Below are 144,179 nucleotides of genomic sequence, written 5' to 3'. Positions count from 1 at the left end.
GATTCTGTGGTGCATTTTGAATCATGGAGTTACCTTTGCCAAATGCATGTACATCTTAAATTAAGATAGCTTTAACTAACATCAGGTGTGCAATCATCCAGTCAATTATCTCGGATGAGGATAAGAAGAAAGAGATTCGATTATTTACTTGCAAAAACGCAGGGGGTGATAAATTACCCCCATGGTGTTTTAAAGGCATTTAAATCAGTCAAAATAAAAGCCTTACTTCTCCTCTCATAACTTATACCTAATAATATCATTATTACACCTAATATAGCTCAATGTATAAAGATCTGGTGAGCATTCGCTTACATCATCCATCTTCTGATAAGATTTCTGTCACGGCCTAAGGCAGGTATAACCCAATTGCGAGGCGGTCGAGCGGAAATACAAAAACAGCTTTTATTGTCGGTTAGGATGGTCAGGCAGACAGATCTGAGGGGGCAGGCACAGGGAAGGTCCAAGAGACAGGCAGAGGTCACAAACCAGGGAATCCAGGCAGGGTGGGTACACGGGAGGTCGGTTTGAAGTGCTGGAGAGCAGGAAACATCACTGACAATCTGTAGTGTCCGGGCTGATTGCTGATGTGGTGCAGGTGATGACGGGAACACAGGTGACGGGAATGAGCTGATTGCCGGAGCACAGGAAGAGTTAGTGGGGGAATGACACCGGCCCGCCTCAAGTGAGACAATTTGCTTTCTTTAAACACTTCATCCAATTTTTAAAACTTTGCCCACCTTACAATATAATTCATTTAAATTATGCCACCTTATCGTGGTGGAGGGGTTTGCGTGTCCCAATGATCCTAGGAGCTTAGTTGTCGGGGGCTATATGCCCCTGGTAGGGTCACCCATGGCAAACAGGTTCTAGGGGAGGGACCAGACAAAGGGCGGGTTGAAAAACCCCTTATGATGAACACAATAAATGGTCCTGGGCTTCTCTCGCCCGGACGCGGGTCACCGGGGCCCCCTCCTGGAGCCAGGCCTGGGGGCGGGGCACGATGGCAAGCGCCTGGTGGCCGGGTCTTCACCTATGGAGCCCGGTCGGGCACAGCCCGAAGAAGCAACGTGGGACCTTCTTCCCGTGGGCTCACCACCCATAGGAGGGACCAGAGGGGTCGGGTGCAATGTGAGCTGGGTGGCAGCCAAAGGCAGGGACCTTGGCGGTCCGACCCTCGGCTCCAGAAACTAGCTCTAGGGACGTGGAACGTCACCTCTCTGGCGGGGAAGGAGCCTGAGCTGGTGTGCGAGGTTGAGAAGTTCCGACTGGATATAGTTGGCCTCACCTCGACACACAGCAAGGGCTCCGGAACCACTCTTCTCGAGAGGGGTTGGACTCTTTTCCACTCTGGAGTTGCCACTGCTGAGAGGCGCCGGGCAGGGGTGGCAATACTTATTCCCCCCCGGCTCAGTGCCTGTATGTTGGAGTTTACTCCAATAAACGAGAGGGTAGCCTCCCTCCGCCTTCGGGTGGGGGGACGGATCCTGACTGTTGTTTGTGCCTATGGTCCGAACAGCAGTTCAGAGTATCCACCCTTTTTGGAGTCCCTGGAGGGGGTACTGGAGAGTACTCCTTCTGGGGATTCCCTCGTTCTGTTGGGGGACTTCAACGCCCATGTTGGCAATGACAGTGAGACCTGGAGGGGTGTGATTGGGAGGAATGCCCCCCCTGATCGGAATCCGAGTGGTGTTTTGTTATTGGACTTCTGTGCTCGTCAGAGATTATCCATAACAAACACCATGTTCAAGCATAAGGGTGTCCATATGTGCACTTGGCACCAGGACACCCTAGGCCGCAGTTTGATGATCGACTTTGTAGTCGTCTCACCGGACTTGCGGCCGCATGTCTTGGACACTTGGGTGAAGAGAGGGGCAGAGCTGTCAACCGACCATCACCTGGTGGTGAGCCAACTCCGATGGTGGGGGAGGATGCCGGACAGACCTGGCAGGCCCAAACGTATTGTGAGGGTCTGTTGGGAACATCTGGCAGAATCTCCTGTCAGAAGGAGTTTTAACTCCCACCTCCGGGAGAGCTTCGACCATGTACCGAGGGAGGCAGGGGACATTGAGTCTGAGTGGACTATGTTTCGTGCCTCCATTGTTGAAGCGGCCGATCGGTGCTGTGGCCGTAAGGTGGTCGGTGCCTGTCGTGGCTGCAATCCCAAAACCTCTTGGTGGACACCGGTGGTGAGGGATGCCGTCAAGCTGAAGAAGGAGTCCTATCAGGCCCTTTTGGCCTGTGGGACTCCGGAGGCAGCTGACAGGTACCGACAGACCAAGCGGAGTGCAGCTACCGCGGTTTCTGAGGCAAAAACCCGGGCATGGGAGGAGTTCGGTGAGGCCATGGAAAACGACTTCCGGACGGCTTTGAAGAGGTTCTGGACCACCATCCGGCATCTCAGGAGGGGGAAGCAGTGCACGGTCAACACTGTGTATGGTGGGGATGGTGCGCTGCTGACCTCGACTCGAGACGTCGTAGATCGGTGGAGGGACTACTTCAAAGACCTCCTCAATCCCACCGACATGCCTTCCAGTGAGGAAGCAGGGCCTGGGGACTCGGGGGTGAGCTCCTCTATCTCTGGGGGCGAGGTTGCCGAGGTAGTTAAAAAGCTCCTTGGTGGCAAGGCCCCAGGGGTGGATGAGATCCGCCCGGAGTTCCTTAAAGCTCTGGATGTTGTAGGGCTGTCATGGTTGACACAACTCTGCAACATCGCATGGACATCGGGGGCAGTGCCTCTGGATTGGTAGACCGGGGTGGTGGTCCCTCTTTATAAGAAGGGGGACCGGAGGGTGTGTTCCAACTACAGAGGGATCACACTCCTCAGCCTCCCCGGTAAGGTCTATTCAGGGGTACTGGAGAGGAGGGTCCGCCGGATAGTCGAACCTCGGATTCAGGAGGAGCAATGGTAAATGGTAAATGGACTGCACTTATATAGCGCCTTTCCACCGCTTCGCGGCGCTCAAGGCGCTTTACATGAGGCCTCACATTCACCCATTCACACACACATTCATACTCCAGTGGGCGACTGCTGCCATGCAAGGTGCTGCCAGACCCACTGGGAGCAATTTGGGGTTCAGTGTCTTGCCCAAGGACACTTCGACACGCAGACAGTCAGAGCTGGGATTCGAACCACCGACCTTCTGATCACTGGACGACCCACTCTACCAACTGAGCCACAGCCGCCCCAAACTGTGGTTTTCGTCCTGGCCGTGGAACTGTGTACCAGCTCTACACCCTCGGCAGGGTCCTTGAGGGTGCATGGGAGTTTGCCCAACCAGTCCACATGTGTTTTGTGGATTTGGAGAAGGCATTCGACCGTGTCCCTCGGGGAGTCCTGTGGGGGGTGCTCCGGGAGTACGGGGTGTCGGACCCCCTCATACGGGGTGTCCGCTCCCTATATGACCGGTGCCAGAGCTTGGTCCGCATTGCTGGCAATAAGTCAGACCTATTTCCAGTGCGGGTTGGACTCCGCCAGGGCTGCCCTTTGTCACCGATTCCTTTCGTAACTTTTATGGACAGAATTTCTAGGTGCAGCCAGGGCGTTGAGGGGGTTTGGTTTGGTGACCTCAGGATTGGATCGCTGCTTTTTGCAGACGACGTGATCCTGTTGGCTTCATCAGGCCGTGCCCTACAGCTCTCACTGGATTGGTTCGGAGCCGCATGTGAAGCGGCCGGGATGAGAATCAGCACCTCTAAATCCGAGGCCATGGTTCTCAGCCGGAAAAGGGTGGAGTGCACCCTCCAGGTCGGGGAGGAGATCCTGCCCTGGAGGAGTTCAAGTACCTCGGGGTCTTGTTCACGAGTGAGGGAAGGATGGAGCGGGAGATCGACAGACGGATCGGTGCAGCGTCTGCAGTGATGCGGACTCTGCACAGATCCGTCACGGTGAAGAGAGAGCTGAGTCGAAAGGCGAAGCTCTCGATTTACCGGCCGATCTTTGTTCCTACCCTCACCTATGGTCACGAGCTTTGGGTAGTGACCGAAAGAATGGATGTAGCTTAATTTCGTCATTAATTTCAAAACATATTTCATATGTTCAGTCTGTTATTGGAAAACACCTATAAATTAATAAATCCAATACACGAAATGTAGCTATACTTTAAAATATTACTAATTATATGAATCCCATTATAGGGATTTATATCTGCAAGTCCACCTTTACTGCCCCTCAGTTCCCCCCCATCACTGCTGGAGCCATGCATCTGGACTCTGGGGTCTCCAGGCCGTCCTCGGCACAGATGATTCCTATTTTCTGCTCTTTAGTGGACACTCCACTAGACGCTGTTTTTGCTCGTGTGGGTGGACACGCTTCAGGCCATGCTGAGGTTTATTCTGCTTATGGTGTCAGATTTTGTGCCATTAACTTTTTTGTTGCCAAGTTTACAGACTTACAGTTGATGAGCAATGAAGAATGCATTGGAAGACGTGGCCAAAATAGTCTGGTTTAAAGTAGAGATTGACTGATATAGTTTGTTTTCAGGGCCGATACCAATTGTTAGTAGTCAAGGAGGCCAATAACCAATATTTGGAGCCGATATTCATTTTCAGTAGAAGTGAAAATATCGGTGTCAAAATTCTATATGAATACAAATATATGAACTCAAACCCTTAACTTTGTTTAAATCGCGTTGAGCATATGTTTAATGTCATTAGCAAAATGTCAAAATTGATGATATCGATGCCAGAAATCAGCCTGTCCGATTATCGGTTGATCCAGACTTCTAAGTTTAATTTGCATGTTGACACATCAATGTAGAGCTTTTATTATTTCATATTTGCAGAACAGAGACCTTAAGAATGCATGATTTAGTGCATCCTTTCACACATTGCATGGCACAGTAAAAACTGACTTGTAGATTTGCAGCTGACACTTTCTTTTACAGCAACAGTCGTGGTTCGCCGCTAGAGTCTGGCACTCCTTCTCATTATTCTTAATAAATAAACTCATCTCGTGTCACGACGTCTGCTCAGACATGAGTTTATTCCCTTCTCTATATTCGCTCGTGTTTCCGTGTACTAATGATTAACGTCCTCCTTCCGTCATCGCCTGCTACGTCTCCCTCAGTCAAGCCTCACTTTACCTTGTTCAGCGCATCTTTGCATCTTTGCTGGCTCGTTAGCCTTGACTTTGCTGTTTTGCTTCAGACTGATGTGTGTTTCCTGCCTGATGGCCTGATTACCTGTTTTTGCAAGCGCTGCTCTGGACTTCCCTCCACTGTCGCTTTTGTGGGTTTTTACCATCTGGCGCTTCATTCTTGTTGAAAATGAAATGAACTTGGTAAATCCCCAGTCGGGAAATCCTTTTTGATTGATGAACACACAGCAGCTGCAGGTGAGTCGATCGTCTCACCTACAAGACAATGCTTGGTCCAAAAATACCAAACCTGCACGCTCCAAATTGCCATCAACATTGATAAGACAAATATTGACTGTCAACGTCTTCTTTGAATAGAAAACTGTTTTCTGAACTGCTGCAAAACAGATACGGTTTGAAATGTAAGACTGGATGGATTCTCTGAGGTGCATTAGCTTATTGTCGTGTTACTGCAAGGAGCAAGTCATAAACTAGCACATATTTAATGTCCCAATGAAGCTTTTCAATTGTTTCTGACTGAACAATTCGACCTAACAATTACAAGGATTAAGGCCCCAGGCCACATGGGGGGGCAAGCAAATCATAAAACACCCAATAACCTGGACAATGAGATCTATAAATCAATATGGGACACAAATAAGAAAAATCAGAATCTATGTTGGATTAGTGAAGAACAAGAGACTCCTACTGACCGAGACACCGTCCATCCCAACTCTGGCCCTATAACGGGGCAAACATTGCCACACCGACATTCTGGGGCATCAGTAGTTCAGTCCATAAGGAGACCGGAGGGGGGCCGGATCAAGACCAGCACCAGTTTGTAACCCATGGACTGTGGACTGATGGTTGGAGAGGTGCCAGTTTGCCTCATGAATGCTGGAGTACCCTTGAGCAAGGAGACGACACGAGAACATGCGGTGACGTGGAGCCAGGGAGACGACGAGCACACGGAGTCAGGAGCTCTGGGAGATGCTGTCGATCCGGCAAGGCGTGGAGCAGGGGCCCCGAGTGTTTATGGAGCAGGTGAGGAGACGAGGCCCGATTGGAATCAGCTGCGCAGGGCTGCCATTCCTGCTCCAGCTCAGACAGAGAGAAAAGCATCAGGGAGAACAGAATCATGACAACCTCACCACCGAGTTTCATCCGGATTGCGGATACTGTTGTGATAATCTACATTTAAAAAAAATCAATCGTGTAAAATATGAATTTAATTCACTCACCAAAAATCACAGTCAAAAAGGAGTCCGGTATGAACCATCATGAAACGTGTTCTGATCCAGAATGAGGTCAGGAACAAATATTACATTTTAACATTAAACCCATTTATGGATTCAAGAATCAGTTAAAAATACGCATCAACGGCAGGAATGGCATCTGGAGGAGGCCTCGAGGAAGACCCAGGGCACGCTGGAGAGACGATGTCTCTCGGCTGGCCTGGGAACGCCTCGGGATCCCCCTGGAAGAGCTGGAGGAGGTGGCCGGGGAGAGGGAAGTCTGGGCTTCCCTGCTGAGACTGTTGCCCCCCCGACCCGGCCCCAGACAAGTGGTGGAAGACGGAGGGATGGAAATCACCTCCATGTGACCATCAGAGCATTGATAGGACAGAGACGATTTCAGTCTCATGAGATGATTTAACTATTTGTATGCTGTGCGGCACTCCTTCCAGCACCTCCAACAAAGGGAGCAGAGAGACGGGGCTCCATCAGAAGGTCTCAGATTAGATCAGAGGACTCTCCAATTATGACGAGGCTTTGGGGCACGCGTCTCGCAGCTGAATCAAACGCTGATGAAGGGGGGGCCCAACAGGGCTCTGTCTGAGGGCTTGTTTGTGCCACAGCTTGATTAACACACATTCCTAATGAGTGTGATACATTCCCGGTGCTTTCCTTCAACTGAGGCGACTGAAGCCCCGGAAAACATGTGCTGCAGATTCCCCTTGGCTTTCAGACAATCGGGATTTCTTGTGCACAATCACACACAGACACACACACACACACACAAACAATCTTTCTTAATTATTTATTTATTTTCAGAAAATGTCATGAAAATCAACTGTGACTGTTGTAATTGGGCAACAGATGTGAAGAACATCTGTCCTCCTTTTTGTCTTGAATGTACTATCTGGTCAACTCGACTAAAAATAAATTTCCTGGAAGAAGTTATTCGAGCTGCTGAGTTAGTCGTCTTGCTCTTTGCCATTATTAATACAGTGTCGTGTTGTCCTCTGCTTAAAATGCCTCATTACGCGTGGACTGTTGCAGAATGTGTTGGATCTGATTACGCTTGTTTGGGTAATGAAACCATCTGCTTTTTATGCTCTCTGTACAATTACATTAATTAGTGCCGCAGTTGATATTAGGAGCGCAATGCTGGGAAATCGCAAGAGGGGTCGAGAGGGCGAAAGAAAAAAGGCGAGAGAGGAAGAGGAGAACGAGGGAAAGGCAGAAGCGCACGGATCGGAGCGGTTGCTAATGCAGATGGTTGTCCAGCTCAGGCAGATGGCGTGTCAGCTCGATTATGGTCGGCGAACGCTGACCTCTCCCCTCGTTTCAGATGACGCCGCGTGACAGAGACGTGTCAGCTCGCAGGCTTCGCCTCAGCGCCGTTTCGGGCCATTTGGACCCGGCCGTGTGTGCCAGCCCGGTCGTTCTTGACAAGCAGATTACATCTGTAAACAAGCTTAACCCTGCACTCGTGATTGTGCGGCGGGCAGGTGAGCTGTGGCGACGGCAGCGGATTATTGTGTCCGCCGCAGTGCTTTAACGATAGCTCGCTGCAGCAGAGGGAACGTTGGTACGGGGGGGGGGGACAAAAGCAGCTTACGGCTCCGTCTCAGCTCCGGCATGAAATATCAGGAGCCAAAAGACATCTGAGGATGTGCTGGACGTAACCTGGCCTGCGTGCCTCATGATATAAGGCTGCTAGCAACTTAAAGGGTTCCATGTTTCATGTGGACACTCACATCTGAACTGGTCTGATCTTGAATAAAGCAGATTAAATAAACTCTGGGCCGCCCTCAGCTGCTTCTCTCTCTGATTGAGCACAGTGTGTCTTAAAATTCATGGCCAGAACCAGAACTTTAACATCGATTAAAGCCCCCCCCTCACCCCATCAATGGGTTTGGTACATCCTCTGGGTACAAGATCAAATGCTTCAAATCACCACACACATCTCAGTCCTTTGAACTCATGTCCCATGTCAGCGGGGACGAGAGCTATCGGTCGAAACCATTGATAACCTTTCTGATTTGAACAGGCTCCAGTATTGTAAAAGTCTGAATGGACTAATCCATCCCAGTGGGGGAGAGCAGAAGTTTTTCTGCCATTATTTTTACAATTCCTCAGAAATGGTTTGTTGATATGAACGAATTGTTGTCTTTGTTCCGAGGGAAGCATCAAAAAAGTGTTGATCTTCATCCACTTATCACAGCGGCAAGCCCAGACACCCGTCTCCACAGCCACTTCCGGAGCGAGACAGAGGTGTCTCCAAGCCAGATGAGAGGCACAACGTCTCTATTTGTCCTGGGTCTTCCCTCGGGTCTGTTCCCAGATCCCCGAACCAGTTGGTTTATCTCGACAGTGAGGAAACAGTAGCTCTACTATGAGTCCCTCCTGGATGTCCGAACTGGTCAGCGTGTCCAAGGCTGTGTCCAAGGCTCCAGCCACCGAGCAGAGTGGCTGGAGCAAGGCACGAAAAAATGGGACATTTACTACGACTTTCTGCTTGTACCGTGAGGGGTCGCCACAGCAAATCAATGTTCTCCACTTCATCCTGTCATTTGCATCGTCCTCCCCAACACCAGCCACTCTCACCAGCCCCCCCCCCCCCCCCCAGGGAACATACAGAGTCAGTCATCAAGCCAGTGGTTCTCAAATGGTGGGGCGCGCCCCCTGGGGGGGCGCGGTGCGATGTCAGGGGGGGCGCCTGTGACCGCGGAGAAAATGTTTTTTTGCCTTACGAGAGGAAAGTGTAATTGCACATCCACTCCAGTAGTTGGCAGTGGCGCCCTGATTGTCAGAGTGCGCGCAGGGAGTGTTAGCAGAAGAAGTGGGTCGTAAACAATATACGGTGGGAGAAGAAGAAAGACATGACTTCCTCATTTTCTGTTGCAGACTAAAAGAAAATGGTAATAAAGTTATTCTTTGTTGTAAGTTGATCTATATTTCTTTCTTTTTCATATTTCTTTGTATGTTAATAAGGATACAAAAGTGTTTTTTTTTTTTTTTTCGGGGGTGGGGGGGGGCGAAATGTTTTTTTCTTCCTAGGGGGGGCGCGACAGAAAAGAATTGAGAAGCACTGCATCAAGCTAACATCTGATCAGAGGCTCATCGGGGCTGCCACCATAATAACAAAGATATGTAATATTTTGAATCTGGATGATTATATCAGTAATTTCAGAGTTGGGGGGTGGAATATCCAATAAGTGGAATCATCCCAACGCTCCAGGCTAACATTATCTGTTGACAGATATGAAGGATTATTAAGAACATATCCCATAGTTCTGGATTGGGGGGGGGGGGGGGGGGGTTGGATGGGGCATCAGTGCTCCTGAGCTCGAATGGAGTAAAACACTTTACTTTACTGGTTTCCAGCCCCTATAAGCAATTACCTTTCATCTATAAACTAATATAGAGGCAGCCCTGACCCAAATAGCAATAAATAGATAAATAAACAATATTTGAAAATGTCTTCAAGGTCACATAATTTAAAAGTGAAGTCCACAACGTCCAGTCCAAACATTTAGATTAACATCTCGTCTCAAAGTGCATGAAGCAAAGGACGTGCATTTTGTACGTGAGCCTCCTGGGTGTGATGCTGCCATGCAAATGCATATCAGAAAGCGTATGAACATAGTCAGAGTGCAGGTCATGATGCCAGTCAGAGAAGTGGTGCCTTTACATCCCAGCCATTTGCTGCCAGTGTGAATGAATGATGGTTTCAGTGTTTGCACTTTGACTCTACATAAATGCTATTCATTGATTCATCTCATCTTATTTATGAAGCCATCAGCATTAATGAGCTCTCAAATAGATGGAGACCCGTCAGTGCTCATGACATCCACTTGCATGTAAAGCAACCGATTCATCATCCTCAAGAACCTGGGTGTCCATGGCAACGAAGCTGGCTGTCTTTCTACATCAAGGATAAACACATGCCAGATGCTGCACATCCACCTAATTATGCAAGACTTGCAGACTTTCAAGCATGACCCGATCTGACAGATCTAAATTGCTTCATGTGGGTACGGAGCGCAGAGACAATCGAGTCAGCGGGAGAGTTCCCACGTCGTATCAGGAGATGAACCGAATCGTTCTTTTGAAGTTTCCTCTGCTCTCCAGTGTCTTAAATGTCTCAGTCCAGCTCATTTGTTTATATCGTTTGTAAAATGGCTTGACAGAATGTTTCTGTGGTAATTTAATGGCTTGTTTTGGGTCAATTTGATGAGAAAGATAATATAAATTTTCTTATATGCTTGTGCCCATTACAAATGAGGCCATTTCACAAGTTTAGATCCCTTAAAGGTCCCATATTCTACCCTTTTTCTAGATGTTAACGCAGTTCCCAGACAATTATCTGAAATATCTGAGACAGTCTTTGGTCAAAATAGCAAACAGATGCTGCAGGACAGCGTCCCTCATTTCTGTCTCAAACAGATGCTGCAGGACAGCGTCCCTCATTTCTGTCTCAAACAGATGCTGCAGGACAGCGTCCTTCATTTCTGTCTCAATTAGATGCTGCAGGACAGCGTCCCTCTTTTCTGTCTCAAACAGATGCTGCAGGACAGCGTCCCTCATTTCTGTCTCAAACAGATGCTGCAGGACAGCGTCCCTCATTTCTGTCTCAAACAGATGCTGCAGGACAGCGTCCCTCATTTCTGTCTCAAACAGACGCTGCAGGACAGCGTCCCTTGTTTCTGTCTCAAACAGACGCTGCAGGACAGCGTCCCTTGTTTCTGTCTCAAACAGACGCTGCAGGACAGCGTCCCTCATTTCTGTCTCAAACAGATGCTGCAGGACAGCGTCCCTCATTTCTGTCTCAAACAGATGCTGCAGGACAGCGTCCCTCATTTCTGTCTCAAACAGACGCTGCAGGACAGCGTCCCTCATTTCTGTCTCAAACAGATGCTGCAGGACAGCGTCCCTCATTTCTGTCTCAAACAGATGCTGCAGGACAGCGTCCCTCATTTCTGTCTCAAACAGACGCTGCAGGACAGCGTCCCTCATTTCTGTCTCAAATAGCTCCGTCAGAAACGCTCTAAACCCGGAAGCAAAAGTTCGATCATAATGAGCAGCAGCGCTACCATGGTAACCTGCGAGGGACGTTTTTAGCACACAATAAAATATTTTTGTCAATTACCACAAAAAATAAACTTTAGCCACTCTGCTCTTCTTATTCGACGCATGCAGGAGACAGAGGGAGAGTGTCTCGACACACACACACACACACACACACACACACACACACACACACACAGCGCGGTGACTGCAATAAAAACCATCTATCTCCAAACCGCTTATCCAGCGTCTGGTCGGGGGGGCAGCAGCCTAAGCAGGGAAGCCCAGACTTCCCTCTTCCCGGCCGCTTCTTCCAGCTCTTCCGCGTTCCCAGGCCAGCCGGGAGACATCGTCTCTCCAGCTTGTTCTGGCTCTTCCCCGTGGTCGAACAGTAAATGGAAAGCTTTGCCTTTAAGCTGTTTATAAATCAAAAAGCCAAATATGTATCATCACTGTCATATATTAAAGAAACACGGGCGCTTAAGCTGGGACAACACTGTAAAACACATCGACGCTACCTTGATTTATAAAATCTTCCATGGCAGAGCGCCTCCTCCATTACAAGAATTTGTCAAAATAAACTCAAACACATCAACAAGAACAGGCTCTGGAGGTGACTGAGCTCCGCCCTCACCCTAACATTCTATCTAATAAATATATTCATCATCATCATCATCATCACTGTGTAGTTCCATTCAGAGAACAGGCTCTAGAGGTGACTGTAGTTCCATTCAGAAAAGGTGCCTTTTTCTGTTTGTGCATCTCATACTTGGAATTCTATCCCAACCACGATACGTGAACTCCCGACTCTGACCTCATTTTCTGAACAATTTAAAGCATGGCTATTGGAAGAGCAACATTGTAGCCACACCCATGCCTAAACTGATATATTTGTTTACCGTTGGCTAATTGTTGGCGTACAATGCGCAGTTTTTCTGATAATATCATCATCCTCATTATTATTTTGTACTATTTAGTAGAACTGTTCTACTTGTTATGACTGTTGTTTTATGTTATTGATGTAAAAGGGACTAAAGATGGAAATTAGCTGTTGGCTATAATCTTTACATATTGATGAACGTTTACACGTAAATATGTATTGTCCCTGTTTTAAATAAACTCAAACTCAAGCTCAGCTTCTTCGTCACCATGACGGTGAAGAGAGCGCAGACACAGGGACACACGCACGTCCACGTTCTCCCAGCTTGACGTCAAGCTGAGAGGGATTTCTTCCAGGAGGTGATTCCAGACCTACCAAACTACGAAGGATTGACTGGATGGTTTATTTTGCTGTTTTTGGGTTTATAAGGACCCAAAGTCACCAGAATAGTGTAGAAACATGGGAAAAGTGAGGTTTTCATAATCTGTCCCCTTTAAACCGGAATATTCTCAACACTTTACCTCTTCTTTACCTCCAGACGGCCCTGGAGGCTCGCTGTCAGCTTCCTAATGAGGTGTAATGCGCTGAAGGTGGCTGTTTGTCACGCTTTGACGTGCAGCAGGTTGATAGCTTCATTTAATACTGTAATCTATTTGATCCCGCTGCTTGAGACAGTGATCCATGGGAAATAGAATGGTTTCCGAGCGTGTGTGGTGCTGTAGCCTGTTACCAGTGACATCATGTTCAAAGAATAAAAGCAAAAAATTAATTCAATTACGTTCATTTGTCTTGCCAGGACCCCGGGATGGTGGTGCCAGTCTCTCATCTGACCCACACGTATTAACAGATGGCTCTGGCTGCTGCTTATGGTTCATGATAGCATATTTCACACTCAGTGGAATGTCACGGACCAAGGCAGGTAAGAACCCAAACGCTCAACAGTAGCAGGGAAATCCAGAAACGGAGCTCTATTCATCGTTACCGGGTAGTCAGTCCAAACCAGCAGACAAATGCAGGCAGGGGCCGGGAAGGGAAGGTCCAAATATCAGGCAGAGGTCACAAACCGGGGGGGTCCAAATATCAGGCAGAGGTCACAAACCGGGGGGGTCCAAATATCAGGCAGAGGTCACAAACCGGGTAATCCGAATAGACAGGCAGACAGATCCAAAGGGGCAGGCAAAGAAACAGAATCCAGGAATCAGGCAGAGTCGAAACACGGGAGAGCAATTTGGAACGCTTCAATTCAATTCAGTTTTATTTCTATAGCGCCAGATCACAACATAAAGTTATCTCAAGGCACTTTACAGGATTATGTTAGGTTTGACCAAACCCTCTTCCGGTTCTTTGTTCTCCGTAGTGGGTGCGTATTCAATGAGGAGAATGTGGGTTAAGATTAAGACATTTATATAATTAACAGATCAGTACAATTAGTTTAGATCCAACACAGCTCTCCTGCCCGCGCTTCGTTGGAATGAAGATGCTTCGTGCTTCGTCCTTGAGTCAGGCCGTCCCCTGAAGGCCGGACTTTGCCCCAATCTAAGCCCATGTTTATCTGTGTTGTGTGTAATGTCACTGTTGTGATGCGTTCAATTGAAATCAGTCATTACAACACCATAATAAATGTGGTGCGTTCCTAGTGGTGTCGGCATGTAATTACGTTGTGGAATCCCATCTAATATGGAAATTCCTGCAATTAGCGGGGAAAGACCTGCAGGGAAACACAGGACCCAACTTGACCCACAAGAGCAAGCACTCTGGCAACAGAGGCAAGGAAAAACTTCCCTTTAACAGGCAGAAACCTTGGACAGAACCTAGGCTCATGGTGGGAGGTAGGAAACATCACTAACAATCTGGCAGTGAGGTGCGGTGTCTGAGTTGGGTATATGTGGAGTCAGGACCGATGTGTTGCAGGTGATGACCGGAGCACAGGTGACTGGAATGAGCTGATTGCAGGAGGAGGAGCTGGACGGCAGGATAAGTTAGTGCATGGAAAGGCCTGCCTCGAGCTGTGACAGTGGAACCTCGGTTCGGTTCGACCCGAGCAGGTTCAGGTTGGGTCGACCTGCCCTGGGGAGAAACGCTGTGCTAATGTTTCTCTTTGTTCCGTGTTTTTTCTCTTTGTTCTCTTTAGCTCTTTGTCAAGGATCCAAAGAAAGGCAGCAGGAAAAGAAAAGAGGAAATTAGTGAGATTAGTGTTGGACTAAAGAAAGAAATAATCTCCAGATATGAAAATGGCGTCCGTGTCTGGGATAAATCAGTGATTTCGACATTACTGTAGAAAACTGGGCTGAAGAGAAGGACTAAAACCCAGGAGGACAGTTACCCAGTCATTTAACGGTGGAGGAGGACTCCCTTTCAGAGGAATAATGAATTTGAGTTATTATACTATAAACAATTGATCCTCTGGGTAACACTAAGGCCAAGTTATTACAGATATGTTACACATATTCATATTGACAGCTTTCCTATTTAACCAAAGGTCGATCCCACAAGTCCACGTCCAGACCCTGCTGAGCCTTAAATAACCGGATCCGGTTGAGCTTAGCTTGCAGTGGTTCCCTGCCTGTCTCCACACACGAAGAAGCAAAGGGAGCAAACATTTCCACATTTGGAAGGGAAGGAACTGCCGCCTATTGCTACGATGTCACTTCTCAACTCGTCGCTCTTGTTCTCGTTTTAAAGAGTACATCTTACACATTTTGAGCCTCAACTCTGCGTTTGTTATGTTGAACTTGGAGACCAAAATGCAGAGACGTAAAACAGCTCAAAGTACTTAATAATGGAAAAACTCAAAACACTCAGCAGAAGAACGGGGGGGACAAAATGAAAAATCTGAAATCACCATCACGATAACAACAATAGAAAAAAGCTAAATGAACTTTGGCAGAACACAGACTGGAATAAACCAACCAAGTGTCACGGACCAAGGCAGGTAAGAACCCAAATGCAGTCGATGGGGAATCCAAGACCAGAGCTTTATTGTTCGTTACCGGGTAGTCAGCCCGAACCAGCAGGCAAAGGGACCGAGTCCAGGATGAGAGATGTGATGCAGGTGATGACGGGAGCGCAGGTGACAGGAATGCACTGATTGCATGAGGTGGATCTGAGATGACGGGGGGAGTTAGTGGGGGCAGGACACAGGCCCGCCTCAGGGTGTGACACCAAGGACCCAACCCTGCCAGCTTTCTCTTTTTTCACTTTTCAATTTTTGATGACGATCCTGTCACTGTAAATATTAAATGTGAATATATTCATAGCTAGTGGTGGGAGAGTGAAGTAACGACATGGTGATGGAGGATCGTTTCCGAGATGAGCCGGATTCTGAACGTCCGGGGACTGCTTGGGTTTATCCTCAGGAGAGCGGCGCTCTTTGAGGTTCCCATTCTTTCGGTTTTCTTTCATGTGCTTCGATAGATAAAGGTCGGTAGATAGGATTGACGCATGAACAGAGATGGATGAATGCTCGCGCTCACCCACGTTCTCAGCGGCGTCTGCAGGACTCGGGGAAAGTGACCCGGTGGTGTTTCGCGTGGCGAGCCCACCAGTTCTTTGCTGCCCTTCCTGCTGCGCCGTCCATTATTACAAAGATGAAGTGGAACGCGGAACCCGCTCCGTAACTCTTGGATGAAAGCAAAGAGGGAGACGTGTTTGCTGGCTCATCAATCAATCAGTGTCCAATTAAGCTGCGCTTCATGATCAATTGATGAATGTGGAATAATGAGCAAGGCTCGCTGCTGTGTGTAAAATGACAAATGTCTTGCTGGGGTGGGGCGCTGCTGCTATCACGCACTAATCATAATGGACTAATCCATTAAGGAGGATTCAGCAGCAGGGGTTCATTAGCCGAGGGAGCTGCGTGTGTCCCCAACTTTTACCGCGCTCTTCAGAGACGGCGGCGCCCGAGTGCGAGCAGAGAATCGGCGTGCTGCTTCGTGCAGCCACCGATGTGTTTATGTACACGCCTACGTACGCAAATGGCAAGTTTTGAAAGGATTACCAGATGGCTGTGCTCTTACGGGGAGACTGCCAAGGTTAATGATAATGAAGCATTAACAGGATTGATGCGTAATTAGATTGATGGATGGAGTCGCGGGGAGTGTGCGTGAGCGCGCATACACAAGCACACCCTGTCACCATGGAAGTCCCTCGTACTCAAACACGCAGTACAACTTTACTGTGATGGGGGACACAGATTAAAGGTCATGTCAACATTATACACAAAAGATGAACAAATTAGCAACACAATTTAACGACATAACTTTGAGCTCGACCAATCAACTCCCATCTCTGTTTTTGGACCTTAGGTCTCTGGTTGAACAAAGAATTCCTCGGATGTACCTCACAAATCCGAACCCACACAGTTAATATGCCTCCTCGTCTTCCTCGCCCTCTGTTTGCGCTGGACCTTCTGTCTTTGGGTACATCGTAGCGTACACAGGCAAACTGATCTCTGCAGGAGGAAAGCCGGACTGAATTCAGCGTCATTCTGCAGCAGCCACTGGGGGGCGCAAGCAAGCATCCGCCTGGTGTGGGTCGCAAGCCGTGATGAAACAGGAGCGTCACGTCATCGCCAGCCACCTGTCAAGGGTGTAACAGCCCCCGGTGACCCCTAAAAGAAAGAGCCGCAATAGAGAAATACTGTTGTACATATTATGTGTCTTTTTAATTTTAATGTATTGTTATTTTGCATCAAGTTAGTAATTAAATATTAGTTGTATTTGTAATGTTAAATGTCGATGATTTATGTACGAAGGACTTTCAACGGAAACAAGACCGCAAGGGCTTTTTAGAAATGCTCCTCTTAGACAGGATGTTTGACTGTACTTGTACTGTACTTGTACTGTTTGACTGTACTTGTAATATATGCTACTGGTTGACTGTATTTGTACTGTAATACATTCTACTGTGTGACTGTACTTGTACTCTAACATTCTATCTCATAAATATATTCATCATCACCATCAGCGACGGCTGGAACGTGGTGCTTGCGATCCTAAAATTTAATTATCACACCCTTGCAAAATAATGTTGTAGATATCTGCAAAGGAGGAGAATGCTACCTGAAGCCGTCACCGTCAACCATCACCGTCTTCCCGTGGCCAGAATCCCTCCAAGCATGAGATTGTCCTCTGATTTGTACTTATCAACACAAATCAACTCAAATTGTCAATAACAGAGAGGGTTAATCAAATCGAGTTTTGATAGGTGCTGGAGTGGTGGACCTGGCATGCATGAAACCTCCACCAAGAAAGGGGCAGTGATCTCGGGCCCAACAACGGCAGTTGAAAGTTTTAATGAATGGGGGGGGGCATCCAGGTGAAACCAGTGCAAATAGGGAGCACATGTAAATTCCACATGGAGAAGCTGGATTGATCTGGAATTGCATGGAGTGCCTTGCTGCTGGGAGACGACTGCAGAAAGATGCCGCCCGGTATGGAACTGCTTTTGCATGATGGAAAGTCTTAATGTCGTGGTCTCTGGAAACTTTACCAAAACATCTTTGACCCGTTTCTCATTAAATGCAGAATAAGTCCACCTGGAGCACATTGAAGTTCTTCAGCTTTCACTTGTTCATAAAATAAGAAACACAGAGGCAATGATGAGGCTGTTTACAAAGAAGCATCCCTCATATCTTCAGAATATGGAAACATCGATGCTATGGAAACAAATAAGCACCAAAACTCGACACTCAATACGACCGTTAACCCCCCCCCCCCCCCCCCCCCCACCGGTCTCTGAGTCAGTGCAGGTTGCTCATGGGTTCGTGCAGGGGTGGGCAAACTTTTTTACTCTCGGGCCACAATGGGTTCTAAAATTTGACAGAGGGGCGGGGCCAGGAGGAGATGTATGGTTTGTGTGAGCTAATATAAATGGTATGTAAAAGACATTACATGAAAGGATTTGGCCTTTTACAGGTAGAAATACAGGGAAATGGTAAATGAATGAGTATTATAATACAATTTTATTTAATGATATTATTTGGACAAGTTCGGCGAGCCGTATTATAAAGCCTAACGGGCCGTATATGGCCCCCGGGCCTTAGTTTGCCCATGCCTGGGTTCTGTAGCCCTCACTCTGCTCCGCCTCCTCTTCCTCGGATCTCCTGAGACCTTGCTAATCCAGACTCTTGCGAATCACGTGTTTAGGGATGACTTTTGGATGTATGGTTGGATGAAAGGGGTGAAACAAGGAGCACAAATAAATCTACTGCACTTTCTCCTCAGAACAGTCTTTTTTTCTCTTTTTCTCTGCCCTTCATGTTCCAGGAGGATCCCGAGGTGTTCCCAGGCCAGCCGAGAGACATAGTCTCTCCAGCGTGTCCTGGGTCTTCCCCGTGGTCTCCTCCCGGTGGGACGTGCCCTGAACACCTCACCAGGGAGGCGTTCAGGAGGCATCCTGAATAGATGCCCGAGCCTCCTCATCTGGCTCCTCCCAACGCGGAGGAGCAGCGGCTCTACTCCGAGCTCCTCCCGGATGACTGAGCTTCTCAACCTATCTCTAAGGGAGAGCCCCGCCCCCCTACGGAGGAAGCTCATTTCAGCCGCTTGTACCCGCGCAACGTAGGAAATAGAACTTAGGAAAACATGATAGGCTAATCTGTAAAAAAAAAAAGGAAACAAATAAGCACAGCATTGCCCCAAACTCATTTTAACCCAAGTGGAATGTTTCCCTAATAGTGATGGAATAGAAAATGCTCCAGATATTCAAAAGCATCACTCCTGAGCTTCAAGGGGGTGGGATGGAACTGATATTGTGTTAATATCCCAGACAAAGACTGTTTATAGACAGATGGACAGGGTGATAGCATTACCCCCCCCGCCCCCCCCCCCCCAATAATAGTAACACAAGGAAGGTCGTTCTTGTTTACGCCCAGGGCCCTCCTCAAACAGCCTCCGATGGGCCCTGGAGGAAGGGAAATGGTGATGGCCTCAAATACTCATCAGACAAATGCTTCAGTGGCTCTCGGCTTGTCCTCGTCGCTCAGGTGACGCTGCATTGTGAGGACACCCACAGGCACACTCTTATTTTGCTGCTCCTTCTTTCACAGGACAAACAGTTGTTCCGGTTTGACATGGATATGCAAAAGTTCTCTGATTGCTGCTTCCAAACGGCTTTGATGCAAAATACACGAAGGTGCAAACACAAATACACACAAATACACGCAATGCAGTGCTTCATGTGGGACTGGCTTTGTGTATATCGTAGATCACTCCAAAGGCTTGTCCCCTGCACATCATTTTTGTTTTTAATATTGATGTCATGTCGTGTTTTCTGGACCTCGTACTATTTGCATGCAACACACTATTTAAAGCTACTGCTGCCAAGTTGAACAGGAGGTGCGACTCATGTTGGAATATTCCGTGACCTGACATTGTAAATGATGCATTTAAATTCAACCAGAGTGCAGATGTAAATCTTACCTTATAAATAAACCAAATGCATCCCTGCTCTCTTGTGTTTGCTGGAGAGGACCAGCCATTCGTTCTCAGGTGGAACAGCGAGGGACGCGAGTCGCCTGTGATGATGTGCAGCGCGCTGTGATACAAGTGGAGCCCGATCCCAATCACACTGAGCCCTGCCACTTGGCCCGACTCCTCTGTCTAACATGCTCCCATGGAGGGTAGGGGATGGAGGGGCCGTCGTCGTCTAGCCTTTCAGACGGCGCTGCAAAATAAATAAGGGTCAAAGGACAGCTACTCCTAAAAAGTAGATTTCATTAACAAACCTCTATAAAAAAAACATGCATTCAGAAACACATAGCCTTGAACGTGACTCAGTGCCTCTGCATTTGAGTGGGCGAGCGACGGAGCTGCAGAACTTCTTCTTAGAACCCAGCTCTGCCCATACTTCTGTCTGAATTTGTCAGACCTGGAGCATCATTCATTTTTACTGGTGTTATGAATGTCAGAAAATCCTCTTTCATCCTCAGATGATTTTGCTGTTGCCGTGAGTTTCAGCGGCGTATCGATCATTCGTTTCCAAATGTCCTTTCAAATCTCTATCAGCAGCAATGCTGATATCAGTCCACAGGTGAGGTGTTATTAACTCATTCACTGCCAGGATTTTAGAGCGTCTTGACCGATATTTCAGGACCCACAGACTGTTGCTTTCTCTGACTATGTAAACACCAAAACTACCAAAGGAAATCGTATACTCACTTCACTTCACTTCACTTCACTTTTATTGGCTTGTCCCTCAGAGGGCAATTTGTTTTACAGCAGTTACACACACATTCCACAACATTTAAGGGACATATAAGACACAAGAGTTGAGCAGCATCATTGTACAAAAACAGTTCTTCGGGACAAACAGTTAGTTTCTCCACGTTTTCTTGTCTTTAGTTCTCAGCAGTAGAATATAGGCTGGTTTCACCAAAAGAAAAACGACACCTCAAACATCTCAACAGGGGGTTCCTTCTATAAAACAACAGAAATGACGCTGACAAAGCTGCAGGAGGTTTGACCATTAGCGTCCCTTTTGGAAAAAGCCATGTTGATCCAGATTTCAAAACTATGAAACCTATTTCACATTTCTCAATTTTATTTATCAGGACCTTGAAGACAAGATTTTTAAATCTCTTAACTTACCAGTTAATCTTGGCACATCATTGGTACAGGCGAAGATCTAGAAGAGATCTCTCAATGTGATTCAGGATTAGATCGGGTCAGAATTTGTTCCTCATAAACCCTGTCACTTTCCCATCAGCCTGGATAATTAATAACTGTCTGCTAGACTGAGCATTTCTAAGTTACTTACATATTATTTTGTATGTAAAATAGAAATAACCTCGGAAGGTTTTTTAGACTAATATTGGCTTAAGTTTGTTGTTAGCTCGCAAGCTAAACCAGTTTTTCCATCATTTTCTGCAAACAAAAATAAGCCTTCAAGTTTCTGAAGGCAGACATTGTGCACAGATCCATGACTCAGTTTCGCTGTTCAACCTTCTGTGTGATCAGTTTGTTCGGCTCGTATATTTGCGTCACCAAAGAGCAGAGCCGTTACTGCAGTATAACGGGGCACCATTAAAGGCTGCTGCTCGTCTGCTCGTCTCTTAAAGCCTCACACGGCTCTGCGTGAAGGTGCGGCCATTGCTGAGGCCCAGAATTCAATTCAATCAGGTGGATTTATACGCAACATAAAAAGAGAACGTGAAAATACTGAAATATATACTATATCTTGAACTGAAAAAAAAGTATCTTCATAAATCTTGCTTTTAGACTCTACCAATGTCTCAATAGCTTTTAGAGCGAACAACAATAGCAACAGTCAGCACTTCTGACCACACTGAGTGCTTATAATTCACGAGATGTCAAAAAGGCTTATTTTTATCTGGCAGAATAAAGTCTTGTGGTTACAACGAACTCCCACACCTGCAGCCAGGCCTTGGTTCTCTTTGCTGTGTCTTTCTAATTAATTATTTCTCTACTCCGAGCTCCTCCCGAAAGACGGAGTGTCTCACCCGATCTCTAAGGGAGAGTCCAGCCCCCCTACGGAGGAAGCTCATTTCAGGCGCTTGTAATAATAATAATAATGCATTGATATTATTTAGCGCTTTTCTGGGTACTCAAAGACGCTTTACATGGTATTACATTATTCATTCACTCCATACTTGGTAAGGTGACAGGGTGAGGCTGCCAATCTCAGCCACCAGTCTCCCTGACCCCCACCGACATTCAATCGCTCACTCATTCACACAGGCAATGTGGGTGAAGCGTCTTGCCTAAGGACACAACGACAGTGTACACATGTGCCCGAGCCGGGAATTGAACCGCCAACCTCTCGATCATAGGACAACCTGCTCAACCACCTGCGCCACCGTACCCGCCACCTTGTTCTTTCGGTCACTACCCAAAGCTCGTGACTACAGGTGAGGGTAGGATCGGAGACCGACCGGTAAATGGAGAGCTTCGCCTTTTGGATCAGCTTCCTGGTCACCATGACGGTGAAGAGAGCGCAGACATGGGGACGTACACAAGCGTGTACACGTTCCCCCGGCTGGACGTCAAGCCGAGAGCGGTTTCTTCCAGACGTGTTTCAGGAGGTGATTTCAGACCTACCGAACTACGGAGGATTGACTGGATGGTTTATTTAATGTTTTGGGGTTGAAAAGGACCCAAAATCACCAGAATAGTGTAGAAACATGGGAAAAGTGAGTTTTTCATAATGTGGGACCTTTAAGTATTTTTTGAACCATTTGGTGTCTCGTCCAATGAACTCATATCTTTGCCAGTGATATTTAACTCTTTGAGTTACTGCGATGCTATTGTGCTATGCAACGTTCATTGTGAAGTCTGACAGCAGCAGGAAGGAAGGAAGGTGATTAAACTGGTTGATGGAACCCAAAAGCACGACAGGAGAGGAGGCAGATGCATCATCAAAGTTCATATTTGATTCAAAGCAAAGTTCCAGGTATTAAGTCCAAACAGGCAACCGAGAAGCAGGCAACCGGCAGAGGCCAGGGATCAGGCAGAATCCGTATAAGGTAGAGATGGGACGTGTGACGCTGAAGCTGAAGCCCGTTTCACCGTATCAGAGCAGACTGGCGTCGACGTCGAATCAACGGGAAGGAGCTGACTGATCTTTGGTGCCGCTTCATTCCTTATAAGGAGAGGCGAAATGCTCAGCGCCCCGATCGTAGCGCTACGATGGAGGATGCGAATGCTAAATGTCTTCCTGCGACCCTTGTGAGGACATTTGAAAATAATATGTCCTATGTTGCAGCATCTATATGCTGAGTGTGAGGATTCAGCCACTTGAATAAAACTGTAAAAAAAGTGTTGCACACGCACGATCCTCTCGTGCACATTTTCACTTTGTCGTCGCACTGTAGCCGAAGGAAGTCCTCCAGAGCCATCCCCGAATCATCATGTCCTTCTGACCATGAGTGGTTTCTGCTAAATGACATGGGCGCTTCCGACCAACATCAGTCATGCCTGCTGTTGGTCGGCTTGGCCGCTTGTCACTGAAGGAGTTGTTTCCTTGCATGGGGTTGGACACGTTCGCCTGCATTCTCTTCCGGACTGCTCTGTCCTTTCTGGTGGTCGCTTGGTGTCCCCCCCCCCTGCTGTCTCGTCCTGGTTGTCTGCTCTGTGTCAAAGTAGCAAGGAGAAAAAAAAAAATAGTTCCTGATGCCTATTTAAATGGATAAAGATGACAAAAGTTGAAAATAGAAATAAGGTGATGTCCTATTTTGTACCCGACGATGCTGACAGTGTGTGTGCGCTTCTTGCAGAAATTAAAGGATGTCTGCCTGGAGTAATTTATAAGACATATGTCCTCGATTCAAGCCCTCCTGAAGGTTAGACCAGCCATTCATTTAGGCAAATCAATAAGCTTTTATTTAGTGCAGTGCACTTAAATGCCTCTGGTGTTCTCTTTCCAACGGATGCCTCCCAATAATGCGTCATGCGGCTCCATTTTAATCCCTGAAATATTTATTGGAGGGAAACGTTTCACTTCACAAGTGTGACAAATGGATGTGTCAGAAGAGAATGCGTTAGGCTTTCACAATAATTATTCACTTTGGCTTGCCCTCATTTTTTCCAATGGCTGGAATTAGGAGGCAGAGCCAGTGGTGGGTTTATTTCATATTGCCCCCCCCCCCCCCCCCTAAAGAAAATTGCGTTGTTGTACAGTTTCTGATTGTAAGGCCATGAGACAACTTGTTTTATTGCTGACTTAGTTGAAACTTGGTGAGACAGTCATAATAATAATAATAACCATCCATATTCTGCCACCTGCACTCAGTCGAGTCTGAGCAGGGACTTCCAGACATCCCCCGACCTGCTCGACTCCGAGTTCCTCCCTGGTGACTGAGCTCCTCTTCCTGTCTCTAAGGGCATGTCCAGCCACCCTGCGGAGGAAACTCATCTTGACTGCTTGTGTCCGGGATATTGTCCTTTCGGTCGAGGCCCAGTGAGAGTAAGAACGCATACAGATCGACCGGTAAATCCAGAGCTTTGTTTCAGTTCAGCTCCTTCTTCAACACGACAGACCGATACGACTCCCTGCCATCGCTCCACCGATCCGTCTGACAAGCTCACGCTCCATCCTTCCCTCACTCCTGACCAAGACCCCGAGATGCTTGAACTCCTCCCCCTGAGGCAGCGACTCCCCACCGACCCGGAGAGGGGAAACCTTTGTCCGGTCAAGAACCATGGCTTTGGATTCGTAGGCGCCGATCCTCATCCCACTCGCCTCGCACTCAGCTGCTCACCTCCCCGGTACATGCTGGAGGTCCAGGCTTAATTAACTGTTTGATTTTAATTAATTTTAATTTCTATAGCGCCAGATCATAACAGAACATCATCTCAAGGCACTTTACAGGTGTGGCAGGGAAAGACCTGCAGGGTCAGACAGAACCCAACTTGACCCACAAGAGCAAGGAAAAACATCCATTTTAACAGGCAGAAACCTTGGACAGAACCTTAGACCTAAGATTCATCCATCTGTCTTAATCGGTTGGGATGAGAGAGGGGTGAGAGAGAGGATAGGAGGAGAGACAGATACAAGGACAAACAGGAGGAGCAAGAAAATAGGGAGTGGGGGAGAGAACAGAAGCAGACAGAAGCATTTTATCGTATTTACACGATGAGACCAACAGGACTGCATCGTCCTCAAAAAGGTGATGCAGAGATGAATTCATTTGGTCCCCAAACCGGACCCCTTCCCCCCGCTGGCTGCCCCTAGACATTCTATATTCTGACCAAAACCTGTGATAAAAGGCAGCCGAAGTTCAAACAAACCAAGATCCTGCTTCTGTCATACAGGTACCATTTTCCAGAAGCACCCCCCCGCCACAAGATACCGTAAGGGACATGTCTCCTCTCCAGCACCCTGGAATAGACTTTCCCCTGACAAGTGTGAGCTCCCATTAATTAGAACACACCTTCCAGTCCTCTTTGTACCTTTGTTTGCATGTTCTCCCCGTGTCTGCGTGGGGTCACTCCGGGTTCCTCCCACCACAAAAAACATGCTAATTAGGCAAATTGGTTACACTAAATTGGTAATAAACTGTCCATAGATGTGGGTGTGTGTGTGAATGATTGTCTGTCCATGTGTGGCCCTGCGATGGACTGGCGGCTTGTCCAGGGTGTGCCCCGCCTCTCGCCCTTTGACTGCTGGGATAGGCTCCAGCATGTCCGGCGACCCGGTAACGGCTAAAGCGGTTCAGAAGATGAATGAATGAATGAATATCTCAACACTTCGGGACTTTCACTTGGTTTACCGTTGCTTCCATCCGTAGTCACCGTGCACAGTTTTGTGTTGTGGTCAGTTTGCTTTCCACATTTCTGAATCTCTTCTTGTGCACTGATTCAGCACCGAACTGTCTGAGAATCTGCTTATCAGTGCGACACTGCAAAGACGTATACTGTCTCTCTCTCCGGCTGATCTTCCCCAAAATCAAGCTGAAATCCTCCATAGCTCCCAGAATACTTCCCGTACTAGGAATACTGAGATTCCCCACTGACTTGCATTCAGCTATTTTACACATACAGCAAAAATGAAGGAGACAGACAGCCCCAGTGACAGGAACAGTTAGAGAAGGTGAGTTCTGAAGAAAGAATCTTTTTGCTGCAGTGCACTCAGGTCTGATGAGGCTACTGTCAGAATAGGAATCGGTGCACCTGCCTCCTCTGTGATGGATGTGTCCCTCTATAACTGCTGAATGTCAGTGCAGAGTGACGGCTGGAGCCCGAAGCTGTGAGGCTGAGACAAAACCTTTTACACAAGTTAAATTCATGTTTTACAGAGTCAAATTAGTTTTTTCCCCAACAATCTCTTTATTGTTTATTGATATATATATATATATATATATATATATATATAAAGTAATAAAGTAAACATGTTAAATTCCAAGAAAAAAATCCACATTGAGGGTATTTCTTTCATTTACACAGTTTAACTTCGCATAAGTGTTTAACATTTATAGTCTTTATACCTCATTCCTCCTCTAATACATCAGATTCTGTTCCTGCTTTTATGGACAGAGTTTCTAGGCGGAGCCAGGGCATTGAGGGGGTCCGGTTTGGTGACCTCAGGATTGGGTCGCAGGACTGTGATCCTGTGATCATTTTTAAAATCTCCGTGCCGCTGCGCTAACCTTAGTTCGTTGACCGTACCCTCAGTCACCACTCCGGGTCCCTGGGCTGGTTTGTCGGCGGGTGGCCCCTGTGTTGCCCTCGGGGTCATTCTCGGGGTGTTGTGGCAGCTTGGGGTGTTCTGGGGGTGCCGTGCTGCCCTTATTGGGTCCGAGAGACAGCTCTCTCCTTTGGTAGAGGTTTCATGCATGCCAGGTCCACCACACCAGCACCTAGAGTTAACTCCTCCCCTCGGACTCTGAGTCAGTGGAGGTTGCTGGGTTACTGTCTGTGGCCCTCACTCTGCTCTGCCTCCTTTTCCTCAGATTGCCTGAGACCGAGATGATTAAGACTGTACTCTCAAGACTTTCATGAATCAGGTGTTTGGAATTATGGCTGGATGAAAGGGGGAGAACAACAAGCACAAATAAATCCACTGCTGTTTTTCCTCAGAACACTGTTTCTCTCCCTTTTTGTCTTGTCGGTTCCATGTTTCATTTTTGAGATCATATGCAAACAAGTAAAAAATAAGAAAAAAAGGATTATAATGTTGACTCAATCAAATGCAGACAAATGATATGTGTGTGAAGCTGCTTGAGCATCGACCTATTGCACGGAAAGCTCTGGAGACTCGATCCACATCTCCATAGCAGCCATGCTCAGTCAAACCTGGGCCAGTGCTAGCGTGAGAAGCTCTGTGTGGGACTCTGTCTTCATTAAGGGTCTCTGTTTAGCAGCTGCTCTGTCTATTATTCCCTGGCGTGCTGCAAAACATTTCTGTCAGAGATGCAATGAAGGGATGTTGGCTGATTGCTCAGCGGCAATGTACACAATAATATCCACACACATAAACATGCACACACACGCATAGACCCACAGATTGCTCGTGTACAATACAAACTTTCAATGAAAGGACCCCTATGGGTGGAGTTTTGTTGATGTTTGGCCAGTGATATAATGTGGAAGCTGCATTGCTGTGCAGGGTTTCCGTCTCTGGTGGATGGTTCGGGGCTGGAGTGTGAGCTTTCAGAAATCACTGAGACATGTCATCAGCGTACCTCACCACTGTTCACGTCTCCTAAGCAACAGGGATGTTGGCGGCGTTTTATTCAGATCGGTCATCTTCACTTGTCATACGGAAAGCGTACACGTGAGCAATGCTGCAGACTTCGGCAGCAGACACCTCCCAAGTGTACAGTTCTGAGCCGAGAATTTACTGGATTTTTGATTTCATTTTCAAAATAGTTTTTGATGATAGGGGTGACATGCTGTATAGTCTGCTCATAAAAGATTAGTATAAACATTAAATATTTGATTTGGAGGGAAAATGGTGAGACAAAGCAAAGCAGCCTGCTCAATCTGAAAGCTGATAATCAGAAAGGATGCAACAAACGGATAGAAGGCAGCGACTTAGTTGTCACAATGAAATGCATATGAAGAATGTACGTACATGTTTACTACGGATTACTGCCCCTAGTGCCCCCATCACTGCTGGGGCCCTGCACCAAGCCTGGGGGTTACTGCCCCTAGTGCCCCCATCACTGCTGGGGCCCTGCACCCAGCTTGGGGGTTACTGCCCCTAGTGCCCCCATCACTGCTGGAGCCCTGCACCAAGCCTGGGGGTTACTGCCCCTAGTGCCCCCATCACTACTAGAGGCCTGCACCCAGCTTGGGGGTTACTGCCCCTGGTGCCCCGATCACTACTAGAGCCCTGCGCCTAGCTTGGGGGTTACTGCCCCTAGTGCCCCGATCACTGCTGGAGCCATGCACCCAGCCTGGGGGTTACTGCCCCTAGTGCCCCGATCACTACTAGAGCCCTGCGCCCAGCTTGGGGGTTAACGGATTGTTGAATCCGTAAATGGGTTTTTAATGTTAAAGTAAAACAAATTTTCTGATTCCATTCTAGATCCGATCCGGATGAAGTTTGGTGGTGAGATAGAGAACTCCACCCTACATGACTGTATCAAATTCCATAAACATCGATCAATAATCAACCGAGATATTGAGGAACAGATTTTAAAGCTCCATTAACTGTGATGTTAACAGAATATTTAAAATGATCCAGAATCTCTTCTGGATCATCACCTAAATTTATCAACTGTTCCTGGTAGCATTCTCAATATTTCCTGAAAATTTTATCTCGATCCATCTGGAACCTTTTGACTTGTCTTGCTAACGGAGCGAGAGACAAACGCCGGTGATTGTATAACCCCCGCCTCGCCTCGGGGGAGGGAATAATTGTCCTATAGCGGCACCAACACGGGTTAACGACCCCAATGCTGTTATTTAACAGAGATAGTGATTCTTAGATCTGGCGACCTCCATGCATGTCCCTGGAGCGTCCCAAAGGCCACTTGAAGAGCCACTTGAATGGAGAATCATTAAGAAACAATAAATCGTCAGCCCTCACTTAAACTTGCTTCATTTGCTATAAAAAAACGCAACATCTACACCTTGACTGTTAAATTGTTGATGCGTCTTCTTTATTTTTTTTAGATCTACTTGAATCAGACAGACTGCTCTTTGAAGTCCCAGCAGCAAGCCGCCTGCCTGCTCGCGCTTGTAGGAATGTCCCGCTGGGATTTGCTGCCCATAGCGTTTTATCTGTGAACCTCCTCTCAGCTTGAGATGTGATGCATTAATCCAAATCGATTTTCTAGCAAATTGAATGAGTGCTACGCCTGCGGTTATTAATGCGCCCCACCGTGTACCGCACATCTGCTACCTGCTACTATACCGACTGTATTTATGATTAAATGTCTCATTTGGGGGGGGGGGGGGGGGGGGCAAAACTACTTATTAGAAAAGGTAATTGGTGACTAAAAATATCAGACCACCATGCAGCACAGGCTCATGTTCATCCCACCGGGCTGAGGGTTTAGCATGTTTCTGAGTTTTAATGGAATATGCTAACATTGCTAAGCTATTATATGATATGATAAATGAATGCTCGATGCTCGGCAGTCGAAGAGTGCGCTATTAAGAATGACCGACTTCTGTCAACACTTTATTTTTCATGTCTTCATATTGAGCGTCTGAATGCAATAAGGTCTCCTGTCCTTTCCGTCCTCTCCACCCCACGGTCGATGGAGTTCCTCTCCCGGGCCACCCTCCTCCCACTCAGCCTCCACCCTGCATGGACTCTGCTCAGCCCTCGGTTCCCTGCCAGGCAGCGGCCGTCCTGCTTTCCAGCCTGGATGCCTGTGTCCTTTCCAACCTGTCTTCTCAGATACATCTTCTGCAATCAGTTCATTCCTGTCACCTGTGCTCCTGTCCTTACCTGCAGCAAATCTCCCATCAGCCCGTACGCTATTTAGTCTCGGTCTGCTTTGTCTGATGATCTGGACTGACTCCCTGGTACTAATAAAGCTCAGTTTTTGGATTCCCACTCTACTGTCGTGCATTTGGGTTCTTACCTGCCTTGGCCCGTGACACTTGTACTCAGTCACGCTGATCCCGGATCAGCCTGTTTGGGCTGATTACCTGGTGTTCTGAACCCTGCTTTGAATTAAATACGAGCTTTGATTGCAGGCAGCTCTACTTGAGCCTGTCCTCAGGAAGACAGTGAGAATCTGTTTGCTTTAGCTGAAGACCTTATTGACCTCCATCTTGTCGCCGCTCTCTGCTCTAGTAGAGCATTTTCACACATTGTATTTCTGCTCTCATTCACTAACCGTGAGTTTGTTTGCTCTCCCCGGGTCTGCATGGGCTTCCTCCCACCTCCAACAACATGCAGCTAAGCTGAATTGATCTCATCAAATTGTCTGCAGCTTGGACTGAGGGGCAAAAAAAATCAGCTTGGACTGAGGGGCAAAAAGAAAAGCAGGACCGACAGCAGGTAAACACAGCACCGTCAAGAAGATGAGATGAAAGCACGAGTCTGTGCACGCCATAAATACATGCAAAGAGAGTACATGTAGGAGTCCCATATATGTAACAATCACATGCATGCACATACACACACACACACACACAGCAGAGTTGCAGAGGCGGCAAGCCTCTGGCTGTATTCCAGTTTCTCTGCTCAAGTCTTGCATCCATTAACTTCCATCTTTTTTCTTTAAAGAAATTCTAACTGTTCCTTTTATGCAGGAACGTGCAAACGTACAAATATTCCCGTGCGCAGTATTAGAACGAAAGAAGAAAGAAAGAAAAAGAAAGAAAGAAAGCTTTATTGGTGTCATTGTTTTACACTCCTTGATATATGAGTTTAACTCGTTCCTCCACTGAGCTCGTAACTCAAATCGCTCATGTTGAATAAATGTTTTCCATATAAAATAACTGAAAACAATTGAATCTGTTCCGGCGTCTAAAAACACTCAAAGAAACGCTGACAACAATAGGAGCTTATAATTGCTGTATTGATAAAATGTGGTTTTAACATGAGATTAACTTCGAGACAGACGATAGCGCTAACAGAGGAGAGCCGTGTGCTGGAGGGAGAGAGTCAGACGGTTCGTAGACACTTTATGCAGTACTTGTACCTTACAGGTACTCGTATATAAACTTAAACATAGTAGTTCTGCCTCTGGAAGGCTTGGTGTTCTTCATCCTTCTGGTTGAGGATTTTACGTATCGTTGATGTTCTCCGCTCCTACTGGCGTGTCCCATCACTTACGGACACCACGGTCACATTGATGGATCATTTCATTCTTCATCTCCATCGTCATCATCATCTTCTCTTCACTGCCATCCTCACCACTCGCTTTCTGTGGACCCATCACTGATCAGGAATACTCGCAGGTACAGCCAGAATCAGGTCAGTAACGGAAACCCAACACGGAGACGAGCAGGAGACGAGGACGGAAGGTGGACAACACCTGGGCTGGACCAGTGAAGCTAGCTAGCAGCGCTTGGACAGCTAGCGCCACCATCTGGAAGCTACTCGTGTCTCAAAGCGAAATACTGCTCGCTGGTTTGCTCGTGTCTCGGAGCGATCGTATGTCCAGATGTTTCTGTCTCTTTTGAAAGCGATGTCTTGGCTTCCTTGTTACATCTAGCGTGTTTGCTGCATGGAATGCCCCCCCCCCGAGGAGGATATAAGAGTTGTCACAACATATAAGCTGCACAATAAAGTAAGCCTCATGATGGATTGTAGGCGTGATGAAGCTTTTACTTGTGCTGTGTCTAATTATCTAAACTCAATGGAAGGCTGAGTGTATTTCCTACGACATCCATAATCCCCATTCAGAGCAACAACATGGCGCTCGCCAGCATTTCCCCGACGTCACCAGAAATGCATGAGTGCATTGTATTGCAGAGAGAAATTCAATTAGCATGGCTGAAGTTATGAATAATATTAAGTGTAAGAAGGATGGCAGAGAGAATCGGATGAAACGGGATTGTCCCTAAACATCCATCGTGGAACTAAATATCACGATTTAACCCGTGTAGAATTCCCTCGTTGTCAATGTTCACTTGACTTTGATGAATTAACTCCCCTTTTGAAAATAATCCTTTTAAATATCTACATATATTGCCTGGGGATTATAGATTGCATCATAAAATGCTCATTGATAGCAAAGTGTGCTAATTCCAACATTTTTCTCTCTAGTTTGTGTCTTCTGATGACATACAGGTAAACGTGGAAGGACCCCAGAACCGCCAAAAAGAGGCGGTGCCAAGACAAACTCGTGTGCAGAAACGCTTGATGTTCGTCCTGCATGGTGCTGGATGAAACACTGCAGTACTCTAAAAAGTTAACAGTTGAATGTAGCGCTGTGTGACTCTAATAGCTTCCCGGTTCTGTTCAGCCCAGCCCATCAATTTGTTTTAAACCAAGTGTGATAAAGTCCACCTTGGGTTTTTTTAATTTGCTGTCAGAGGAATTCCTTTTTCCACTCAGTCAAACATCATCTAACAGATCAATTACCAATAAATCTTGATATCCACTTTCTGACTGTTTGTCAATTGGATGCTGATTGTTTCACGAGTTTGAGTCTTTAATCTGTAATCAATAAGTCACAAAGATACACAAAGATACCTTTAGACTTTTCCTGTGTCGACAAAATTCTGCAACAATTTCATCTAATTATTTCATAGTTTTTTCTGATTTAATTATTTAAAAGGGACCGTGCATATTAATGAACATATAAATGTAATTATGCCAGAATTAGCCAAAGGCTATTTTCCATCTGTCTTCCCTGGCAGGTCAGAAGAAATTACATAATAATGTGAAACACAAACAACACAATACAAAAAGACAAAGATTTACAATGCGTTAGAAAACTGGACAACTGGCACACGAGTGAACAAAGAACAGAGTGGAAATAAAAAGCTTTGAGTTAAAATGAGTGCCGACAAATCTGGTTTCCTTTCAGCCACTTTTTTGATTTAGATTAGATTGTGTGGAGAATCTCACCTGAAATGACCAATCAGTTTCATATGTTTGGGTTGTTGTTTTGTGTTTACAGTGGAGGTTTCATCGCTCATATGCTCATAGTGTATTAAATCTCTCTCTCGCTCTCAAAAACATTAGGCTTTTTCCTTCTGCTTCTGAATGCAACCAAATGTAACAAATTTAATCTGCTTCTGAAATTTAACATGTTTAGAATGTTATCAATGGCATCAGGAAAGATGATCCATCCGCTCATCCGTTGTCTTGGAGATGGGACGACCTCGATCAACCGCTCTACATGTCTTGCGGGTCAGCTGACTACGGGTGTGTCACGCCTCGAGGCGGGGCGGGGTCATTCCCTCACTATCCCTCCATGTCTTCACCTCAAGCTCCTGCAATTAGCTTCATTCCCATCACCTGTGCTCCTGCCGTCACCTGCACCTCATCAGTCCGGACACTATTTCAACCCAGCTCAGTCCTCCGCTCCCCGCCAGATTGTCAGTGATGCGTCCTACTTTCCAGCACTTGAACCAGCCCTCCCGTGCACCGGCCCTGCCTGTTTTCCGGACCCTGCCTGTTCACCTGCTCCTTGTGTTCCGTCTGCCTGACCACCCGGTGTCTGACCCTCGCCTGCCCCTTGGACCTGTCTCTGCGCCTGCCCCCCGGATCCGTCTGCCTGACCACCCAGTGTACCGACCCCGCCCGTCTCCTGGACCTTCCCTGCGCCTGCTCCCCCCCCCCCCCGGCTCGATCGGCCTCGCATTTGGGTCCTACCCTGCCCTAGGCCGTGACAGCAGACAGATTGTGCCGTCACGGCCCAAAAAGTCCGAGGCTTCGGACGTCATCATTTGTGGCTCCTCCCCTAAGCGAAGCAAGCCTCGATACGCTTCCCGGAAACGCCCCTTTCATTACTAGACGCACGCTCCGAAGCCTCGGCACATCTCGTAACATCACTAGTAATTATCACGTGACCACAAAGATTCACAGGCGATTATTACGTCGGAGAAAATCCTGTTGTTTTTTCAAAACAAAACACATGTCAAACTCTAATAATCAATACAACATAAATTATACAAATGATTATGGTCCCGGTCGTAACTCGGATACTACCTGTGTTTATTAACGCATCCAAGTGTACCAGACCAAAAATATGTTCGGTCTAAGTCTGCGAACAGCATTTTAGAGATTCTTTGCGGTTTATCATTATTTTTAGTCAGAGGGATTGTTCGAGCTCACAACTCCACTGCAGCTGATGAATTACTATAGATGGTGCTTACATGGTACCTTGGCGTCAGTACTTGTCTTGTGCATGTTGCTCAGTGAGCACACAAAGATCTCTGGGCCCATTGAAAAGGTTCCTGTCACAGGTAATCAATACAAAACCATGTTTGCTCTAACTCATTTCTGAGGTCTCCCAACAGAATGCAGACGCGTTCTTTCGCTTGGAGAGGTGTGCATTGTTCATGACCTGCTGACGATGCGCCCTTCGTAAAAAAAAATAATAAGGAAACGTAAGAAGAAATGAAGCCAGTGGAGAAAAAGCTCTGGTAAACTATTTAAAGGTTCCATATTCTACAGTTTCTCCACAAGTTAACGCAGTTCTCAGGCACTTCTATGAAATATCTGAGCCAGTCTTTGGTCAAAATAGCAAACAGATGCTGCAGGACAGCGTCCCCCATTTCTGTCTCAAACAGATGCTGCAGGACAGCGTCCCTCATTTCTGTCTCAAACAGATGCTGCAGGACAGCGTCCCTCTTTTCTATCTCAAACAGATGCTGCAGGACAGCGTCCCTCATTTCTGTCTCAAACAGATGCTGCAGGACAGCGTCCCTCTTTTCTGTCTCAAACAGATGCTGCAGGACAGCGTCCCTCATGTCTTTTTCAAGGCGCTCTGCCAGAAATCTAAACCCGGGAAAGCAAAAGTAAGTTCATAGCGATGCAGGGGAAATGCCGTAGAGCATGGACGGGCAGAACGCAGACACGGGGACGCACGTCAGCTGGCTGCTCTCAGCAACATCTCGACTTGTCGCTTCTTGCGGATGACCGAGCTTCTCACCCAATCTCTAAGGGAGAGTCCAGCCCCCCCACGGAGGAAGCTCATTTCAGCTGCTTGTACCCGCGATCTTGTTCTTTCGGTCACTACCCAAAGCCCGTGACCTAAGGTGAGGGTAGGAACGGAGACCGACCGGTAAATGGAGAGCTTCGACTTTCTGCTCAGCTTCCTGGCCACCATGACGGCGAAGCTGACGCATGTGCACGTTTTCCCCTCCTGACGTCAGAAGGAGAGCGATTTCTTCCAGATGTTGTTTTTACGGTAAAATACTGGCAGCTGTGGTTGCCAGAATTTTACTGTAAAAAATGCAGTACAACTTTTTCCACTGTTAAAAGGTAAGAATTTTATTCCATACTTCAACATATAAATACATTTATAAATATATTTTTTAAACCATACAAATAAACAGGGTTTGGTCATATCCTCCTGAGACCCAGCCAGTTAGCATGTCCTCTGTAGTGGACATTTGTCCATTACAGATGACATGCTAGCTAACCCAAAGCTAGGTCCCAGGAGGATATTATTATGAAAATACCAATCATACACATGACAAAAAAAAACAATCATTTTTACGGTAAAGAAATGGCAGCTGTGGTTTTCCAAAATTTCATTCAAATAAATATGTTGTAACTTTTTGCCATATAAATTCCTTTAATAATGATAATAATAATAATGCGTTGGTTTTATATAGCGCTTTTCTAGACACCCAAAGATGCTTTACATTGTGCATTATTCATTCACTCCATACTTGGTGGTGGAGCTACTAGCCACAGCTGCCCTGGGGCAGACTGACAGGACTGACCATGTCATTTAAATAAAAGCATTGCCATGGAATCTGACTGTGCTCTATTGTCCAATTAACAGTCTTCAATATAAGCAACTACTTTATACCATATAAATTCATGTATAAATAAAGGTTGTACATGCATTGAAATATAACAACTTTACTGTGCAATCTTTCTCGTATCTCTAAGATAAGAAATATATTTAATATTTTAATGTTTAAAAATCCTGAACCTTAAAGCATTCTTCTTTATAAAGCAAAATAAAAATACATCAGTGCTCAGTATGATACTTACAGCTTAGCTTGATTGTTGAGTGGAATTGGCTCCAGATAGCTCAGCTAGACGTGATGGTGGCAGTTTGGATTAAAGTACTTGAATAGAATTACCATGGAAGCTCTGGCTTCCTCCAACAGTCCATAGACAGACAGACGTTTTGAATAGTCCATTGGCATAAAAAGGTCCTTTAATAGATCTGCAAGCTGTCCAGAAGTTTCCAGCGTGCTGCCTTCCTGTCGATGTTGAGGATGCAGCGGAGGACATCGAGGGCAGGTTGGATGGAATGAGGAACCAGCCAATGGATTGGGAGATCCATTGTCTGATTCAAAAGCAGATATCAAAAGTTGTTTCATTGAGACTTAAGGCAGTGTTTCTCTCAGCAATATAATGGGGGGGGGGGGGGGGGGGGGGGGCAGCAGTCCCCACCTGACCCAAGAGGAAATATTGATTGATTTTTTTTATAATAAATAAATACATATATAGTTAAGCAATTAGCTTGACTTTTAGGGTTTAAATGATGTCCCTTTGTCATATATATTTCACATCTGTGATCAAACCGGCTGCCACTACACTACAGTCCGAAACAGGGTACATGTCATTTTTGTCAGCTTTTCAAAATAAATGTATCCGCTCTGTTTGGGGGTGCTGCAACCATTTGATGTCACACCCAGAATGCCTTGGGACGTAAACAACTATGGCAACGCCGCAAATAAAACTGATTTCATAGCCGATAAGAAATAATTATATATTTTTGTCTATGTATTTACATTGTAGAGGTATATTCTTGTATTTTTAGACTAATTTGTCAAACCAGTCAGGGATCCCTTTAAGCCTAAAACTGTTATATTAAAATGTACATGGCGAGGGTTATGTGTCACGGCCTAGGGCAGGGTAGGATCCAAATGCGAGGCAGACAGGGGGGGAGCAGGCACAAGGAAGGTCCAGGGGACAGGCGAGGGTCAGACACCGGGTGGTCAGGCAGATCAGGCGAAGAGGCAGGGTCCGGGAAACAGGCAGGGTCGGTGCACCGGAGGTCTGGTTCAAGTGCTGGAAAGTAGGACGCATCACTGACAATCTGGCAGGGAGCAGAGGACTGAGCTGGTTTGAAATACTGTCCGGACTGATGAGGTGCAGGTGGTGGCAGGAGCACAGGTGATGGGAATGAAGCTAATTGCAGGAGGACTGTGAGGTGGTGACCCCGCCCCGCCTCGAGGCGTGACATTATGTTTATATGTTGCGATATGGTTTTCTAGAGGTTTTGGGCTGCAATTGTATAATTCAAAAGGAAAATTCAATCTAAGTGTGTTTTTTAGGTGAAGTCCATATGATAGAAAAACTGAGTGGAATCACTCACCATAAATGTGCGGGCTGAATGCTGATACAGGTCCACATCAAAGGATCAGTGAGAACTTTCAGCAGCAAGACAACGCTGAATGGGTCCAGCTCAATGCCCTAAGAAAAAAAGGTTTGTTTTTACAATTTAATCAATTACTTTTACCAGAATTATACATCTTACCTGTAAAGATAACATTGGCAAGATATTTCCAGTTAAGGACCACTGGACACATTTGGCTCTGTTGGGGTTTTGAGTTTTGCTTGACTTTCATTAATTCTCCTCTCTCCCTCTGTCTTGGCAGTGGGCGTGGCAGAGAACGGATCGGCAGAGCGGACACACCTGTAATCCATCAGCCGATTACCCACCTGTTTATAATCCCCTGGCCACCAGTTTTACAACTACCAGATCACCCAAATGCCTCCCGTGCTTGTTTCCCGTCCCCACCAATCTGTTCCTGTTTCCCGTTTCCCGTTCCTGATCTGTCTGTGATGCCGTTCCGTTCTCTGCCGAGACCTCAGCTGAGTGTTTGGATTTTGTTTGTTAGATTTAATTACCAGCCCAGCTGTTGTTTCTGCACTTTTGTTTGGCTGGGATTTTGTGTTTTATTCTTACCGGACGTTCCAGCCCGTCCACCCCTCAGTACCGTTTTAGACAGTGTTTTTTGTTTGAGAGCAATTCAAGTCTCTGTTCTGTTTCCCGGCTCTGTCTCCGCATTTGTGAGGTCTTTCTCTGCTCGTTAGCCTTACGGGACGCAACAGGCTCAGCCTATTGAAAGTGAAACAATACTTGGGTCAGGATGCAATTCAGAAAAATATATAATTGTGAAATATATTTTAAATATCCAGCCAACTTACCAGCTCTGTCCTTTAATGGTGCAATCAGAGGAAACGGAGAACATCTTCCAGGCTAGAGTATTTTGATTTCAATGAATTATATTCGATAAACTTTGCAAAATTATGTTTTACATTCATCAATGTACCTGGTAGCCACACGTAAAAAATTATCTTGCACTTTGAATAAAGAAAGATTTTTGTATTTTATGCAGAGGCTGTTACTTCATAAATCACAATTTCAAAAATATTTTTGTAGAATATTATCTTCTAATAAATTCCTGAAATTATCAAGTTTTCCTTAACTTGTTTACAGCACAAAATTATAAACAAGTTCACTTAGTAAAACTGAGCATGTACTGTTACAAACTATGCAACAAACATTGCAAGTGTACATTGGCTTTCAATTAACTTTTTGGTACAAGTTTAACAAACAAATATCTGCAGTGTATGAAACATACAGTATACCTTAACTTATAACATACAATTTCACATAATACTTATCCCTGAAGATCTACAGTAGGTTAGTGAGCTACTACGTGTCTATGTCCACATATGGTTTGCAATGTCAGCAATCAGAGTGAGGACTCTGGGATTGACTGAGAATACTTTCCTTTTGTTCGTCCACTCGACCTTGGTTCCTCTCTCAGGATTTATTGAGAAGAAACACCTTTATGAAAAAAAGAAAAACAACAAAGTAAAATCAAAGATTTGTACTGTTAAATAATGCATCAAGAAAGAAATTGTACCTTTGGAGGAACTCCAGTGTTGACCGTAGTTCCACTGGCTAGTGTATGTTGAAGGAGTAGTAACTGCCAAACATCAGGCAGAGTGCAGTCATGAAGGAAGTAATGTGGTCGTTGACAATCTGCTGGTCAATGCTCAACATGAACGTCCCAGCAGGGGGAAATATTGAATGCCATCAAGCTCGGAAACAAATGTTACTCTGAGTACAGAAAAACCAACAACGAGGAACTACTTGAAAAAAGCAGAAAACTACGCAATGTGGTCAACAAAATGATAAAGAAAATGCCAAAAAGAATTTCTTCAATGAGAACATTGAGGCGAACAAGAGCAACCCACAAAAACTATGGAAGGCTCTAAAACAATTAGGCTGCAGCAATAGACTCCAAACAAAAACCAGTAATATCTGCATTAATTCAAGTGGTTCACTCCAGACCGACAGGTTGGTGGTAGCTAATTGTTTTAACAGCTTTTTCACCACTATTGCCACCCTGTTGGTCAGCAAACTCCCCCCGCATTCAGGTCTGTACGGTTCTGACCACATCCAAACTCACTATGAGAATCTAGGTGCTATGAAGGACACTTTCTCTTTCACACCTGTAAACACTGTTGATGTGCTAAAAAAATGAATTGCCCTTCAGCCTAACAAGGCCACAGGCCTTGACAACATACCCACCCGGTTCCTCAGAGACGCAGCTGTCTCTATCGCCCCCGTAGTAACCCATCTGATAAATTTATCCATCAATCAGTGCCACGTCCCACAAGAATTCAAGACGGCGCGGGTTATCCCTCTGTATAAAAAAGAAAACAAATTAGAACCTGGCAACTACCGCCCTGTTTCCATCCTTTGCTCCATCTCAAAGGTCATGGAGAGAATAATCCAGGAGCAAATCAACCGCTACCTCGCCGAGCATAGCCTGCTCTTTGAATTCCAATCGGGCTTCAGAACATCTGACACATGCCTCGTATATCTGACCGACTACATCAAGCGTGAAGTAGACTCGGGCAAATACTGCGGGATGGTCATGCTGGACCTCCAAAAGGCCTTTGACACCGTTAACCATTCAATTCTATTGAATAAACTAGGGGCGATTGGTTTTGATAGGGCATCAGTAAACTGGATGAAATCGTACCTTGAGGGATGAGAACAAATGGTAGACATAAACGGAACCTTGTCCTCGTCCGTCCCGGTGAGCTGTGGGGTTCCTCAAGGCAGCATTCTAGGGCCGTTACTGTTCCTCCTATACATTAACGACATGAATGCTGCCTGTAACTGCAAATTGTTCCTGTTTGCTGATGACTCAGCACTCCTGATTTCCGTAGAGGACAAAGTGCAGGTTGAGGAGGCTCTCAGCTCTGAGGTCACCAGAATCCGTACTTGGCTTACGGATAACAAACTGTCACTACACCTTGGTAAAACAGAATCTATTCTTTTTGGGTCAAGACACTCTCTACGTGAGATAAATGTTGATGATTTCAAGGTCACAGTCGATAATACAGTAATCTCGAGAAAAGAAGAGATTACCTATTTGGGCTGTGTTCTTGACAAATACCTGTCTGGTGATAGTATGACAACTAAGGTAATCAAAAAAGTCAATCAGAGAACAAGATTTTTGGGCAGAATGTTTACTTTTGTCAACAAAAGTGCTCTCCGGACTCTTGCTGGAGCCCTCGTTCAGCCCCTTTTTGACTATGCTAGCACCTCCTGGTATTCCAACATCAAAATGTTCCTGAAAACCAGGCTCCAAACTTCCCAAAATAAACTTATCCGGCTACTCCTCAATCTGGGGCCCATGACCCACCTTCTTCCGAGCCATTTTGCGAGCCTAAAATGCCTCAGGGTAGAAGACAGGGTTAAACAACTCAAAATGGGATTGGCATTTAAAATAGTCAATGCAGCTCTGCCCTCCGTCCCCTCAATCCCTGCATACCTGACTAATCACCTTCAAAGCTTTAGTGACACCCACAGCCACAACACTAGAGGGAGCTCAAACAACAACCTCATTACACCCTCCTATAATACAAACATGGGTAAATCATCCTTTTATAATACTGCCATCCAGGGGTGGAACTGTTTGACTCCTGCCCCCAAAACATGCACCTGTTTGGCCTCCTTCAAAACGGCCCTAAAAATACACCTTTTAGGGGGACAGAAACGGAGATAGTCATCACGACTCTCTCCGGATCACCCCCTCCGTCCCCCCTTTGTCCACCTACGTTGTACATAGTATGTGTCTTTTTAATTTATTGTTCGTTTTGCATCTGTGGAGTAATTTATTTTAGTTTTATTGTTATTTTGCATCGATTGACTAATTAAAATTAGTTTTATTGCTATTGTTAAATGTCAATGATTTATGTACTAAGGACTTTCAACGGAAACAAGACCGCAAGGGCTTTTTTGAAATGCTCATCTTAGACAGGATGTTTGACTGTATTTGTACTGTAATACATGTTACTGTTTGACTGTACTTGTACTCTAAAATTCTATCTAATAAATATATTCATCATCAGCAGCAGCAGCAAAGCAGGAGGACCCTGAGAAGATTAACAATACAAACAACAAAGCAAACAAAAATATTAATTGCTATTGACTGAAAATACAACAGTGCTCATTGTCTAATGTAAGCACTGCTTACAAATTCTACTCCTGGCTAATCAGTGATAACCAGTATAACTATATGAGCAGCAATTTAGTACCGTATTTTCACGACCTTACGACGCACATGCTGATTCGGCGCAGTCTCATTAACAGCTGATTTTTCTGTATTTTAAACATACAAAGGGCGCGCGGCTCAAAAGGCGCCGGCATGATAGGTGCAATAAAGCAGGAGCAAAACTGAGTTTGGTACTCACATCTTTAATCGTCATCAATCAAACAAGCATACTAGTGCGCGTTTTAAAAAATAGAGCCGGAGCAAAACAGAGTCGCATTAATTAATTAATCGCATGTCAACGGTGTCATTGCTTTTACAAAAACAATATAGATCGACTTCAAAATTTGAAATAAAATATAGTCCCTTGATTAGTCCACAAAACAAGAACATTATTCAACATTAATTTCTGAACCATTTCAGTATATTTCCATATTTTTTGTAACAAAATGACTCTGTGACGGGGTGGTTCAGTGTGACGGGGTGGTACGGACAAACTCTGTCTCTTTATATGATCTGTTCTGGATATGAATGTAGGCATGACTTCATGATACAAGAGACAAAATACATGTAACAAATTTAGATTTATTAACAGTTTGCTAGAAAAGTGCAGGTATCTTCATATGCTTGTAATAAACTTAGCAAACACTGAACATTCAATATGTGTACAACAACATGAAATATACAATATTCATATTTTATTAACATTGTATTCTCCTTAAGGACATATTAATTAAAACAACTGATTTAAAGGTACAGAACAATTTAACTTAAAGGATCGTACATTCAGAAATGTGTCACGGTGCTTCTAAAAAGCGGAGGGACTTTTGAAAGACTCGGAAGCATCATGAAAGTGACTGGGAAAGTCGCATCCATACTTCTTTTTGAACCTCCATGTGACGGGATGTCACAGGCTGAGGTTCTTGAACGATTTCAAGCACCTCATCAAAGAGGTACCAGAGGATGTCCTCTCGTGCAGGCCAGAAGAACCTGTTGACTCCAGGGCGATGCATACATTTTACAAGGGAATGCGTCTCATCTATGTTCAGGATGATCCCTGGATAAAGATCATTATCATATTTGAGGATACACCACTTCCCAAGGAGATCTCCAGACTCCCAAGCAATGGCTTCTGTCACCCCTTTTGGGCAGTCTGGTTAAAAGAGAAGTGCTTAGTTGTGAAGCACTGACATCTCAGCTGTTTGTGAGTGGAGCACATGCAGCTGACTTCTCTGTAAAAGATCCCCCCTGGAGTGAACGATACCACCTGGTGGGTTCTCGTTGTAGATGGCACTGGGGGGATCTGGCCTGGCATTCTTTCCACTGCCTGCTCCACTGCTTCACTATCAATATAGAACAACTTAATAGTTGAAGCATTTTCTTTGAGGGCATTATAAAGCTCACGGGCATCAGGTATGTCCCGGCCTTTGGTCACCAGCTTGTCTGCTGTTATTTTTAGGATCCCCCCCAACACCATCAGGGGGCCCCTTGCCATGGCTTGCCTCAAAAAAGTTCCATGTGCTACCTTTCATACCACGGCTCGCAAGCTCTTTACTGAAAAGGAAGAAGTTCCCTTTCTGTTTGTACTGAGTACATGGTCCATCACTCAGAAAGTGTAGAACTGATACTTGGGGATATGTGGCTTGCAGATAATCCAGCACCGGCTTCATGTGTTCCCATATGGCTGGGGGGCTTTTGTGTTTGGAGGATGACACAGTGCAAAAGCAAATGGGCTCTTTTTCACCACCAATGTACAAAACACCAGTGTGCAGAGTAGCTTGTTGGTGTGAGGAGCCAAAGTGGACAGCTTGTATCTCTGAACTGTATTTGCATGTGTAGTTTTCAGATAAGTCAATGTGAATGACTGCCTCTTCTTTAGACATGTTTTTTTTTAACTCTCTGCAGTACGAGTACTGTTGTTTTATGTTGAATGTGTGCCTTTTGAATTTATGCAGGAGAGTGTGAAATAAGTCCACAAGATTTTCTTGTGTATCCTCCATTGTTTTCTTCACTGTGATCTTGACTGTGAAATAGAAATAGAAATAGAAAGCCTTTATTGTCATGGCGTAGTGGCTACACAATGAGATTAGGTAGGTCCCGCTCTTGTATCTTCTCTTTCTTTCTCTGCTGTCACCCACTGAGTGAATACAACCTTTGTCAAGCTATCAAAACTGGAGAGCTGAACAGTCTTGTCTTTGCACTTTGCACACTCATCATACATGCATATTTTGCTGGAGGTGTCACAGGTTATCCTTTTGGTCAAACTCTGAAGATCTGAGGTGTCAATGAGCCTCAAATAATGCAACTTCTCAACAAATCTGAGATTTTCTTGGTTCTTGCACAGACAGGTGTTGCGGTCAGAAAGAGTGGGATGTGCAACCCAAGATGGCCGAAGCTTACAGAAAAGGGAGTATGATATGCTATACGTGTTTTCAGCAATACATTTTTGGGTAGATTTTTCATTGTGTCAACCAGAAACCTTTTCTGCTTCTTCACCTTGTTCCTGGTAATTGTTTGCTTTCTTCCTGTCGTTATCTGACTGATGTCATCTCGGGTGAAGAATGTTTTGACTTTGGACTCGAAAGCAGCGGTGAACCTATTTGTCGGTTGCCTGTTGGTGGTGCAGAGGTTTTTAATCTGACGCTTCTTTGAGAATCCTAGGGCATTCTCTGCAAATCCTTGTAGCCTGTACTTACTCACAATCCTTCCCACTGTTTTCTTTTTCTTTTCTTGCTTTAGAGTACTTGTTTTTTATATCTTCAATCAAGGCTTCATGATAGATTAGTGTTTTTCTGATTTTGGAGCTTACTTTGCTTTTCTGAGTCAACTCATTTACTTTTGAACGAGGTGATTTGTTCTTATTTCCAATTATTGAGCGCTTATATCTTTTTCTGTATTTGTCAGCTTGTTTTCTTTCTTTCTCTAGTTATTTTTTAGTTTTTCAATTTCTTTGCATAGTACATCTCTGTTCTTCCTGGACTTTCGCTTTCCTTCTTTGCTTTGCCTAAAACAAAATAAAAATGAATTGGTTACTTAGTAGGTCAGTCATGCATATCATATGTAAACAATATTTCATCTTGCTTCTTATTCTCTACATGTATCCATTTATTTTCAGTCATAACTGCTTACTGCCCTGACCTTGAAGATCCTAGCTGCTGCTCTTGTTGTTTGAGAGCATCTGGACTCTGAGGAAGGGTGGCCAATTGCGTCCTAGTCTCTGCTTTCTCTTTCCTCTTCTTGTTTTGCTTCCTCCACTTTTTACGCAGCTGACGTTTCCCTCGCTCATTTAGATCCTTAATCTTCTTCCTTTTCCCTTGCTCGACATCCAGTCTCCATCTCTGGCGTTCACTTTAAGTATTTCTACTTTTTCTCAGGGGCAGCATCACGACGTGCACGACATTGACGTTGTCTCTCAGCAGCACTTAATGGAGCCGTGCTGGAGACAGATCTGTTATAAAATATAACATTCATTCAACACAAATATTTTGTAACACATCAAAATATCAAAATGTGGTCAAGAACAAGAAAATTAAAACTCTTCTATGGGAAGTGAAAGGCTACATGTACTTGGAATATAATTAAGACTTTTATTCTATGTGTTGATGCCCTGCGATGAACTGGCGGCTTGTCCAGGGTGTCCCCTGCCTCTCGCCCATTGACTGCTGGGATTGGCTCCAGCTTGGCCCGTGACCCGATAGCGGAATAAGCGGTTAGAAAATGAATGAATGAATTCTATGTGTTGAAACTCTAATATGACATCATTTGGTGAGTGAGTTGAAGAAGAACCACCCCGTCACAATAAAACATGTGACGGGGTGGTAAATTTCATCCTAAAATGGCCACTGCTCTACATGTGGTCAAGTTCCTGACCTAAGTTAGTATACTTTCAATTGATAATAGCATTTTCTCTACATTAATAGTGTAAATATATTTAATAAAAATCTGTTTTCCCTCTCAATATTGCGTGACGGGGTGGTAAGGTTAAGCTTGACGGACCTCATCTAACATGAAAAAAACAACAAAAAAGTAATGGAAAGGAATGTCAGAACTTGCTTTCTTTGCTCCTGGCTGCTCCAGAGGTTCAAATTACGTCGCTTCATCTTTGTGATGTCACTTAAAGCAACAGTCAGTTATTTATAGACTAAACCGGTCAGTGTGATGGGGTGGTAAGACAAACTGAGGGACGCACACAAATAATGTAATTTTTACCAAATATCATGTTTTTATTTGTAATAAATATATTTCATGGAATCTGACACACTTATACTCGTGGAAATAATAAAGGTTTGATAAAAATCTGAAATGTATTTGGTGATATTGTGGATGCAAATATATGAACATGGCCATGTACTCATGAAAATGATTACAAATAGTATGTCACGCTCAAAAAATATAGTATTTACTCATATATCATGTTAAGAACAATTAAATTAAAAGTTTGACGCTTTCGAAACACATTTTGGTAAATGTTTTGTGCCTTATACGCTTCATCAAACTTGGTGGACACAAATGGCACCCGTTTCAGAGAATGACCCGCAAATACTTTGGTTTACACAGCCACATCTGTCTTGAACCCTTGCTCTTTTGCCAGCTGGAATCTCCTCTGTGTCATCGTCATCCGATGCTGTTCTGCGTTTCATTATCTTCGGTGTGTTGGGCCTTTTAACATTTTCAACTCTCGTTTGGAGTTAGCTTGACGAGTGAATGATATCCAGGCCCAACAATGTCACCCTCTGACATCTTGTAGAGATTTTGGATACCTGGCCACAATTCTTTTGCCTATCTCTGTAGTGTTCTGTTTGGTTGGATTATGACACATCTTCATCATTTCAGACACTACAATCCTCACCATCTCTCTTCTTTGTCGCGGACTTGGTCTTTTCTGCCTTTCCAAACTCTGCACCAACTCTTCAGCCAGAACTTCTGCCATGGTATCTGAAAATCGTCTGCCCAGTTTTGCACAAAAGCGGAACAGCCTGCCAAGGGTGATGAAGTGGTTGCAGATGACGCTGATGATATGAATGAATATTTCATTGAATGAATGATATTTCACATCTACAGGAATCCTTGTATTTACTTCAGTGAAGCCAAATTGTAAGACTGCATCTGTGAGGGTCATGTTGCTGCACTTCATGATTTGCCTTATTACGCACACCTGTGTCTGCCTCTCACTCCAGGACCTGTGGCGTGCGGATTGGCTGCGGTCACCCCGGACACACCTGAGGCGGATTGAGGCAGATTACCACCAGCCATCATAAACCCTGCTCCGCCCGCTCTTCCCTGTCGGACTATTCTTTGGATCACGTTGTTCTGCCGCTCCCCGTCCCTGTGTCTCGCCTCGCCTCGCCTTGCTGACCGCAGCTGATCCGTGCGCCTAGGTCGTGCGCAGCGTTTTCCTTTTGTTTTGAGCGATTTGTATTAGAGCTGGCTTTTTGGTTTTTCCTTCTCGGCTGTGTCTTTTTGTTACCCAGTTATTTTCGTTGGGCTCCAGCCGACCCGCTATCCTGTGTACAGCTCCAGGACATTGAGCTTTCTGACGAGCCTCAGTAAAACACAAATTCAGCGTTCACCCCGTCTCCGTCCTCTGTTCCCTGGGGTCCCCTCGCTCCAGTCCGCAACAGCATCTTTAACTTGTTCACTGTAAAGTTCGGAGTAAAATGGTGAGCCTGTCTTTCATTTGCAAGGCTGGAGGACTCACCGATCCAGCTGAAAGATAGGCCTGAAACATCTGATGTCTTTCTGAAAGAGTGAGACACAGATTTTTTAAATCCTATTCTTCAGCTGCCTTGCACATATTTTAAAGTAACTATGTTTGCTTTCAAAGCGCATAGTCCATGATCTCATCAGTGGGCCAAATTTCAGGATCAATCCTGGGTAGTGACTTAAATACTGGTGTTTTGGTCTCAAGTTGTTTTCTGGAAACAGTGCTTTCCTGGACTCTAAATATTCCTGAATGAGAACATCCAGGTAAAAAACATGGGGCTTGGACATTTTCTGGGCACAGATCAAGTCAACTATGTATTTTAGTTGTAGAGTTCATTGCCACAATTCATCTTCTGGATCTTGCACTGTGTCTCTAATTATTAGAGGCAGCAATCTTAATCAATTCCAGTTTTGTATAGCATGACCAGAAGGTTTAAGGGTTGTCAGACTGACCTCACATGGCTTGGAGGAAGCATCAGCGGTTGTATACCTGAACTGCTTAATCCGCTTGTTCAAACTAGTGTGACTGAACCATCTCTTTTTCTTGATGAAATACCTCAGGTAAAGTGCAACATAAGAGAGTACACCCTCGAAGATGTAATGCCCAAGACATGGGGGAGAACCAGGCTGACAAACATCAAAGTCTTTCAAATTATTAAACGCTGACCTGAACTTTATTCCTTGAACATCTGGCACATCTTCAGCCTGTAACCGATCAACTGCAGACCTGTAGCTTTCAGTGGTGCGTTCTGGTCCACGTGAAGTTAAGCCTTCATCCTGAAATAGAGTTCGAGAAATAAGAGCAGCTGAAATTCTCAGCAAAGCCTAAAGTGGAAAATTGAGTAGTGAGAAGTACACATCCAAGATTTTGTGCTTTATTTTTGCAGCACCCAAAGGGTTAACCACCTCAAATGCATACCAGCTTAAGGCAATTTGGGTTCTAACTCATGTATATTCTGAATCTCTTCAACAATATTCTGAATAGTTGATGCTGGAACCAGATGTTGTCCCTGTAATTCTATGTAGAACATACAGACATTTCTGAGATACAAGTCACTGAAATTAGACATGTCCCCAATATTGTCATCAGCATTTGACACACTGGCAGTTTCCTGTACTGTTGTGAAGCTTTGATCACTTGTTGAGGGACATTCAGCACTTGAGTCTTTAAATGAGCCACAAATCATATTTACAGCACAATGTCTGTTTTTTCTGGACATATGAGAAGTAAGAGAAGATTTAACAGTGAACACAGTTTTGCATCCTCTCACTGGGCATTTCACATGACGTCCCTCGACTATGTGCTCCTTTAAGTGAGCAACCAACTCTTTGACTCCCTCACACTGGCGTGCACAAAGTCAAACTGTGCATTTTAACGTTGTAAAAGCTGTAATATTATCCGCAGCAACCGACGACACGCCATTGTGGTGGCGATAGAAGTGGGACTTTAGTGCTGCATATCCAGAAAAAACATTTTTACAACCGATTTCAACACATTTGAAAAAGAGTGGGGTTCATTACGATGCATTTTGCAATGCACGACATACGCCTTTAGCGTCTTGACGGACTTTCCGCAAATACAACACGAATACATCTTAAACGACGATCAAACAGGCAAATTATCCACCGTAAAATGAGCTGCGTGCTGCGAGCTAATAAGCTGCGTGCTATGTATGACTAGCTAATTGCACTCTAGACCCACAACGCCAGCATACGGGTTTTCGCAACCTACACGGACAACTTTACCAAATTAAAACGCAAAACAATGCTATCGTTACCCTGTTGTGAAAAAACAGAAATATTACAAGAGCCAAAATCGACTGTTCCCTTACCGTGCCAAGGAGAAACTGGTTGAGACTAGACCAGACGAATCCACCGTCGTGGTGCGCGCGCTGCCAAATGCAAAGCGCTGATTGGACGGCGTCAAATACGCAGACGTTACTGTTTGAATTCAGGCGCATTTTCTGTACATAAAGCCAGTTAAATTTAAAAACTCCTTTAAACATCGTTGAGAAATGTTGTCTTTAACCCTTGTGCACCCCACCAGAAAATCATTAAGCATTAAACATGTCAGTTCCTAAAAAGTGCCATGAAAATATTACATATGAATTATTATTTTTCACTTTCAATGCATTAAATCTTTAGCCCAACTTCAGTCCTGATCATAACCATCATATTTACATGTATTTCTTAAATAATTCAGTGTGTGAGTGGGTGCATTGGTGAAAATGTGATCTGTGAGCATGAGCAAGAGAGGAGAGATGGGGACTTTCAAAATGTGAGGAGCAAAAAATACTTTTTATCTCCCTGTACACATACACACACAGTCATGACACACATTTACATCAATACCAACACACTCAGACCATTTTAGTAGGAATCATGTAATCTGTTGCCAAGAAATATTCAGAAATGCAACAGAAATAGACTTCACTAGATTCGATTATATTAACTTTTTTGTCACTTAGATGCACTGTTTAGGTACAGCACAGGGCAATTGACAGTCATAAAGCGTATTGTTCAGTACTTTGGCAAAATCACTTAGTCTGGAGGTAGAGGCCCTGATGATCGGTAACCCTTCACCCTGTTTGACAGAGGGGAAAAGAGTAATTTGTGAGGGTGGGTGGGGTCTTTGATTATCCTCAGGGATTTATCAGAATCAGAATAAGTTTATTGCCATTGTCAATGAGGGTTCACAGACTAGGATTTTTTCTCTGTGAATTCGTGCAAAATGTAACAGTAATGACTAAGATACAAAAAAAACATACAAGACACATCACAAGACAGCAGCATCAGGAGTAGATACACAGATGTGTATTAGCAGCAGCAAAACTATTATAATCATGTAGTGCAAACAGAACAGTGCAAGTTATCGGTTATAAAATGTTCATGAGTCCTGGACAGAATAATTACGTGTTACTGAGCGCTGGGTGTAGAGGTCCTCCGTACTGGGCAGCTGGTGCGAACGACCCTCCTCAGCACCTGGTCTCTGTCCGTGCAGCTGCCGTACCAGGATGTGAAGCAGCTGCTTGTCAGGAGGCTCTCTATTGTGCCTCCGTAGGAGTCCCTGATGGTGGTGGGTTTCAGGCCGAATTGCTTCAGGCGCCTGAGTCCCGTACAGGCGCTGTTGAGCCTTTTTTACGACTGCACTGACATGGCAGTCACAGGTCAGGTCTTTCTCGATGTTCACCCCCATGTATTTGGAGGTGTCTACCCTCCCCACCACTGAGTTAATGAAAACTGGTTGGATCTCGTCCTTGATCTTACTGTAGTCCACCACAATCTCTTTGGTCTTACTGAGATTCAGAGAGAGGTGATTGTCCATACACTACTACTCCAAAGTGGCTACCTCCTCCCTGTAGGCCGACTCGTCACCGCCAGTGATCAGGCCCACCGCTGCCGTGTTGTCTGCAAACTTCACAACATGGTTTGATGTCTGTGTTGCCACGCAGTCATAGGTGGAGAGGGAGTATAGGAGAGGGCTGAGTACACAGCCCTGTGGTGCCCATGCTGACACTCAGTGAGGAGGAAGTACAAACAGCCACTCTCACCGCCTGGGTGATGGTGTCCTCTGTGCTCCTGTTGGTCCAATAGGCAAACTACAGGGGGGGTCCAGGGCGTGGGGAAGCTTATGGCATATGAGTCATTTGACCAGGACCTCAAAGCATTTGCTATGGGGCGACAGTCCGTTAGGCTGGTCACCTTCTGCTGCTTGGGAATGGAGATGATGATGCTGGTTTTCAAGGAAGTGGGGACAGAGCTGAGCGAAAGAGACTGGTTAAAAATATCAGTGAATACCTCCGCCGGTTGATAAGCACACAACTGCAGGACATGTCCTGGGATGCCATATGGACACGCCTCCTTCCTTCGTTCATTCGCTTGAAGGAGCGGTAGACATCAACCTTGCTGACGAAGCGTGGGCAGCACCGGGGGGGGCTGCCCACGCTTCATCCCGAGCCACAGACAGAACCTTGCTTGTGTAAAGATTTCAAGTCGATTGGGTTCCTAGTTTTTGAGTTATGCGTGCGGACAGACAAACAAACAAACAAACAAACAATCAAACAGACAAACGGACCCAATTGCAATACCCTCGCCTCCCCTTCGGCAAGGGTAATTATATTACCTAATGATATTCAATGTGTTGATGTTTCTCTGTTGTCTCTCCTGATCAAAATATTTGCCAATTTCAAACCCCCCCCATCCCTACACCGCAGTCTGTTCGTTGCTTCGTTTCATTCCATGTGAGAATGGCCCTACAGGATGAAGACTAATGGGACATTTAAAATTAAAATTCATTGCCGCAATGCAGAGAAACTCAATGATTTAGTGTGTGTGTGAGGGTGTGGGGGGTAGGGAACAGGGGAGCAACAAAAATAAAGAGGTGGAGTGAGTGTGTCCAGCCAGGGCCGGGACAGCGCTGGTAGTTATATTTGGCGTGAACATTAATAGCGTTGGAGGAACCTCATCAGGCCTGACCGTTTCATTAAAGTCCAATCGCGTCTGTCTGCCAGAACAAATCCAAAGCATTTATGAAGTAAATCTGGATCCTCCACCCTCATCCTCCCTCTCCTGTCTCTTTCTTCATCTTTTTGTCTCTCTGCATAGAAACTGGAAGATCAGCGCCAGCTAATTGATGGAGGGGGCTGAACAGCTTCGTGTCTGTCGCCACCTATTTCCCTCATTAGGGTTTAGGTCTCTTTTAATCTCAGCCCCTTATCTATCGGGCTAATGGCCAGGCTGCTATTGATTGCCTCTTAATGTGTTGCTGTGGGGCGAGCAGGAATGTGAAGATAGAATCTCTGGAGTTCATTTTAAAGAAGTGTCAGCAACGCATCGGGAATATCTCTCCACGTCACCGAGGACACGGGGGGGGGGGGAGTATTCAACACAGTGCACCTGACAAGGAGTCACATCTGAGAGCAATGCAGGATGAGGAGGCACACACACAAAAATTCAACACACAAAAAAACAACAACCCGGAGCTGCACACAGGAGGGTCGGCTGGAGCCCAACGTAATCTATATAAAAAAAAATACACAGCCGAGAGAAAAACCAAAAAGCAAGCTCTACTAACAGGTGGCGTCTGGCTGGTGCCACAAACAAAACGGAAACATAAGACCCAGCCACAAGTAAACAATTTACTCACAACAAAAACACACTACAAACAACCTGAGCGAACGAACCAGCTGTGGTCAGCAAGGGCGAGGCGAGGATCAGAGACGGGGCGTGGCAGAGGGACGTTCTGCACAACGGGACGAAAACCACACACTAGTCCGAGGTGCCTCCGGGGTCCTGAATTGCTCAACAGAAACACGTGTGAGTGAAAAGGAAAATTAACAACGCACACCAACACGACCCTCACAGTCTGCCGACACACACCTCCCGCAGTGCCCCGCCCTGCTCTTCATGTCACGGGGCGTCCAGTGACCAGTTGGTCAGCGGTTTCAATGCCGGCTCTAACTGTCCACACTGAGGCATCGTAAGGGGGTCCCAAGAAAGGCTTTGTTTCCCAATAGGCGATATCAGTGTTATGCCTGTACACCGGCCAGTAAAAGAAGCAGGCGGTCACTGGTCACTGCCAGCTTTTACTTTATGTCTTGTCAAGCAGATGAACTCAAATCAAAGACAGCTTCTTTGACAAATATGAAGGGACGGCGAGGTGGCAAAAAATACAACAAATGGGGACACAAAGACAGAGTCCAACAACTTCCATTTGGTACATTCATTCATTCATTCATTCATTCATTCATTTTCCAACCGCTTATTCCGTCATCGGGTCACGGGCCAAGCTGGAGCCCATCTCAGAAGTCAATGGGCGAGAGGCGGGGTTACACCCTGGACAAGCCGCCAGTTCATTTCATTCATGAAATCCTTGCTTCGGATCCCCCTGGGATCGTTGTGCAGAGATTGAACGTTCTCCCCGTGTCTATGTGGGTTCTCCGGATTCATCCCACCACGACTCATGCAACTTAGATGAAATATGTAGCTATGAGTGTGAGTGTGTGTCTGTCTTTCTGTGTGACCCTGCGATGGACTGGCGGCTTGTCCAGGGTGTAACCCCGCCTCTCACCCATTGACTGCTGGGATAGGCTCCAGCTTGGCCCGCGACCCAAAAGAAGTTGGAAAATGAATGAATGCAATTTTCTTTATTTCTGTTGTGTTGTTAAAGAATGAAATAAATGTTTCGCTAAAAGAAAAAGAGATGAATAAGTCTTCCCTGTGAACTATGATGCCAGAGCGATGGATGTGATGGCGTATCCGGCTTGACTGCACCACTGGGACTGTTGGCCCTTGGCTGAGGGATGCACCCTGTTTAAGCAAATCCTTATCTTTTTATTTTATAGCTATCATTTCTGCTGTTACCCACATCTGTACGACTCTCGTTTCTTTCCCTCACCCCTCCTCTCTTTGTTCTTCCATTTCACCATACCCCCTGTATTTGGGTGTCGCTCTGTATGATAGAGGTTGAAATCATTTACCACTCGTCACGTCGTCAGTAGATCAGTTTCATTATCCATCCATCCATCTTCTTTTAGAGTAGATGACCTCGATCGTCTCGTCTTTACGGCTATCTTCTGCTGTGCCTGCGTTCCCCTCGTTTTTCCTTTGCTCACCTGTTTGCTGTTCTGCCTGGGTTGCTCATGAGACTGCAGCAGGCGGGGTTGGCTGATGCTCCAGACACACCTGATCCTCCTTCGAGCCGGCTTCATAAATCTCGTCGCTACTGCTACTCCCTTGCCAGACTATACCTTCCGCTCGCCTCATGCCTGTGATCGCCTGCTCTGCCTCTTTGCCTGCTGTTTTGCCGTTTCTCCCCTCCTGCAGTTCTTTGTGTGGATTTATGTATTTTTGGTTGTGATCCGTAGTTCAAGTTTTTAGTTTAGACTCCAGCCAGTCTCGGCTTGGACCTAGTATTTTGTTTTTTGGCAGTGACTTGTTTGTTCATATATTTTTTGATGCCATTCAGTCCTGTGACTTGTTTGTTCATATATTTTTTGACGCCATTCAGTCCTGTGACTTGTTTGGGTTGAACTTTGTAAGTAAAGACTATTTATCTCTTTTTCCTTTTTTTGAGGTTCACCTGTTAGTCTGAATTCTGACAACCGGTGTTGCCTATTCCAGCTGACTATGGGCAAAAGGTAGGGTACACCCCGGACATGTCGCCAGCGTTATACAGGGCCACACACACTACACAGATAGGACTCAAACCCAAAACCTTCTCCCTGTGAAGTCACAGCGCTATCCGCTACGCCACCGTGCTACACCAGTTTCATTTTAATAGAGATAATTATTACAGCAGTCGGGTCATTTGGTCCCACAAGTCAACATATTTTTTATTTTGCTGTCTGATGGAAATCAAATCAAAAGTCTGGTTTGCTAAAAGTATTTGATGAAAACATTTACTTCTATACAAGCCTGTTTCTACTATGATTATTAAGTATAAACAAATCCGACCTCATACGCTGAACTGCACATAATAATATGCAAAATAACAGGTGTTTGGTCAAAACGTTATGAGAATAGTACTTAGTATGGGTACAAAACACTTGATGTTTACTGAAATAAAACTTGTAATTATGCTGAAGTGTATTTAAAACAGTCCATTGACAAACTTTCATTTCCACTGCATCTCTTCACGAAGTTTTCTACCACTATTTCTCGTTTGCATCTGAAAACACTTTGTTGGAAGGGCTCCATCACTCTGCATAAAGGGGACACAGTACCCAACGTGGGACCCCGCAAACTGGAGGGGGCGAGCCGGGCCTTTCTTCCACCCGCTTCTTCGCTCTCTGCCCAAATGGTCCAGACAGACTCTGAGGATTCTGCTTGTTAAAAGTAATTGTTGCAGTAAAATAGAGTACAGGAAGAACCTGCTCATTTAGAATCTGTCATCAACCCCAACCCCAAAACCCAAATTGTTTGTTGCATTTCGATGTAAATAACGTTTCAGCCTTGGGTCTCATTGACGACTGAATGGAACTCTAATAACATTAACTCCGTGTTTTCCTTTCCCTCCCATAAGCCTGCAGACGTCAGCTAGTCGGGGAAGGCATTCATGGGGATTCCCAGGGTGCATTTCAGCAAGACACATCCAATTAACTTTCAAAATCGCAGATTTCAACTGCTCTTATTATTGCGTCTGATCGGCTGCTAATCAAAAGCACTTATTGATGAAATCATGAGCACTGAAAGACAAAGGCATGACAGTGAGAAAACACCGTATCTGTGGAGAGATGCTCGCCGGTGTCTGATGTCGTCGTTGCTCTCCACTAGCGTTTAGTTTGTGACCTTTCACCTTTTCCCATAATAATCCTTCTATTTTATGAAATGCCCTTTTTTGCTGAAAGCTCTGAGAACAGCTGCTGAGTTAATTATACTTTGTAAAACTAATTTTCCTGCTCAAAATAAAAGTTTAGTTTAGTTTAGTTGAGTGACCCACCGCCCCGTCCTCAATCGCACCACCATGAGATCAAACCTGTCCGTCACAGAAACAGAAAAGAAAGTGTATTTTTACACAGGGTGATTTATTATTATTATTAAATGTACTATTTGATTTAATTAAATATGCAGGGTCAGAGGTAGCGTCTCCCTTGAGCCGATCCCGGAAGAATCAGAGGCGTAAAACTTAGCCAGAATTAAGCAGGCAATCGACTAGAAAGTTGATTTTCTGTGGCGACCCCTGACGGGACAAGCCCGAAGAAGAAGAAGAAGAAAAAGAAGATTTTTTTTCTGCACATTCCCAAGACCACAATCTGAAACTTTCAATCAGAACCTCATAATGCTACACTCAGAGTGGCATGAAATTTGCTCCGCACATTTAGAGTCCCATAGTGACTCCATTTCCACCAGCAACACTTTTTCCATTCCTCAGATTACTGGTGACGCACAAATCAAACAAGCTGAGATTAAACTGCACGATATCATCTACGAAAATCTTACAGTTGTAAAAAATATTTTAAGTCTAGAAAAAACATCTCGACACAAAGATAATGCAGCATATCATCCGTAATCCGAGCACACCATCTTCCATCGAATCAAACACACATCCATCCATCTTCTAACTGATGAGACAATCGTCTCGTCTCATGAGCTCGAGGTGGGGGGACCCCGACGCGTCGGCCAATCACACACTTCTCATAAATTATCATTTAAACACTTTAATCAAGCCACAGGGGGACAGAAATGGAGATAGTCATCACGACTCTCTCCGGATCAAACCCCCCCCCCCCACCCCCTTTTTTGTCCACCTACATTGCACATATTAAGTGTCTTTGTAATTTATTGTAATTTATGTAATTTATTGTCATTCATTGTCATTTTACATCTGTGGTGTGATTTATTGTAAGTTTGCATCTGTGGTGTAAAATTATTTTTATTTTTCTAATGTTATTTTGCATAAATTGAGTAATTTAATATTGGTTTTATTTTTATTTGTATTGCGAAAATTGTACTGTTATATGTCGATGATTTATGTACGAAGGACTTTCAACGGAAACAAGACCGCAAGGGCTTTTTAGAAATGCTCCTCTTAGACAGGATGTTTGACTGTACTTGTACTGTAATACATTCTACTGTGTGACTGTACTTGTACTGTAATACATGCTACTGTGTGACTGTATTTGTACTCTAACATTTCATATCTAATAAATATATTCATCATCATCATCACAATCAGGATGTTATAGGAGAAGAAAGTAACACTTTCATCAGCAACACTCCTTTAAGACAGAATCTGTGAGAGGTGGAGCAGCAAGCAGCGGCCCATCGTGCCACGGTGACGGCATGCTGTTTGAACGAGGCGTGAAACGATGCTGGTTGCACCTTTAAATCCAGGACAGGCGCTCCAGCACCGCCGAGACGGAGGCTAATCGCTGGCGTTCCCGTCCCTTTGCAAAATGTTCTGGATGGATCTCGGTGAACAGATGATTACATTCTGGTGCTGATCCAGAAGAGATCCTGGATTCTGGATCACTTTGACATTTTCTGTAACATTGCAGACAATGGAACTTCAAAATGTGTTCCTCAATATCTCGGTTGATTATTGATCGATGTTTCTGGAATTTGACACAGTCATGTAGGTTGGGCGTCTCTATCTCACCACCTAATTTCATCTGGTTCTGATCCAAAATGGAGTCAGTAACAAATATTACATTTTAACATTAAAGCCCATTTATGGATTCAAGAATCAGTTAAAAATAAACATCAACTCTGATTCACTTTTACTTTTCATGGTTGGTGTATAAAGATACTGAGAACAATCTCGAACCTTCTGGTGCTGATCCAGATCACGGTGTGGACGGTGTAGATCCAGTTAAGAGGGGAACGAGCTGCTTGGGGGAGGTCTCCGCTCTGAGTGCTTTTCTAGTATAGAATGTGATGTTTTTGGAAATTAGATTGAAAAGTTAATTTCTCCGCTTTGAACTCAGAGGAAGTGCTGTGGGATTTTCTGCTTTAAAGTGTTTATAGGCAGTTCCTTTGTACCAGGATGCGATGAAGAGAGGACTGGATGAATTCTAATCTGTGTGAATAAAAGCTTGACACTCATTTCGCCCTCGGCTTGAGGATGCGCCCACATATGATATCTGTGCTAATCTGTGTTTTAACTTCAGTGGCATTTAGCAGCAGCTAGTCGCAGTCAGATAAGGTCAAAAGGAGGCACGGAAAGGAGGTGCAGCACGTGAGGAAGCTTGGCCTGACAGAGCGGCTACCATCGTCGCAGCTGCAGAAACATCTGGAATGTGTGGATTTGAACCAGATTACAGACTCCAGCCTCAATCCGGCCATCAGTCGGGCAGACAGCCTGGGCACAGCCGACAAGAGGGACGTGTTTCTTAACAGGTTAATCTCAACACGAGTCGTCCCACCTTCTGAGAGGCGAAAATAATCCTTCCGTTTCCCACATTATTGAATGAGAAGTGGGCAGTTCGGTGGCTTTGTGGGAAGCACCTTCGCCACACAGCAAGAAGGTTGCAGGTTCCATTCCCTTCTGTCTGGCTTCCTCCCACCTCCAAAAATGACCCACATCGGTCATCAGGCGGCTGAAGACGCGACGATTGAGGTCACCTTGTCTACAAGAAAATGGATGGATGAGAGAAATCGTTCATTTGTAGTGCACTAATAGCCCAGCCAGTAACCAGTCAGTAACCAGTCAGTAACCAGTCAGCAACTGGAGAACGCCACATGATGGACTCAGACTCAGACCATGTTTCCTCACTCACTGCAGAGAGCAGTCCGGGCTCAGCTTGTGACGCTGGAGGCGACTTCCAGGACTCGACAGCTGTCGTACGAATATTGCAGCTCACCTGTCCATAAAGTCCTGGTCAGGGGCCAATCATATTCCGTGTTTTTCATGCAGCTCTAATACCAGCTGACCACTGAGGGAGCTGCGTCTCTGGATGGGTGTCAAACTGTCCCCTGTCTCCTGCAGCAGGACCTGTCTGTCAGCCTCAGGGGAACGCCCTGTCCATTCTGCTCACTCTTCTGAGGTGCAGGTGTGTGGTTGGGATGGAGAGGAGTCTGTCTGTCTGTCTGTCTGTCAGATCTGGCACCTCTTTGTTGGCAAACAGAGGAGCGTAAACACGATCGTCCACTCTGTGACGCTTTCTTTGTGTATTTCTCCGTCCCAGATTAGTTTTATGGCTAATCCAGGCTAAGAGTGCTTGGAATGGTGCAGAAACTGTACAGACCTCGTCTCTGCTGCAAGTCTGAACTGTAATGCAATTTAAACAAAGCGTATTGAGCTGTTTGAGCTCTCGCCCCGACACTCGCTGCGTGTTTGTCCAAGCTCTCTGATCTATCGCCTCACGTTGCTCGTTCCATTTCTACACCGTGTTTGTCTTTCATACGTTGGAGACGCGAACCGGTCCCTCTTCTCGCCTCCTTCCGTGTTTGTGGGCCGCCCTCTCAGCAGTTCTGATGGAGTTCATGTTGGGTATATAAAGCTTCAGTTCATCAACACAACCCACGCTGCCCTGCTGGACGGAGCGTTACGCTCTGCAGCAATAGCGTTTGCTGTTTGCACTGTTTCTGTCTGAGGACTCCACGGCCAGCTGAACTCTGATTCGACACGCTAAAAGGCACGTCATGTTTTCATTAACATTTCACCTCATGACAAAGTTAATGTGTGCAGCGTGGCGGCACCGAGCGGCACCGAGCTCCACCTGCTCCAGGAAAGAGGCGTTTGAAATGGACAAAGTTGTTTTGGATCGGATTTATGTGTTGATCGAGAGTTAAATGTTACATCCTCCCCACCAATTCAGAATGTTGGGATTTGACGCTTATCAGCCACAGACAGGTTTGCTTAAGGCACCATCATATCGTCTACCTGCCCCCCCCCCCCCCCAAACTATATCCGAATGGACCCATCAGGCCTGAACGTAATTGTTGAGCTCGCAGCGTTCTCTCTATAAATAAGTGTCGACACATAGTTTTTTCTTCCTTGTATTTTATTTAAACGTGTGAAACAAAAGGAGTTATTATTTTCTTTGAGCGGGCACAGGAAGTGAGGCCACAAGAAAAAGCCCTCAACATTTTGGCCTCAAAAATAAAGGCTGTTTTACGCAGTACGAAATAAAAGCGCATCTCCGTAAAACAATATATATATAGAAACAAATACAGAAAAAGAACACACATCTAAGTAATGATCATTTAAAGGTACCATATTATACCCTTTTTCCAAAAGTTAATGCAGTGGCTCAGTGGGTTGGGCTGGGAAGCGGAGAAGTCCACTATTTCCCCGGTTCGAGTCTGGTGGAATGTGGAGTGTGGGCTGGTGCCTGGAGAGGGGCCAGTCTGCCTCCAGAGCACTGCCAAGGTGCCCTTGAGCAAGGCACCGTCCCCGCTAATGGCTCCAGGTGCGCCGACCACGGCGGCGCCTTCACCCTACTCCCTCTCCGTGTGCTAGGACCCTTTGATGCACGTATTAGTGTGTGGTTGTTTCAAGGGGCCCGTTGTTCGAGGGTGAAAATTCGATTTCATTGTGTGTGTCCGCAGATGATGATTAATAAAGTATTTCATTTCATTTAAAACACTTCTATGAAATATCTGTGTTTCGCATCTTTGTTCGTGTTTTTGCCAAACCAACGTGATTTTGATGCTCTGGTGTTTCCGACAGAGAAGCCGCTTGACCAGGTCTCTTGTCGTATCTTATGAGAGGTTTGCACTCTCTGAGTTTTTTCTGATTCGACGCATTTGTATTCTTAGCTTTTTGACATTTTCAGATCCAAGAAACAAACATTCCACAGTAATTAAATGTAATAATCATCATAATTCAAATTCTAAAAGTAGGAAAACATATTTTGACCTTATTACGGGGGTCAAAATAGAACTGATTTTCTCAAAAGCCTGCAGGTGCTTTGGTTCTAAACCTAGAGCCAGCAGTCCTTCCTGACTGAAATGCTGCTTCTGGGTTCCAGTGGGGCAACGGGCACATTTCTAATAGTCATGTTGAGACACCTGAAGCAACACTGACAGTTTCATTTTCACTTGGTTGAGCTGAATCCACAAGGATCTTCTTTTTAAAGGAAACTGGGACCGGTGGTCCTTCGGGAAAATATTAATAGACTTAATTGAATGGTGCATAAGATATAAGCCAATTTATGATGGCAAATACATGTTGGGATAAATTACACAACCGTGACCCGGTAACGGACAAAAGCGCTTCGGAAGATGAATGAACGATTAAGGAATCTACAACTTATAATTTCTGTAATTTCAATTTATGAGACACAACAAAAAGTGAAATCGATTGAGATTATGACGAAGTATCAAACACTTGAAACCAAAACAAGATTTCCAACACACAGGGAAAAAACTGTCTGCCTGAACTGCAAATGACAAACTATAAATGTTATTGATTATTCTTATTTTGCACAATCTGAAAAGGCCACTTTTCAAAAATGAAGACCATTCCAAGGAGAAATAAATAAAGAGATGAGGAAACTGGCTACACAGAAGCAAAGTAGTGAATTACACAGTTTAAATCGCAGCTGACACTGTAGAAGAAGCTTTTGGTGACATTATGGTTTACAAAATGAGGCTGCTCCACAGGAAAAATAAAAGCTTACCCACAGCAGGAACAGATGCGATGTGACAACACAGCTGACAGTCTTCATTCACTACGTGCATGCGGCTTGTCCTTCACTTGGCATCCATTTGTGTGTAAAAATGGTCTGTCCCCCACACAGAACTAATGAAGGGAACTTTCTTTCTTCTTTCTAAAACAATAGTCATCAATCCGATAAGTTGACCCAGGGCTCTCAAACGCATGAGTGCAGATCAAAGGGCCTGTGTTGGCAGCGTCTGACCAATCAGCAATGAGGACAGGTAACATCAGCAGCATCCGCATTTGTTCTTCACAAATGAAGCGCAGACAATTATTCTGCAGCAAACGGAAAGACTGAAACATGCAATTAAAGCAAAAAGCAGATGATTGTAAACGCAGAAGGTCGATGGCTAAGAGCTTCACTGGTCCGTCGTTCGGTCCGACAGAAATCAAATCTGTCTATCCCTCTAGAATGGCATTTTGCTGAGATGTAATTTTTGTGTGTGAAGATGGATAGATACATAGATAGATAGATAGACAGACAGATATATAGATAGATAGAGGGGTAGAAAGAGAGATAGGTAGATACACAGATAGATAGATACATTGATAGATAGATAGTATTAAAGGCCCCATCTGATCACAGCAATGACAGAGAGCGAAAACAACCATTTCCGTCAGATTCCACATTTTACATGATTTATGTAATAATTAGGCTTTGAGAGGAGACTGGAGCCCCTGGAGGACGAGCAGACACCGGGACATGGGACTCCCCAGGGAACTGCCTGTCATGGTCTGTGCTTTGCTGTTTGCTGTCCTCCTCTCCCCCTCCTGATTGCGTATTGATTTCAGTGTGTTTGGGCAGGAGGCCTGGCTGACCTCTCCTCCAACCTCCGCCGCTGTGCCAGACAGTCTAGTCCTACGCTACCCAACGCTGCTTCCCCCTAAACGCTCCTGTTTGCTGGCATGATTTGTGTTTATTTATTTCATTTCAGCTTTGATTTTCTTGTTTCCTGCTTCTTATTTATTTATTGCTTTCTACTGTGTGCCTCACTGCATCTGGGGGGGTGGGGGGGGGGGCTGCCGTTTGTGCATGCGTCCTCGTGGTCAGCATCTATTTTGCATCTATTTGTTTTTGTCTCCCAAGCATGGCCACGTCCTTCTGGGTCCCATCCTGAAACTAAAAACTGCATTTTATAAAGTCTTGCTAGCAAACAGCTTACAACGCAGGCTATTCCTAGAATGATAGAACGGTTGGTCAGCAGCCAGACTTCATGCATGTCTAGCAGCTGCTGATTGAATGTCTTGACATGCACCTTTTGCAGAGCAGGCTCCATTAACGGCGTCATCCCTTTGTGGCTCGGACTCCCAGCTTCAGTGTCTTTCTCCCTTTAACAACCATCTAGTACACAAAAAGTGCATTTGTGACTACACAGAGACCAAGCCTCTTGCTACATGTCATACAAGCAATGCAAGTGAAATGTGAATAGCTCATTCTGCGAACCAGCCGGTGGAGCATGAAGCATGAGTTTGAGTGTCTTAAAACCCTCAAGGGCTTCAGAGCCTAAAACACCTCTCCTTTCAAGCTGCGGGCTTCAGAGACAGCTTTCGTCCTTCATTATTACAGCACACACTTTATATTGCCTTGCTAATTTGTGAAATACCACCCATTCGACAGCAATGCATTTACCTGATGATTTAGTTATATCTGTCAAATACACACAATGCATCAGGGATTTTGTGACGGAATGATGGGATGAGTTAGATTTTAAAAGCAGAGCAGTAAACGGACTATTTGCTTCCTTTTCACCATCATGTGCGTTGAAAAAAGCTTCATTCTATCATGAGGAATAGGAGTCCATTGCATGGCAGGAGATAAAGGGTTAAGGGCTTATGAATGCCCAGTTTGTGTGGATTCATAGAGCGGTTTGTCTGTAACGGACAAACTGCAAGTTAATTGGGTACAACTACCAAAGTTAATAAGGAAAAAACAACCTCCGACTGAGATGACATCCGACAGGCTGACCTGCAGCAACCAACCGTTCCATCATCTGCCCAAGGCTCAAGCCAATTGCTCTTTTGACCCCTCACCCCTCATTCTTGAGTTGTGAGGGTTCACTTTTTAATTTGCCCTGATACAGTCACGAGGGGAAATGGTTTGAATCTCTACCCAGGAAATTGGATTTCACTCATCTGCTCATCAGTAGATGAAGTCATGCTGTGGTTGCTATAATCATTACAGACGCTACATTGGTCAAATTAATCCAAAAGTCAGGTCACTTGCTCTGACAACAGTTTGCCAGCGGATTTATTTCCTGCTGAAATTGGATTAGATGGCTGGTTCCCTCAGGCGTCCCTTGGAAAGTATTATCATAGTATTACACTTTATAACGTATTACCGGCCAGCATGTCGCTGGTTGGAGCAACAGTCGTGTCCAGTTCCAGCAACCAACAGGACACCAGAGACGAGACAGATCTGAGGGATTGTGCTGCCAGAAGGCTCCCTCAGAACGTGTGAAATCTGTTGCTGAGACAGATTAAACCAAATTCAAGCAAAATGGAATCTGGAAAACCAGCGCAGTGCAGAATGTTGGTCTGTGACAGTGATTCTGCCTGTCCTAAACGTTGGCCACTCTACCTAGCATCTAGCCTTTGTGCGGCGTACCATCAGTGACCCTTCTTGATGGCTCAGGAATCAGCCACAGGTCAACGGATGACTCGTCACATCCCGCTGCTGTTTCAGAGCAGCTTCCAGACGCCTTGCATTCTTATGTTGACACTCAGTGCTCTGATGTAAGTGTTACGGTTGTCTCTCTGCCTCTGCGTTGTGTTGTGTAACAGATTTGCAGGCCCACACACGGCTGGGTTTGTCGTCATTTACTGGATTCGTACAAAAAAAAGTACATCAGCACATCTAGGCATCATGGCTGCTCCTCTCAGCGTGTTCAAACGAAGTGCTGGGGGAGGGGAAGCAGGAAAGGCAAAACCGTCGGACGGCAAGCCAGGAGGGACAAAATACTCCAAATCATAAATACCCCGAGATGTACATTAAAATAAATGAACTAAAAGAACGTGTGTAATTATAAAAGGAAAACAAAACAGATACATTAATAGAAAATAAATCACATTATGCAGGATTTAACTACTTCTATATTTACTCCGTTACACAAGCATGCATTCACACGAGGGATTTCCTTCACCCCGCCTGCAGCTTAACTTGAATCAGCAGTCTGCTGCAGTCTACCTGCTGCAGAACACCAGTACAACTGTTACCGTCAATGCTATTAGCATCTGCTTTGGTGTCTGTTTAAGTACTTCTTGTGTAGCAGCTCACTAATCATCATAGTATGAACCACTGTGTAGTTTAATAACTGCATTATCTTTGGTCTGATCATGTTCTCTGTATTTTCTTTGTCTCTCTTCCTCCTGCTCTGTGTCTGTCAAGTTATCCTTCACTTTTGTTCAGCTTCTGCCCCAACTTGAAACGGGCCTGGTCACCCACAAACATGCACGGAACAACTACTTTCTCTCTCCACTTTTTATTTTGTGCATTGGAGGATTATCAGTCATCAGGTTGTAAACCTTCAAATGAAACAAATTCACCAAAAACGGAAGCAACATCTAAATTCCTCTTAATGTTTAACACTGTAACTTTAACACAAAATCCAAATGATATGCTTTTACAGTGCAACTTTATCTTAAATGATTTGAAGTGCCTATTGCTGACATTCATTCATGCATCACAATCATTTCCGCAGTAAAGCACCAACATTCCCACCCAGAGTTAATATGAGTCAATCCATACCAGTGGCTTCTTTGTGGTCTGACCCAAGCTGAACAGTGTTCTCTGCTCTTCACGCTCTGAGCTGCCGTGCGATGCTGCTGAGATGCTGCAGGCAGGTGCTCCCACTTAGATAAATCAGTTCAGCAAGGAGTCTCTCTCACCTGCACTGCTCCACTCAACCTTTAGGGGGCGTCCTTCCTTTGGGTTGACTGATTCTTTGAGAGGCCTTTGACTATAGACGTAACAGTGTCATTGTCTCTCTGTCCTCTCTCTTTCTTTTTTGTCCGCCACATCTATTCTTGATTCTGTCTATCCCTCTCTGTAACTCTCTCTCTCGCTTTACCCAACTGGTCAAGGCAGATGAGTCTTGGGTTCTGTTCTAGGTTTCTGCCTGTTATTAGGAAGTTTTTTTCTTGCCTCCACTCCCAATGTCATTCCCAGGAATGACATCTGATTGGTTCATAATCATGTCAGGAGTTGAATGCATAATGAGGTTTGGTTGTTTGTATCATGAATTGTTCGATTTTGCAACAATGTATCCTGGTAGTATCTTCGACCAACACATCTTTCGGCATCATGCTATTATTCTTATTTACTTTTAATATGACAGAGACAAAGAACGGCACGCAGCAGCCTTTTATTACACAGCCTTGAGAAATTGGGGGTCATGCATCACTCTCCCTCTGTTTCTCCTTTCTCTCCATCTATCTCCTCCATTGTTTCTGCCTTTATCCATCTCTCAATTCTGCTCCTTTCAGTGATGATACTTTGTCTGGAGCTCACATATGGCACTCGGAAGATTTCCCTTCATAAGCCTCTCCTCTTACCCGTCTCCGTTTTCCATTGTGATTCACTTAAAGGTGACATTTCCAAGCCTCCAAATGGAAGAGATTTAATTGGAAAGGCTTATAAGGAGGTGGGGCTGTTTATTGTCTGCTGTGGAGAAGAGAGTTGGAAGGACTGACTCTAAAAAATGGACCGGCTGAGAAAATACTGATGTTTGGCCTGAAGGATAGCGAGGGCAGAAGGCAAGCGAAACAAAACTGCTGCTAGACACTGTAATACAGGTACAAATATTTTTACTCATATAATCTATCATTTTCCCTTGGTGAAATTATTTATAAATACATGGCAAGTAATATCCAGAGGACATTTCTTCATGAAGATTAACCCGGATGTGAGAAGTTTAGAATGGTAAAAGACAAAATGTCAACACAATATGATGGAAATTGTTTTCTATGCGTTTACTGCATAGTTTATTGTTTTTGACATTTTAAGAACTATCATGGGATGTAATGATCAAGTTGATGGATCCCAGAATGCAGAGACAGAGGCAGGTATAAAAGTTCAACAAAAACTATTAACTCGGCTGTAAGACTAATGAACAATTAATTATTCTGTCCCAGACTCTTGAACATTTTGTAAACCATAACTTGCACTGTTCTATTTGCACTGCGTGATTACGCTAGTTTACTCCTGCTAATATACATCTGTGTATCCACTCCTGATGCTGCTGTTTTGTGATGTGTTCTGTACTTATATATTTTTTGTATCTTAGTCATTACTGTTACATGTTGCACAACTTCAACGAGAAACATTCCTAGTCTGTGAACCCTCACTGACAATGGTAACAAGAGACAATGAGAGATTGCAGACCCTCGCCTCCAATAGACTATTCGATCTTGTGAGACAGTAAACAGGGCTTCCGGATCAGAGCGGCCAAACCTGCGCTAGCTTGCTGCTCCGGAATGGGGAAAGATACAACTACAACTGTAATATATATGTAACTAGAATTAACTATGAGTGTGCACACCAAATTTGAAGTCTCTAGCTCCAAAATTGAGGTCAGGATGGACTCCTGAAAAATGCAGATTTTAGAACAAAAATTAGCTCTCAGGTCAGGATTGTGATCTGTATCCGGCCAAAATTAGTCATGGTCACAGACCTTTAAGGAGTACCGCCATATGTTTTGAAGAAATTAAGAAAAATGTCAAAAAGTGCCCTATCTCGCAATGTTAAAGAATCCTTTAAAAATTTCTAGAATCTGGATCCAGATCCGGATCAACGCCATTCTCGGGGAGGACTGAGCCACGGACAGAACCTTGTTTGTGTAAAAAATTCAAGTCGATTGGGTTACTAGTTTTTGAGTTATGCATGCGAACAGACAGACAGACAGACAAACAAACCCAATTGCAATACCCTTGCCTCCCCTTCGGTGAGGCTAATAAAGAGAAAACTGAGCAAAGCATGGCGCCCCCCGGAGAACAGTAGTAAACTGCGGTGTTCTACAAAGGACAAACAACTCAAATTGCTTGGCTCAGCAGAACAATATGACTTTGATTGATGACGTCCCAGCCATCAGGCTAAATGCAAATTAAATACTCCTGTCTCTCATTGTCATTAACGCAGCATAACACCTGAAAACTGGAACAGGAAAGACAAAAAAGAAAGTAAAACACAAGAAAGGGTAGGGTAAACAATATCCTCTCTGGTGACTTTGTGTTGGCGAACAGTCCAGACCATACACAATCCCACAAAAGTCTCTCCCATAGATAGTATCTCTGGTGTGGGAGGATCAGAAACACCACCGGCTTGATACAAAACCTTAAATTAGCTCGATTTGTTTCCGGAATGACACTTTGATTACCTTTTTGTTTTGGCCCGAGAATCGTTGTCAATTGTTGTAGAACATAATTCAGTAAAATTCAACAAAGAGGTTGTTGCTAATTTTCAGGAAGAGCCTTAAAGAATCGAATATGAAACAGTTTTGGCAGTGAATATCACTCTGCAAAGGAGTTATAACATGCTGCGGCAAAATAGTCCCTTTGCAGAGGACACCCAATGACACTCCGCAAACCACTAGAGCCATAACACTCCGGTCTGTGCTCACTCTTCCATTATACACACCTGCTGCACATGAATAAATAAAAATAAGCAGGGCATCGTTTTAGGCTGGTGCCACTTTACCGGAGAATTGTCTACAGTCTTCGCTCGAAAGATAGAACACATCACGACTCATTATTCATCACTGCAACACACTGCAGTGAGTTCTGCAAGTTCATATGAAAATGTAATTACAATCAGAACTAAAACTAGAATATCAGTGGCACAATAAATATCCATTCCCTTCAGCCAATAGGCAGTGAATCCCAAGGTTCCAGCGTTGTTCAGGAACCTCCTTTAGGGCAACTCTCGTCGTTTCTATACGGAGTGCAACGTCTCTCAAGTACCTCCTGACCCAGTGAGGTAGTATTTGAAGAGATAAAGTTGTTGCTTGTGTTTTGTTGCTTTTATTTTCTTAGGATTTGGTGCAACAGAAGCGTTCTGTGCTTGTATATCACGGCGATGGCACACTGTCCTGAATTCACTGCATGGCTTGGAGCTTACATCATTGTGTCTCACAGATTCAGATCTCAGTCTTAAGTCTCACATTTACAAGAGACAAGAAATAATTTAGCAGGAGTAAGATAATTTATGAATGAATGAGAGGCTGGGAAATGGATTCGTCTCTGTATTTCTAACTGACAGGATGAAGGTAATGCATGGTTCACTGGTCTTCAGAGTTTTAACTCGTTCGAAATTCTGAATGTTGACTATCAAACAGAATCAAGGTAAGAAAAAATAATAGTTCAGTTTTAGCTGTAGAAATTCATCTAGAAGTGAAGTTCTGACATGAATACTATGTTGCTGTGCATGCTCTGTTTCCCACTATATTATGCTTAGATACCTCATTATCTATTTATCCAATCACAACTTGGCACCCTGTCATCGCCTGAACGCAGGACAGCTGGCCCCTCCAGCCAACGCCTCACGGTCGTACGCATCCTTCATCGAGTCATCCTGACTCGTTTCTCTGTCTCTAGCTGGTGCATAAAGTCTCACATGGCATTAAATGATAAAGTCAATGTACATACCTCCTCAGCGCAGATAGTAATCACACTCGGAACCTTCTTGCTGTGAGGTAACAGTGCTACCCACTGCACCACCGTGCCACCCAGAGGAAATAACCATCCATCCAGTTTTTTGTAGATGAGACGATCGTGTCATCAGGAGCCGCTGTTCAGCCTTGCGGGTCACAAGTGTTGCTGGAGCCTATCCCATCTTGCTGTGCACAAGTGGGGTACACCCCGAATGTGTCGCCAACACATCACAGGGCCACAAAAAGACACACACACACTCACACCTACAGACAACTTGGAGTGATCAATTCACCTTAGTTGCATGTTTTGGAGGAAACCTGAGAAAACCCATTCAGACATTGGAAGAACAAACCCGAACCCGGTACCTTCTTACTGTGAGGCGACAGTGCTACCCACTACGCCACCCTGCCACCCCAGAGGCAATATAATGTGTTTTACTATAATTACAGTTATGCACGAGCCTCCAGAAACACAGACTGCACAGAGAGGAATCAAACCGAGAACCTTCTTGCTGTAATGCAGTGCTTCTCAATTATTTTCTGTCGCGCCCCCCCAGGAAGAAAAAAACATTTCCCCCCCCCCCAAAAAAAAAAACCCCACTCTTGTATCCTTATTAACATACAAAGAAATATGAAAAAGAAAGAAATATAGATCAACTTACAACAAAGAATAACTTTACTACCATTTTTTTTAGTCTGCAACAGAAAATATTTGAAGTGCATCAATTTGCCTGACATTTTAATCCTTAAACTACAATTTATACAATTAAATAATAAATTAAATTAAATAACATCAATAAATAATAATACATTAAAATTGATCAGCAACATTAACTAGGGAGCACAAAATATACTTTAACACTTTAACCTATAAAACCAAAATGAAAAAAGAATTGTGCTTTTAGCAAAATGAGGAAGTCCGGTCTTCTTCTCCCACCGGAGTCGCGGTGAAGCTACGCACTACGTACGCTACGTCATATTTCCTCGTCTTTGCTTTCGATTGAGCCTCCTTTGTTCTATCATCTTCGTCTCTCTCCATCTCTATTTTACTCCGTTAAAAATTCTCCGCCCTGTGTCTTGAAGGTTTGTTTACAACCGCTCTTCTTCTGCTAATCCTTCCTGCGCGCACTCCGACAATCAGGGCACCACTGCCAACTACTGGAGTGGATGTGCAATTACACTTTAATCTCGTAAGGGAAAAAAAGCATTTTCTCCTTGGTCACAGGCACGCCCCCTGACATCGCACCCCACCATTTGAGAACCACTGCTGTAAGGCAACAGCGCTAACCACTGCACCACAGTGTATCCAGGTGTGGTTCAGAATAAATCAACAAACAGATCCCAGAAACAGTCAGTTCGTTATTTGATAGCTGTGAGTTTTGTTTGTGTTTTCACTGGCCTTACTTAGTTTGGTTTGTTTTTCTGACCGTTTAGGCAGACAAAGAAATGAGCAGCAAAGCTCTCCTATGAATAAGTAGTCGCTCTATAATTCATTCCTCAACTCAGGCTGTGAGGTCTGGGTGGCGTTCACAACAATGAGATCCACATGTCGCCAGAATGTGTTTAATTTGCAGGGACAAAGCCATTTGAGGAAATCCGTGCATCAGGTTGGGAGATGCCTGAACACGTTCCCTTTCCACCCTTTGCACAACATAGCATGAACTCAAACCATGACTCTTCTCTGAGGAGCTGCAGCTCAGCAATAGCGTCCTCTCGCTGAGGACGTTATCGTTATAGCTTTCTACACCGCCGGCTAAACAACAGCGTAGAACCACAAACTCACTTCTGATTTCGTCCATGCAGCTCCAAAGTGGCTTCTCTGGCCACATGCACTGCCTTTCCATTGCTGCACAGCGGCCTGCTCCCTCCCTCTCTCTCCCTCTCCCTCTCTCCCCCCATCACACTGACAGGAATTAGATGCCACTCCTCCAGCTGCGCCTGTCTCCTCTTTAATAGACGTTTGATATTCTGAGGTTGTCATTTCAAGAGGCAGAACAAGGGGTTGTCATCCATTGTGCCTCCTGTAAAGGGGTCAGTGTGATGGGTCTGTAATGAGTTTTGGGTTGAATCCTGTTGGTGCTCCATCTTCTCCCACATTCAGAAGGCTTAGATTCATCCATCCCCACCCATTAGCCGGGGCTTCACTTTCATATCTTCACTTATAAACCGATTGCTTTTTCTGGATGTCCAAAAGTTTAAGAGAAACATTTCTGAAATGTTTTTCTCCCTGTCTCTCTACCACAAGCTACAAATCGCTGCCAGCACAGCTCAGACATTCAGTCCAAAATACATTCAAGGTGCACTTTATGTTTCCATTTTCAGGAAACCATGGGTAAGATGGGGGCAAGAAGGCAGAACACTGTGTTCTGTCGTTGTATTGCATGATGGTCATTGTGCAGTAAAAACATCCTGGATCCGTTTCTTCACTCGCCTTTATTTTTTTATGTATTATAGAAGTATCAGATTCGGACTCGGTATCGGTTCAAAATCAAATGACTTGGAATTAGGGGCAAAAAACACCTGATCGGGACACCCCAAAGTTTTATGCAATAAACTTGGCAAGGGGAAGCTTCCACATTGTTGGTTTGTGTTTCAAAATGATTTAATTGCATCTCGAATTAAAACGCATTCTGTAACGGTTTGTTCACATGAAGTTTGTTTATCGACCTCCGCTTCAGTTTCGGGGACTCGCGGGGCCATTTTGCATCATCACAGCGAGGCTTGTAAAGCACAAGCTTTCTAAATATGTAAAAGCTAAGAGCTTCCCACTGAGACTCTGCTATTCTCTTTCGTGGTTTGTCTGCCTGTGGATGCTGTGAACAAAAAGCACGTTAATCTCGTTATATGGAGATGAGCACCTATTGATCTTTATGTAAACAGCTACCATGCAATCATAACTTCTAATCATCTTCTACTCTCTGGATAAAAGTTCCTGACAGAGAAAGTAATCAACATTTGGTGTTATCTGAGTTCAGTAATTAAAAAAATAAAAATTTTAATGTAAAGAAAACAACTACATTAATGATTAGAAGAGGATGTTTTCACAAGTGTCTGTCCATAAAAACTGCTGGCTGGATTTCCATGAGCGTTTAGAGGCCCAGGAAAGAGCCCGTTAAACCAGCGCAGCTGAAACACATCCAGGAACCGCCGAAAGGATTCCCGTGAAGCTTTTTAGAAAGATGGATGACTCAGGCGTCTCAGCATCGTAGCGTTCGGGCTGCAAAGCCTGATCTCTAGTGAGAGACTATTTAGCCTTCCATTGAAAACAATGACAGAAGTCAAGAGTCGGGCGATCTTCACATACGGCAGTATGTTTCTAACCGTAGTGATATTTTGTGTGTTTCTGGGTACCAGATTATTATGGACACTTCGGCGTGGAGCAGCATTCATTCTCAGGAGTGGCATCTCGGATTAGTCTTTCAGGAAGAGTGTTTTTGATTGGACGTCGCGTTTCTCCCTGGCCAGGTATGCTCCGGGAAACCTTTCCGTTTCATTCCCAGCATGTTGCTCTCAGCAGTCAGAACTGTAAGAGAGCCCAACGGGGCTTGTCAGCATCTGTCAGTGCAAAAGGAAGGGAAAGCAGGCCCGACTCAGCTTAGCAGAGGAATTGGAGCACTGCAGTCGCACCATTAAACTAAACTACGACGACGGCGCCTCTCTGCAGGCAGGCACACAAACCCCACGGAGAATGAGCAGCCAAGCGTTGCACCATCACGGCAACGCTGGCTGCTTATTAGAAACCCCACTCTTTACTTAAAAAGCAATACTAACCATTTTAGCTTCGTTGCTCTGGCACCCCATTTGCTTGAGACTTGATTTTAAATTGATTGCAATTAGCTCCAAGGCATTCCGCAGCAGTCTGCCTGCACTTTGCGGAGGCCTTGGGGCCGTAGTGTTCTTCATGATGCCTTCACATTTAGCAACAAGCCACCCTCTGGACTGCTGCTCCTATTGGACGAGTGGCTGTCTCATAGTGACTATATGTGGCATCCTTATTGAGCAAGCTTGAAACAGCCTTTCAGTAATTGCTGACGGATAGTCGGGCTCACACTTGCACAGCAAACACTTCTCAGTAGCTCGTGCCTTCCTGGCTCGGTGGACACACAGGCTCCGCCCCGTTGCTGCTCTTTGGTTCTCCTTTCTGAGCCGTCTCACATTATACAAGTCATAGATATTTAATATTATTTAAAATTAGTGCCATTCTTTGCCTCATGATCAAACCATCCAATGTGACTACATTTATGAGCAGACATGTATATTTCATCATTTACAAACGGTGGGGGGGGGGGGGGGGGGGGGGGGGCGTTGAATTCATGTTGCAGAGTATTGCATGTGCTGCCGTGGCTTGGAAATTGCTCACAATCGTGTGTCACTGGTGCAGCGTTGCTCAGATAAAACATTTCTGGAGTCTTTAAAGAACTTCAACAAAGTCAGTGTGGCTGAACTTCCATCAGAACTCAAGCGACATAAACGTCTGCCTTCGTTCGGCTGCTTTTGTCCTAAACGCTCCGCCTCTTGATGAAACGGCGCACAAGCAATCCACAGGCGTTAAAGTCATCTCTGTAGCTGCCGGCTGTTTCATTTGAGGTTTGCCTGGGTGTGTGGATGCTGTCGGTCTCCTCGGCAACAGGCAGGAGGCTTCCTGCAGCCACAGCTCGCCTCCAAGCGAGGCTCATGTCGGTCCAGATACTGCAGAACTAATTCATGTTTTAAAGTGACTTTTAAAAGCCGACCGGAATCATTTCTTCAGGCCATGAGACGCATGCCTGTGACGGTTTGACATGAGTTCAATGAGTTCTCACTCTTTCAGGCTAAACGCTACTGCCTGCCTTCGTATCAGTGGTTAAAGGCTAGCGTCCTGCAGCAACACTTCCTCCTTGCATGTTTCATTGAGAGTGAAACAGACTCCAGCCTGTACGTTTGCTCATGTCACCGAGAGTGAGAGAAACCACTCCGAGGTAATAAAGTGCTATGTGGACCGGTCGAGCATAAATATGTTACTATAGTAACAGATTCTACTGCTAAATCCAAATGTGTCTGCAGATAGCCGCTCTATCCTCTCAACGACAAGCACTATATATTTTTATTTCTGCCAATCAATAGCTGTGGCAGTTTTATGATGTGTTGTAGTCATACATTTCCAGTTTTTCACCATTACATTCAAAGTACTAAATATTATATTTTGTGTTGTTGAATGTTTATAATAATAATAACATAAACCTAAAAAAGGACCTGTTAGGGTTACTTTGCAAATAGAGCTTACAGACCTCAGCCATAGTAGATCCTATCACTGTGTCCTCCATCAAATGGTCTCATTTCTGATCCTGTCCATCCTGGTCACTCCCAAGGAGAACCATCTTTATCTCCACCATTTCTAGCTCCGCCGCCTGTCTTTTCCTCAGAGACACTGTCTCTATCTTCACTACCTCATCTTCCTCATTCATTAATTCCTCTAAATAGTTCTTCCATCTTTCTACACACTACTGGCCTCTGTCAACACCTTCATCTCTACTCTTCATCACTCTAACATGCTGAACATCCTTCCTGTCTCTACTCTTCATCACTGTAACATGCTGAACATCCTTCCTGTCTCTACTCTTCATCACTGTAACATGCTGAACATCCTTCCTGTCTCTACTCTTCATCACTAACATGCTGAACATCCTTCCTGTCTCTACTCTTCATCACTAACATGCTGAACATCCTTCCTGTCTCTACTCTTCATCACTAACATGCTGAACATCTTTCCTGTCTCTACTCTTCATCACTAACATGCTGAACATCCTTCCTGTCTCTACTCTTCATCACTCTAACATGCTGAACATCCTTCCTGTCTCTACTCTTCATCACTAACATGCTGAACATCCTTCCTGTCTCTACTCTTCATCACTCTAACATGCTGAACATCCTTCCTGTCTACTCTTCATCACTAACATGCTGAACATCCTTCCTGTCTCTACTCTTCATCACTCTAACATGCTGAACATCCTTCCTGTCTCTACTCTTCATCACTAACATGCTGAACATCCTTCCTGTCTCTACTCTTCATCACTCTAACATGCTGAACATCCTTCCTGTCTCTACTCTTCATCACTCTAACATGCTGAGCATCCTTCCTGTCTCTCCTCTTCATCACTAACATGCTGAACATCCTTCCTGTCTCTACTCTTCATCACTAACATGCTGAACATCCTTCCTGTCTCTACTCTTCATCACTAACATGCTGAACATCCTTCCTGTCTCTACTCTTCATCACTCTAACATGCTGAACATCCTTCCTGTCTCTACTCTTCATCACTCTAACATGCTGAGCATCCTTCCTGTCTCTCCTCTTCATCACTAACATGCTGAACATCCTTCCTGTCTCTACTCTTCATCACTAACATGCTGAACATCCTTCCTGTCTCTACTCTTCATCACTAACATGCTGAACATCCTTCCTGTCTCTACTCTTCATCACTCTAACATGCTGAACATCCTTCCTGTCTCTACTCTTCATCACTCTAACATGCTGAACATCCTTCCTGTCTCTACTCTTCATCACTCTAACATGCTGAACATCCTTCCTGTCTCTACTCTTCATCACTCTAACATGCTGAACATCCTTCCTGTCTCTACTCTTCATCACTCTAACATGCTGAACATCCTTCCTGTCTCTACTCTTCATCACTCTAACATGCTGAACATCCTTCCTGTCTCTACTCTTCATCACTCTAACATGCTGAACATCCTTCCTGTCTCTACTCTTCATCACTAACATGCTGAACATCCTTCCTGTCTCTACTCTTCATCACTCTAACATGCTGAACATCCTTCCTGTCTCTACTCTTCATCACTCTAACATGCTAACCTCTTTTCCTGTCTACACTTCTGCACTTCCTGGTTCCACCACCAGGTCTCCTTATCTCCTTTCCTTCCAGAAGACACACCCAGTCCTCTCCTACCTGTCTCCCTGATCACCTGAGCTGTTGTATTCCAGTCTTCTGGAAGTCTCTCTTGTCCACCCAGAGTCTGTCTCACCTCTTTCCTGAAAGACACACAACACTCTTCATTCTTCAGCCTCCACCACTTTGTCCTCTGCTCTGCCTTCGTCATCTTCCTCTTCTTCACCACTAGAGTCATCTTCCTCACCACCAGCCTATGCTGGCTGGCTACACTCTCTCCTACCACGACCTTAAACTCCCCCGTACATGTTAGATAAATCAGCATACACGAAGCATGAACTGTACCTTTACTCATCCACAAAGTTCGGCTGATTTTGCTGGTTCATTATTTCCTTACTATTAAAGGTACATTATCTGTCAGGTATCTGAGCCAAGCGTCCAATCAAGCCTCAGACTCATTCTTTATCCACACAGTTTGAAGTTGAGGGAAATTGACCAAGCTGTCACATTTGAGGATTGGGAGTCTCCTTGCTGTTCCTCTTCTCTCTTTTCTTTGCCACAAATAAATTGCTGTGTGCCCCAGGAGATGCTGTACATTATTACTTTTTGAATTAAAGCCATACATTGGAAAAGTTTTTACAAAATCATTGTAAGTGAAGTTAAAAAGTCAATCAAAATATATTTTAGATCTTATTGTTTTAAACCCTCCGAGGTTCGTGTTGACTGTCTGTGGTGGTGAGAACAGAACAGAATGTTGTTTGTCTTCATTTATCCCGAATATTATGTCGCAATAAACCTGCAAATTGGATGAATAAACCCCCTCTGGCAGTGATCCTGTGAGTTACTGTTTCACTTCTTTGTTGGTCTCTGTACTTTTCTTGAATGTACATTCAGGATTTAGTTTTTGCCATTATTTGATAGGCCGTTCAATGCAAACTAATGGCTGTGCACATTGATGAGATTCCCGCTGTTATAATTTGCAGACGGTCCCTGAGCATTCGTCTCACATCCCGCTGCACATAGTTAACAATGTTAGTTCTGCAGTTTGAAAGACAGCTACTATTGATTAAACTGAGCTTGTAGCACATTGTCTACGTTACTGCGATGGGGAAGAGGCATCAGTTTTATTTTGACAACGTCGGAAGTCCGAATCTGGGAATATCTGTCCAACTTTATCTGTCCAGAGTAGCAAATAAATCTGAACTAATGATTCAAGAATTATTTCATAAAACGGTTAACCTGTAGCAAAACACTCGATAAATGTTACAAGTTTATACAAATTCACGATGGCATGCAGGTATAGATAGCAAGCACTTTTAGATCCATGGTCAATTTATCTTCAAGACTGTCACCAAAATTTAGTGAATGATTCAATTTCGATAGTTATTCCAGATTATAGTCTGAAATAGCCACGTATACACGAATATGAATCTTTTTATATTCAATTTTGAAATTGAAATGCTGCCATAATGCCGCTTCAAATATTTTTTTAACTCCAGAGGAAGCAATGTGCCGACCTATTTTGATGTTGTGGTGTGTGTGTGTGTGTGTGTGTGGGGGGGGGGGGGGGCAGCATACAGAGTAACTTTTGCAGCCATCCCAAATATGCCCTTTTCTGGAGAAAACTCGGCTGAAAGTGTTTAGCATGTTTATTTTGTGGGAATATGCTTGAGCACAGCCAGCAAGTTATGACAGTCGCTTGTTCAATGCATAAACGAACCTGAAGGACAAGTTAATTTCTCTGCTAGATATTATTGAAATTTAGAAGGAAAAAAAGGAAGCATCAAATTTTCAAGATGTATTTTCTTTCTTGTGGGATTTCATTTTGATTTAAATGAACTGTCAGCTGCAGATTAAATCTTGTAAATATTTATTATGTAAGGGGGTAGGGAGTAACAGTGTGAGACCTCAGATTCAAATAAAATGCAACGTCTGCCAAAGGAACAATATTGTATTTCTGATTTGTCCTCTATATATTAAGGCTACAGTTATCTCCTAGTACTCCTGATTTTAGACTTCTCAGACAGAAGAATCTAATTTCCACCATTTCTTTACTGCTCCACCTTAAATGATTTCACTTTTCCTCTGACATTGTCGATGGTTTATATCTTTAATGCCAGTTTTTATTGCTGAACTTTCTCAAATAGGGAGTCGATGGTGTCTTTGTTCCTTCTCACTCAGAGCTGACGAAGATTTAATTATGCTGAAATGACCTGGTGAATATTTTAAAGATCACCCCTGATGAGAAGAGAGTATGTCATTAATGTCCCGTGGATTCTACTTCCATTGTTGTTTATTGGCTCAGCAGGAAATAAAAAATATTTTTCATTGGACTTCAATATTTTCATTATAGCAGACGTATGGCATGCCGTTCAGGAACTTATTATATATATATATATCAAAAGTGAGGTCTGAGAATATGGACCAAACTCTGGAATATATATATGAAAAGTCTGAGAATATGGACCGAACTCTGGAATATATATTTGAAAAGTCTGAGAATATGGACCGAACTCTGGAATATATATTTGAAAAGTCTGAGAATATGGACCGAACTCTGGAATATATATTTGAAAAGTCTGAGAATATGGACCGAACTCTGGAATATATATTTGAAAAGTCTGAGAATATGGACCGAACTCTGGAATATATATTTTGATATATATATTCGGATATTTTCAAATATATATTCAGACATTTTCATATATATATTCAGACATTTTCATATATATATTCAGACTTTTTTCAGTGCACGGGAACAAAATGGAGTCAGTAACAAATATTACATTTTAACATTAAAGCCCATTTATGGATTCAAGAATCAGTTAAAAATAAACATCAACTCTGATTCACTTTTACTTTTCATGGTTGGTGTATAAAGATACTGAGAACAATCTCGAACCTTCTGGTGCTGATCCAGATCACGGTGTGGACGGTGTAGATCCAGTTAAGAGGGGAACGAGCTGCTTGGGGGAGGTCTCCGCTCTGAGTGCTTTTCTAGTATAGAATGTGATGTTTTTGGAAATTAGATTGAAAAGTTAATTTCTCCGCTTTGAACTCAGAGGAAGTGCTGTGGGATTTTCTGCTTTAAAGTGTTTATAGGCAGTTCCTTTGTACCAGGATGCGATGAAGAGAGGACTGGATGAATTCTAATCTGTGTGAATAAAAGCTTGACACTCATTTCGCCCTCGGCTTGAGGATGCGCCCACATATGATATCTGTGCTAATCTGTGTTTTAACTTCAGTGGCATTTAGCAGCAGCTAGTCGCAGTCAGATAAGGTCAAAAGGAGGCACGGAAAGGAGGTGCAGCACGTGAGGAAGCTTGGCCTGACAGAGCGGCTACCATCGTCGCAGCTGCAGAAACATCTGGAATGTGTGGATTTGAACCAGATTACAGACTCCAGCCTCAATCCGGCCATCAGTCGGGCAGACAGCCTGGGCACAGCCGACAAGAGGGACGTGTTTCTTAACAGGTTAATCTCAACACGAGTCGTCCCACCTTCTGAGAGGCGAAAATAATCCTTCCGTTTCCCACATTATTGAATGAGAAGTGGGCAGTTCGGTGGCTTTGTGGGAAGCACCTTCGCCACACAGCAAGAAGGTTGCAGGTTCCATTCCCTTCTGTCTGGCTTCCTCCCACCTCCAAAAATGACCCACATCGGTCATCAGGCGGCTGAAGACGCGACGATTGAGGTCACCTTGTCTACAAGAAAATGGATGGATGAGAGAAATCGTTCATTTGTAGTGCACTAATAGCCCAGCCAGTAACCAGTCAGTAACCAGTCAGTAACCAGTCAGCAACTGGAGAACGCCACATGATGGACTCAGACTCAGACCATGTTTCCTCACTCACTGCAGAGAGCAGTCCGGGCTCAGATTTGATTTCCGACAGAAATCAAATCTGTCTATCCCTCTAGAATGGCATTTTGCTGAGATGTAATTTTTGTGTGTGAAGATGGATAGATACATAGATAGATAGATAGACAGACAGATATATAGATAGATAGAGGGGTAGAAAGAGAGATAGGTAGATACACAGATAGATAGATACATTGATAGATAGATAGTATTAAAGGCCCCATCTGATCACAGCAATGACAGAGAGCGAAAACAACCATTTCCGTCAGATTCCACATTTTACATGATTTATGTAATAATTAGGCTTTGAGAGGAGACTGGAGCCCCTGGAGGACGAGCAGACACCGGGACATGGGACTCCCCAGGGAACTGCCTGTCATGGTCTGTGCTTTGCTGTTTGCTGTCCTCCTCTCCCCCTCCTGATTGCGTATTGATTTCAGTGTGTTTGGGCAGGAGGCCTGGCTGACCTCTCCTCCAACCTCCGCCGCTGTGCCAGACAGTCTAGTCCTACGCTACCCAACGCTGCTTCCCCCTAAACGCTCCTGTTTGCTGGCATGATTTGTGTTTATTTATTTCATTTCAGCTTTGATTTTCTTGTTTCCTGCTTCTTATTTATTTATTGCTTTCTACTGTGTGCCTCACTGCATCTGGGGGGGTGGGGGGGGGGGCTGCCGTTTGTGCATGCGTCCTCGTGGTCAGCATCTATTTTGCATCTATTTGTTTTTGTCTCCCAAGCATGGCCACGTCCTTCTGGGTCCCATCCTGAAACTAAAAACTGCATTTTATAAAGTCTTGCTAGCAAACAGCTTACAACGCAGGCTATTCCTAGAATGATAGAACGGTTGGTCAGCAGCCAGACTTCATGCATGTCTAGCAGCTGCTGATTGAATGTCTTGACATGCACCTTTTGCAGAGCAGGCTCCATTAACGGCGTCATCCCTTTGTGGCTCGGACTCCCAGCTTCAGTGTCTTTCTCCCTTTAACAACCATCTAGTACACAAAAAGTGCATTTGTGACTACACAGAGACCAAGCCTCTTGCTACATGTCATACAAGCAATGCAAGTGAAATGTGAATAGCTCATTCTGCGAACCAGCCGGTGGAGCATGAAGCATGAGTTTGAGTGTCTTAAAACCCTCAAGGGCTTCAGAGCCTAAAACACCTCTCCTTTCAAGCTGCGGGCTTCAGAGACAGCTTTCGTCCTTCATTATTACAGCACACACTTTATATTGCCTTGCTAATTTGTGAAATACCACCCATTCGACAGCAATGCATTTACCTGATGATTTAGTTATATCTGTCAAATACACACAATGCATCAGGGATTTTGTGACGGAATGATGGGATGAGTTAGATTTTAAAAGCAGAGCAGTAAACGGACTATTTGCTTCCTTTTCACCATCATGTGCGTTGAAAAAAGCTTCATTCTATCATGAGGAATAGGAGTCCATTGCATGGCAGGAGATAAAGGGTTAAGGGCTTATGAATGCCCAGTTTGTGTGGATTCATAGAGCGGTTTGTCTGTAACGGACAAACTGCAAGTTAATTGGGTACAACTACCAAAGTTAATAAGGAAAAAACAACCTCCGACTGAGATGACATCCGACAGGCTGACCTGCAGCAACCAACCGTTCCATCATCTGCCCAAGGCTCAAGCCAATTGCTCTTTTGACCCCTCACCCCTCATTCTTGAGTTGTGAGGGTTCACTTTTTAATTTGCCCTGATACAGTCACGAGGGGAAATGGTTTGAATCTCTACCCAGGAAATTGGATTTCACTCATCTGCTCATCAGTAGATGAAGTCATGCTGTGGTTGCTATAATCATTACAGACGCTACATTGGTCAAATTAATCCAAAAGTCAGGTCACTTGCTCTGACAACAGTTTGCCAGCGGATTTATTTCCTGCTGAAATTGGATTAGATGGCTGGTTCCCTCAGGCGTCCCTTGGAAAGTATTATCATAGTATTACACTTTATAACGTATTACCGGCCAGCATGTCGCTGGTTGGAGCAACAGTCGTGTCCAGTTCCAGCAACCAACAGGACACCAGAGACGAGACAGATCTGAGGGATTGTGCTGCCAGAAGGCTCCCTCAGAACGTGTGAAATCTGTTGCTGAGACAGATTAAACCAAATTCAAGCAAAATGGAATCTGGAAAACCAGCGCAGTGCAGAATGTTGGTCTGTGACAGTGATTCTGCCTGTCCTAAACGTTGGCCACTCTACCTAGCATCTAGCCTTTGTGCGGCGTACCATCAGTGACCCTTCTTGATGGCTCAGGAATCAGCCACAGGTCAACGGATGACTCGTCACATCCCGCTGCTGTTTCAGAGCAGCTTCCAGACGCCTTGCATTCTTATGTTGACACTCAGTGCTCTGATGTAAGTGTTACGGTTGTCTCTCTGCCTCTGCGTTGTGTTGTGTAACAGATTTGCAGGCCCACACACGGCTGGGTTTGTCGTCATTTACTGGATTCGTACAAAAAAAAGTACATCAGCACATCTAGGCATCATGGCTGCTCCTCTCAGCGTGTTCAAACGAAGTGCTGGGGGAGGGGAAGCAGGAAAGGCAAAACCGTCGGACGGCAAGCCAGGAGGGACAAAATACTCCAAATCATAAATACCCCGAGATGTACATTAAAATAAATGAACTAAAAGAACGTGTGTAATTATAAAAGGAAAACAAAACAGATACATTAATAGAAAATAAATCACATTATGCAGGATTTAACTACTTCTATATTTACTCCGTTACACAAGCATGCATTCACACGAGGGATTTCCTTCACCCCGCCTGCAGCTTAACTTGAATCAGCAGTCTGCTGCAGTCTACCTGCTGCAGAACACCAGTACAACTGTTACCGTCAATGCTATTAGCATCTGCTTTGGTGTCTGTTTAAGTACTTCTTGTGTAGCAGCTCACTAATCATCATAGTATGAACCACTGTGTAGTTTAATAACTGCATTATCTTTGGTCTGATCATGTTCTCTGTATTTTCTTTGTCTCTCTTCCTCCTGCTCTGTGTCTGTCAAGTTATCCTTCACTTTTGTTCAGCTTCTGCCCCAACTTGAAACGGGCCTGGTCACCCACAAACATGCACGGAACAACTACTTTCTCTCTCCACTTTTTATTTTGTGCATTGGAGGATTATCAGTCATCAGGTTGTAAACCTTCAAATGAAACAAATTCACCAAAAACGGAAGCAACATCTAAATTCCTCTTAATGTTTAACACTGTAACTTTAACACAAAATCCAAATGATATGCTTTTACAGTGCAACTTTATCTTAAATGATTTGAAGTGCCTATTGCTGACATTCATTCATGCATCACAATCATTTCCGCAGTAAAGCACCAACATTCCCACCCAGAGTTAATATGAGTCAATCCATACCAGTGGCTTCTTTGTGGTCTGACCCAAGCTGAACAGTGTTCTCTGCTCTTCACGCTCTGAGCTGCCGTGCGATGCTGCTGAGATGCTGCAGGCAGGTGCTCCCACTTAGATAAATCAGTTCAGCAAGGAGTCTCTCTCACCTGCACTGCTCCACTCAACCTTTAGGGGGCGTCCTTCCTTTGGGTTGACTGATTCTTTGAGAGGCCTTTGACTATAGACGTAACAGTGTCATTGTCTCTCTGTCCTCTCTCTTTCTTTTTTGTCCGCCACATCTATTCTTGATTCTGTCTATCCCTCTCTGTAACTCTCTCTCTCGCTTTACCCAACTGGTCAAGGCAGATGAGTCTTGGGTTCTGTTCTAGGTTTCTGCCTGTTATTAGGAAGTTTTTTTCTTGCCTCCACTCCCAATGTCATTCCCAGGAATGACATCTGATTGGTTCATAATCATGTCAGGAGTTGAATGCATAATGAGGTTTGGTTGTTTGTATCATGAATTGTTCGATTTTGCAACAATGTATCCTGGTAGTATCTTCGACCAACACATCTTTCGGCATCATGCTATTATTCTTATTTACTTTTAATATGACAGAGACAAAGAACGGCACGCAGCAGCCTTTTATTACACAGCCTTGAGAAATTGGGGGTCATGCATCACTCTCCCTCTGTTTCTCCTTTCTCTCCATCTATCTCCTCCATTGTTTCTGCCTTTATCCATCTCTCAATTCTGCTCCTTTCAGTGATGATACTTTGTCTGGAGCTCACATATGGCACTCGGAAGATTTCCCTTCATAAGCCTCTCCTCTTACCCGTCTCCGTTTTCCATTGTGATTCACTTAAAGGTGACATTTCCAAGCCTCCAAATGGAAGAGATTTAATTGGAAAGGCTTATAAGGAGGTGGGGCTGTTTATTGTCTGCTGTGGAGAAGAGAGTTGGAAGGACTGACTCTAAAAAATGGACCGGCTGAGAAAATACTGATGTTTGGCCTGAAGGATAGCGAGGGCAGAAGGCAAGCGAAACAAAACTGCTGCTAGACACTGTAATACAGGTACAAATATTTTTACTCATATAATCTATCATTTTCCCTTGGTGAAATTATTTATAAATACATGGCAAGTAATATCCAGAGGACATTTCTTCATGAAGATTAACCCGGATGTGAGAAGTTTAGAATGGTAAAAGACAAAATGTCAACACAATATGATGGAAATTGTTTTCTATGCGTTTACTGCATAGTTTATTGTTTTTGACATTTTAAGAACTATCATGGGATGTAATGATCAAGTTGATGGATCCCAGAATGCAGAGACAGAGGCAGGTATAAAAGTTCAACAAAAACTATTAACTCGGCTGTAAGACTAATGAACAATTAATTATTCTGTCCCAGACTCTTGAACATTTTGTAAACCATAACTTGCACTGTTCTATTTGCACTGCGTGATTACGCTAGTTTACTCCTGCTAATATACATCTGTGTATCCACTCCTGATGCTGCTGTTTTGTGATGTGTTCTGTACTTATATATTTTTTGTATCTTAGTCATTACTGTTACATGTTGCACAACTTCAACGAGAAACATTCCTAGTCTGTGAACCCTCACTGACAATGGTAACAAGAGACAATGAGAGATTGCAGACCCTCGCCTCCAATAGACTATTCGATCTTGTGAGACAGTAAACAGGGCTTCCGGATCAGAGCGGCCAAACCTGCGCTAGCTTGCTGCTCCGGAATGGGGAAAGATACAACTACAACTGTAATATATATGTAACTAGAATTAACTATGAGTGTGCACACCAAATTTGAAGTCTCTAGCTCCAAAATTGAGGTCAGGATGGACTCCTGAAAAATGCAGATTTTAGAACAAAAATTAGCTCTCAGGTCAGGATTGTGATCTGTATCCGGCCAAAATTAGTCATGGTCACAGACCTTTAAGGAGTACCGCCATATGTTTTGAAGAAATTAAGAAAAATGTCAAAAAGTGCCCTATCTCGCAATGTTAAAGAATCCTTTAAAAATTTCTAGAATCTGGATCCAGATCCGGATCAACGCCATTCTCGGGGAGGACTGAGCCACGGACAGAACCTTGTTTGTGTAAAAAATTCAAGTCGATTGGGTTACTAGTTTTTGAGTTATGCATGCGAACAGACAGACAGACAGACAAACAAACCCAATTGCAATACCCTTGCCTCCCCTTCGGTGAGGCTAATAAAGAGAAAACTGAGCAAAGCATGGCGCCCCCCGGAGAACAGTAGTAAACTGCGGTGTTCTACAAAGGACAAACAACTCAAATTGCTTGGCTCAGCAGAACAATATGACTTTGATTGATGACGTCCCAGCCATCAGGCTAAATGCAAATTAAATACTCCTGTCTCTCATTGTCATTAACGCAGCATAACACCTGAAAACTGGAACAGGAAAGACAAAAAAGAAAGTAAAACACAAGAAAGGGTAGGGTAAACAATATCCTCTCTGGTGACTTTGTGTTGGCGAACAGTCCAGACCATACACAATCCCACAAAAGTCTCTCCCATAGATAGTATCTCTGGTGTGGGAGGATCAGAAACACCACCGGCTTGATACAAAACCTTAAATTAGCTCGATTTGTTTCCGGAATGACACTTTGATTACCTTTTTGTTTTGGCCCGAGAATCGTTGTCAATTGTTGTAGAACATAATTCAGTAAAATTCAACAAAGAGGTTGTTGCTAATTTTCAGGAAGAGCCTTAAAGAATCGAATATGAAACAGTTTTGGCAGTGAATATCACTCTGCAAAGGAGTTATAACATGCTGCGGCAAAATAGTCCCTTTGCAGAGGACACCCAATGACACTCCGCAAACCACTAGAGCCATAACACTCCGGTCTGTGCTCACTCTTCCATTATACACACCTGCTGCACATGAATAAATAAAAATAAGCAGGGCATCGTTTTAGGCTGGTGCCACTTTACCGGAGAATTGTCTACAGTCTTCGCTCGAAAGATAGAACACATCACGACTCATTATTCATCACTGCAACACACTGCAGTGAGTTCTGCAAGTTCATATGAAAATGTAATTACAATCAGAACTAAAACTAGAATATCAGTGGCACAATAAATATCCATTCCCTTCAGCCAATAGGCAGTGAATCCCAAGGTTCCAGCGTTGTTCAGGAACCTCCTTTAGGGCAACTCTCGTCGTTTCTATACGGAGTGCAACGTCTCTCAAGTACCTCCTGACCCAGTGAGGTAGTATTTGAAGAGATAAAGTTGTTGCTTGTGTTTTGTTGCTTTTATTTTCTTAGGATTTGGTGCAACAGAAGCGTTCTGTGCTTGTATATCACGGCGATGGCACACTGTCCTGAATTCACTGCATGGCTTGGAGCTTACATCATTGTGTCTCACAGATTCAGATCTCAGTCTTAAGTCTCACATTTACAAGAGACAAGAAATAATTTAGCAGGAGTAAGATAATTTATGAATGAATGAGAGGCTGGGAAATGGATTCGTCTCTGTATTTCTAACTGACAGGATGAAGGTAATGCATGGTTCACTGGTCTTCAGAGTTTTAACTCGTTCGAAATTCTGAATGTTGACTATCAAACAGAATCAAGGTAAGAAAAAATAATAGTTCAGTTTTAGCTGTAGAAATTCATCTAGAAGTGAAGTTCTGACATGAATACTATGTTGCTGTGCATGCTCTGTTTCCCACTATATTATGCTTAGATACCTCATTATCTATTTATCCAATCACAACTTGGCACCCTGTCATCGCCTGAACGCAGGACAGCTGGCCCCTCCAGCCAACGCCTCACGGTCGTACGCATCCTTCATCGAGTCATCCTGACTCGTTTCTCTGTCTCTAGCTGGTGCATAAAGTCTCACATGGCATTAAATGATAAAGTCAATGTACATACCTCCTCAGCGCAGATAGTAATCACACTCGGAACCTTCTTGCTGTGAGGTAACAGTGCTACCCACTGCACCACCGTGCCACCCAGAGGAAATAACCATCCATCCAGTTTTTTGTAGATGAGACGATCGTGTCATCAGGAGCCGCTGTTCAGCCTTGCGGGTCACAAGTGTTGCTGGAGCCTATCCCATCTTGCTGTGCACAAGTGGGGTACACCCCGAATGTGTCGCCAACACATCACAGGGCCACAAAAAGACACACACACACTCACACCTACAGACAACTTGGAGTGATCAATTCACCTTAGTTGCATGTTTTGGAGGAAACCTGAGAAAACCCATTCAGACATTGGAAGAACAAACCCGAACCCGGTACCTTCTTACTGTGAGGCGACAGTGCTACCCACTACGCCACCCTGCCACCCCAGAGGCAATATAATGTGTTTTACTATAATTACAGTTATGCACGAGCCTCCAGAAACACAGACTGCACAGAGAGGAATCAAACCGAGAACCTTCTTGCTGTAATGCAGTGCTTCTCAATTATTTTCTGTCGCGCCCCCCCAGGAAGAAAAAAACATTTCCCCCCCCCCCAAAAAAAAAAACCCCACTCTTGTATCCTTATTAACATACAAAGAAATATGAAAAAGAAAGAAATATAGATCAACTTACAACAAAGAATAACTTTACTACCATTTTTTTTAGTCTGCAACAGAAAATATTTGAAGTGCATCAATTTGCCTGACATTTTAATCCTTAAACTACAATTTATACAATTAAATAATAAATTAAATTAAATAACATCAATAAATAATAATACATTAAAATTGATCAGCAACATTAACTAGGGAGCACAAAATATACTTTAACACTTTAACCTATAAAACCAAAATGAAAAAAGAATTGTGCTTTTAGCAAAATGAGGAAGTCCGGTCTTCTTCTCCCACCGGAGTCGCGGTGAAGCTACGCACTACGTACGCTACGTCATATTTCCTCGTCTTTGCTTTCGATTGAGCCTCCTTTGTTCTATCATCTTCGTCTCTCTCCATCTCTATTTTACTCCGTTAAAAATTCTCCGCCCTGTGTCTTGAAGGTTTGTTTACAACCGCTCTTCTTCTGCTAATCCTTCCTGCGCGCACTCCGACAATCAGGGCACCACTGCCAACTACTGGAGTGGATGTGCAATTACACTTTAATCTCGTAAGGGAAAAAAAGCATTTTCTCCTTGGTCACAGGCACGCCCCCTGACATCGCACCCCACCATTTGAGAACCACTGCTGTAAGGCAACAGCGCTAACCACTGCACCACAGTGTATCCAGGTGTGGTTCAGAATAAATCAACAAACAGATCCCAGAAACAGTCAGTTCGTTATTTGATAGCTGTGAGTTTTGTTTGTGTTTTCACTGGCCTTACTTAGTTTGGTTTGTTTTTCTGACCGTTTAGGCAGACAAAGAAATGAGCAGCAAAGCTCTCCTATGAATAAGTAGTCGCTCTATAATTCATTCCTCAACTCAGGCTGTGAGGTCTGGGTGGCGTTCACAACAATGAGATCCACATGTCGCCAGAATGTGTTTAATTTGCAGGGACAAAGCCATTTGAGGAAATCCGTGCATCAGGTTGGGAGATGCCTGAACACGTTCCCTTTCCACCCTTTGCACAACATAGCATGAACTCAAACCATGACTCTTCTCTGAGGAGCTGCAGCTCAGCAATAGCGTCCTCTCGCTGAGGACGTTATCGTTATAGCTTTCTACACCGCCGGCTAAACAACAGCGTAGAACCACAAACTCACTTCTGATTTCGTCCATGCAGCTCCAAAGTGGCTTCTCTGGCCACATGCACTGCCTTTCCATTGCTGCACAGCGGCCTGCTCCCTCCCTCTCTCTCCCTCTCCCTCTCTCCCCCCATCACACTGACAGGAATTAGATGCCACTCCTCCAGCTGCGCCTGTCTCCTCTTTAATAGACGTTTGATATTCTGAGGTTGTCATTTCAAGAGGCAGAACAAGGGGTTGTCATCCATTGTGCCTCCTGTAAAGGGGTCAGTGTGATGGGTCTGTAATGAGTTTTGGGTTGAATCCTGTTGGTGCTCCATCTTCTCCCACATTCAGAAGGCTTAGATTCATCCATCCCCACCCATTAGCCGGGGCTTCACTTTCATATCTTCACTTATAAACCGATTGCTTTTTCTGGATGTCCAAAAGTTTAAGAGAAACATTTCTGAAATGTTTTTCTCCCTGTCTCTCTACCACAAGCTACAAATCGCTGCCAGCACAGCTCAGACATTCAGTCCAAAATACATTCAAGGTGCACTTTATGTTTCCATTTTCAGGAAACCATGGGTAAGATGGGGGCAAGAAGGCAGAACACTGTGTTCTGTCGTTGTATTGCATGATGGTCATTGTGCAGTAAAAACATCCTGGATCCGTTTCTTCACTCGCCTTTATTTTTTTATGTATTATAGAAGTATCAGATTCGGACTCGGTATCGGTTCAAAATCAAATGACTTGGAATTAGGGGCAAAAAACACCTGATCGGGACACCCCAAAGTTTTATGCAATAAACTTGGCAAGGGGAAGCTTCCACATTGTTGGTTTGTGTTTCAAAATGATTTAATTGCATCTCGAATTAAAACGCATTCTGTAACGGTTTGTTCACATGAAGTTTGTTTATCGACCTCCGCTTCAGTTTCGGGGACTCGCGGGGCCATTTTGCATCATCACAGCGAGGCTTGTAAAGCACAAGCTTTCTAAATATGTAAAAGCTAAGAGCTTCCCACTGAGACTCTGCTATTCTCTTTCGTGGTTTGTCTGCCTGTGGATGCTGTGAACAAAAAGCACGTTAATCTCGTTATATGGAGATGAGCACCTATTGATCTTTATGTAAACAGCTACCATGCAATCATAACTTCTAATCATCTTCTACTCTCTGGATAAAAGTTCCTGACAGAGAAAGTAATCAACATTTGGTGTTATCTGAGTTCAGTAATTAAAAAAATAAAAATTTTAATGTAAAGAAAACAACTACATTAATGATTAGAAGAGGATGTTTTCACAAGTGTCTGTCCATAAAAACTGCTGGCTGGATTTCCATGAGCGTTTAGAGGCCCAGGAAAGAGCCCGTTAAACCAGCGCAGCTGAAACACATCCAGGAACCGCCGAAAGGATTCCCGTGAAGCTTTTTAGAAAGATGGATGACTCAGGCGTCTCAGCATCGTAGCGTTCGGGCTGCAAAGCCTGATCTCTAGTGAGAGACTATTTAGCCTTCCATTGAAAACAATGACAGAAGTCAAGAGTCGGGCGATCTTCACATACGGCAGTATGTTTCTAACCGTAGTGATATTTTGTGTGTTTCTGGGTACCAGATTATTATGGACACTTCGGCGTGGAGCAGCATTCATTCTCAGGAGTGGCATCTCGGATTAGTCTTTCAGGAAGAGTGTTTTTGATTGGACGTCGCGTTTCTCCCTGGCCAGGTATGCTCCGGGAAACCTTTCCGTTTCATTCCCAGCATGTTGCTCTCAGCAGTCAGAACTGTAAGAGAGCCCAACGGGGCTTGTCAGCATCTGTCAGTGCAAAAGGAAGGGAAAGCAGGCCCGACTCAGCTTAGCAGAGGAATTGGAGCACTGCAGTCGCACCATTAAACTAAACTACGACGACGGCGCCTCTCTGCAGGCAGGCACACAAACCCCACGGAGAATGAGCAGCCAAGCGTTGCACCATCACGGCAACGCTGGCTGCTTATTAGAAACCCCACTCTTTACTTAAAAAGCAATACTAACCATTTTAGCTTCGTTGCTCTGGCACCCCATTTGCTTGAGACTTGATTTTAAATTGATTGCAATTAGCTCCAAGGCATTCCGCAGCAGTCTGCCTGCACTTTGCGGAGGCCTTGGGGCCGTAGTGTTCTTCATGATGCCTTCACATTTAGCAACAAGCCACCCTCTGGACTGCTGCTCCTATTGGACGAGTGGCTGTCTCATAGTGACTATATGTGGCATCCTTATTGAGCAAGCTTGAAACAGCCTTTCAGTAATTGCTGACGGATAGTCGGGCTCACACTTGCACAGCAAACACTTCTCAGTAGCTCGTGCCTTCCTGGCTCGGTGGACACACAGGCTCCGCCCCGTTGCTGCTCTTTGGTTCTCCTTTCTGAGCCGTCTCACATTATACAAGTCATAGATATTTAATATTATTTAAAATTAGTGCCATTCTTTGCCTCATGATCAAACCATCCAATGTGACTACATTTATGAGCAGACATGTATATTTCATCATTTACAAACGGTGGGGGGGGGGGGGGGGGGGGGGGGGCGTTGAATTCATGTTGCAGAGTATTGCATGTGCTGCCGTGGCTTGGAAATTGCTCACAATCGTGTGTCACTGGTGCAGCGTTGCTCAGATAAAACATTTCTGGAGTCTTTAAAGAACTTCAACAAAGTCAGTGTGGCTGAACTTCCATCAGAACTCAAGCGACATAAACGTCTGCCTTCGTTCGGCTGCTTTTGTCCTAAACGCTCCGCCTCTTGATGAAACGGCGCACAAGCAATCCACAGGCGTTAAAGTCATCTCTGTAGCTGCCGGCTGTTTCATTTGAGGTTTGCCTGGGTGTGTGGATGCTGTCGGTCTCCTCGGCAACAGGCAGGAGGCTTCCTGCAGCCACAGCTCGCCTCCAAGCGAGGCTCATGTCGGTCCAGATACTGCAGAACTAATTCATGTTTTAAAGTGACTTTTAAAAGCCGACCGGAATCATTTCTTCAGGCCATGAGACGCATGCCTGTGACGGTTTGACATGAGTTCAATGAGTTCTCACTCTTTCAGGCTAAACGCTACTGCCTGCCTTCGTATCAGTGGTTAAAGGCTAGCGTCCTGCAGCAACACTTCCTCCTTGCATGTTTCATTGAGAGTGAAACAGACTCCAGCCTGTACGTTTGCTCATGTCACCGAGAGTGAGAGAAACCACTCCGAGGTAATAAAGTGCTATGTGGACCGGTCGAGCATAAATATGTTACTATAGTAACAGATTCTACTGCTAAATCCAAATGTGTCTGCAGATAGCCGCTCTATCCTCTCAACGACAAGCACTATATATTTTTATTTCTGCCAATCAATAGCTGTGGCAGTTTTATGATGTGTTGTAGTCATACATTTCCAGTTTTTCACCATTACATTCAAAGTACTAAATATTATATTTTGTGTTGTTGAATGTTTATAATAATAATAACATAAACCTAAAAAAGGACCTGTTAGGGTTACTTTGCAAATAGAGCTTACAGACCTCAGCCATAGTAGATCCTATCACTGTGTCCTCCATCAAATGGTCTCATTTCTGATCCTGTCCATCCTGGTCACTCCCAAGGAGAACCATCTTTATCTCCACCATTTCTAGCTCCGCCGCCTGTCTTTTCCTCAGAGACACTGTCTCTATCTTCACTACCTCATCTTCCTCATTCATTAATTCCTCTAAATAGTTCTTCCATCTTTCTACACACTACTGGCCTCTGTCAACACCTTCATCTCTACTCTTCATCACTCTAACATGCTGAACATCCTTCCTGTCTCTACTCTTCATCACTGTAACATGCTGAACATCCTTCCTGTCTCTACTCTTCATCACTGTAACATGCTGAACATCCTTCCTGTCTCTACTCTTCATCACTAACATGCTGAACATCCTTCCTGTCTCTACTCTTCATCACTAACATGCTGAACATCCTTCCTGTCTCTACTCTTCATCACTAACATGCTGAACATCTTTCCTGTCTCTACTCTTCATCACTAACATGCTGAACATCCTTCCTGTCTCTACTCTTCATCACTCTAACATGCTGAACATCCTTCCTGTCTCTACTCTTCATCACTAACATGCTGAACATCCTTCCTGTCTCTACTCTTCATCACTCTAACATGCTGAACATCCTTCCTGTCTACTCTTCATCACTAACATGCTGAACATCCTTCCTGTCTCTACTCTTCATCACTCTAACATGCTGAACATCCTTCCTGTCTCTACTCTTCATCACTAACATGCTGAACATCCTTCCTGTCTCTACTCTTCATCACTCTAACATGCTGAACATCCTTCCTGTCTCTACTCTTCATCACTCTAACATGCTGAGCATCCTTCCTGTCTCTCCTCTTCATCACTAACATGCTGAACATCCTTCCTGTCTCTACTCTTCATCACTAACATGCTGAACATCCTTCCTGTCTCTACTCTTCATCACTAACATGCTGAACATCCTTCCTGTCTCTACTCTTCATCACTCTAACATGCTGAACATCCTTCCTGTCTCTACTCTTCATCACTCTAACATGCTGAGCATCCTTCCTGTCTCTCCTCTTCATCACTAACATGCTGAACATCCTTCCTGTCTCTACTCTTCATCACTAACATGCTGAACATCCTTCCTGTCTCTACTCTTCATCACTAACATGCTGAACATCCTTCCTGTCTCTACTCTTCATCACTCTAACATGCTGAACATCCTTCCTGTCTCTACTCTTCATCACTCTAACATGCTGAACATCCTTCCTGTCTCTACTCTTCATCACTCTAACATGCTGAACATCCTTCCTGTCTCTACTCTTCATCACTCTAACATGCTGAACATCCTTCCTGTCTCTACTCTTCATCACTCTAACATGCTGAACATCCTTCCTGTCTCTACTCTTCATCACTCTAACATGCTGAACATCCTTCCTGTCTCTACTCTTCATCACTCTAACATGCTGAACATCCTTCCTGTCTCTACTCTTCATCACTAACATGCTGAACATCCTTCCTGTCTCTACTCTTCATCACTCTAACATGCTGAACATCCTTCCTGTCTCTACTCTTCATCACTCTAACATGCTAACCTCTTTTCCTGTCTACACTTCTGCACTTCCTGGTTCCACCACCAGGTCTCCTTATCTCCTTTCCTTCCAGAAGACACACCCAGTCCTCTCCTACCTGTCTCCCTGATCACCTGAGCTGTTGTATTCCAGTCTTCTGGAAGTCTCTCTTGTCCACCCAGAGTCTGTCTCACCTCTTTCCTGAAAGACACACAACACTCTTCATTCTTCAGCCTCCACCACTTTGTCCTCTGCTCTGCCTTCGTCATCTTCCTCTTCTTCACCACTAGAGTCATCTTCCTCACCACCAGCCTATGCTGGCTGGCTACACTCTCTCCTACCACGACCTTAAACTCCCCCGTACATGTTAGATAAATCAGCATACACGAAGCATGAACTGTACCTTTACTCATCCACAAAGTTCGGCTGATTTTGCTGGTTCATTATTTCCTTACTATTAAAGGTACATTATCTGTCAGGTATCTGAGCCAAGCGTCCAATCAAGCCTCAGACTCATTCTTTATCCACACAGTTTGAAGTTGAGGGAAATTGACCAAGCTGTCACATTTGAGGATTGGGAGTCTCCTTGCTGTTCCTCTTCTCTCTTTTCTTTGCCACAAATAAATTGCTGTGTGCCCCAGGAGATGCTGTACATTATTACTTTTTGAATTAAAGCCATACATTGGAAAAGTTTTTACAAAATCATTGTAAGTGAAGTTAAAAAGTCAATCAAAATATATTTTAGATCTTATTGTTTTAAACCCTCCGAGGTTCGTGTTGACTGTCTGTGGTGGTGAGAACAGAACAGAATGTTGTTTGTCTTCATTTATCCCGAATATTATGTCGCAATAAACCTGCAAATTGGATGAATAAACCCCCTCTGGCAGTGATCCTGTGAGTTACTGTTTCACTTCTTTGTTGGTCTCTGTACTTTTCTTGAATGTACATTCAGGATTTAGTTTTTGCCATTATTTGATAGGCCGTTCAATGCAAACTAATGGCTGTGCACATTGATGAGATTCCCGCTGTTATAATTTGCAGACGGTCCCTGAGCATTCGTCTCACATCCCGCTGCACATAGTTAACAATGTTAGTTCTGCAGTTTGAAAGACAGCTACTATTGATTAAACTGAGCTTGTAGCACATTGTCTACGTTACTGCGATGGGGAAGAGGCATCAGTTTTATTTTGACAACGTCGGAAGTCCGAATCTGGGAATATCTGTCCAACTTTATCTGTCCAGAGTAGCAAATAAATCTGAACTAATGATTCAAGAATTATTTCATAAAACGGTTAACCTGTAGCAAAACACTCGATAAATGTTACAAGTTTATACAAATTCACGATGGCATGCAGGTATAGATAGCAAGCACTTTTAGATCCATGGTCAATTTATCTTCAAGACTGTCACCAAAATTTAGTGAATGATTCAATTTCGATAGTTATTCCAGATTATAGTCTGAAATAGCCACGTATACACGAATATGAATCTTTTTATATTCAATTTTGAAATTGAAATGCTGCCATAATGCCGCTTCAAATATTTTTTTAACTCCAGAGGAAGCAATGTGCCGACCTATTTTGATGTTGTGGTGTGTGTGTGTGTGTGTGTGTGGGGGGGGGGGGGGGCAGCATACAGAGTAACTTTTGCAGCCATCCCAAATATGCCCTTTTCTGGAGAAAACTCGGCTGAAAGTGTTTAGCATGTTTATTTTGTGGGAATATGCTTGAGCACAGCCAGCAAGTTATGACAGTCGCTTGTTCAATGCATAAACGAACCTGAAGGACAAGTTAATTTCTCTGCTAGATATTATTGAAATTTAGAAGGAAAAAAAGGAAGCATCAAATTTTCAAGATGTATTTTCTTTCTTGTGGGATTTCATTTTGATTTAAATGAACTGTCAGCTGCAGATTAAATCTTGTAAATATTTATTATGTAAGGGGGTAGGGAGTAACAGTGTGAGACCTCAGATTCAAATAAAATGCAACGTCTGCCAAAGGAACAATATTGTATTTCTGATTTGTCCTCTATATATTAAGGCTACAGTTATCTCCTAGTACTCCTGATTTTAGACTTCTCAGACAGAAGAATCTAATTTCCACCATTTCTTTACTGCTCCACCTTAAATGATTTCACTTTTCCTCTGACATTGTCGATGGTTTATATCTTTAATGCCAGTTTTTATTGCTGAACTTTCTCAAATAGGGAGTCGATGGTGTCTTTGTTCCTTCTCACTCAGAGCTGACGAAGATTTAATTATGCTGAAATGACCTGGTGAATATTTTAAAGATCACCCCTGATGAGAAGAGAGTATGTCATTAATGTCCCGTGGATTCTACTTCCATTGTTGTTTATTGGCTCAGCAGGAAATAAAAAATATTTTTCATTGGACTTCAATATTTTCATTATAGCAGACGTATGGCATGCCGTTCAGGAACTTATTATATATATATATATCAAAAGTGAGGTCTGAGAATATGGACCAAACTCTGGAATATATATATGAAAAGTCTGAGAATATGGACCGAACTCTGGAATATATATTTGAAAAGTCTGAGAATATGGACCGAACTCTGGAATATATATTTGAAAAGTCTGAGAATATGGACCGAACTCTGGAATATATATTTGAAAAGTCTGAGAATATGGACCGAACTCTGGAATATATATTTGAAAAGTCTGAGAATATGGACCGAACTCTGGAATATATATTTTGATATATATATTCGGATATTTTCAAATATATATTCAGACATTTTCATATATATATTCAGACATTTTCATATATATATTCAGACTTTTTTCAGTGCACGGGAACATATATATGAAAACCGCGGTGTTGTGGTTAGGGTTCCGCGCTCTCACCCCCGCGGTCAGGGTTCGATTCCCGGTCGGGGAGCCAGATCGATCTTGTGTCGTCAATAGAGTCAGCTTGAAATCGAGTGAATCAATGAACGCCCTGAAACAAATCTGTGAGAATGCTCCTCTTAGACAGGATGTTTGACTGTATTTGTAGGGAATTTTCATATTAGATGGGATTCCACAACGTGTTTACATGCCGACAGAACAACAGGGCCGCACCACACTTAGTTGAGTATTATTATAACCGATTTGCATGAACGTCTCATTTTGGTGACGACACATAATAACACTGACCAACAGGGGTTAAGATTGGCTGGGGCGGGACCCCCACCTGGAGGGGGCCGGACTCATGGACATAGGAAGACGCGGACGCAAAGAGCGGCCCCTTTTGTTCGGACCTGAGACAGACACACGGAGCAGGATCGAACCTCAGCGCTGATATCTGAACCAACTTGTATTGATCTGCATATTATATAAATATCTTAATCGTAACCCAAAATCCTTTTTATTGACCACGCACCCACACGGAGATCAAGAACCGGGGAGGGTTAAGGAAAACCCTAACAGTATTTGTACTGTAATACATGCTGTAAGTGTCCGTCTGACGCGCGACAAGTCACGTGATGGGGTCGAAGCTGCAGAACAATTTTGAATCCAGTTCCCAGTCCACATTCACCGGGGCGTTCATTACCTCCTCACTAGATTTCGAGCTGACTCGCTCAGTGATGACGCAAGATTGCAGCTGCGCCGTGATGATGATGAATATATTTATTAGATAGAATGTATTTATTAGATAGAATAAGATGTTAGAGTAGAAGTACAGTCAGACAGCAGCATGTCTTACAGTACAAATATCCTGTCGAAGTGGAGGATTTCAAAAAAGCGCCTGTGGATTTGTTTCCGTTGAAAGTCATAAATTAGTTTCCCCGACCGGGAATCGAACAGGGGCGACAGGGGTGTGAGCGCAGAACCCTAACCACTACACCGCGGCTTTCATATATATGTTCCCGTGCACCGAAAAAAGTCTGAATATATATATTGAAATGTCTCACTATATATATGAAAATGTCTGAATATATATATGAAAATGTCTGAATATATATATGAAAATGTCTGAATATATACATGAAAATGTTTGAATATATATATCAAAATATATATTCCGGAGTTCGGTCCATATTCTCAGACTTTTCATATATATATTCCAGAGTTCGGTCCATATTCTCAGACCTCACTTTTGATATATATATATAATAAGTTCCTGAACGGCATGCCATACAGACGACTTCAGAATAAATTGATTGATGTTTTATGTTCTCTAGTTTAATGAGTTCATAATAAACATAGTTCCCACGCATCCTGCATGCTGATGATGGACCAAGGAACAAGGACTCTGTATCAGATGGTACAACACACAACACACCCCAGCGCTAAGAAGTAAAGATTAATATTACAGTCATCAAACCCTGTCAGAGCTTCCACTCCTACAACAGCCTCTCTATATTAAACATCTGTAGCATAACAGCAGGCGGTGGAATAGGTGAAAGGTTTGGTTGAACCATTTCAGAAGAAGATCATATTTCCCACTATTTGTACATCCAACCATTCATTCCCTTGGAGACAAAACAATCACAAGCGTCTCGCCTGTAGCCGCTTATCGGCCTTGCATGTCACGGGTCTGCTGAAGCCTATCCCAGCAGGCTACGGGCGAAAGGCGGGGCACACCCAAGCTCGGACTCCAGCTCACTGCCAGGTGTGCTGCAACATTAACATGAGTTAAGGGGCTTGGTAGAAAGATTTGGCCCCTCTGATCCGGAAGCCCTGTTTACTGTCTCACAAGATCGAATAGTCTATTGAAGGCGGGGTCTGCAATCTCATGCTAAATAGACTTGATTCATTAACAAGCTTGCGGTAGACTTCCCAGCGATCTGATTGGCTGCCGCTTCTGTCCTTCATATTGATAGCCAATCATTGAATGGGTTACACTCTGAAGGGCGGAGACATACCGACACACTTGTGCTGATGTTTTGATTCTAACGGAGAGACAGTCTGTGTCACGCCTCGAGGCGGGGCGGGGCCATTCCCTCACTATCTCTCCCTGTCTTCACCTCACAGTCCGCCTGCAATCACTTCACTCCCATCACCTGTGTTTCTGTCAGCACCTGCAACCCGTCAGCAATCAGCCCGGACACTATTTCTACCCAGGTCAGTCCTCTGCTCCCTGCCAGATTGTCAGTGATGCGTCCTACATTCCAGCTCTTGATCCAGACCTCCGGTGCACCGACCCTGCCTGTTTCCCGGACCCTGCCTCTTCGCCTGCCCCTTGTGTTCCGTCTGCCTGCCCTGCCTGACCACCCGGTGTCTGACCCTCGCCTGCCTCCTGGACCTTCCCTGCGCCTGCTCCCCCCCCCCGGCTCTGTCTGCCTCGCATTTGGGTCCTTACCTGCCCTAGGCCGTGACAGCCTGCCTCCGTGGTGCGAGCGGGCAGCAAAACGACACCAAACGGAATGAATCGAGTTTCCGGCACCAACCTTAAAAACAGACGAGGACGAATCGCGTAAAAAAAAGCAGTACATTACTTTTGGATGTAAAGTTATTACTCAAAATTAAAAAGTAATTTGTTACACTACTCGTTACTGGGAAAAAGTAATATTATTACTTTAAGTTACTAGTTACTTTCCCAACACTGGTTGGGGTGACCCCTCTGTTGCATTCGGGGGCGTGTCCCAAAAAGATCAATTGATCTAAATGTTTTGGAGGTGGGAGGAACTGGTTATGACCCTCAGTCAGACTTGAGGGTCGATTGTTGGTCAAACTCTTTTGTTATGTAAACTAAATTCCAGGGCCCACAATGCAACATTCATTAATCTTCTTAACCTCTTTGTCCTTTACCGGGTCACACTGGAGCCTATCCCAGCAGTCAACAGGCGAGAGGCGGGGCACACCCTGGACGAGGTGCCAGTTCATCACAGGGCCAGACACACCGGGAGCCCATGAGCCACATCCCGAAGCTTCTCTTCACACCGGCAGAATACCATTAATTCAGAAACAGAGCACATCAAACATCGACTGATGTGGAAGAGGTCCAGTCGGCCCTGAATGTCACCTTGAGGCGCTGATGAGATGATTGTCTATCCTCTCTGATCCCTCCTCCTGCATCACTGAGCATGCAGCTGCTCACTGGCCACGCTGCATGAGGTAATGCTGCAGTTGTCCTGGAGCCACTAATCTTTCTGTTCTCTCAGAACAGGACTCTGAGCTGGGGCAACACGGGGGCAGCAGGCTGCTGGCTGCCGCTGTGGATGCGACGGCACACACTTCCCTACTGCGCTGAACTGGAGCGATCACAGGCAAGGACCTTGTTACCGCCAGGCATGTGTTGTATACAATAATCAGCATTGTGCTATATTGTAATTGAGATCAATAGGAATGACACACTGTAATTAACTCTTCACTGACTTCCACGAAAATCGAGGGCACAGACTGTCTTTAGTCTTTAAATCAAATAAGTTGCTCTTTTCCCTTTGGCTTTATTGGAAACTTGAGGGAACTTCATTGAGCATCTGATCGTAACACTCTAAATGGCGTTTATGTACGTCATTCAATTCCTGCCATAGCGCTGCTATTTAGAAATCTTTTTAGCCCAGTGTTGCCATGGCAATTCAGCACCACTGAGCTGGCGAACAATATATTTTTATGTATGAGTATCTGTGCCGTTGTGCCAAATCAAAATGGGACAGAAGCATGATTAGTGAAAGGCCTGAGAAATTATTGCCGGTTGCCCTGCCTCCCTTTTTGTCTCCCTTTTTAGATGGTTATTTTGGGGTATTTCACAGGTGAGCCACGGAGGTGGATTAATGGAGACTGAGACTTCTTGCAGCTCTGTATCGGTGGGGAGGGTACAGTAATCTCCAAGGATTGAAACCTATTGAACTGCTGATCAGTAAAATGCAAGTTTGAATCAACATGAGAGGAAGAAGAATATTTGCTACACATTTTAATTCATGCAAAATGTTGTTCAGATGTTTTCATGTAAGATTTGGCTCAGCAGTGGAGACTTTCACTCATTAAAGTGCAGCAGTCCAAACATGAAATGCAGGGAAACTCTCTAAAATATTTAGACTGAGGAAAATAACTCAAAGTGCAAATCAGCGTAAACATTATCTTTAAGTCCAGGACTGGCACATCAGGGCACATCAGAGCGGAGGCCGGGTGTTGGACAATGAATGTGGAGCTTCTCAGTCATCCAGGTCGAAGTGAATCCCAAAAAGCAAAAATGAAGAATCAACTGGACTTGTTCAAATCTGGTTGAAGACGTTTCACGTCTCATCAAAGAGGCTTCTTCAGCTCTAACTGACTGGTAGGGCATCCATTTAGTTATTATTATTATTATTAGATTGTCTAGAGCAGGCTATATTGCCGGAAATGGTGATGTTTTCTGCGCCGGAGCCGTTTAACTTTACGAAGCCGGTGTACTGGCCGGATTGGAAACCTCGTTTCACCCGATACTGCATCACTACGAGGTTAAATAGAGAGCCGGAGGAGGTCCAGGTCCAGGTGCTAATGGGGACTAAGATGGTACCGTAGAACAGTACATGAGGCACCCGGATGAACTCGCTGCTCACTGTGACATTGCCGAGAAGGAAGAGGAGAGACGTGACGGGCTTGTCATAGTTATCAAAGATGGAGATCTTTCACTGAAACTACAAATGGCTGGTGATGTAACAATGAAAGAGGTGGTTGACATGGCGAGGCAATCTGAGAACTCTGACCCTGCAGCAGGACAAGGAGACGCAGTAAAACAGAAACCATTCTGAACGAACATCCCACCCCCTTGCAGTCTATTATGGGTATTCCGCAAGGTTCAATTTTGGGCCCTCTGCTCTTGAGCCTGTACATAAATGACCTACCATCCTGTCAAAAAGCAAGCTGTCAAATGTATGGTGATAATTTACGTACCGGCTAAAAGCCCATGCCTGGCTGCAGATATTTTGAGAATGTGTCGCAATGGTTAATAATAATCTTAAAAAGATGGTGTCTGTGTTTGTCCATCAGAAAGAAAACACATTTTCTCTCAGTCAAAATCGATCAGGAGGAAATAGAGGAAGTCTGTTGTTTTAAGTGTGGAAGTATCACTCTCGCAGCCCAACTTTTTCTGCAAGCCATGATATCGTCACACTGTTTGGAGCGAAGCAGCACAAGTGACTGTCAAACCCGTCGCTTCGTTACAAACAAGCTCTGAAAAAATTGAGGCAAAAGCAAATGAGATGGTACCACCGCTTAATACTCGGAAAATACAAACTGCTCAGTTTTGATAAATTTATTAAATTCTCTTCTATCAAACTGTTCTTCAATTTGCCCCAGCTGTGCGCCGTCCATTTGTGACAAAAATCAACACCAACAGAACGACCACCAGATGTTCAGCAAACGGCAACTGTAAAGTAGCTCAGAGAAAAACCTCGTTTCGCCAAACGTCCTTCTCGGTAATCGGGATCAATCACTGGAACGTCCTCCCAACTGGCCTGAACCTATGGCCCCTGACAAAAACACAATAAATAAAAATGACCCCCTGGTCTACGGTGGTACTCGAGATCGTCCTGCAGCACATGCAGCCAGTTGCTCAGTGCATCACTGCCACAATAGAAATGAAGCCTGGAGCCTGTCCCTGCTATTATGCTCAGGTGAAAGCATGATTACAGCACTGAGCTATGGAGACTTCAGCTGCAGTCAAATTAGTTAAGGGCATGGAAACAGTTTGAAACCCATTTATCCAAAATCATTAGTTCCCATTGCCGCTTGTGGGATGTGAAAGGCAAGCCGAGCGCTTGAGTACAGAAACAAAATATTGTCCAACGTGACACCAGCACCGTTAGTGTGTTTTCAGATATAGATTCGAGCTCATTCGGTTTAGACGGTACCTACTGCATGTGCTGGCACACCTTTGCCCAAGACGTAATCCTCTTGTCTTCATTTTTGTAATTTCTGCAATAATAGATCACAGCAGAAAAACAATTCCTGATCTGAACACCAGCGAACATGAATCAGGATTCAGGATATTAGCTTTTGTGTTGGGCGGGGGTCTGCCTCTTTGGATCTCTTAACCCTTTGAAGGCTTCACTCACTGACAAATCTAAGACACCCGGCGTGTGATAGGAGGGAAATGCCCTGAACACCGAGAGCAATGGTTATAAAGGGAATGAAGTCAATTGAATATGTATTATTAGATGCTTTCTATTATACACAGCAAGTTGTTGTCATTAGTGCATATGGAAAGTTGCATGAACGTTGATATTGAGCAATAGTGAAATGGTGACATGTTTGACAACCTCGTATGTAAATGCAGCTTCCACTCACTCGAAAAGACCTCATACCTGAGCAGGTGAATAAACACAGAATCTGTGTGGACAAGAGAGAAAGAGGAGACGGAAAGGTAGAATACTGCAGACAAAATCAATGCACTATTGTTTAGCTACAGCCTGACCTTGGATTGAATTTATTCTGTGTGAAAAGAAGCACTGCCAAAAGTCATTGTCTCCACTGTCGTTTTTATTTTCCCAAAACAATCATACCCTTGTCCTTGAATCGTTGTCCATGCACAAAAGCATGCAGCCTTGTTCCTGCCTGCTAGACGTTGCTTTAAACAGAAGAATCATACAGATAACTTTAAAAAAGCTCAAAGATTTTCTCCACAGTTAGTTTAAGGAGCGGCTTTCCTGCCTGCGCTGCTCTTTTGTGTGACGCTTACTGAGCGCTGGTGCAGTCTAGCAGGACCGGCAGGCGTGGATATCGAACTGGCTCCATTTGCAAATACCAGCTGGGAGACGTTTCTAAAAAATGGCCCAATTCAATACAAGGCCAAACAGAAAGTCATTCCTGGAAACACCGTCGCTGCTCTTTGAATCGCGTTGATGTGTGGAAAAATGAATTATGCTGTACTTGCTTTCTCAGAAACGTACGTGAAACAAAGCCAGAGCTCTCCAGCCCCGTGTGTGACTGTAATAAGGGGGGGTTCTGTGCTCACCTGTGAGACACACCTGGTGCCGTCCCTTGTCATCATCAGCTGCCTTATTGAGCTCCTGTGCACCGACTCGTCTCTGGTGTTGCTGTGTCCTCCCGCATCGTCCTCCTGCTCTCCATTTCTTCTCGTCATTGCTTAAGGCTGAGTATTTCGGTTGTCATCTTAGTTTTTCCGCCCATATATAGATTATTTCTTGTCACTTTTGTAGAGGCTGATTTTTTGTGTTGATGTTCTGCCAGATGCCAGCCCGTCTCTCCTTTATTGTCGTTGTTGTCTTGTCTTCCAGACATTTGCCTGTAACACACATTCTCGGGTGGAGGCTGCAATCTGGGAGACTTTCCTCCACGTCCTCCAGTCGAATTCTGTCACCCTCGGCATTACGAGGAGTTTTCAAGCTGCTCTCTTTGTGCTACACAACCGTATAAGACCAGTCAAAGTGATCAAATGCATGTCGCACTAACTCAGACATGGGCAAACTACGGCCCGTTAGGCTTTATAATCCGGCCCACCGAACTTGTACAAATAATATCATTAAATAAAATGTTATTATAAATCTCATTCATTTTACCTTTTTCCTGTAATGCTACCTGTAAAATGCCAAATCCTTTCCTGTGATGGCTTTTACATGTCATTTATATTAGTTCACACAAACACTCCATTCATCTGTTTCTGGCCCGGCCCCTCTGTCAAATTTTAGAACCCATTGTTTGCCCACCCCTGCACTAACTAAAACCTTTTATTTATTTTTGGACGTTACATATATTTTAACCAAATAGGCAACTGCTCATGTTCTCCAGAGAACCTTGCCTACCAAACTGCTGCCTAGGAGAAACGTAGCAATGAATCTAATGGGGATTTATTCACAAGTGTTCATCTTCCAAAATGGAGTATTCACGGGCCCACAGATCATTAATCCTAATCTTTTTAAAGGATTATAGTAGCTGGCATATTGACTGGCAACTGCTGGAGCAGACATCAAAACACTGGGGCTCATAAACTTCGTATCTCTCTCTCACTCTCTCTCTCTCTCTCTCTCTCTCTCTCTGTCTCTCTCTCTCACACACACACACGCACACACACCTTTTACAGCACACTATGGTCCAGAGGTGAAAAGTAATCTGTCCAAATCCCCTGTACTAATTATGTGAAGCAGAAGCACAGGATTTGCAGGAAGAGAAGAGGAGAGGAAGTGTTGTCGAGACAAATGCTAATTAAATGAACAATGACTCTATTCAAAGTTGGATTACTCATATTTTCCTCAGCCCTTTACCTAATATGTTCTGGAAAATGCTGATGCAAGCTTCGTGTCTGTGTTTAGTTAATTCCTTTGTCTTCTTTTAGACAAGACAATTGTAATCAGCTCGTCTTTGGCTACTAGTTCAAAGTACGGGTCGCCGGTTTTGCTCGAGCCAATCCCAGCTGGGGGGCTGGGGGGGTGGGGGGTGTGGGTCAGTGTTTGTGACTCTCACTAAGCTCTCTCTCTTTTTCCTCAGATCTGAGAACTTGGTGATCCAGACTTTCCTCTAGAGGCTGATGTGAACCTGGTGTATTGGGACAACTCTTGGTGATGATTGGATGGAAGGGGTAGAATTAAGGGGCACAAATAAATCCGTTGCACTCTCTCCTCAGAACACTGTGTATTTGTCACTTTGTGTTTGTCCATGTTGTGTGTTCACTGCGGTGTGCACAGCCCTCTACGGCGGTAAGCAGGTAATAAAACCAATAAAATATGAATAGGCTAGTCTGCCAAGAGGGCAGGTAACGGTCACAATCACTATAAGAATAAAAAGCATAGAACTCCAGCAGAGACTGACGTTGTGTACGTTGTCACTGTGGAGCACGAATGCAGACAAGGCATAGGGAAAAAAAAAAAAAAAAAAAAGGAGAAAGCTCCAAACTTCAGTTTCAACATTTCTGTGTCAAAACATCATCAAAAGTTTGATTTACTAATAGTAACTATTATAGCATTATAGCATTAGCTAATGAGTTCAAGTTGTCCTTTAGCATCGAGGCACTACGGTGGTAAATGTTACACTACAATATGCTCGGGTTCTAATGGTGAATTTTGATGTTAGCCTTTAGCTTAATGTTTACAACAATAGCAACAACTTCATTTATTATTTGATTTACTCCACTTTAAATAGTCTGATTTTAAAATGTCATATTGTCAAAGCATTTGTTTTCTTATCTAAATCCTCCCCATTGATGCTTGTTCACTCCCTGCGGCTGCGGCTGCGACGGAGCAGGAATAAATGTGCAGCCTTTCACAATCCTGCGTGTAACGGAGGTCGTGGCTTTGCCTTCACCGGCCTTTGATGCCACACGTTCCATCTGTCTGAGTCCGAAGAGGCGAAGCTTTCAATAAATGAACTTCTAAATCACTCGCTGTGTGTACTGGGCACTGTATTCCTCACTCCTCCCAGGCTTTGACTGCAATGTGATATTTTTCTATATTATACGAGGACACAGATACGGAAATGTCCATATTTACTCAGGCGGGCGGTTCCAGGCTCCTCTATTTAATCAGGGCTATTGCAAAGTGTTTGCTCATCTCGCCGCAGCAGAAGCAATTTGTCATACTTTGCAGGCGATGGGTCTCAGTCTGAGCTTCAAACAGAGACAATGAGAAGTCTGACCTGGGTCTTCCATCATTTCACAGAAGTCTTTTTGTGAAGCATTGAGTTCAAAGGTGCAGCCGCTTATCCAAGGAAGGGTCTATTTGTCCACGATATGACAGGACAATATTCACTCGACACTTTGAAGTTTCCAGGAGTCCAAAACCTTCAATGTTCCTTCAACTCCAGAAAGAATAAAGTTGACTCCTTTTATACTATTGATAATGACCTTTCATAGCATCGCTGAGTCTTCGCTCTTTGTTTGTGGGATTGAAAAGACAAGAGTGTTTATAATGCAACCCAGTAAGTGCAAGAAGACACGGCGCTTTAGGAGTAGTAAAAGGAAATAACAAGAAACAGTGGCAAGTTAGTAAAATAATTATAGGAGAAAAACTTGCCGCAGTGTGATAATGTTACACAAAGGAACTCAAGCATCAGATATATTGACAACTCCAAAGTTGGATCTGATCGTGCTTCCACTGAGGATGAAAACTGCAATTACTTTTGAAAAAATCATTCATTTTTCACGTTGGTTTTCTGTACGTACAGATGCAGAGAGTGGAGCTGAACTTCCCTGTGAGTTCTAGAACAGTGCAACAGATGGATCGGTGCCGGTACCAGACCCAGAGGTCCATGTCCTGCCAGACGGCCACAGGCCCTGGATTTACAGAGAACATGATTACAGTTGTCTGTATGCTGAACACGAGGACAAAAGGTCTTGCAGTGTGTGCTGATTATGCGATTATTTGTGCAGACAAAAAGACACCAGGAGGCCCCACCAGCAGACGTCGCTGCTTCAACTGGAGCGAGCAGCACCTGAACTTTAAAGAAAATGAGAGATGACACTCGAACTGGTTAAGTAGTGCCAAGCAATTAAAAAGAATTTGAGCAATTCATTAATGATCTTTAATTAAATTAATAAATGTTTTTAATCACTAAAAATAGCAGAAGAAATCCCTGAACTTGAGGTATTTATTAATCCCAGAGGGAGATTCCATTCCAACAGATGCAGTCCCATCATTTAAACTCTGCTGTGTTTAAAGAATGTTTTTTTTCGTCAGTCTTCCTGCTCGGAGGCTTCTATGACGTGTCACAACGCGGGTTTGCAGCACTTCCTGTTAACCCCTCGTCTTCCACCATGTTTATCGGCCTACAGGTCATCACTATCCACCTGGCGAGGACATTTGTCAGCCTGTCGGTCCTGGACTTGCTTATAGCGGGGCGTCTCCTCCAGTTCAGTCTGGTGAAGAGCTTTGCTATGGCTCACTAAGTGGCTAACATTCCGCTGCTAACGTTAGATATGGCTTGCTAAGTTGCTAACATTCCGCTGCTAACGTTAGATATGGCTCGCTAAGTTTCTAACGTCTTCGCTGCTAACGTTAGCTGTAGCTGCACTAGCGACTGGGTGCTTTGCGTTGATGTTAAATTTGAGCTGCTTCAGTGGTAAACAAACTTTTCATCATTTTCTCACCGCTTATTCCGCTATCGGGTCGCGGGCCAAGCTGGAGCCAATCCCAGCAGTCAATGGGCGAGAGGCAGGGGACACCCTGGACAAGCCGCCAGTTTATCGCAGGGCAACACAGAGACAGACAACCAGCCACACACACACTCACACTCACACCTACGGGCAATTTAGTGTCACCAAGCGGCCTCGGCTGCATGTCTTTGGAGGCGGGAGGAAGCCGGAGAACCCGGAGAGAACCCACGCAGACACGGGGAGAACATGCAAACTCCTCACAGAATGGCCACAAGCCGGAGACGAACCTGCGACCATCTCGCTGTGAGGCAACAGTGCTCACCACTGCGCCACCGAGCCGCCCCTGGTAAACAAACTTCTCCTGACAAATAATGACAGCCAATCAGTGTCCACTTCAGGGAGTCACTGACTATTCCAGACATGGGCAAACCACGGCCCGCGGGCCGTATACGGCCCATTATGCTTTTCAATACGGCCCGCCGAACTTGTCCAATTACCAAAAAATTCAAAATCATAACTTTCATTTTGTCCCTGCAATACCCCTGTTTCACCAGCAGATGGCGCACTGACAACCGCGGTGGCGTGTAGCGAATTACTCATTGCATTAGTTTCTTTTTCCCCATTACTCTGACCCGTCTGTAGAAATGAGCGGATCAAAGAAGAGCAAAGTAGACGGTGAGGGCCGAGTGTTTAATAAAGAGCGCACAACAAGATTTCTTTTCACCGAAATCCGATCTACGGCTGCATGTCTGATATGCCAAGAAGCCGTTGCGGGTTTTAAAGAATATAATATCAGCCGTCACTTTTCCACAAAGCATGCAAACTACGCCAGCAAGCAATCAATGCAAGAACGGGAGTTCTGCCGTCGCGTCTCTGATTTAAAGAAAATTGACGCATCACTTCAGCTGGTGTCCCGTCCCGTCACGAGACCCTGAAACCGCACCGCAGGAGCTGCAGTTGGAACTGATCGATCGATAAGTTCAAGTCTCTTAACCTGAATGACTTTTATGTCTCACTTAACGAAGCAACGTTTCCAAACGTCCGGAGGACGGCACAGAATATGCTGCTGTTGTTTGGCTCGACCTACGTGTGTGAGCAGACGTTCAGCGTCATGATCAATAAATCCCGTTCTTTTAATGAAGTGCGCATTTACGCACAGCAGTGGAACAACAATGAGTGCAGCAGAAATGATTGAGATTTAGTATTTCGTGTTTTGATATGTTTTGAATGTTGAAAGTGATCATCTTTTTTCAATAAATGTTGATTTATTTACGTGTTCAAGTAAAATTTATTAAAAACAGATGCAATCACCAGGTTTGACAGATCACAATGTCATTGCTATTTTAATCTATTTACATTTCTCCTCACATTTCTCCTCACAAGCGGGTTGTACATTTATCTGTGTGTGTGTACTGTGCTATGAGGTTTGCACACGACACGCAGCGCTTTAGTATATCCGGGCCAAACACTCATCCAAATGCTCCTGGCCCGGCCCCTCGGTCAAAATTTCAAACCCAATGTGGCCCGCACGTCAAAAAGTTTGCCCACCCCTGGACTATTCCATCCCCAACAACTCAGGCACAAAAAGCACAACGCATAAAAGGATTTTATAAAAAGGCAAAACAGAAGCAGTAAAGTCAGAAATAAAAAATTAGATTAGCGCGATTATAAAACATAACACGCTAAATATGATTGTAATTAATTAATAACAATTAATAAATTGACACCTCTATCGTTAAGTCCTTATATGTACAGACACACACTTGTGAGTGATTAGGGGACTATAACCAACTTTGTTACCTTTTTTTAACTAGTTGAGTCTTTGCCTCAAGTGGAGGAGTTGTGTCGGCGTGTCCTGGTGAAGAAGGAGCTGAGCCGAAAGGTGAAGCTCTCGATTTACCGGTCAGTCTACGGTCCTACTCTGACCTCTGTACATGAGCTTTGGGTCATGACAGAAAGGACAAGATCCCATATACAAGCGGTTGAAATTAGTTTCCTAGGACACGCTGGAGAGACTGTGTCTCTCGGCTGGCCTGGGAACGCCTCGGGATCCCCCTGGAAGAGCTGGAAGAAGTGGCTGGGGAGAGGGAAGTCGGGAAGTCCCTTCTGAGACGATTGCCCCCACGACCCCACCCTGGATGGATGGATGGCTCGTTTGCCAAAACTATTCAGCATTCAACTAGTAACCAGCGATTTGGACATCCCATAAAAGCGGCTTCACATTGCTTGTGCAACCCGTCTGTGTTTGTTCCCTCTGCGATGGCGCCCTCAGTCTTCTCCTCGACCACCACTGCAGGTTATCTTCACAGGCTCATGCAACATGGCAGATCCATGGCAGGTCTGTGCAGCCCAGCTGTCAGCAAGAAGAAGCCTCCTGCTGTCTGTGTGGGTCTGCTGACAGACCCATAATTGTGTCGAATCCCAGTGTAAATAACATGTTGTCCTTTGCCTGTCATAGTGTTTCCTCCCTGGCACTGTACACTGTGTTCACAAGCAAGTGCACTGCCAAAGCAAGCTCTGCTAATTGGAGACTCTCCACTACGGGGAACGGAGCATCCATCATAGACAGCTCATGGTAAATGAGGATTGCTTAGAGATGAGTTGGATGTTGTTGTTTCTAAATCCTCATTATCAAGCTCTACTATGAGAAAATTATCTTTTGTAAGGCATTTTATTGATGTAATTGATGTCCCGGGAGGTACGAGCAGCGCTCCAATCTTCCACAAGTGAAATTCCCAAATGAACTGGCCGATAACACAAGGTGGCTCATGAGTGAAGCAAGTTGATCCAAACCATTTGCTGCTCTCTTCTTCAGCCAGCTTCAGCAGCTTGTTCTTCAGCAGACTCTGTGCAGAACAAAGCTTAGCGTCAATGAGCAGAGACAGAGATAAGTTATCAGAATCATTGAGGGAGATTCAGACATAAATATGACAGAAGATGAGAGTCCAGTAAGCCAGACAGGAGAGGGTGAGGAACCAGAAGAGGATGGGGAAGGAGCCGAGCCAACTGAATGGGCCAATATGCAGGGCCAGATGTCGTGCGCCGTCATCCTATCTAGGCCAAAACCAACATGTAGGATCTCGGATTTTTGATTTTAAGCGAAAAGGAAACCGAATCCAACAAGATTAAAGGTGTTCGTTCCTGCAAGTCCAGGTGGTTTAACACTGGATTTTACTGCAAACCTGTGTTTGACTGAGACACTTCATTCATCACGGGTCTACTTTGACCGGTATTCTACCAACTTCAGTCTTCTGGATGCTCTTCAAGAAAGGGGCCTGTCTGCTACAGGAACAATTCAAAAGAATCGAATCCCAAAAGACTTCACTGCTGACAACAAAACCAAGAGGGTAACTCAAAAATGATTTTAGGGAGACCTGATGAAGTAGCAGTCACCAAGTGGATGGACAACAAGCCTGTTGACCTGGCAGCAACTGCCCGGGGACTTGAGCTCCAGGATACCTGTTCCAGATGGTCAAAGAAAGAAAAGAGGAAAATCCAAGTCCCAAGACCAGCAGAGTATAACGTCGACATTGGTCCAGCCGGAGCAAGAAGTGGACCGTTCGCACCATACTTCACGTCAATGATTTGGCCATCAGCAACAAGACAGCCAGGCCTTGCAATGAGCTGCAAGGAACATCTCCCAGTGCCTGGAGTTCAAACTACTTTTGGCTGAGGAGCAGATAACTCAGGGAAAAACATGTCAACCAGACCTAAACGGTTCAACCGACGGAGAGTTCTCTCCAGAAATCAAGACAAGGAAAACCCCACACAGCGGAGAGAATAAGAAAATACGGTGTCGTCCGTTGGCCTGACATCATTAACAGTCCGTCCTTTGAGGTGCAACAGGAAAGCGCATGTGTGAAGTGCCAAATGTTCCTCTGGGTCCCCAAAACATCCCAGTGCTTCCTCACGCATCGTAAATGAATGGACTTTTGTTAAATAGAAAGCCCAGTGTTCTCAGTTGACACATGAACTACTTTTCCATGATGTTTTTATGTAATGTGTTCAATATGTTTTGATGTACTATTTATAAAAAAGATTTTCATAAAGTGTTCTTGCATTTTGTAAATTTTTCAGGCATACGGTCAATTAAGTTCTGTTGTGCCCTTAAGTGCACATGTTGTAAAATTTAAATAACGTTAGGTAACAGCAAAATAATATTTGCAATGTGTGTTTTATTACCCCCACAAAATCTAACTACTTTTTTTCCTTGGGTCTCAGGAGTTATGTATTTGATATTAAGTCATATTGTTGTTTCATTATATTCTGTTAAGAGTATTATTCTGTTCATTTTAGGCTTATGACCTAACAAATGTGAATATATATGGGAATTCTGCTTTTCTTCTTTTTCATTCAGTTTTATTGAGCCTCAGATGAGCCTTTCAAAATATGATGTTAGATTTGTGTCAATATATAAATAAATATAATAATTTAATTTTGCTGAGCATTTAATTTGCCTTAATAAAAAATGGTTTTCTAATCAATTTTATCCTCATAATTTCTGCGAAATGTTATGCCGGATGCCGTTCCTGACGCATTTATCCGGGCTTGAGACCGGCACAAGGGAGAACCTGGCAATGCTACGTTAGCTCCTGCTAACCGTACTACCCATGCTACCATGAGGCTGCATTTGTCGAATCATTTGGTAAAGATTCAAGATTCAAGGTTCAAGAGTTTTATTGTCATTATGCTAACATAACAAAATCGTGTGAAGGCACACATAGGTACATAAACAAAAAACAAAATCTCTCTTAAAACAACTATATATATACACATCAGAGAGATTGAGACTGAGAATCAAGCAAATAGTGCAAAATAGCAACAGCAGCACAGCGGGACAGGCACAGAGCGTCCCCAGTGGGACAGGCACAGAGCGTCCCCAGCGGGACAGGCACAGAGCGTCCATTCCGAGTCCCAGATCGCTACGAGGGAACGACTGCTTTCACAGCTCGGGGGAAGAAGCTGTTTCTGAGCCTCGCTGTGCTGCTTCTTATTGTCCTGAACCGCCTCCCTGATGGGGGCGGGACAAACAGTCTGTGGCCCGGGTGGGTGGGGTCTGTGGCGATGCGTCTGGCCCTCCTCTGGACTCTGGAGGTGTAAACAGAGTCCAAATCAGGCAGACGGTGACCCACAATCCCCTGAGCTGTCCTCACCACCCGGGATAGGTCCTTCCTGTCCTGCGCCGTGCAGCTGCCGTACCACACGGTCGCACTGAGACACAGGATGCTCTCTATCGTGGCCCGGTAGAACTTTGCAAGCAGCACAGAGGAGAGTCCAGCCCGCTTCAGCTTCCTGAGGAAGAAGAGCCGTTGCTGGGCCTTCTTCACCAGGTGTCTGGTGTTGAGTGTCCAGGAGAGGTCAGAGGAGATGTGGATGCCCAGGAATTTAATGTTCTCCACACGCTCCCCTCGTATGCACAGGGGGGCGTGTTCAGTCCTCCTGGACCTCCTGTAGTCCACTATGACCTCCTTGGTCTTGCTGGTGTTCAGAACAAGGCTGTTCCTCGAGCACCACAGCATCAGGTTCTGGACCTCCTCTCTGTAGTGGGTCTCATCGTTGTTGGAGATGTGACCCACCACGGTGGTGTCGTCAGCAAACCTCACAACCATGTTTGTGGAGTGGATGGCAGAGCAGTCGTGGGTGAAGAGGGTGAAGAGAGCAGGGCTGAGAACGCAACCCTGGGGGGTCCCAGTGTTCAGGATCAGAGGGGAGGATGTGGTGTCTCCTGTCCTCACCACCTGGGGCCGGTTGCTGAGGAAGTCCCTGACCCAGGAGCAGAGCGGTGGAGACAGTCCCAGGCTGTGGAGCATCAGAGCCAGCATGTCCGGTGGGACGGTGTTAAAAGCTGAACTGAAGTCCACAAACAGCATCCTGACGTAGGTGTTAGGCTGCTCCAGGTGAGTCAGGGCCGAGTGAAGTGTCAGCGAGACGCGTCCTCCGTGGAGCGGTTCCCCCTGTAGGCGAACTGCAGGCTATCCAAGCCAGCGGGGACGGCGTCCTTGATGTGTTTAAGGAGGATCCTCTCGATGCACTTCATCACGACCGGAGTCAGAGCAACAGGGCGGTAGTCGTTGAGGCAGGCGATGGATGATTTCTTGGGTACCGGCACAATGATGGAGGACTTAAGGCAGGCAGGGACGGTGGACAGCTGCAGGGACAGGTTGAAGATGAGGGTGATATACATGCAGGCATTGTGAAGTAGTAAATCCAGGATACATTTACGGGTCACAACACAAACTGTCAGGTTTTGGCGTCACCACATAAACCGTCGGTGTGTGTGGTGACACACGCCGGGATTTAGACCGCCCCCCTGGTTGAACGGCAGGTCTCGGTCCGCTTCGGTAGCGCTAGACTCTTCAGCTCCGTGACTTCTCCGTGATCGTCAGCTCCGTTTTGAATAAGAGAAACAGAAACAGCTGCTTTCTTCTCAGTACCGTGACTCAATCTCCACCGTTTTAGCAGCTTATCGTTCTCAGATCGCTGCTGCGGCGCCGTTACCCCTCCTTCTCCTCTATGTCCTTCCTGCTTCGTCTAATTCATTACATTGTAACAGACGGTGATCACCCACCCAAAAACAGTACTGCTGCCCCCAACAGGGCTGGAGGTCGTCATTACAGCATAGGAGAGGTCTGATATTCACTGAGGACATGCGCAAAACCGTCCTCTTGCCCCCCCCCCTGCAAACTGGACGAGTATACTCGTTTCGGTACTGAATGAGTTGAGTTCAAAAACAAAAGCGTAATGAAGCTAATTTAACACAATTATGTATAATTTACAAACGCTTTTGGCTGTGATGTCAGAAGGGGGGTGGGGGGGGTGTTCCTTCAAAGGTAGTCCTCCTCCATAACATGACTGGGTAACTGTCCTCCTGGGTTTTAGTCCTTAGTTTTCTACAGTCGTCTATTGATTTCTCCATCCCGTCCTGCAGCGAGATCCCAGACACGGACGCCATTTTCATATCTGAAGATTATTTATTTCTTTGATTTAACAGTTGTTCTCACTACTTTCCTCTTCTTTCCCTGTAGTCGAACCAACCCGAACCTGCTCGGGTCGTCCCAAGCTGAACCTACTCAGGTAGACTCCGCCTTCTCCACTCGTGTGTACAAACTCCAAAAATCTGTTCGACTTCGGAGGCGTTTTAAACGTCATTTTTTTGCTTTGCTTTCATTCTTGTCCCCTGATGGGCCTCCACAGCAAATCAATGAGTATTTCACTTCTTGCCAAAGGCCGTCACATCTTGAACACACAATCATTACAAATTCTATACAATTCCTTAATATTACCATATTTAACATGTTGCTTAGAAGTATGAGGAAACACCTACAGAAGCACTTTGCAACCGTTACGTATACTCCAGAAACGAGCCTTCCGAATTATCCATAATGCCAATACTTTATTTTTACAGTCCAAAATCCTTAAACTGGACAATCTGGTGACATTTAGAAATGTTCATTTCCTAAAATTACTTAAACATTTTTACCAAGCCATCTACAGCTCATGTTCACTGAGTGGGAAGGAGGATACAACTTAAGGTACATAAAATAAGAACTGCAAGAAAAGACTTCTGTATTTCTATCTGTGGTGTAAAATTATGGAATAACTTAGATATTGAATTGAAGCTGTGTCAAAGTATAATTATTTTTTTAAAGAAAGTATGAGGTATTTTTTAAAGTATGCACGTGTTGATGGGTAAAGCGTACTACCAACAACTGTAATGTCTTGCGTTCATGGAGGTGTTTATACGTTATATGACCGTTGTCAGATGATCTGTTGGTGATTTATAAACTACTATCAAGCACAGATACGATATTTCTTCCCATCTCAAAATGGGAGACGGGTCTGTCACTAACCTCAGATCATGACTTTTGGACACAAATCTGTGAAAATGTATTTAAAATGACAAAACACAGAAATCTTCAACTCATCCAGTATAAGATCCTTCATAGAACACACATTACTCAGTATATGATGAAGAAAATGGGCTTCTCTGAATCTGACATCTGTTCTCAATGCTCCCAAAATACTGCTGACACTTATTTCCATGCCCTATGGTTGTGCTCACCCGTCCAGGATTTCTGGGTCGCAGTATCACATAGACTGTCGTCCATCTTAGATTGTACGTTCCCTTTATCTCCAATCACTTGTCTACTCGGTGACTTGGCAGAAATCGTTATTTCTAAGAAACATACGCACCCCACACTCGCAGCCCTCGCCATCGCCAAGAAAACAATCCTCGTTAACTGGAAAAATAAACAGTCTTTAAACATCAATCATTGGTTGAATCTCCTCATAGAACACATATCAATGGAGAAAATCTCTGCTTCCAAAAAAATAAATAAAAAATATTTGAAATATTTTACAGAAAGTTGGTCTCCTTTTATTAAATCATTAAATATAAATATTGCAACCTGATTCTGCCTGCTAGCGAAAGCCACCACAACGATGTAAATGGTAATGCTGCTTGTTTCTGTTTTCTGTATCCAGGACCGAGTGGACCTCAGAAATACATCGCCGCCCAGCCATTCTAACTTTCTATGTTTCAGCTCCAGTCTCCAGCTCAATGTTCTTCACACAAGGATGGTTGATCTCCGGGGCTGTTGGCATGCTGGGCTAACTCTTCAGGGGCTGTCCCCGTGGCTTGATATGTGCAACCCGGCTCCTCGGGTCTCTGCTGGGTGGCGCATGCTTCTCGGGCGGCCGCCGGTGTTCCGCTAGGCTGCCATGCGGGGGTGCTGGCCTATGCGTTCGGGATGGCACTGAGCTGGCGCAGTCTGTCACTCCTCTGCTGGTAGTAGCGGCCGGGGTCCGGCTGGTGACCTGGCGTGGCCATGGCCCCCTCACCTCCCCTCCCTCCTCCCTGACCTCTCTCCTCCACCCTCCCCGTCCCCCGCTCGCCCTCTTCTCCTTGGTCTCGTCTCCTGTCCTGCCTCCCCCTCGCCCCTCTCCCTTCTCCTTCGCCTCCCTTCCTCTCCCCTCGTGGTCTCCCCCTTCCCCTCTCTCCCCGCATCTCCTCTTCCGGCATCCTGCCTCCCGCCGGGGCTTCGCGGCTCCCTCCTTCCTGGGGGCTTGATTATGGGGGATGGGTGGGATGCGTCGGGGGCGGCGCTCGATCCAGGCCCTGTGCATGGTTGGGCCCTCTGACACCTGTGGGTGGGATGGGTGAGGCTGGGGACTATGGTCGGGCTCCCTCCTCCCCCCGCCTGGTTGGCTGGGGCCTCATGTGCTGCGCCTCTTAACTCACCACCTTAGCACAACACATTTGTAAATATACACATAGGGTACATGCACCTGGGGGGCCTGGTGCTGGGGGGCGTTCACCGAGCGTCCCTCTGCAACCCCCCCCCCCCCCATTTTAATGCACCACATGGGGTTACGTGGGTGCTAGGCGGGAAGATAAGGGGGAGGGCGCAGGGCAGGAGTGCGCCGTTGCCCTCCTCCGCATCCCCCGTCTGGCCCCTCCTGCCCCAAATTTTAACGCACTACATACATGTGTATATAGCACCTGGGTGTCCACACATTCACGGTGTTGGGAGGGTTCCCCAGTCTGGGATCTGGGAAGCCATATAGACAGGGTATGGGGGGGGGGGGTCACAATCAATTTATTTATTTTTGGCCTTGGCGCGGCATGTGGGGCCTCAGCGGGCTGGGCTTGGGGTGGGACGGTGGTCCGGCCTCTTGCTCCCTACTCTCCATCCCAGGGAATAATACTCTCCTCCCAAATGGCTCTATAGGGTCGGATAGGGCTGAAGCCCCTGCACTGTCTACTCCCGTTCCCCAGACGCTGGTTCGCTGGGTTGGGGGGTTGCCCGAGCTCGGCGGTGGGTTGGGTGGTGGGGGGGAGGGGTGCGGTGGGGGGCGGGGGCGGCGCGGGGGGTGGGGGTGGGGGGTGGGGGGGGGCTGGGCCGTGGGGGGGCTGGGGGACTGTGGGGGGGTGTGTGGGATGGGTGGAGGGTGCTGGGAGGGGGGCGGGTGGTTGTGGGGGGCGTGGTGTTGGGTGCTGGTTGGGCGCCGGGCCGGCCCGCTGTGCCCCGTGCCGCTGCGCTGGCCTAGGTTTCGTCGGCTGTGTTGGTGTAAGTCGCCCCCGGGCCCTGGACTGGTTCTTCTGCGTGTGGCTCTGGTGGGGCCATGGTGGTCGTTCTTGGGTTGCTGTAGCTGCTTGGGGTGATCTGGGGGCTTATGTTGCCATTGTTGGGTCCGGGATGGCTGCCCCGTTCTTAGGTGGAGGTTTCACGCATGCCAGATCCACCACTCCAGCACCTATTAAAACTCGTTTAGAGAGTCAACCCCGCACACAGATCTCTGAGTTAGTGGAGGTTGCTGGGTCAGTGCTTGTGGCTCTCACTATGCTCTCTCTCTTTTTCCTCAGATCTGAGAACTTGGTGATCCATACTTTCCTCTAGAGACGAATGTGAACCTGGTGTATTGGGACAACTCTTGGTGATGATTGGATGGAAGGGGTAGAATTAAGGGGCACACATAAATCCATTGCACTTTCCTCTCAGAACACTGTGTTTTTGTCACTTTTTGTTTGTCCATGTTGTATGTTCACTGCGGTGTGCACAGCCCTCTACGGCGGTAAGCAGGTAATAAAATCAATAAAATAGGAATAGGCTAGGCTGCCAAGAGGGCAGGTGACGGTCACAATCACTATAAGAATAAAAATTGCATAGAACTCCAGCAGTGACTGACGTTATGTCCGTCACTGTGGAGCACGAATGCAGACAAGGTAAGAAAAAAGAAAAAGAAAAAAAAAAGAAAAATAAAGGACTGATTGTGTGAATTGGGGCAGCAGCAACGCGCGCACACACAACTCGGACTCACTTCTCTGAAATCTACTGAGAACAGCAGAGACCTCTAGAGACGAAACTGAGCCAGACTTCACAACCGCCGCGTGCTGCACAAAGACAGGTTGGCCACCCTCAGATGCCACGTCAGGTGGGTTAGCGGACCACCGAAAGGCTTCCTGAACACCATTAGCGCCCACAGCGGCAGCCTCGCCAAGCAGGTCAGCATAGGGGACCCTAGTCAGACGGTGAGAGGCACTAGACTGCACAAAGGGCTCTCTACTCAACGCGTCTGCCACCACATTACGCGGTCCTGGAATGTACTTGATATCGAACTGGAAAGGCGCAAGTTTAGCAATCCACCTTTGCTCACACGCAGCCAGACGAGGTTTAGACAATATATATGTCAATGGATTATTGTCTGTCCACACGGTGAAACGATGACCTCTCAACCAGTGGTGGAACTTGTCACACACCGCCCACTTCAGCGCGAAAAACTCCAGTCTGTGCGCGGGATACTTTGACTGCGCATAAGTGAGAGATTTGCTTGCGAATGCTATCGGCCTAGCTGTTGTACCCCCCGGAGGGACTTGTGACAGGACAGCGCCCAACCCATCAGTAGAGGCGTCGACAGAGAGCAAAAAAGGGGCATTGAAATCTGGATGGGCTAGCATGACTTGTCCCAACACAGCCTGCTTTAGTTTGTTGAAAGCTAACCTGCACTCATCAGTCCAATCATTAACAGACAGCTTTTCACGTGTCTGGCGATGTTTCCTGCCAGCCCCACGAGGACCCTTGGTCCCAGACGTGAGTCGGAACAGCGGCTTAGCTATGGCAGAACAGCCCTCAATAAACTGCTGATAGTACACAACCATACCAAGGAAAGAGCGGATTTTACGCTGTGAAGGAACACCATCTTCCATAAGATCCGACTCATTGAGGGAGGTCATGGCAGCGACTTTATCTGGGTCAGACTGGATACCATCGGCGCTGATAATATGACCCAGGAACTTAACGGACTGTCTCAAAAAATTACATTTCTTTGGAGCAAGTTTGAGATTATGGGACTGGAGCCTATCAAACACCATCTGTAGCCGTTCAAGAGCCAGCTCTTCATTTGGTGCGAACACCAAAACATCGTCCAGATAACACAACAGGCTCATGAAGTTTTGGTCACCAAAGATGCTCAACATCATCCTGAACGTGGCCGGACTGTTACACAGACCCTGAGGCATCCTATTGTACTCGTACAATCCGAACGGTGAGGAAAAAGCCGTGTATTTCCTATCATCCTCGTGCACCTCCACATTGTAGTATCCAGAGGTCAAGTCCATGGTTGAGAAAAACGCATTGCCCCCCAAAGCAGCAAGAGCATCAGCCGGATGGGGAAGCGGATGCGCGTCTTTTACAGTGCGTGCATTGAGCCAACGGAAATCATTACAGATCCTCAAGCCTCCTGATTTCTTTGAGACCAACACAAGGGGTGATGCAAAATCACTGCTGGATTTCCGTATAATCTCACCCTCCTCCATCTCATCCAAAGCCCGTCTAAGATTTTCGTACTGCGTGGGTGGAACACGCCTGCACGGAAGCCGAAATGGCTTCTCATCCAAAACTCTGATACGGTGTAGGCACCCACTGGCCTTGCCACAGTCCATCTTATCCCTGGAGAAAATAGACTCGTATTTGACAATGAGCTCTACAAGCTTAGTTTTGTAATCTGCGGAAACCTGACATGATGCAATATCAATGTCCAACAGGCCTAGTTCATGTAACTCAGACTGGGGAGAAATATCGTCAGGACGCTGCAACTCAAGCTGGGCACAATCAGGCAAAGTGGAAATATCCAATACCAGGCTTGGCTCAGTAGCCCCAGCATCCTGAAACTGCACTTGCTGCTGAGCCGACTGAGCACCAAACTTCTCCACGAACTCACATAACGACACATCAGCTATTTTAGCATTACGTCTCAGAGTGACAGACTTGGGGGATGGGTTTATCACTTTGAGCGGCAACCAGCCGTCCTCCCTCAAAAGTGCAACAGTTCTACCCACTATGACTGTTCTTGGTCTGGACTTAGCACTCGTAGGCTCCACAACAACCTCACTACCAGCCAATTGTTTGTCTACATGCTGCAGCTTTGCCCACACCAAATGCTCGGCCATTGGTTCCAGAGTAACAGCTCTCCTGAGTCTGACAGTTCCGATCACATCTGGGACGCTTCCAGTTTCCATACCCGCCATTAAACTCAACAGCCTCCGCTCTGCATCGCTTCCACAGTCGAGCACTGAAGAATCTCGGCTTTGGGAATCTGTCTGAAGTCCACTGATCACATACCGCAACATGTTACTGCCAACAATCAAATCATCACTCTGGCCATCAACAACTAGAGTCGGGACAACCACACGACAGCCGTAAATTTCCATTATGAGGTCACAAACTCCAGCAGGTAGAGTCCTGGACCCTCCACAACCAATCAGCACGGCATCTGTTTTTCCAAGAGTGGAATCTATTACGCCTTGCTGCACCAGCCGAGGCACGAGACCAGCACTGAGCGTACAGGCCATAGAACCACTGTCCAGTAGCGCAGAGATGGTCACTTTCCCACCCAGTGTCACACTCTCATAGAACAGGTCATCATTCTGTTTCAGTCGCTGAACGTTCTGAACCACCGGCATGCGTCCCATTTCTCTCTCTCGGCACATGCTCTGATATATAGACACCTCTTCATCACTCACGTCCATAGTAGGGAAATCACTGACAGGCCCAACACTTTCCCCCTCCACATGCAGGCCAGCTAGTTTTCCGGCTGCTGCCCTGTAGACGTCATGACTGCAGGCCTACTGACAGCCAGTGAACAGGCCGCACGGGTGTGGTCAGGCGAAAAACAGTTAAAACACAACCGGTCGGACCTACAGTGGAACTGAGTACTGTGTCCATCATCACCACACACGGCACAGGGCCCTACAGACTTGACTCTGGGGGGTTGTGCACGTGCATTGTACTTACTGACATACTTAGGTGGTTGTGATTGCTGGACAAGGACACGTTCGAGAAGTGTGATTACTCTGTCCAAGCGGTCATTAGAGCCCTCGGCTGTCTGGGCGGCAGGCGACAATACGGCCGCCGCCGAGGACTGGTTAGCAGTCATGGCAACCGCACACTGGGTAGGGACAGCGACCCCCTGATGCTGCGAACATAGGACAGGGTTTACTCTCTGCTCAGGCGCCGGTCTGCTGTCTCTACAGTGATCAACCAATTTATCATGGATATCAGAAACAGTCCATTGCTGCAGTGGTCTACATTTGAATATCAGAGACAGTTCAGCATCAGGGCAGTTCTGAATGAACATTGTGGCTAAATCACGTGCCAGATAGTCAAATGTCTTATTTTGTCTTTTCAGAGAGTCCTCAGTCACCTCCAAGGCTCTGTTAAGTCTCAGCCAGTAGTCAAGAGGTTTTTCACCAGAGTGGGGTTTTGTCGCATAAAAGTCAGCTAACGGCAAACTAGAGGTCAACGTGTCACTGAAGTGCTGCTTCAACATCTCAAAAATGGGCTCCGGGCCACCGTCCAGCGTCTACAATGGCTTACTACGTATCGCCACCTTAACTACTTCCCGCGCCCTCCCAACAAGTTTTGACAGCACCTCCTCAGCTTGTTCAGACACTGGAATGCTCCTCTTCTTCATATATGACAGCATCATAACCTCCCACTCCCGCACAGAGCATGAGTCATTACCATCCCCTTTAAAACCCGCAGGCTCTTTAATATCCTGACGTACAACGACATTTACCTGAGAGAGGTCAGTCGTAGATGCTCCGACTGCAGGTGTGTTGCTCAAGCGTGCCTCGATGCAGGATGCAATACTCTCACCTATTGAACTACCAATCTGAGATACTAGGTCTACCAGAGTTTTGTCATTTACACCCCCATCCACTTCCGCATTAGCCTGTGCATCACTCATTGTGGCTGCTGAGCAACAGCCACCTGCCTGCGCCAAACCACCGGAGACTGGTTTAGGTGTCGAAGCATCCGGTGAAAATAAGCCTCTGCCTCTACCAACACCGACTGCAGGCACAGGTGTGAAAAATCGAAAGCCCCTCCCTCTACCACAAACAGGACTTTCCATAGCTCAGTGAGAGAAGAGAGAGGAAAAAAAAGAAATTCAACAATATAATGCTGGAGTCAAAATAAAACAGATGACAGCAGTCTCAAAACCCTCCTCAGGTTAATATAAAGAGAGGAGACCTGCACAATGCACTAACTGAAACTATTCACATGTAAATAACACAGTTCAGATTAACACATTCACTGTATAACCTCATTAACGTCAGACTGGCTGACGCTTACAAACAGCACCTCCGCTTAACAGCGTCAAAGTCGCGCGGAGCTCCGTGCGCGCGCTTCTAGTCCATGCGCTGTCACTCCAATGGCCGAGGCGCGCAGTTCAAAGGGACCAGCTGCGGTGAGCGGATCAACTCGGCGGGAAGACGAGGCAGGAACGCCCCTCTGAAACCAGGTGCAGGGCGTGGGGGCGGGGGCGGCTCCCAGCGCGGCTCACAGCGCAGCGATGTCCGCGGCGAACTCCTCCCGATGAAGCCACACAGAACGGGACTCGGCACCAGTGTAACGTGGTTGACTCTGCGTTGTGTGTTTCGTGACGTACAACCAAGACACGGGATCCATTTATCTGTGCAACGACATTTATTCGGGTCAGACACACCCGGGACACTCGCGGTGGCGCAGCAGCTCAGCTGATCCGCGATCACAATGGCGCCGAGCGCGCCTCGTCTGCAGGCTTTATACGCTCCCGTGACCACCAGGGGCGCTACCAGACACAAGTCTGACTGACAAGTGGAATTTAACCCTTTTATCTCCGTTACATTAGCAGAAATCGTTATTTCACAGAAACATACGCACCCCACACTCGCAGCCCTCGCCATCGCCAAGGAAACAATCCTCGTTAACTGGAAGAATAAACGGTCTTTAAACATCAACCATTGGTTGAACCTCCTCATAGAACACATATCAATGGAGAAAATCTCTGCTTCCAAAAAAATAAATAAAAAATATTTGAAATATTTTACAGAAAGTTGGTCTCCTTTTATTAAATCATTAAATATAAATATTGCAACCTGATTCTGGGGGCGGGGGGTGGTGATGGGGGGCGTGGGGGGGGGGATGGGTCGAGAGTGCTGGGAGGGGGGCGGGTGGTTGTGGGGGGCGTGGTGTTGGGTGCTGGTGGGGCGCCAGGCCGGCCCGCTGTGCCCCGTGCCGCTGCGCTGGCCTAGGTTTTGTCGGCTGTGTTGGTGTAGGTCGCCCCCGGGCCCTGGACTGGTTCTTCTGCGTGTGGCTCTGGTGGGGCCCCGGGGGTTGCTCCCGGGCCCTGGGTTGGTTCTTCTGCGTGTGGCTCTGGGGGGGCCCCGGGGGTCGTTCTCGGGTTGCTGTGGCTGCTTGGGGTGATCTGGGGGCTTATGTTGCCGTTGTTGGGTCCGGGATGGCTGCCCCGTTCTTAGGTGGAGGTTTCACGCATGCCAGATCCACCACTCCAGCACCTATTAAAACTCGTTTAGAGAGTCAACCCCGCACACAGATCTCTGAGTCAGTGGAGGTTGCTGGGTCAGTGCTTGTGGCTCTCACTATGCTCTCTCTCTTTTTCCTCAGATCTCCTGAGAACTTGGTGATCCAGACTTTCCTCTAGAGGCTGATGTGAACCTGGTCTATTGGGACAACTCTTGGTGATTGGATGGAAGGGGTAGAATTAAGGAGCACAAATAAATCCATTGCACTCTCTCCTCAGAACACTGTGTATTTGTCACTTTGTGTTTGTCCATGTTGTGTGTTCACTGCGGTGTGCACAGCCCTCTACGGCGGTAAGCAGGTAATAGAAGAAAGAAAAAGAAGAGAGAAGTAAGAAGAAGAAGAAAAAAGGAAAGAAAGGGGAAAAAAAGATCTGTTGGTGAAGTGGGGTAGGATTTTATAAGTTCGTACTTCATCCTACTCCTTTTGAGCATCCTAAATATGAATATATGTTTCTGTTTTAGAACTAATAAGTTTAGTTCATTTTGAGTTTATGCCTGATGTTTGATGCTCAAATAAATAAACCTTCTCCACTTCACCCTGTCCTTTGCATCGTCCTCCCTCACTACGTCCATGTCTCTTCTCCTGGGTCGACTGGCAGCAATGGGGAGGTGAGCGATACCAAAAACATCAGCATGAGAGAACTTGAGGAATAGGAGTGTTGTGTTGTCCAACAGTCGCAAGATAACAGGCTGACGATGACGGATGTGTTGCTGCGCTGCAGGATAGACGAGGTCATCTGATGACCACACGACTTTCTATCTTCAACTATCCTATTTATTTCTTAACTATGTGTTATTTGTCAAATAAGGAATATTTGACAAATTTCAGAATCAATATCTTGTTAAATTCCTGGTTTAAATGTTGACATGTGAAATCTGCCATGCTCAGTATCTCTGCGCTGCTTTTGACGGAGATAAACTCCTCTAATTTGAGCTGACAGACTGTCAGTGCTTGCCGTTCTATGCCTTGCAGAGAGTCTCGGTATCACGACGTTTGCCTTCACGTTCTCCTGGAGTGGCTGCAAATAAGAGGCTGTGTTGAGATCACTTCCTCCAAACGTGACTGGGCTGTGTGGGATCCGTTTCCAAATGAAGCGTTGCAAAGTGTGATAGTTGCAGGTTCACCGCGGGCCCCCATTTCTCCATTAATTATAATCCTGGCAGCGCAGTAACGTGTGCGAGGAGGAAGGCTTGTTGCCATTCCTGTGCGCCTCGACAGCCGCGGCTGTTGCACCACAACTGAAGGAAGTGTGGGCCGGATACGCACCCTTAACTGGCAGGCCGAGGCTGCATTATGCTAATGTGACAACCAGAGGAAAACAGAGAGAGAGAGATTGAAGAACAGACCGGGCCGTGCCGTGAAGGCGAGTGAGAGAAGCCGTAGTCGGTGCATGCGTGGGCGAACATGGTGTCATCTCTTGCATTTAAATGCCCCTCACTTGCTCTTCTCCGTCATTTAAACTGCATCAGACAAATGTTGAAGATCCAGTTCAAACGTTGTACGTTGTATGATGCTAGATCATTCCGGTCCTGTACTCTGATTGGTTGATGGACTCTAGCTATGTATTGTCTGAGGGCGTGCGCTCCTCTCATCATTCCTTATTTCTTCACCTTTTTACTTGAGCACATCATGTAAATCATGTCAGCCTTTCCAGCACTTTATAATTTCTGATGTTTGTCCCTGAGGAATCTGTGAATAGATGATTCAACCAAACAAGAAAGGTGAATTCGAGTTTGTATTCTCACATTTTCTGGTCTTTAAAAGGGGTTAATCAAAGTTCACAGAGGCTTATTGCCGGAAAAATGTATTGAAATGTTTGGAGAGTTTTGCAATAGAATGTTAATAAAAATCTATTTTATCAACTCTGTACTTTTTAACCCTTTGGCTGTTTTTATAATAAAATATTCAGTTTTGAAATCACTTTATTAAAAGGTTGTAACTTGCTAAAGCTATACTGTAAATGAGAATAACCATCAGTATTAACCAAAGTTTGTGATGGGAATAAAATCTAATTTGCATATTATAACATCACCAGGCATCCAGTGTACATGGACCACTTCCTCATCGCTCAAGCAAACCAGCCATCATCCTCATTATTTAGCAGTCAAAACGCTACCTTTAGCGTTATTACCAGCCCTGCTACACCCCCGACGTCCCCTCCATCCACCCTGGACACGACGAAGTGAAGCAGCGTCTCCGTTATGTCCTGCTTGTGGACTGTCATGGCGCACTGACACAGCAGAACTTTCCGTCTCACTGGACGACTCACAGCCGACCCTTCTCACCCTGGACAGGGACTCTTTGATCCTCTCCCCTCAGGCAGGAGGCTACGGTCCATCCGGACCAGAACCTCCCACCACAAGAACAGCTTCTTCCCCTCGGCTGTAGGACTCATGAACACTTAATAATTCTGTATCTGTCACAGCTTGAGGCGGGCCTGTGCTGTTCCATGCACTAACTTCTCATGTGTTCTTGACAAATACCTGTCTGGTGATAGTATGGCAACTAAGGTGATCAAAAAAGTCAATCAAAGAACAAGATTTTTGGGCAGAATGTCTACTTTTGTCAACAGAAGTGCTCTCCGGGCTCTTGCTGGAGCCCTCGTTCAGCCCCTTTTTGACTATGCTAGCCTAGCTAGCGTAGCCTAGCTAGCCTAGTCCCTGAAAACCTGGCTCCCTTTTTTTTGTCCACCTACGTTGTACATACTATGTGTCTTTGTAATTTATTGTTATTTTGCATCTGTGGTGTAATTTATTTTTAATTTATTGTTATTTTGCATCAATTGAGTAATTTAATATTAGTTTTATTTTAATTTTTATTTGTATTGTTAAATGTTGATGATTTATGTACCAAGGACTCTCAATGGAAAAAAGACCACAAGGGCGTTTTTGAAATGCTCCTCTTAGACAGGATGTTTGACTGTATTTGTACTGTAATACATGCTACTGTGTGACTTTATTTGTACTGTAATACATGCTACTGTGTGACTGTACTTGCACTGTAATACATGCTACTGTGTGACTGTATTTGTACTGTAATACATGCTAGTGTGTGACTGTACTTGTACTGTAATACATGCTACCGTTTGACTTTATTTGTACTGTAATACATGCTACTGTGTGACTGTACCTGTACTGTAATACATGCTACTGTGTGAGTGTACTTGGACTGTAATACATGCTACCGTTTGACTTTATTTGTACTGTAATACATGCTACTGTGTGACTGTACCTGTACTGTAATACATGCTACTGTGTGACTTTATTTGTACTGTAATACATGCTACTGTGTGACTGTACTTGCACTGTAATACATGCTACTGTGTGACTGTATTTGTACTGTAATACATGCTAGTGTGTGACTGTACTTGTACTGTAATACATGCTACCGTTTGACTTTATTTGTACTGTAATACATGCTACTGTGTGACTGTACCTGTACTGTAATACATGCTACTGTGTGAGTGTACTTGGACTGTAATACATGCTACCGTTTGACTTTATTTGTACTGTAATACATGCTACTGTGTGACTGTACCTGTACTGTAATACATGCTACTGTGTGACTGTACTTGTACTGTAATACATGCTACTGTGTGACTGTACTTGTACTCTAACATTCTATCTAATAAATATATTCACCATCATCATGTCTTCCAGATCCTCCTCCTGCAATGAGCTCATTCTGGTCACCTGTGCTCCGAGGCTCACCTGCAGCTAATCTGTCATCAGGTCAGAGAACACGCCCTTGCCATATTGTCGTGATTCGCGCTGTCATTTCCAGCACTGTATCCTGATCCTGACTCCTGTGTACCTGCCCTGCCTGTTTCTGATGTCGCCTGTTTACCTGCCCCTTTGGATCTGTCTGCCTGCCTGTCTTGGTTAGCTGGGTTTTTTTTTGGAACTCTCCCTTTGCCTGCCGCTCTTCTGATTTGTCTGCTGGTTTGGACTGACTTCCCGGTTTTTGACTAAAGCTCCGTTCCTGGATTTCACCTCTTCTGCCGTGCATTTGGGTTCTTACCTGCTTTGGTCCGTGACAGTATCAGATCCATGAACATTTTACAACCGGTAACTTGCGCTGTTCTGTCTGCACTGCGTGATTATACTGGTTTTACTGCTGCTAATACACATCTGTGTATCCACTCCTGATGCTGCTGTTTCTGTGATGGGTTCTGTACTCATAGCGCTGTAGCTAGCATCTATTATTGTCATTACTGTTACATGTTGCACGACTTCACCGGAAATGATTCCTGGTCTGTGAACCCTCATTAACAATGACAATAAATTGATTCTGAGATACACGTAGTTACGCATTAATGTACCTGTCGGCATGTAAATGGACATTTACCTGGTGCGTAGGAAAGGAAATATAGTTTGTGTTTTTGAACAAATCGGTTATCGAATAGTATTACGGAACTAGTTATGTTCGAGAGCCGAGGTTCCACATTATATGCATAAAGTATATGCAAATAAAATGTCAGTAGTAAGAGTGGAAACTCGATTTCTGACTCACACAAAGAGAGACAGATTCAGGGTCAGCGGTCCATGTTCTATCCTGTCCCCAGGGCCAAGGACGACTGATACCATGGCAACCCTTAATTCTCATCATGATGAGATATCCATCTAATATGCAACAACAAATACATTCATGAGGGAAACATGACGCAGGCTGCTTCCTGTTGACATGAGAAGGGAGATGCTAATAGAAAACACAGACTGCTTATTCTTCAGTTTCCTGGAGATGGAACCAAAAACACTTTCTCTTGGCAACATGAAGCAAGGAGCTTCTTTTTTTTCTGCCAGAGCTAAATTGGGAAGAGAACCAACATCATATGGCGGTCATCCACCGCATGGTCCACCCGATGTGACAGCAGGCACATAAACGTGCTGGTCCATTCAACCCAACAAACTGTTTCAGGACGTTACTCATGCACTGATTATATTGTCATTGTAAGCATATTTCTTTTGCAAATTGCTGCATATAAATATACTTTCTAGAAGACCGGGTTGTTTATACTCCAGCTCTATCTGCTGCCAGAAAAGCCTCACAAAAAGAGAATGCAAAGCGAGCACAGTGGGGGAAATATGTCAACGGAGGCAGCAAAGGTAACAAGCTGGTAAGGGACGCACATTCTGGGGAGAAGCACAATGTTTCAAGCTCCGAACGCAGACGCGCTCTGTTGCTTTTCGGCTGTCTATGAAAATTCTTTCTTCATCGGTTTACCAAATGTGTGGAGAAGCCACAGATGGCTCAGCACACCAAGACTAGGGAAGGCCAGACATTTGATTCGTTGCCATCAAAAGTGAACCGGAACAACAAACGGAACAACTGAACTGACCTGGAGAAAGAAGGAGCACAGCACAGGGCAGAGGGAGAACCGGGAGGATTGGGTGAAGAACCGCTCAGAGATTTAAGGACGTCCCATCCAAGGGACTGAAGTTTGCTGCTCCACCGAATCCCGGTGGTCGACCTCATCGCTGCAACAGAACCAGCCATCCGCAATGACAAGCTGGCAGATACAGAAGCAGAACAACTCAGAATTGATATATGCTGAGTGGCCAAGTTTTCCCTCATTTTTGCCCGATTTTGCTAGTCCCGCTGAATATTCTGTAATATGGTTATACAAACACCAACTGTATAAAAAGAAAGATTGAAGTCTCTTCTTCCATCAGGAAAATAAATTGTGTTCCTACCATTTTTCATTCTGGAGTTATTGAAGAGAGGCAGATTTCAATGTCAGGTTGGCAGTGAAAGTTTGGGTTATAAAAAACATCTTAAGACGTGAACGGCACACAAAGAGTTAACAGACCTCTTTATCAACCATACCCTGGGGAAGCCCCTCCATGCATCTGTGAACTCCCCCAAATCCACAAGGAAGGTACCCCCCCCCCACAGATCCATCGTCAGCAGCATCAACTCGGTCACCTACGTCATTGCCAAACATCTGGCCCCCTCCCTCGCGCCTCTTGTTGGCAACGCTTCACATCATGTAAAAAACTCCAAAGACTTTTCATGCAAGACTCGGGACGTAAAACTGGACCCGTAAGAAACCACGGACTCCTATGACGTCACTCTTCACCTGCAGTCCAACCACAGAAGCAGTTAAGAAAACTGATGCAAGACTAAACTCTACCGAACAGAACGCCCCTCCCCCCCCCCCCCCCCCCAGACCACATCTGCTGCTGGATCTCTGTCTGACCCCCACCTACCTCCAGTACAGAGAAAACTACTACAGGCAGAAACATGGTGGTGCTACGGGTTCACCGGTGTCTCCAATAGTAGCCAACTTCCACATGGAAGAGGTGGAAAGCAAGGCCCTGACCTCTTTGACTGGTTCAGGTATGTGGCCATACCCAGGTGCAGCTCAACAATACAGCTCCCCTGAGGGTGGGGGGACAACACGCCTTCCCCTTATGGATGCTCATGACTCCCGAGGAGTCTGATTGCCCTGCTGGTTTGGGTCCATAAGGTTGAGTCAGTTAAGTTTTTTTGGATGGAACATACAAGAAGGGGACCCTCCGCAAACTCCAGGTAGCATATAATGACTGCCTGAGGATACTGCTGAGGAAGCCCAGGAGCAGCAGTGCTAATAAGCTATTCTGTGACTCAGGACTGAGCTCTCTACAGGCCCTCTTGAGGAACCTGATGTTTAAGTTCATGTCCCGACTTGATGAGTCCCGAAACAGCGTTATATTGATGCTCACAAATCCCAGGTGCAGCTCGGTCAGATATCAATCGTATCTATGGAAACATTGGTATTGGTGTCTGTTAAGACTCTCCTGAATAAGATGTTTTGCTGTGTTTTTGTGTTGTATGTTTTTACTATTGGGTCTAGAGCCTGTAATAAAGTTTATATATATACAGGAAATGTTAGTATTTACATGCAAGATATGATGTGCAAATAACAGAATTAGGTTTAATGTAGGTTCTTGAGATTCATCCCAACAAGGACTGACTGAGAAGCAAAACCAGTGAGGGTAGATCTGAGCTCATGGATGTCAGTCCACTGGTTGAGCTGGGAAATCAACATTTCTTCATCCGGTTTGTCAACCAGATCATAAAATCTCCAAAAAGAGAAAACATAACTTAAATAAAAACTGCCTGTTGTCGACCACCTTGTCCCTGTAGACCAGACGCACATATAAGGTGCTCCAGAACCAAATGTAAAATGTTGGATTGGACCAAAAACCTCTGTAAGGAGTGGAAAAGAATAATGTCAGTTTGCTTATACACAAACGAGCATCTCATGTCTCCCCTGACTTCTAGGTGAGTGTTCACTGTTGTCAGAGAAAGAGACAGCGAACCCTCAGCTACAACGACAGTAATGTGTTATTTATAATGTTAACAGCGCTTAAATAATTCAGAAGCATCAATGGCATCATGTTCCAAAGCGGCGCTGCATCGTCGGCTAGCTGTCCGCCTGGTAAATTCCCCCGCGTCCGTGGATCTGTCCGTGCGATGCTCTTTGCTCTGTGGTCTTTCACTGCAGCAGCATCAGTGGCTCTGGGTTGGCTGGTTCCTGCTGCACCTGCATGCTCTGTCCTTGCTCATTCTCTGAGCATGCGGTTTACATGCAGATAAACGCTGGCTCTGCAGCGGCATGCGTGGAGTTTCCCTCGCTCCTCATAGCTCATCAGTCTGGGTTCCGTCATGTCTCCCAGCACGCCTGACAGTCTTTGTTTGTCGTTATCGCCGGTCCGGGGCTGTCTCCGCTGATGGATGTGTCCTGCAGGACTCCTGTTCTTCCCAACAGACGACACGTCGGTAAACACGGCGGCGTCCTGAGACGGGGGCAGCGTGATGGATTCGCTCCCGTGCCGCTGCCTTCATCTGTCATCGCTCTTATAGTTTTCTGTTGGTACCGCACCTTTGGGCTGATGGATAGCACATCGCTACCCCCTCATCCACCGGCCTTAACTCTGTCTCTGTAATGCAAATTCACTGAATTCATTAAAGGCTGACTTTCCGGAGACGGTTTCCTCCGCGGCCAGTTTGACTGTTTGGAATTGGGAATTTCAGTGAGTCGGATCATTTGGCTCCGCTCAGCAATAAGAACCGGCTCTTCAGCTCTCTATTCAGAACCACTTCTACCAATCCGGCGTCATTTGGACCCATCGCTGGTATCTCAGCGTGGACATCGCCTTCAGTGCCACTGCGCTAAAGCTCGATGTCCAGAGCGGCATCATCTGAACCCTGCATGTCTGGCATTAAAACCATCATGTTCTCTCAGAAGTCAATGAGGCTACGGAGCTTTGGCCTTTTCTTCTTCCTGCGTTTGTAATTTTACTTTGAAGAGGCACATTGTAGTTTGTTTTCATGCTGGGCTATGATCATTATTAATATTCATTTATTCATCTTCTACCGCTTTTCCGCTTTGTGGATCACGGGAGTCGCTGGATCCTATCCCAGCTTGCCCTGGGCGAGAGGCGGGGAGGACACCCCCAACGCGTCGCCAGCGCATCGCGGGGCATTATTATTATTATTATTATGTTATCAATGAACAATGACAAATAGGTAACAATATAACTGTTCACACTAAATGTTCTTCCAGATCTGTGATCCAGCTTATCGACCACGGTCTCACAATATCTGGATGGAAACGATGAAAAAGTGAAGAAAAAGACAACAACAAAAAGCAGCACCTGGATTTAAGGTACAGTAGTCCCTGAAGAAGATAAATGGGTGAGCTACAATGCTGCAGCCAAAGGACGAGGAGAACCTAACAAGTTAAAGTCCTCGAAACAAAGAAGGCTTCTCACCGCACAATGCAGACGGGAGAGAAATCATCGCTCCTCAAGCTGCCACAGCTCAAAAGACTGATGTTCACCTTCATGCCATTTATTCTGCTCGACCTGTCAGTGCAGGCGAGGTCAACCAGGGCTTGTCACCCCCCCCCCCCCCCCCTGACTGGAGAGTGCTCGTCTGGACGCTCCAGGATGGCTGTATAACACTGAATGCATCACGGCACCTGTTACTGCACTCCTGCAGCCACTTGCTCAGCCCAGCAGCTTCTTAAAATCCCTGCTGATTGCAATTTGCCCCACGAGCCTCACGCCAATGTCGCTTTGCCTTCCCAGCATCCTCCCTGTGAATAATTGGATTTTGCCATCCAATGGGCAAAGACGGTGAAGAATTAGGGATGTAAAATAAAAGCACTCAGCATCTACTCTCTGGCTAAGGATTCAACCTAAATATTAAACAGTCACGTAAAAAGGGGCGTGTTCAGGCGTCTGCATAATTGTGCTAATTTTGTGAATTTGCAGTACACATCATTTCTAATGGCCAGCAAATATGCAAGGTTGGCTAAACTCAGCTGCTGGCATGAGACGGGATGTGAACACAGATCAGTGGTGGAGAAAGGAAACGCTCTCCCAAACATCCATCGCTGTGATCGTCACTTTGCTTTGACTTCCTGCAGTGCAGCGGACATAAATCACTGTTGGTAGATTATGAATGCAACACAAGGGAGACGGCAGTGCCGCTACTCAAGTTGCATGAAAAGGTCCACGTGTGTGTGTGTGTGTGTGTGTGTGTGTGTGTGTGTTCTTGTTTCATGAACAATGGATGCATTAGCTAAATAAAATCACACACTTTGAGTCAAGTGTTTTAAAAAAACAGAGCTTTGTCGTCATGATTAAATAGAAGAACACGTTTTTGTTTCGTCAGGTGAGACGTCGATAAATCTGAGACACAACCCGAACCCGAACCCCCGCCCCAGTGAGGATGTCCTCCCCTTCTAATGTAATTGTGCAGCTATAGCTGCTAAATGCTCCTGAGCCTCGTACGAACATGGATCTCCACTACCACTACTGGACTTTCTTCCTGTCCCGTGAGGGGTCGCCACAGCAAGGCAACGTTCTCCACTTCACCCCGTCCTTTGCATCGTCCTCCCCAACACTAATGCTGAGCTGATGTAGCATTAGCTTGGAGCTAGATCAGACCACACATTCATTTAAAAAAAACATGCAGGGCTTCATTCTAACGCATTTGGAGATTTAAGCTCATGTGTGGGTTTTTATTGTTATTTTGTGTGATATTTAATGGAGGAGACGCTTAATATTAGAAGTAATAAATTGTAGTCAGGCGTAAAGGTGGAGGCAGACGAGCAGCAGATGTGAGAGGCCCAGAAGCAGATGGAAGTCAGCCTAACTGGAGTTTAACGAAATCAAATTCAGTGATTCATGCAAACGGCTGAAACGTGCCCTGATTTCTTTGCTATTAGTTTTGTCTCGCAGAATTAGCCCTAAAGAGTGATGCAACATTTGCAGGCGATGCAAACCTGATATGTGGGTTGTGTGTTTTGTCACAGCTGATGTAACTCATCTTCTGAACTAAATGACGCAGGCCTCACTTCAGAGGGCTGTATCTGTCTCTCTGTTGGGAATTCATTTATTAATGCAGTACACAGCGTACACAGTACAGAGTGTACTCAGGTCGTAAAAGATGGGTCAATCCACCGCTTCCGCTTTACAGCTCGACAAGAGCCGGATATTATTTATACCCACGGCGAACTCCTTATGCTTTTATAATTTCCATTATGTTGATCAACTCTGACCAAATGTCATTAATTGTCTTAATTTTAGAGCTTCTGCTCTCATGTCTGCCAGGGTGCTTCTTGTGGATTCTCCGAAAAGCAATCAAAAGGATCTAAATTAGCAAGACGTCCAAGGAGTCAGCCCTGCACCCCTGTTGAGTTGTGAGTCTGAATTCTCACACACACACACACACATGCAAAATAAAAAAGTATTCTCAAATACAGAATGATCACATCTATGGAACGATGAGGACAGCGACACACAGGAATATACAATATGGTGTTACTGTCAGGAACTCGTCTGAAGCTTTCTGCTCTACATAGCTCCACCCTCCTGCTCTACGTAGCTCAATCATCCTGTTCTACATAGCTCCGCCCTCCTGCTCTACGTAGCTCCGCCCTCCTGCTCTACAAAGCTACACCCTCCTGCTCTACATAGCTCCACCCTCCTGCTCTACGCAGCTCCGCCCTCCTGCTCTACGTAGCTCCGCCCTTCTGCTCTACATAGCTCCACCCTCCGGCTCTACTTAGCTCCACCCTCCTGCTCTGCGTAGCTCCACCCTCCTGCTATGCTAACTCTTCTCTGCCTGCCACACCCTTTATCAGCTCATCAACATCACCTGTGCTGCTGAAGACACCTGCTGCTCGTCTCCTCATCAGTCTGACACTACGTATACTCTTCTCAGTCCTCATGTCTCTGCCAGATTGTTAGTGATGTGTCCTACCTTCCGGCGCTCCAGCTTGACCTCCTGTGTTCTGACTCTGCCTGCCTCTTGGATTCTGTCTCTTCACCTGTCGGGCTGTTTGGTTTTTGAACTGCTGTACTTAATACATTTCGCTTCTTGGACTTACCCCTGTTGTTGTCACAGGCATCGACTCGTACTGCTTAAAAATGTTCTATTTTCAAGCATAACTTGTTCTGTCTCCGCCCATGCCATCAGATCATTTACATCACCTGTGCTGCCATGACCACCTGTTTTCCATCGCCTTCACGAACCATCGCTTAAAACATCCGGCTCTGACATCCCTCTCTTTCCGGATGTTTGGCGACTCTGTTCTGTCCTTCCAGCAACGCGTTAACTTCTATATTGTCTTTGTGTATGACCTTGCTCGTGCCCAGGATCCTGCCCTCTTGCCTGTTCCTCTGGTCTGCCTGTCTGGACTGATACTCGGATTCTGCCCTCTGCTGTCGCCCTTTGGATTCTGTCTGAGTGTCCCTGACTGACAGTTTGTTTAATTACCCAGTTCCTGAAGTCTGCCGGTTACATTTAACTTATTTTGAACATTCCATGTGTGTTGTGCTTTTGTGTTCTCACCTTCTGTGGAAAAGGTAACTTCCACAGTCCAGTGAAACAGTCTGGAGCAAACAGCTGTCCTCCTGATGAGCCCACAGGGGCATGTCGAGGGTGTCCATGTGGGCGTGAGGCACTAAATATAGGCAAATAATCCCTTATGGCATGTTGCAGCTGCATGCGGTCAGACATGAGCCTTATTTACACAGACGTACCCACTGCCTCATAAATCACTTAAACACAGTCGTGGATTTTTGCTTCTATGTAGTTAGAACGATTTTTCAGATTACTCTTATAGGCTTTTCATATATCTGTTTTGTGGTATACAGATACTAGCTTCAGCAAGCTAAATGACATTTCATGCAACATGTGTGTGTGGGCATTTCAAAGAATTACACAGAACCTTTGCATTTCCCATGTGAAACATGGAAACAACATGTCAGGTTGGACGTGGCTCATGAGACACATCTGTTTGGCCACTCCCCATCCTAAAGGTTTGTGGCTGTGCCAGATGTTTAGTTTTGTTCTGTTTTGTCTCTCGTTGTATTTGCTATCTACACTGCCAAGTCATTCTTTTAGAGGTGGCGCCAACATTTCTTTTTCCCCTCCATTCATATTGCCGATCCAGATCCTAATAAGTATTCACTTTGATGTCATGTGACCATTTCACAAGCCAGATGCTGAGCATCGTTCTCCTCATTACAGTTTAATGAATGAGCTCCCCAGTGCTTTGGTGTAAAGAACAAAGCTGCAGAAGGCAACAGTGTCCCCGAGGCTTCACGAGGACCACGAAGCAGATAGAACTGCCGTGATGTATTTCTACCTTGCTGAACATGAAACATTCTCGGATCAGACCTTCAGGGGCTTCAGTGCCTCATTAAATATGCAAACGCTCACGCAATGCAGCCTCATAGGTCGCACGGGTAGCACTACTCGAGCCGGTCCCACGCCCGGAAACAAGAATCAAGCATGCAATCGACTAGAAGGTCGGTTTGCTGTGGCGACCCCTGACGGGGACAAGCCGGAAGAGGAAGAAGAAGATGATGCAACTCATACAATCTTCCACAGTGGGATTAGAAACAGGATTGCTGACAGGAGCATGTTCCTGATACTGAGACATTAGAACACGTGAACGGAAGCACCATGTTCAGCACACAGGCTCAGAGACATCTCAGATGACCATGTCCCTGTGTGGTGAATCGGTTGAGGGGGCTGTCCCCAACGAATCTGCAGGGATGTCTCCGACAGAGCAGGAAGCAGCACAAGTTGATCTGAACAGCAAGATTTATCCAGAATGAAATGAACTGGTGGAGTTGAAAGATGGAGGCAAAGAAAGAAATATGTCCAGCTGCATCTGCACCTGCTGCAGGGAGGTCCCTTCTTCCAGGATGGGACCACCCAGCCATTCCAGGAAGCGTGACCCAAATACATAACATGTAGGCACTGCTCCATCATCTCCCTTCGCACAAACGAAGGGATTGCTGTGTTCTTATTTCTGAAAACTGGCTTAACGACAATGTCGCGGACTCTGGCGATCCAGCTAGCTGGGCTAACATGCTACGATGGCGACAGGAGTCTCACGGCAGGAGGTGAAACTCGCGGTGACGAAGTGTGTATTTACGTCAGCGGCGCTTGGTGCTGCTGTCATACCTAAACATTGTTCTAACGTGGTGGAGTTTATTATTACCAAGTGCCGAGGGAGGTCTGGCCACCTTTGTACTCAAAAACTGCTTTAAAACATATTTTCAAGCAAGCAGCTCCCCATGACAACCACACCAACGTAGAGGTGTACACGGCGACTGTCACAACCTACGCTGCAAAATGTATAGATGCCGTTACTCATGCAAATACCATAACTTATCCGTGCTAACCACAAGCCATGGCTGACCGGTGAGGTTCACATGCTCTTACAGGCTCGGAACGCAGCCTTCAGGGCTGGTGACACAGCAAGTCTAGCTAGAGCTAACGTGTCCCGTGGAATCGGGGCGGTCAAAAGACAATACTGTGAGAAAATATCCAGACACTTTAGCAACACTAGAGATGCCCAATCGCTCTGGCGCGGAATACAGAGCCTAACCGACTAAAATTCTCCACCACAAGCCTGACAGTGGCACATCACTTTACTGAACAGCCTCAATGAGCATTAGGGCCGCTTTGAAACAACCATGATAGTAGGACATGTCTGGCCCCCGCCGACATGAAGAGGGTACTATCAAGTACCAACCCACACAAGGCAGCCGGACCAGACAACATCCCAGGCTGAGGAGCTCAAGGAAGTCTTCTCGGATATCTTTAACATGTCCCTGAGCTAATTCTACAGCACGTACCAGACACACACAGAGCATTGGAATTCCATTTCTCTCAGACCCTCGGTGCAACAATGAGCTTTCATAGCAAATAAACAATAGAAAAAAATGACTAAAATTTAAGTGAATATTAGATAGAATGTTAGAGCAGTACAAGTACAGTCAAACACCCTGTCTAAGAGGAGCATTGCGGTATACCAATAAAATAAAATAAATTACTCCATTCATGCAAAATAACAATAAATTAAAAAAACACATAATAAGTACAATGTAGGTGGACAAAAAAAGGCGGGGGGGATTGATCCGGAGAGAGTCGTGATGATTATCCCCGTTTCTGTCCCCCTGAAAGGTGTATTTTTAGGGCCGTTTTGAAGGAGGCCAAAGAGGTGCATGTTTTGAGGGCAGGAGTCAAACAGTTCCACCCTTGGGGGGCAGTATTATAAAAAGATGATTTACCCATGTTAGTCCTATAGGAGGGGGTAATCAGGTTGTTGTTTGAGCTCCCTCTAGTGTTGTGGCTGTGGGCGTCACAAAATCTTTGGAGGTGTTTATTCAGGTATGCAGGGATTGAGGGGATTAAGTTGCATTTACTATTTTAAATGCCAATCCCATTTGCCAAGTCGAAAATAAAAATAGAACAACATAATGTAAGGCACAAAACGGTTCTTCTTACCTACAGAAACACACATGTTCGAATGCTGTTCTTAGATTTCAATTCAGCATTTAACCCAATCATTCCCCCAAAACTGTTACCAAAACTTAGCCGCCTTAGACTTAAAACCTTCTGCAACTGGGTGCTGGACTTTCTCACGGGGAGGCCACAAAACATACTTCCGGCAGCAAAAGCTCGAAGACCATCACGCTGAGTACAGGAGCCCCACAAGGGTGCGTACTGAGCCCACTGCACTTCACCTTGCTGACCCATGACTGCCCCAGCCGTAATGGGCCTCATCACCAACAATGATGAAACCCATTACAGAACCGAGGTGAGTCTTCTGGTGCAGTGGTGCATCCTGAAAGTGGAAAAGACAAAGGAGATTGTTGTCGACTTCAGGAGAGGTCACCGGCACCCGGCTGTCAGAATGCTAAACTCGGTCCCACACCAAACACTACAAATACTACCTGACCATGCCCACCCCATCCCACATACACAGGGACTATAACCCACCGTTTAACTACGGACTCGACCTCAGCTGCCCCTCACCCCCGGCCAAAAAAGAGACAACAGGGTCTACCTTAATATCCTGTTCACCTGCATATCCTGCATAACACTTTAAAAAAAATTGCACTGATCTCTATTTCTTTATTTTCGTTTTTGCTGTACATAGTTGTTTTCTGTGTGTGTGTGTGTGTGTGTGTGAGAGAGAGAGAGAGAGAGAGAGAGATGTTTTTGTGATTTTGCCTGTATTCCCAAAGGTATAGGAAAATTGACAATAAAGGAATCTTGACTCCACAGCATGACTCGTATCATTCTGTGCTGTCTCCAGATGCCAACCCCGGAGCATCCTCACTTCACACAGAATGATGAGTTCACAGCTTGACTGTGTGGCCAAACAATACGAAAAGCCTCAAATCATGTTTATTTTAGGACTCTAAATAAATTATTCTGATTACATTTGTACCCAGAGAGCTCAGGCGGATCTCCCATGCAGAAATGTGTACTTTCTCTCCCTGGATTTCTCGAGTGCCTTCAACACCATCCTCACACATCCAAGCCCTTATGCTTCGAGAGAAACTGACCAGGATGTGAGTGGAGCCCATGCCTGGTCACCTGGATCAGCAGCTACCTCACAGACAGGCCAGAGTACACCCGGCTGAGGGACATCACCGGAGCACCCCAGGGCTTGGTGCTGGCCTCTGTACTCTTCACTCTGCACACCTCGAACGGCTGCAACTCCGAGCTGTACCACATCTAGAAGTTTGCTGGTGACACAGCCATCGTTGGGTGCATCAGGGACGACAGGGGCCCAGCATGAGACTTTGCTGCATGCCACAGGAACCGCATACAACGCAACACCTCCAAGACAAAGGAGCTGGTCATTGGCTTTGGGAAGTCCAGACCCAAACCGTGACAAGTTCTGATTGAGGGAGTTGAGGTGGAGGCTGTGGATTCTGATAAGTAACTTGGGCTATGGCTAAACAGTAGATTGGGCTGGACAACCCACACCAAACACCGGTACAGGAATGGACAGAGCAGGCTGTACTAGTCATGCTTTAGCACAGCGGTCCCCAACCTTTCTCCTGCCACGGACCGGTTTCATGCCGTGAAATTATATATATATGATTATAATATAATCTTACCAATAAACCTTATATTATGCACTTGCAATAACTATTAAATAAATAATTAATAGTTACACAATATCTACTCACCCTAAATTGTGGTCCCAATAATTACTTCTGTCCTTCATGGTTTTTTGTTTCATAAATTCCACATTCTTGTCTTTTAATCTGGGTTCTTGTTTTTTAATCCGGGTTCTGGTCTCAATGTGCTGAAGCAGTTTTGAATCCTTCATTGCTCATTAACGGAGCGAATCAGCTGTTAATACCCGAGTTTTAAGTCTTAGTCCTGGTTTCTCTTCTTGGAGGTCATCACCTCCTCTTCTTCCTCCTCTTCTTCCTCCTCAGTTGGACTTTTTTCCTCAGCAAAGAAGCTCTCCAAAGACTTTTGTTTCTTTTTATTAATTTTCACGAGTTCACGGCTGTTTTTTTTAGCAACGTATCAAGACGCGATTGTTACGTTGGAGAAAATCTGGTCGTTTTTCAAAATAAAACACCTTTTAGACGCTAATAATCGTTGTGTACATTAGTTGTTCTTTCTTTCCGGACCAGTACCGGGCCGCGGCCCGGTGGTTGGGGACCCCTGCTTTAGCAGTCTGTGGTAACCAGTGTCCTCTCTTACACCGTGGGCAGCACATCACAAAAGGACATGTCAGGCTGGAAAAGCTGGCTCTGTGCTTGGTAAGACGCTGGACTCTGGGGTGGACATTATGGACGATGCCAGTCACCGTCTGCAGACCGTCATCAGCAACCAGAGGAGCCAGTTCAGTCAAAGGCCGCTCCTTCCCAAGAGCAGGAATAATGGACTAAAAAACTATTTTCCCCTCAGGCCATATCATTCTGTACAATTCCTCACTCGGGGGTAAGAGGAGAGACAGGAGGACAGAGGACAGGAAGCGCGTAGATATATATGCAGACTCAAGTGTTGTAGTTCCTTGTGCTCCCTTTTCTCATTTGATGCTGCACCTCTGTGTTATAAATGAATTCGATTATGCTGATTTATAGCAGTAGTCCTGGGAAAGAGCTTGTTGTCAACGCTCTGATATTATGAGCTCATCGTGCACCAAACGTCACAACGTTGATACCCCATTGTGGGGTGAACATTTTACCGTGATGTAACATTTTCAGTCTCACACAAGGAAGTAATTAAGGGACTTTTTCAATGAGAAGCAGGAACCAGGCAACTCTGGAGAATTGTCCGTTGGGGGAGGGGAGGGGCGGGAGGGGAGGGGCGGGGGGGGGGGGGGGGGCGCAGTAGGAAGATTTCCGAGAGCAGATGAGCCATTGAGGGGTGTGTGAGTTCATGTGTGTTAAAGGTCAGAGAGACATGTCCTTGGATAGTTTTGGGAGACAGATACTCCAATGCATCTGTTTGTCAGTAAATAAGTAAATACTAATTAAATAGGGCAGCACGGTGGCTCAGCAAGAAGGTCCCGGGTTTGAGTCCACCTGGGGCATTCCTGTGCAGAGTGTGCTTGGGTTCTCCGACTTCCTGCTTCCTCCAACAACAGGCAATTTAGATGAGTTGTCTCTAGGTGTGAGCGTGAGAAGACCACCTCTCACCCATAGCCAGCTGGGATCGGCTAACCCACCACCCGGGTTTGGGATCGGTGACTCTGGATGTCTCGTCGCCCAGAAGACAAATGAAATAGATCATGCAATGGTGACGGGAAACAGAATGCTGATAGTCAAGATGTTAGGGGTACCTGTAAATGAAGAGCATCAAGCCATGTCATAGTCAAAGATCAAATGTCAAGACTTTCTCAGATGTCTGATTCATGTTTCCTTTTGCTCGCTGGGCATTGCCATCCTGAGTCGGTACCAATTGTGGCAGCTGTGTTGGTGCTGCAGATAACTCACGTTCTGTATGGATGCACGTCACGTAATTATGAACATCGTTACGATGGATAAAGACTTGCAATAAAGCTGGAGCATTACTGCAGCCTGTTTTAGTGTGTGTGTGTGTGTGCGTTATTTACAGCCAAAAGTCCAGGATTCTTCTGGGGTTTTTTCATTTTGACTTATCTGTGCGTTTCCATGTTGTGTTTTCCAGCCTCCAGACACATTCACTGCTGCTGACTAATGTTGACGGCCGGTCCAGCTGACAAAGCTCGTTTGGCTCCTGCCTCTAATTAAAAAACATCCGGGTGTCTGATTTCCTTCCACTTCTTCCCCAAATGGCTGATCCATTCAGGACTCCTGCGAGATTAAAAATGTTAAGTGGTTGGCTCGAGGCCGCCGCGGAGCCCTCATCGCTTCTGGTGGTGTCGTTTCATGAAAGTAATTTACTTATTGATTCCCCAGTCAGAAGTGATATGTGTTGCAGACTTGGAGGCCTGCACAAGGTGGATCTATCGGCAAAGCGAAGCTGCGAGAGACGCAGTGGGAAACATGGAGGAATGGGACAAATCAAGTCATGGATGTCACCGGGACAGTTTGACATGGCAGCGGGTTCACTTTTATGAACGCTCCTTTATAATTAAGGTCTAATATCTTTCTTGCTTTGGCTGAGCTGACAACATTGAACACATTTATCACCTGGCCTGAGATTGAAAAGGTTTCTTACCTTGAAAGATCTGCAGAATATTAACTTGTTACCTAAAAAGATATATTGAACTTGATAGAAGTTATGTATCAGTATTAAACTCTTTAATGATCACATGTTCACCAAACTTTGATGGTGTAACTGCAGCAGTTATTTGGGAGGAGGATGTGGTAGCATGCTAGCATGACTGTCCAGATAGAGACGCAGTGGGCATTCAATCTAAATCAGGGGTCAGCAACCTTTACAATAAACGCAAGCCCAGAGTGCCAACACTTACTTCTTTGATAAAATAATTTGTTAAATAATCTGTTTATAATGTGTGTTTTTTTGCAGTATTTAAACATGTTCACTGAACTACCAAGTGCCTTGGTTGATTGTTATATGTAATAGTGCACATCTATAACTCAGTGTTGTGTAAGACACACACAACTTACCGCCGTCGACAGGAAAGCCTCCTTCATGCGTTTCCATGTTTTTCTATGCAGTGATAGAAGTTGTAACTCCCCTCTGTTACCTGGTTTATAGCAGGACAAAATGTCTTTAGCATACTTTGCTAGAACTAACACCGTTCTGTGTGTGTTCAGTCTCAAAATGTCATCGCACACTCGATGTCCTACACTCCACGTTCCTCTGAGTGAGTTGGACTGATGATGATTATGAATATATTTATTAGATAGAGTGTTAGCATACAAGTACAGTCACACAGTAGCATGTATTACAGTACAAATAAAGTCAAACATCCTGTCTAAGAGGAGCATTTCTAAAAAGCCCTTGCGGTCTTGTTTCCGTTGAAAGTCCTTCGTACATAAATCATCGACATTTAACAATACAATTTTCGCAATACAAATAAAAATAAAACCAATATTAAATTACTCAATTTATGCAAAATAACATTAGAAAAATAAAAATAATTTTACACCACAGATGCAAACTAACAATAAATTTACAATAAATCACACCACAGATGTAAAATGACAATGAATGACAAAAAATTACATAAATTACAAAGACACTTAATATGTGCAACGTAGGTGGACAAAAAAAGGGGGGGGGGGTGTTGATCCGGAGAGAGTCGTGATGACTATCTCCGTTTCTGCCCCCCTGAAAGGTGTATTTTTAGGGCCGTTTTGAAGGAGGCCAAAGAGGTGCATGTTTTGAGGGCAGGAGTCAAACCGTTCCACCCTTGGGGGGCAGTATTGTAAAAAGATGATTTACCCATGTTAGTCCTGG

Source organism: Brachionichthys hirsutus, chromosome 14 (assembly GCF_040956055.1).
Source record: "Brachionichthys hirsutus isolate HB-005 chromosome 14, CSIRO-AGI_Bhir_v1, whole genome shotgun sequence".
Taxonomy (NCBI): Eukaryota; Metazoa; Chordata; class Actinopteri; order Lophiiformes; family Brachionichthyidae; genus Brachionichthys; species Brachionichthys hirsutus.
The sequence above is the reverse complement of the archived record's forward strand: the minus strand, read 5'-3'. Positions refer to the sequence as shown.